The following is a 144,179-nucleotide window of genomic DNA, read 5'->3' on the forward strand; positions in this document are numbered from 1 at the left end:
CGGATCAGGAGTCCCGCAGAGTGTGTTACCTGCCCGGTGCCAGAGTGCGGGACATCTCCGACCGGGTTGAAAGGATATTGGAGCGGGAGGGGGAGGACCATGTGGTCCATGTCGGGACTAACAACATAGGCAAAGCTAGGGTAGAGGACCTGTTCAGGGGTTATCAAGCACTAGGAAAGAAATTGAAGTACAGGTCCTCAAGGGTCATAATCTCCGGATTACTGCCCGAGCCACGTGCCACTTGGCATAGGGAAAAGAAAGTTAGGGAAGTAAATGTGTGGCTAAGGGATTGGTGTGGGAAAGAGGGATCCCATTTCATGGGGCATTGGCATCAGTTTTGGAACCGGGGGGATCTGTACCGTTGGGACGGTCTCCACCTGAACCGATCTGGAACCAATGTTCTAGCGAAAAGGATAAATAGGGTGGTCAGTAGGACTTTAAACTAGTGAGTCGGCGGGGGAAGGGAAAGTGAAAGAGACAGGGAGTATGGAGTTAAATGGAAAGATAAGCAACAGGATAGCATGTGTACAGGTGGATTTAAGCTCGAGGCAGACTAGGAATACAGCAAAAAGGAAGGATAGCTTAAGACATTTTGGGATTTCCAACCTCTCTAATAATGATAAGAAAGCTAGATTTAAAACACTTTATCTAAATGCTCATAGTACTCACAACAAAGTAGATGAATTAACAGCACAAATCCTCTTGAATGATTATGATGTGGTGGGCATCACAGAGACATGGTTGCAGGGAGCTCAGGACTGGCAATTAAACATCCAAGGATTCACAACATATCGAAAAGACAGCAAGGTGGGTGAAGGGGGTGGGGTTGCCTTGTTAGTTAAGAATGGAATTAAATCTACGGCACTAAATGACACAGGGTCAGAAGTTGTGGAGTCTGTGTGGGTGGAATTGAGGAACCACAAAGGCAAAAAAACTGTAATGGGAATTATGTACAGACCTCCTAACAGTGATCAGGACCAGGGGCGCAAGATGCACCGAGAAATAAATAGGGCATGTCAGAAAGGCAAGGTCATGGTGATCATGGGGGACTTCAATATGCAGGTGGATTGGGTGAATAATGTTGCTGGTGGATCCAGAGAAAGAGAATTCATGGAATGTTTGCAGGATGGCTTTTTGGAACAGCTTGTGATGGAGCCCACAAGGGAGCAGGCTATTCTGGACTTAGTGCTATGTAATGAGCCTGACTTTATAAAAGACCTTAAAGTAAGGGAACACTTAGGAGGCAGCGATCATAATACGGCAGAGTTCAGTCTGCAGTTTGAAAGAGAGAAGGCAAAATCGGATGTAATGGCGTTACAGTTAAATAAAGGTAATTACAGGGGCATGAGAGAGGAATTGACGAAAATCCACTGGAAGCAGAGCCTAGCAGGGAAGACAGTAGACCAACAACGGCAGGAGTTTCTGGGTGTAGTTGAGAACACAGTACAGAGGTTCATCCCAAAGAAAGGAAAGAGTATCCGGGTTGGGATTAGACAGCCATGGCTGACAAAGGAAGTCAGGAAATATATCAAAGAAAAAGAGACAGCCTATAAAGTAGCCAAGAGCACTGGGAAATCAGAAGATTGGGAAGGCTACAAAAACAAACAGAGGATAGCAAAGAAAGAAATAAGGAAGGAGAGGATCAAATATGAAGGTAGGCTAGCTAGTAATATTAGAAATGATAGTAAAAGCTTCTTTCAATACATAAGAAACAAACGAGAGGCAAAAGTAGACATTGGGCCGCTCCAAATTGATGCTGGACGGCTAGTGATTGGAAATAAGGAAATAAATGAAGAACTTAATAAGTACTTTGCATCAGTCTTCACAGTGGAAGACATGAGTAGTATGCCAACAATTAGGGAGAGCCGGGGGAAGAGTTGAGTACGGTAGGCATTACAAAAGAGAAAGTGCTAGAAAAGCTAAAGGGTCTAAAAATTGATAAACTTCCTGGCCCCGATGGGCTACATCCTAGAGTTCTGAGGGAGGTGGCTGAGGAAATAGCAGAGGCTTTGGTCGCGATCTTTCAAAAGTCACTGGAGTCTGGGAAAGTCCCAGATGATTGGAAAATTGTTGTTGTAACTCCCTTGTTTAAGAAAGGATCAAGGCAAAAGATAGAAAATTATAGGCCGATTAGCCTAACCTCAGTTCTTGGTAAAATTCTAGAATCCATTGTTAAGGATGAGATTTCTAAATTCCTGGAAGTGCAGGGTCAGATTAAAACAAGTCAGCATGGATTTAGTAAGGGGAGGTCGTGCCTGACAAACCTGTTAGAATTCTTTGAAGAGGTAACAAGTATGTTAGACCAGGGAAACCCAGTGGATGTTATCTATCTAGACTTCCAAAAAGCCTTTGATACAGTGCCTCACGGGAGGCTGCTGAGCAAGGTGATGGCCCATGGTGTTCGAGGTGAGCTACTGGCTTGGATTGAGGATTGGCTGTCTAACAGAAGGCAGAGAGTTGGGATAAAAGGCTCTTTTTCGGAATGGCAACCGATGATGAGTGGTGTCCCGCAGGGTTCAGTGTTGGGGCCACAGTTGTTCACCTTATATATTAATGATCTGGATGAAGGGACTGGGGGCATTCTGGTGAAGTTTGCCCATGATACGAAGATAGGTGGACAGGCAGGTATTACTGAGGAGGTGGGGAAGCTGCAGGAAGATTTATACAGTTTAGGAGAGTGGTCCAGGAAATGGCTGATGAAATTCAATGTGAGTAAATGTGAGGTTTTGCACTTTGGAAAAAAGAATACAGGCATGGACTATTTTCTAAACGGTGAGAAAATTCGCAAATCAGAAGTGCAAAGGGATCTGGGAGTGTTGGTCCAGGATTCTCTAAAGGTTAACTTGCAGTTAGAGTTCGTAATTAAGAAAGCAAATGTAATGTTGTTGTTTATCTCAAGTGGGTTGGAATATAAAAGCAGCGATGTGCTTCTGAGGCTCTATAAGGCTCTAGTTAGGCCCCATTTAGAATACCGTGTCCAATTTTGGGCCCCACACCTCAGGAAGGACATACTAGCCCTGGAGCGTATCCAGCGGAGATTGACATGGATGATCCCTGGAATGGTAGGTTTAACGTATGATGAATGGCTAAGGATCCTGGGATTGCACTCATTAGAGTTTAGAAGGTTGAGGGGAGATCTAATAGAAACTTACAAGATAATGTATGGTTTAGAAGGGGTGGACACTAGGAAGTTGTTTCCGTTAGGCGGGAAGACTAGGACCCGTGGGCACATCCTTAAAATTAGAGAGGGTAAATTTAAAACTGAAATGGGACAACATTTCTTCAGCCAGAGAGTGGTGGGCTTGTGGAATTCATTGCTGCAGAGTGCAGTGGAGTCCGGGATGTTGGATGCTTTCAAGGCAGAGATTGACAAATTCTTGATCTCAAAAGGAATCAAGGGCTACAGGGAGAGTGCAGGGAAGTGGTGTTGAAATGCCCATCACCCATGATTTAAATGGCGGAGTGGACGTGATGGGCCGAATGGCCTTACTTCCACTCCTATGTCTTTTGATGTTATGGTCTATGGTCTTAATTCTTGATTAGGTTCTTTGAAATCTTTAAAATATATGCAGATAATAATCATTTGTAAAGTAAAAAGTCAATTTTTCACATAGAGGTGTTGCAAGAGTACTTGCTTTTGAGGTTTTCAAAGATTTTTCATTACAAGCAAGCCAAATAATATCTAACAGTTTATGGTGCCTTTATGATAGTAAAATATTCCAAACTACTTTAATGCAACATTTTCAAACAAGATTTGATGTCACACTACACCAGGATATAAGAAGACTGTTGTTTCATCAATGAAGTAAGTTTTAAATAGCATCTTAAAAGAGGAAGGAGGTGAAAGGTTGAGACAACGATTTCAAAGTGCAGGCAGTACTGGATGTCACACAAGCAGCATGATCAGACCATCAAAAAAAGATGATGGTGAGATCCAGTTGGATAATGAAGCCTGGATTGTATCTGCCCTTTATTGTGCCTGCTATCCAACTTCAAAAATACCTTTCTAATTCCACATTAAAAACATGAGTAGGCTAAAGCTACTCTTTTCAAGACTCATCCAGTGATGTGATCCATAAGGATAGAAAAGCTGGTAGCAGGAAGAGGCAGTTCAGCCCTTTGAGCCTTGTCCACCATTTAATATGACCATGAATGATTTCATCTTGACCTAAACTTCAAAACCTAAAAACTTTTCTACCCACTCACCATAAAAATTTAGCACAAAACTAAGTAAAAGTCTGTCCACCTCCTCCTTAAATTTATTCAGTGTTCCAGTGACCACTAAACTCTGTAGTAATGAATTTCATAAATTCTCCACCCTTTGAGAGAAGTTTCTGTTTTAAATCTGTCACCACTTAGCCTAAAATTATGACCTCACGTTGTAGATTTTTTTCCCACAAGCGAAGACATTTCCTATAGCATCTTATACACCTCAATTAGTTCTTTTACCATTCTCCTAACTGTAGCAAGCAGAGGACTAAACTGCTCAATCTCACCTCATAAGACAAGACTTTCATCTCTGGAATTAATCTAGTGAGCCTTCTCTGAACTGCTTCCAGGAGATATGGAGATATTTTAGGAACTTGAATGACTTACTCTTTCTCCTCTACCGTAGAGGAAAGTGCTCTTTTGCTGAAATTGCTCCTGTGACAGGGAATGGATGGCAAGAAATTGAAGGCTCAAAGCTGTGTCCTCCCAAAGTGTGCAAAATACACTAAAGTACAAACAGCAGTTATCATGCCATTGTCAATAACAGTATGTATAAGAGAAGGGAAATATTTGAGACCGCATGCTGGTTTCTACATCTGGATTGGAATTTGTTCAGTCTGAAGGTTTGTGCTGTTGGATCAGAAGGGTGAAGTCCACAAGTAAAACTACCCAAGCTTTATACATATATTCTTAATTTCACGAATTTTTCTTTTGATTGTCAAAGCATTTTATAACTTCTGGAATACACCAGTGTAAAATCAGTTCACATTTATAAAGGATTTAAATTTTGAGGGAGAGAAAACAGTTGTTACTGAAACTGTTGTCCCCCAATCATCCCATCATAATTCACTGGAGGAACCACTGGAACCTCTGATTAATAATGCTGCTTCCTTTATTCTGAGATTTCTGTGGATCTTCCACTAAAGTTATGAAGTATGAGCTTAAGAACCCTTATTATGTTCACAAGTGGAACTCAGCAAATAATTTATGTAATTAGCAGAAGAATGATGTTGTAATATGTGTTATCAAACTGTCTGCTTTATTATACGAACTGTAAACCTCTCCAGGTTGCTTTTTGTTAACATTGTTCTAGCTTGTCCACCCTTCCAACTTAAAATACAATTCTGTCTGCATTTCATGCTCTTATAAGCTATTACCAAAATAGCAGGTTTCTGGCTGGCCTGTTGTCAGGACACAGTTGTGAAGAAAGGTTTAAAAAGCTTGCAATTCACAGCCTTAAACGTCTGAAAGGAAACATCGTGGAATTATGTAATATATTAAAAAAGGGCTGGTCAGCCACAGTTATAGCTGCCAGTAAGTAGCATCAGATGCCTGCTTTGTCTAAATGTTAAACAATTGCCTCCAAGTTAAATCACAATTAACAGCTTCCAGGCAACACAATAATGCTCCCGTCGTCATCTGCTGCTCACTGAAGGGCTTGAACAATACCTTCAGAAACAAAGGTGTCTGTGCATGACATCTTTCAAGGTGAAGTTTCTACGTTTATTGCGACAGAACAAAGCCCAAGACATCTGAGAGGTTCTGTGCTGCTGTAGCCTTCTTCCACCAGAGTAGTTGAAATATTCCAGATGGCAGATTTTTTGCCATCTGTTTTGATGTTGAGGACTTGTTTGCCAGAACCCTGTCATGCAAGGGTTTTAGGACTCTTGGGGAAAAATTGTGATGATGACACAGCACTGTTCCTCATTGGGCATAAAAAGCATGGCACGGGCAGAGTTAAAAATAAGATGATAGAAACACATGGATAGCTAGGTGGAAATCTCAAGCCCAGCCACGTGAAGATTAGACATGTGCGAGAATCATGTGGAGTACACCAAATAGTATTAGGTGGTTTGAGTTCAGGAACAGCATTTGAAAAATGTCACAATTAAGATCAGAGCCTAGTATCTATCTGAATACCTTGTATAGAAGTGATTATCATTTTTAATGAATAGTGTTATAAAGAAGCCCAAGTCTGAAGATAGTTCTTGACTCTGACTTCCACTTAACCACTCTATATTGTCTGAACCCAAGCTCTTGAATGTCAGCAATAAAAAGCAATCAACAAGACTCTGCATTGAGAATCCCTAAGATTTTGTACAGCCCTCCTTAGTAACCAAAGCATCTGTAACTCAAGCCGTTTTGATCAACTTCTTACTCATTGCCCAGGTTCTACGGTGAGGGTGACAGGGTTGGACTTTGGAACTCCTAGTATATTAAATGGTCTAGAACAGATATATTTAGAATACTTGCAGCAACATAAAATTGATGACAGTTTAGTGTATTTCAGTTAAAAATTGACAATTACTATCCTGAATGACAATATGTAATTACCCACATCAGCAATACAATGAAACAACAGCTGGATCAATCTTTCTTCACAAAAAATAAACATCTTCACATCACAATGAAAGGCACTTTTTTTTTTAAGTCTTGACAATATTTCTGAAGAGTGTCTACACTATATTTACCCACTATCAATCATTGCTCCATCTACAGACATAATGAAAAGGGCAAGAGAAACAAGTCAGGTGCTGGGAAGAGACCCAAACCACAAGATCAAAAGAACTTGCAGTAAAAGTAAAATGCAGAATTGTATTCTCATTCTTTACGATAACATAAGCATTTGTAAGACAGTACATTACACATAAAACATCAATAAATTCTTACCATACGCAGCAACATCAATTTAACAATGGTGATCTATGTAATGCCATGATAAAATGCTGATTTGGAACAAAAGACCATTCAGGTTGTGATTCAACAAGTAGTGTAAGTTTATTTTAATTAATACATGAATTTGAACCTATACACACGATTGTTTCATCTTTGGATCATTGACTTGAAAGTTACCCCTTCACTTCAAGAGATCGGTGGTGCTGACAGTTGTATTTATTGTCCATCTCTTGTCGTCCTCAAAAAGTGTCTGTCATTTTATACTTGGGCAACAGTAATCCTTATGATGTTGGTGCTCCCACAAGGAATTCAGGATAATGACCCAATGATGGCACTGGGAATGTGTCCAAGTTGATGTAAACTGGAGGCCAACTTAAAGGTGACAGTGTTTCTACAAAATGACTTCTCTAGTCCTACTTAGTCATAGACGTTACAGTGACAGAAGGTGTTTCTAAAGTAACTTTGGTAATTTGTTACAGACCATCCTGTACACTTTAAATACTGAAGGATGGAACTCAGGAGTGCTAAACAAGTGAATGTTTCTGACCTTCACAAATTCAGGTTTAAGTCTTGGTGCCTGCACACCCATCAAGAAAAGTGATGCATATTCCATGACACTGCAGAAATGGAGGTTGTAGTTGGTGCACAGGCAAAGGAGGGCCAGACGATTCAACATTACACCACACCTCTGCCTTGTTCTAGAAACTACATTATTCATATGATGAGCTCAGCTAAAATTTTGGACTGTCGCTGTAGAGATGGGGTCCAAACAGTTCTCTCCTGCACTGTAACAATTCTATGATACGATACTCAGTAGGGGTTGTGCTAACGTACTGCAACAAATGGCTGAGTTTTCTCTTGTTGGAAATGGCTGTTACCTGGAACCTAAGTGGTTTGATGGCCACTTGTTAGCCCAGACTTTGCTTATATCCAAACCCTGCTGTAGCCTGGCATCACTCAATTACTAAAGCTGTCATGAGCAAGGATGAAGATCTCCACTCCTGACAAGAAGATGGGGTTAAAAGGTGCGTGGGGAGGAGATTGTGGGATATTGTCAAAGTCACTGATGAAACAACTGAAGATGGTCACAGATATTTCACTTCAGTGTCATCTTAATCTACAATGATTAATAACAAACAACTACAAATATCCTCATTTTTAAAGGGTATGACTCAAGCCACTGAAGAGTTTTTTCCCCTTCATCCAAAAGATTGGGTAGGTCAACCATCACCTGCCTTGGTGCTGGCAATGTACCAGCAGAGATGAGTAGGCAACAGGCACAGCATCTCTCACCTGCCAGCCCACACTGGGGAAAGTATATGGAATTCTGCACATTGCCTCATAGTTGTCCAGTTTTGTATTACCAAATCCGTCTCATCGAGCTCATGGTGGTTGTTATGTTATGTCTCACTGTCCCTATGGCAATATACATTAAGCAGACATGCTCAAATCATCACAGTATTACGGCATATGAACTGTGAGTATAAATTTCTCAAACTTCATCTTAATTTGCAGCACTTGAAGTATGGCATGAAACAATACTGTTGTCTGCAACCATATAGCGTAATACTACCCAGGGCATGTATGCATCCATGAATATAATAACTGCATATATTAGTAAGCTGTCTTTTGAAACTTTCAATGTCAAGTTACCCATGTCTAGTTCTGAACTGACATGGGATAATACAAGTATGGCCACATCAGGTAATGATATCCTGCTGGAGACAAAAGCCACATCAGCGGTGCCATGCTACACAATGGAAAAACACCATCACAAAGTTGCAATGAGGTTCTCAAAGCTATAAAGTGGTCTTGTATGTGTCTGGTGCAGATATGTTGTTGAAGACAAGGCTAAGTACACTTGCCTCCATTGTTGAATTTACCACATGAATCAGGCCTCGAGCAGCTTTCTTTATTGGTGGTACTAACAAGCTTCTTTTAGTGATGGAGACTGAGATTTCCTCCAAACAATGTTGAATCTACAAACAGAAGGGGTTATGGTACACAATAAACAGCAGAAAGTTTAACCAGAAGCCACAAGACGAAATCAGCAGTGTTAATAAGTCCAAAGGCCAGTATCATTTAACATAGAAAATAGGAGGAGTAGACCATTCAGCCCTTCAACACTGCTCCATCATTAAATATGACCACAGCTGATCATCTTACTCAGCACCCCGTTCCCCCTTCCTTCCAACATTTTTTGGCCTCCTTGGCTGTAAGAACTATATCAAACTCCTTCTTGAAAGCATTCAATGTTCAGCCTTAATGACTTTCTTAGGTAGATAATTGTACAGGTTCACCGTTCTATGGGTGAAGTCATTTCTCAGTCCTAAATGGCCTAACCAGTACACTCAGACTGTGACCCCTGGATCTGTAATTCCCAGTCATTGGGAACATCCTTCCTGCACTTATCTAGTTTTGTTGAATTCACACCTCAGAGGCTCACCCCTCTGCTAGGTCTCTCCTACAAGTACAAAGTCCAGGGGTCTATGAGAAGGTCTCTGGAAGCTAGTTGATAGACATGACTAAGCCAGGCCATCAATTGATTGGTTTGTGAAACAACTCTTTGATCCAGCTTCCCATCATGAAGAAGTATTCTTCACGTGATCAACTGTACGGGAATTGCCTCCACTCTACAATTACCTTGTCCTACTTTGTGCCCTTTCGCAATTCTAATGTTTACTTTTATTCCACCCACTCTGCCATGTGGGTATATTGAAATTAGTTCCAAATGACAGAAACATAGCATCTAATGTAGTACAGTTGATGTTTACTACTGCAATGTTGGACACAAACGATGTCTGCTGGCCCTGGCATCTTCATTGCAGTGGGTCCTTTCTAGATGGCCAAACTCCCCAGAAGCACATTCATAATTCCAGCACCACCCCAAACTGCGAAAAATCCTGTAATACAACAAACGTATCTCGATATCCTGGAAACAATTTCAAACCAACTCCACTTGAACATCTCCATGGAGATCAGCAAATTTATGCAAAAGACTTTCAGGACACACAACTGGACAGGATTGCACGGGTCAGAGATAATGGGAACTGCAGATGCTGGAGAATCCAAGATAACAAAGTGTGAAGCCGGATGAACACAACAGGCCAAGCAGCATCTCAGGAGCACAAAAGCTGACGTTTTGGGCCTAGACCCTTCATCAGAGAGCTTTGAAGGGTCTAGGTCCGAAATGTCAGCTTTTGTGGTCCTGAGATGCTGCTTGGCCTGCTGTGTTCATCCAGCTCCACACTTTGTTATCTAGGATTGCACGGGTACTTTTTGTAGTGAACAGAAATCTCAGCTTCTTGCAGATGCATCCTGGTGAACACCTCTTTTCTACTTAACTGATTCCACAATACCACACATTAGTAACGTACAAACACGGTGTAATATAAACTGCGCGCTCAAATGAATACAGCTAAAAGCGACACCCTCATTCAAAGGGGCAGACTGCCATCTTGTGGTTACTTTGAACATTATTTTCCACAAAAATTTGTTGCAGCTCCACACCTACCCAAGTGAGTTAATTTTTCCTGTCACCAAATTTGTTATTTGTGATTTGTTTAAAAATACCTTTATAAAATGCCAAAATCACTTGCAGGGTCAGTATTTATCACCCTTTCTCAATAACTGACCAGCATGTTTGACATTTTAGAGGGAAACAATTGGAGATTTGTAGTTTATCATTACATGTGTAAGCTTTTTAACTTCAGATTTATTTACTTGATTAACCAAGTTTAAATTTTCACCTATTGTGATGCGACTTGATTATACCAGATCTATCTGGATTTATTGTTCTAGTTACATAACCAGATGCTACCAAATCCCCCACAGTATGCGACAAGTGGTCCTACACCCTATATAGGAAAGAGAGGAAAATATTCCCTACCATTCAATAATTGGTTGTTGTAAATACTGTATGTGCAGATGTTGCTGAAGGTCAGCATCTGGCTTAATTGTGATATTCTACACAGTTGAATAGCCTGACTCAATATAGGCTTCACTCACAAACAGTGAACACACGAGGTTCCAAAAATGTTTGAGATTGATTATAACTCTCAACCCTTTGAGGTGCTAAAAAATAACAGCAACCACAATGATATTAATTGGGTAGCAGTCCAAAATCAGCTTCTCGTTTTTGAAGTACTCTTTCACAATTAAATCCTCTTATGGTTAAATCACCAGAAGCCTTATCGCATACACTTGGATCTCAAAAATCACCCAGCTCACCGGAATGAACACTCCCTTCCCAGTTAACTTCAGCCTGGTTCAAATACTCAACTGTTGAGAACTCAACTGCTAATCCAAGAGTGTACTTGGCAATTTTGTTTCTCCCTCCATTCCGGGTGAGTATACAGGTTTCACAGCCATGCTCTTTCTCCCCATTTTCACTGGAACTGCTACAACTGCAGTAATGCATCTACATAGAAAGGCATGATGTTCCCCTGGACCCAATTACACCCAACTAGTCAAAAGCAATTCACCTCCTTGGTTGCTCAGTTGACAGTGTGCAGTGCGAGGCAGCAATTATTGCTTCGCAGTTGGCATTGAGCATAGAAGGCAAAGCAGACAGCTCATGGCTGTAGGAAACAGCCAAGGGCCAACATGAAACAGGGTGCGTGTGTCACTGTATCAGCAGGGATGATGCATGTGCCTATAGTTTACATGGTAAATACAATGTATGTGCTTGAAAAACATGGAAGTATATCAAAGGCAACAGGGAAGCATACTTAGTGGGGCAAGGGTGGACTCCAGATAGTCACAGTGGTCCAAAACAATCCATACACAGGCTGGGCCATTCATTGTCTGCAGGCAGTCAAGCACTTGGTCCAAAGCAAGTCCAGGGATCTATACCAATGCACCACAAGAAATCCTGGTAGTGAAGCAAAATAAGTCTGGGCCTTACTGTTTGCAAACTGTGGTCGTCTTGCATCTGGGCACTGGGTCGCACATGATCAGGAGAGTTTGTTGTTGAGATTTTAGGCAGGTCAGGTCTACGGATTAGCCTGATTGTATTTGGCAGCTGAGGGAACGATCACATGGGTAGGCATCAATTTTAAATAGAACCTGAGGAGGTAAGTTATCAGAGAGGAATACAGAGAATCACAGCGTTGTGAACAATGGTGTCTATTGCAAGTGTCACAGGTCACAAGTTCCTTTAGCAGATGTCAAGGCCAAGTTCAGGGTTTCAATATCTACAAAGCATTGCTCAAAGTGAGAAGACCAAGTGTGTGCTTTCTTGAAACGGGGTGGAGTTCAGAGGTAGAATCTGAAGTCTCCTAAATGGCTATTCCAGAATCTCACAATGCTATACATCTGCATTCAATTGAGAATCAAGCAGAATCTTTGAACAAGTGAAAGAAAAAATTCCTTTGCTCACTTATCTTAAAAGAGAACAAAATTGTCTGCACAGAGTGCAATCTGAGAGAAAGGGTGCAGAGTTAGCAGTATCACCGCAAAACTAGTAATGAGTCAAGCAAAGCATTGGCAAGAAGGTAGAAAGGATAGAAACCCGGGAACCCAGAGTTCACAAAGGAGTGTGTGTTAATATAATGAGATAAAAGATAAGACGAATAGATAGAATGAGTATAAAAACTGAAAGAACTGAGGATGCTGTAAATCAGAAACAAAAGCAGAAATGGCTAGGAAACGAAAAGCAGGTCTGGCAGCATCTATGGAAAGAAATCAAAGTTAATGTTTTCGGTCAAGTGATCGTTCCTCTGACCTGAAACACTAACTCTGATTTTCCTTTACAGATGCTTCCAGATCTGTTGAGCTTTTCCAGAAATTTCTGTAAATGAATACAACTTTGCCAGAAACTATTTAGTGGTAATATATTTAGAAGTGGATAGAGCTAGACACTATTGACAAAGATTTTGACAAAGATGTTCAAAACAAAATGGTTAACTAATGTGTTTCTGAGCACAGATGAAGATGTACCGAATGCAGAACAAAACCAGAGGAATAACCAAGTTTTAAACCATTCTACTAAACTTGGAGCTTACAGGATTTTCAAAGTTACAGACTCATTAGATAGCTATCGAGGGAGGTGGACATCTTTAAATGAATGATGATGATGAAGAGAAGTCAGAACAATCTAAGTATGAAGTTTCATTGAGTGGATCCAATAGATATTTTCATTTTTCTCCAAATGGTATTTAAGCCCAATCATCACTTGCATAAGTTTAAAAAAACTGAGACTACAAAATCTCACAAACTCTGTACTTAACTGAATATATTCATTTTAGTAATGCAAAAGCACAAATTACAGATATCTTAATTTATCTCACCAAGCTAGAACAGAGCGAAACCAAGATAGCAAATCAAGAAGAAAAATTCTATTCAGAAATTCCAAAAGTATAGTCACAGATAACAGACCACTTCCAGTTAACAGTACAAGTTGTCCATTATGTCTTTCTAATTCTCAAATTACTTTCTCCATTTTCAGAGTACTTACTGCCAGGAACTTTTTCCATTTACTGCAGTGAAAGGAACTTATAGGGCATCATTGATTCTACACTTCACTGCTATCATTTATTGCCAGTTTCCAGCTCAGGTGATTGTAGTGCCACAACTTCACTTCAACATCTTCTCACCATTAGACTATAGTGGCAGCACCTTACTTTTAGAAAAATAAATTAAAGTATACATACTAATAAATGTTACTGAACAAATAAACTTAGTTGAGAAGTTTTGTTTAATTGACAGTCTTCTACTTTCAAAATATGCAGGTATAGTACCCCGTACAGACTCAATGTATAATTACTAATGTGCTCACGGTCATATTGGTCATCAGTTTCCATGATAACCAACATACCCATCAGAATCTTTAGTATGAAATTAGACAGATGTCTGCTTGTAGTTTTTAGTATCCAAGATTTTTTTGCCGCACATTGCACAAATGCCTGTAACAAAAGAAAAACTGTGTTATTGCTCAAACATTTGAGGTTTCAGTTGACCAACATTAAAAACAAGCAAATATTGCAGATATGGGAAGAGCTAAATACGCTTATTAGATCAGGCAGCATCTGTGGGAAGAACAGAAAAGAGGACTTTTTAGGATGGACCCTAGACCAGTATTAGAAGACTATACAAATAGTACATAAATAAATGGGATAGAAATAGAAAGACTTAGTCACTAAATAAAATAGAAACACAGGAATAAAAAGATTGGTCATTTTGCCTTTCAAGCCACCCAATTAATCATGGCTAACCTGTACCTTGCCTCATGCATTCACTTTTGCACCACTGGACTTTCTCCACGCATCCCTGTTGAATCTGAGTCACTACTTTCAAAGAGAAATCTAGTCAATCCTACCACAGAAGTCCCACTTGTTTCTTTTACTTTTCCACTGCTATCTCCCCAAAAAAAATTTGTTTAATTTCCGGTCAAACACTAATTTAAATCTATGCCCACTAACTGCAATAAGAAAGTGAACTTGAGGGATCAATAAAGAGAAATGATTTAGATCTAATCATTAGTACACAGTTACAAGGTGAAGGAGGGCTGGAAATAAATATTCCACCATAAATAGTATAATGGAGAGACAGCAAAATAGCAAAGAAGAGGAAGGAGCTCTGATCGTAAAGAGTGACATAAAAGCATTGGTGAGAAAGGATCTGGCCTCAGAAGATCATAAAGTAGAATCATAATGGGTGGAAATTAGGAATAGAAAAAGTGAGAAAATGCTGGAGGGCATAGTTATAAGCTCTAATAACCTCTTGTTTGATGTTTTGTCCGAAGCAATATGATAACGTGGGAAAAGGTTAACCTTCATATAGACTGGGACAAACTAATTGACAAAAGTGCTTCAAAAGTGGAATTTATAAAATGTTTTTTGGAACAATTTATTGGTACAACATGTTGCGGAGTAGTTTAGGGTAATGCTCGAGTTGTGTAATATTGTGTAAATCATCAGACACAATGTCATCTGGGAAATAATGTACTGAATTCTGCATCAGGTTTGAAAGTGACATACCCTAAACACAAACAACAATCTTAAGACTTAAAGCCAACTGAATAGAAATGACAGCAGAAATAAAGTTAATTGAGTAAATAGATCTCAAGGTATCACAGTAATGAATAATGGAAAGCATCTGTGGGATATAGTGGCTCAATGGTTAGCATTGCTGCCTCACAGTATCAGAGGAAGTTACTAAGAGTTCTGTCAACCACAGTGGTGGAGATTCTTCAGTTGAGGAAGATTGTGGACCTTTCGTTTCATGATTATTTCATTTGCTGTCTAACATTTTACTGAAAACTTTGTCAGCACTGCATAGCTAGTTTCATACCTATGTTGAGGTTGTCATTGTTGATGTTCACAGGCTACCTCCACTAAAACCTGTTTAAGTTTGTTTTTCCCATTTAAAATAATTGAAACAAAATGATTATTACATACCTTTTTTGTACGCACATCCTTGACAGTAATTAGAACCAGCCTGGTGAACTGCACTTTTACAGATACGACATACTGAAAATCTGCTCTTTCCGTAAGGATCAAACCTAAGAGAATCAAATCATTCTGTTAGATTGTTATTTACCAAGACTTTAGAAAGGCAGATTTTAAGGAACTAAATGTTCAGAAGTCTGGAAAATACTGTAGAATAGGAAAAGCTTTGAAGATAAGTGGTATAGAAGTTCAGAAATACTTCATAGGATACAGAACAGGCAAATTATACTGGGGAAGAAGAATAAACAAGGACTGATATCGGCAACAAAATTATAGTGGAGCAAAATAAATACAAGAACATATAATTAAAGCTAAAAAATTAGCCTGAGAGATTGGAAAACACTGTTTAAATGACAGAAGTGGTATCGAGCTTACACCGTTTGCAGCAGATGGATATGAAAAAGCAAATAGTGGTGATACTTGTGAAAGACTGAATACTAATTCTGATTTATGCCTTAAGCAGAAGTAAAGTATTCTTTGGTATTTTCTCCATTGCTTCTGGAGAGATAGATATCCTCCTTCTTCTCAGGCGGTCCCTCAAGATTGAGGATTACTTTCTGCCACTCTGGAATTGTGGGTATTGAAGTGACCACACAATCCAATACTGGATCTGCACACTCTGTCACAGTTGAGGAAAATCATATTTGAGGAGGTGGGACTGTAAGATATTGGGGTTTTCTCAGGTTCTTTCTGCTCTCTGTGCCTGGCCTCCAACGGGGTTGGTCACAAATACTCAAGATGCTTGCCACCTTTGCAGATGCTTCTTCTTCAGTTTGAACAGTCTTGTGCAAAAGAGATTCCCATATGTCAATGGGGATATTTGAAGGTGTCTTCGAAGCATTACCTGTGACTTCCTGCAAACAGATGGCCATTACAGAGCATAATTTCCCAATTAGTCAATCTCCAATAGGTTAGTAAGTTCCTTTTTAAAAAAACAGTAGTCAAGGCACCAGGTCAGGATACGTCAAGAAACAACAATGGAAATTAGGCCAATTTTCCCACTTTTGCATTCAAGGAACTAATGAAAACAAGGATTTGATGAAGATTTAAAACATAGATAAAGCAACACCAATCTCCAAAAAAGGGAAAACAGGAACAAACTAGGAAACTAACAGCCTAATATCTATTGTGCATTCACTGTTAGAGGTGTTGTGTAGGCATGCCAACTCACTGTACCTTACGAGGTGCTGCTTATGATGTAGGCTGCTGTCATTCACTAAGTGCAGGAAAGTACAGGTCTAGTGCAGAATAGGAAACTCACTTCCTGGTCTAACTAGAAGCCTCTCTTGTAATTAACAAGATTATAGTTTATTGCCTATTAGCAACTAAGCTACAGGTTACATTGATATGAAAAACATCACTACATTGAGGTGGTTCAGAGTTAGATCTCATTCCTTTGAGATTCCAAGCTATTCTGCTCACAGGTCCCCATGACATCACCACAGAAGGTGGTGCTCATCATACTCCTCAGCATTAACTCTTTCAGACTCATCTACAACAGAAAGGATCACAAACATTGAGCAAATAAAGAGACTGGCATCCACCATAAAATAAAACCAGCATTAATTTGTAGGAAGTCCTGCCCAATAACTTTTCTTAACTGAGGAAATTAAGAAATTACTGGTGAGAATATTCAACACATTTTGACTGATATAAAACTATTAACACTGGGTTATACAATTAATCCTCAACGCAGGTTTTGGCAACTACCATAAGTGCTGCAGATTTTTTCTTGATCATGTATTTTCTATGCTTCCAAATTTAAAAAATGGCAGATATTGCCTCCAAATATACATCAGAAAGACCAAAGCTATTGTCCCTAATCCCTATCACAAAGTCCATTCTTGAATCACCAAGTTTGTCCCTTTGCCTGGTCATTACCTCAGGCTGAACGTGCCCAACCTAACTGCGAGATGATATTCTGATCTACACCCTCCCATTCACTAAAACCGCTTGCTTTGACATCACTCCCATCCATTTCTGTCTCAGGTGATCTGCTCATGAAGCGCTCGTTTGGTGATTTGGTGAAAATTCTGCTGTCCCCTATCCGGCTTCAGAAAGTCTTGTTCACCTGACACATTGTGCTCACTTACCCAGAATGGCTAACAGTTCAACAATTTTTAATGAATGAAAGTTCAATGCTGTTTTCAAATCCCTCCATGGCCTCACCCCGTCTTCTGTGTAACATCTTCCAGTACTACAATGTTCCAATATCTACACTTCTTCAATGCTGACTTCTTGTACATCTCCAATTTTAATTATTTACTCTAATTGGTAACTGTGATCTTAGCTACCATAAACCCAAGTTCTGGAATTCTTCTGGAAATTTACTTTGTTCTCAAATCTGTTCTTTGTCCTAATGGTGTTATATTTTGTTTGATAATGCTCTTCTGAAACAACCTGGATTATTTTACCATAATCGACATACTATATAAATGCATGTTGATAATTTTGGGAGATTGCCTTTGTAAAGAAGTAGGTGTCATAGCAGACTTATATTTTGCAAAGTCTAAAATGACAACTTTGCTTTGTATACGCCATAAACTAAGTAAACTTACCAAGGCGGTTCACAGAATGCATTTGGATAAAAAACTACACTGACCCAAAGAAGATATCAAAAGAAAAGACAAAAAGCTTGGTCAACAGGGTGTTAAGATAGATTTTTAAGAATGAGAGACAAAGACATCTTGGAAAATATTTAAACAGGTTAAAGCCTCAGTGACAAGTGAAAATGCTATTAACAGTAGGAAATGGGAGATCTGCAAGGTCAAAGTTGTACGGGTGCAGCACTATTGGAGCTCAGTAGGTCTAGAGAAGCTGAACACAGATGGTTGAGGCAGAAGCAGAGGCCAATATTACATTGTCCTTATGATGAGCGCATATGATTTCAGAAGCTCATTCAGTCATGTAGAATGCCAAGATACAGTAGTCAGTGACAGGGATAGAATCAGAGGAAAGAAAACCAAATTTATCACACTGGGTCAAAGAAAATGGCTATAGTCTTTTCAAAATTCTAAAAGTGCAGTTTATTTGGGATATTAGATAGGCAGTAAGTAAAATGCTAATTTGGAGGGGGAATGCAGATACAATGGGTTGAATGACCTTTTTCTGCACTGCAATAATTTTATAAATCTGTGAAGCAGTAGTCAAGGTGGTCAAGAGTGATGTAGTGAGATAAAAATGGGTGTCACAATGTATGTGTGGAATTTTACGTTGCACCTTTTGTTATTGGATAAAACATATAATGTGGAAAAACAGATTTTTAACAAATCAAAAGAAAGTGAACAATTTAAGAACGTACATTTCTTAAGTCTCCATTCATTTATGAAATTATTCAACGCTGCATCTACAAATGACTTAAAATCAACAGGTTAGGAGAGTCCAAAACTAGAGGGCATGGGTTTCAGGTGAGAGGGGAAAGATTTAAAAGGGACTTAAGGGCAACATTTTCATGTAGACAGTGGCGCGTGCATGGAATGAGCTACCAGGGGAAGTGGTGGAGGTTGGTATGATTACAACATTTAAAAGGCATCTGGATGGGTATATGAATAGGAGGGGTTTAAATGTCTATGGGCCAAATGCTGGCAAATGGGAATGAATTAATTTAGGATATATGGTCAATATGGACAAGTTTACCCAAAGAGTCTGCTTCCATGCTATACAACTCTGTGACTAGGTTAAAATTTAAAATCCTTTTACCAGTTTTGCAAGTGCACCCCCCCCCCCCACAAAAGTTATATAATTACAAAACTGTTCAAGCCGCAATGCTTCTCAAAATCATAATTTAAGTAAAATATAAAAGTATATTCTAAATAAACTCAGTAGTAATCTAACAGGAGTCCCTTGTTCAATTCTTAGACCAGGCTGTTTGCTAACCTCAGTCAATCTAGTAGTCGGATCACTGCCATTAATCGATAAACAGACAAAATCCAAACTTTTACCCAGAAATCTCTGATGAAAGAACTATTTTTGCACAATGACGATTAAGTTACTATGACGCTAATGACAACAGCAATCAGAAGCTCTCAATGTCCAAGCTTATACATAAACACAGCCAGTCATTTCAGCTACTGGAGCGTTGCATGTACCTGCAGAAACTCACATGTATCTTCCACATTTACAGACACTATCTTTGAAAACTCAGTATTATACCAACCTTGCTTTTTTAGAAGTCAACACCTTGTTTTCATTGATCTTGCGGCCGCCACTTTCTGTTAAAATGCATTACAACTTAAATTAGAATGGCACGCTCCAAATCAGTATAAAAAATTTAAATCCATATGCAACTATGTAGCAACTGAATTTGGTTAGTACCCATCGTGTTCCTTGATCCATCTTTCCAAGTATCTGGTGTAATAACTCTTCCCAACTTCTTTTCACCTACAAGAACAAAACAATAAGCAATAACTTAAATAAACCTAGAGAAAACAATAAAAAAAATTACATTAATTTACCAGGAATTAGATAATACTAAGGATACGAACTTTTGATTACAAAGCTTAAGAGACCTGTACACTCAGATTAGTACCCTTAGAGCAGTCCAGCACCCCTTTAAATACAAGATTCCTAGTTATTCTTTCATCACTGCTTTAATAACAGAAAACACATGAATTAACATAATGGGTAATAAAGTGTGAAGCTGGATGAACACATCAGGCCAAGCAGCATCTCAGCAGCACAAAAGCTGACGTTTCGGGCCTAGACCCTTCATCAGAGATGAAGGGTCTAGGCCCGAAACATCAGCTTTTGTGCTGCTGAGATGCTGCTTGGCCTGCTGTGTTCATCCAGCTCCACACTTTGTTATCTGGGATTCTCCAGCATCTGCAGTTCCCATTACCTCTGATACAATACTAACGTAATGGGGTTGGGGAACCAAAGAGACAATGTCAGAGCTGTTATACGTGATATTTTATGTGTTCCTTTGTTCTGAGGAAGGGCCACTAAACCCAAAACACTAACTCTATTTTTCCCTTCACAGTTGCTGCCTGACCTGCTGAGCTTTTCCAACAGTTTCTGCTGTTGTTCCTGTTTTATGTGATGATGGCGATGGGAGGGACAGAATATTTGAAGGAGAGGGTCAGTGGAGGATGGGGGGGGGCGCTAGGAAAGGGTGGTCAGCAGTTCATTGGGAATAGGGAGAGACGAGGTGGTTCTCCGGATAAGATGAGCCCACAGGGAGGACGGGGGCGAAGGAAACGGAGAGGCAGGCGAGAGAGAGTCTGGGGCTAGGAGCGGGGCCCAGTCTGGAGCGGCCACAGCCTGAGTGAGTGAATGTGAGCGGCCTCACCCCCAACCCTCAGCCAGCCCGAGCCCACACCCAGGTCCCTGTCCCCACTCACATTTCTCACACACCATCCTCCACCGCCACCGGCCCCCACTTCCGGCAACAAACCAGCTCAAGCGGAAGTTGTCTCCCGGGTCTTAGTGCAATTCCAGAGCAGAGACTGAGGTCTGCTGTGGATATGCCTGGGAGCCCAGTAGTAATCATTACAGGAAAATGTTTCATACAAACTAAGTTTATTAACCTGCACCACACTGCTAAGAAACAGAACACGAGAAGTATCCCAGCAAGGTGTTGTACTAAGAAATTCTGGCTGGGTTTAGAAGTTGCTTCTCAGGGTGAAGATCCACCTGGAGGTGTCAGAACTATCTGCTTTGAATGTCTGATCCGGTTTTTGTCCCAATGTGGGTCGCTTATATTTTAAAACATTTTAGAACAAGCTAACGGTTTTTAGGAGCACAGTTACATACGTTTATTTTTAAATTCTGTGTTTGCATTTGAGATGTGACAATTATGCTTCTGGGATCCAGTTCTGAAAATGAAAATGCTTTTAAAGTTTATGAAATTCTGGCCATGGCTAAGGCTTAGAGTCTTAAATTGCCAATTTATTTTTCTTTCCAATGTGCTACATTTCACTCACACCTAAAACTGTGGACAGTATTTATAGAACATAAAACAATACAGCACAGAGCAGACCCTTCAGCCCTTGATGTTGCACTGACCCGTGAACTAATCTAAGCCCCTCCCCTACACTATTCCATCATTATCCATATTGACAAAGTTTTTTTAAAAATCTTTTACCAATTCCAATTTAAAACTAGTTTCCAGACTTTTTTTAAAAAAATTACATGACCCTAATCAATAGTTTACACTGAATTTTTACCTCCAGGGTTAAATGGCCTACTGCTGTGCTGTAAATGTGTATGTGTCTAATGCAATAATTTAACTTCTCTAAAAGCACATTACTGAAGTCATTGAGTTAATAATAACTGGAAACAACAAGCCAGGCAGCATTGGTGGAGAAACTAGAATTCACTCGAAACATGAGATAGCAAGAATTGCAGATGCTGGAGGAACACAGCAAGCCAGACAGCAGAGGAACAGGAAAGTTTTACACTTGAAACATGTCTAACTGTTCTACTTGCCAGCAATGTCACCTGAACAGTATGTCATTTTGTATTTTTATTTCCATTATCCTATGTGCTGACCCTCACCAACTGTGGCAGTGCTGATTCAGGGCTTTAATTGTCTGTGTGCCAGTATGCCCTCAGGTACACCGATCCACAACACAACACAACATCCTCATGATAAAACTAATGCTGGCCTCCAACACATCATAGAATCATACAGTATGGAGGAGGCCTTTCAGCCTATTGTGTCTGCACTAACAAAAATCTATTCTAAATCTACACTAGACTCACTTTTTAAACACTTAGCCCACAACCTTTTTTTAAATGACATTTTGAGTACTTTTTAAAAGATTGTGAATTTCCCCAGCTTAACTACACTCAAGACTTCCACCAATTTTGGTTAAACAAAGTTTCCTCAAATCACCTCCAAACCTCTTGCCATTTCTCTTAAAATTATGTTTTCTTGTTATTGACCTTTCAACTAAAGGGGATAGCTTTTATCATCTTCCTTATCTATAGCCTTCATAATCTTAGACTCCTTATTTCAGGTCCCCTCTGAGCTTTCTGTGCTCTAAACAAAACAACCTGAACATATTCAGCTTTTCTTAATAGCTAAACTACTCCAGCCCTGGCAGCATTGTGGTGAACCTACTTTGTACCACCTCGTCTGCAAGCACATTCTTCCTGGCCTACAACAGAACTTGTTCTGGATAGAACTATCGCAGATACCTGCCATTCTCCCATCAACATAACCTCCCCTGGATACTGACCCCCAATTAAATCTAATCTGGAGAAAACTATCACAGGTACACCCAGTCCTGAAACACAGCTTAATTTTGAATAACACTAGCTGCCCTTCAACACAACCTCCACCAGACAAATCTGGTCCCCAAATGAACACCACCTAAATAAACTACTTCAGCTACCTGCCACCTACCCCCAGAAAGACCTGACCCCAGTCGCTTCCTCCCCTGGATACACCTGGCTCCCAGCTACCTCCAGATAGTAAAATGTGAGGCTGGATGAACACAGCAGGCCAAGCAGCATCTCAGGAGCACAAAAGCTGACGTTTCGGGCCTAGACCCTTCATCAGAGAGGGGGATGGGGAGAGGGAACTGGAATAAATAGGGAGAGGCGCACCAAAGATGGAGAGTAAAGAAGATAGGTGGGGAGGTGGGGAGGTAGGGAGTCGTCCCCTCCCCCCACTGCACCACACAACCAGCCCAGCTCTTCCCCCCCCACCCACTGCATCCCAAAACCAGTCCAACCTGTCTCTGCCTCCCTAACCGGTTCTTCCTCTCACCCATCCCTTCCTCCCACCCCAAGCTGCACCCCCATCTACCTACTAACCTCATCCCACCTCCTTGACCTGTCCGTCTTCCCTGGACTGACCTATCCCCTCCCTACCTCCTCACCTATACTCTCCTCTCCACCTATCTTCTTTACTCTCCATCTTCGGTCCGCCTCCCCCTCTCTCCCTATTTATTCCAGTTCCCTCTCCGATGAAGGGTCTAGGCCCAAAACGTCAGCTTTTGTGCTCCTGAGATGCTGCTTTGCCTGCTGTGTTCATCCAGCCTCACATTTTATTATCTTGGATTCTCCAGCATCTGCAGTTCCCATTATCTCTGATACTATTTTACCTCCAGCCACTCCCTCGTCTGGATACACCTGGCTCCTAGCTACCTGCCACCTGACTCCAGCCACTCCCTCTCCTGGATACACCTAGCAACCAGCTACCTGCCACCTACCCCCAGATAGACCTGACCCCAGCCACTCCCTCCCCTGGATACACCTGGCTCCTAGCTACCTGCCATCTCCCCACAGATATGCTTGACCCTAGCCACTCCCTCTCCTGGATACACCTGGCTCCCAGCTACCTGCCACCTGACCCCAGCCACTCCCTCCCCTGGATATACCTGGCTCCTAGCTACCTGCCCAGTCGATGTAACCATTCCAACGTCGAAACGTTGTATCGCAAACGTCTTACGTAAGAGGTCCCGCCCTCTCGAAATGATTGGCCTAAAATTGCCGAATGGACAGTAGCTGTGGGTCTGATTGGTAGGATGATGTTGCCAGTTTCCAAGATGTTTCCGCCTGTACCGTGTGTGTGTGTGTGTGTGTGTGTGAGAGAGAGAGAGAGAGAGAGTGATGGTGGGTAAGGTTGGGTGTGCAGAGGCCCGACTGGAACCAGGGAAAGGGAGATTTCAGATGCAAAAATACTACAAATTATCACTTGACTGAGAAGGCTAGTGACAGTACAAGACTGATGTGTTACTTTTGGCAGTAGTCGCTAACATTTTGCACAGACGATTCGGTAACAAAGCAAGGAAAAAACATGAAGGATTTTGAGTTAAGAGGCATGTTTTCGGCGCATATTATTCTGGTCCTGTCTATCGTTTTTTCTACCTTGGCCCCTTCTTTATTTTTGGACGAGTTTTCTGTAATTGGAACCCACTTGCAATGGTTGTGTGTTTGCTCTGCCACTGTTGCTGCTGTGACCATTGTTTTGTATTTATTGCTCGCAACGAATCCTACCTCCAACAGGAAGAATTCCTCCAGTGGCACGGTAAGATCGTGAAGGATGTTTCATATTCTTTTGATATTCGGTTTTAATACAAAGTGTGAAATAATTTGTATTTTCATATATTGTTTTCCAGGTCACAAAGATCTTCAAATCCTGTCTGTTGTTCTTTATATCCTGTATAGTATTTCATGGAATTTTAGTTTTATATGGAGCACCACTTCTAGTGTAAGTATACAATTAACTGGAATTTTGTCAAGAGTTTCATTCTGAAAGGGTATTTATGGCTTTTAGTTGAGAAGAAATTGTAGGTGACTGATCTCTTTAACATGCTCAATTTTCCAGGTGATGTTGGAAACTGGTGGATGACTGTTAAGTGTAAATGCAAGGAATGTAGCAACTGTTATATACAGGCATCTTGGACAATTAAGTCAATACGTCTTCTTCCACTCTCCTTCGTCTAATCCTATCAGTACACCACTTGAATCAATACAGTTAAAAGTAGCAAATCACGTCAACAAAGACATTTAAATAAACCAAAATTAAACAATGAAAGCACTGGTGTTCATTTCTGTTGTAGGAATAGAACTTAAAAGCAGACAGAAGTAGTTAAACTTGTACAGAAACTTGGTTAGACATTTATGTTGCAAAAAAAATTGAAACACAGAAGTTGCACAAATGATTCTCACAGATAATACCGGAACTGAGGGATTAAACCTATTAGGAAAAGCTAAATAAGGCTGTGCCATTAACTCAGACAATGTTCACGTGGTAACTTTAGTGATGTCCTTAAAGTTACAAAGATGTTTAATTCAGTGGTTGTAACAAAAATGTTCTTATTTGAGAGACAGTGTAAAACTTGAAGTGATGAATATAAGGTAGCTTCTAATAAATCAAGTAAGGAATTCAGAGTAAATTTCTATAGCCAGAGAGTTGTTTAAATAGGCTATGATGTGGAACATTTGAGATAGACACCTTGAAAGCTTCTAAAAGAAAGCTAGTAAGGGTATATGGAAAAACAAAATAGAAGAGTGTACAGATAGGATTAGATGAAGTAGAGTGCTAAATTTCTGTGCTGTATATCTTATACAGAACGTAATGTACCTTGTGTATTTATTTTTGCATTTGAGAATTTGAGTTTGAAATTTTGATTTCAAGTTGAGAATTGTGCATTTGAGGATCTTAGATGCAAGAGAAGCTAGATGATATATGCAAAACCAGATGAGAAACTACGGTAATGAGAATATAATAGTCCTGGAATAAATTTGCGGCTTTTAAATTGCTTTAAAAGTGTCCTAAGCTGGATATGAAAGAGTTTTTGACATATAATGATGAGAGAAAGCAATGAAAAAGGTGGTGGCATCACTGTTAATTAAGTTGACATAAGTTCAGTACTCAAGGATAAGATTAATTTGTCAGATCAAAATGTAGAATCAGTTTGGCTAGAGATAGATAACAAATGTAAGAAGGTTCTGTGGGAAGTTTACAGGCCCATAATAGATGCTGGGCTGTCAGCCACTGCGTACGGGGGGAAGAAAAAGGAGTATGTGAGAAATGTGCTAAATAAGTATGGGTAGCTTTAATCTACTTGTAGATTGGGAGATCAGATTGGCAAAAGTAGCCTGGAATATGAATTTGTTAAGTGTCATTGGTACGGTTCCTTAAAGCAGCACATTTTAGAACCAACAAAGGAGCAAGCTGTCCTAGAGTTGGCAACATGCAATTGGACAGTGTTAATCAATGGTTTCACATTCATTTTGAAAGAGAGAAAATGTGGCTTCATATGTAGACACTCCTCCTTGAGAAGAAGCAAACTCAATCTCCTTTTGGGAAATAAGCTAGAGCAAGTGACTGAGGTGTCAGTGGGGGTTTACTTTGGGACCAGTGACCACAATTCTATTAGTTTGAGAATAGTTATGGAAAAAGTCTGCTCCACAAGTTTAAGTTTTAAATTGGGGAAGGCCAATTTTGATGGTATTAGACGGAAACGTTCAAAAGTTGATTGGGGAGGCCTTTTTCAGGTAAAGCATCATCTGGCAAGTGGGAGGTTATCAAAAGTGAGATAATGAGGGTTCAGAGTCAGCATGTTCCTGAAAAGGACAAGGCTGCCAGGAGTAGGGAGCAGAAGATTACTCAAGATATTGAGGCTGTAGAAAAGAAAAAAAAATGTCATTGTCCCAGAAGTGATTGATGAGGATGGTGTAAAGGGAAATTGATTTTCATTTGCAATGGATAGAGGAACCTTTCCCTGCTAACCTTTCGGACATTGTTGTGCCTATCCTGGGACTGAGCAGTGAGGACAGAGCTGAGGGGGTTTTGTATTTGAGTGAGTCAAGCAATGTTAATTCCACATTTCGACTCCTTACTGTCCCTGTTGGTGGGGAAAGTGTCAAGGAAATCCATTTTGTTTGTTTTTGTTTTCTTTTTTTTCCCCCCAGAGAATCAGCGGAACTTTATTTCAGTTCAAGAGTTGGGGAAACTTTTGCTTTTACAGAGCTCAACTCTGTACTTAACCTGGGACTGTCTTCATCTGATGGGAGCAGTGTCGGCAGGCAGAGGAGCAGTATTGGACGTGGGCTTTGATTTTTCTGTTTGCATCTTTTATTTAAAACAATAGAGTGTGGTTGTTCAGATTGGACGCCTGTGTCCAGTGATGCGCTGCTTGGTGCTGGGTCCACAGTTTTGTTTGCCATTGACATAAAACAATTTGGATGAGAGTGTGGGAGGCATTGTTAGTAAGTTTGTGGATATCACCAAAATTGGTGGTATAGTGATATAGTTATGTAAGATTACAGAGGAATCTCAGTCAATTGGGCCAGTTGGCTGAGGAGTGGCATACAGAGTTTAATTTCGGTGTTGCATTTACTAAGGCAAACCACTGCAAAACTTACACTGTTAATGGTGGGGCACTGGGAATGTCGTCGAACAGAGAGAGACCTTGGAGTGCAAGCACATTATTCCTTGAAAGCAGTGTCACCGATAGAAGGGTGATGAAGAAGGCTTAAACGTTTTAGCAAAGATTTGTAGCTCAGGTTGTGGGTGAGGTTGTTGACTTGTTCGCCGAACAGTATTGCTGCTAGCTGATGTTCATGTATTCTGATGGCTGGTTTCCTTCCTGTCCATCCAATGTCATGTTTTGGCAGTTGTTGCATGGTATTTTGTAAACTATGGTGATTCTGCATGTTGTGGGAATGGGGTCTTTAATCCTTGAGTGTTTGTCTTAGATTGGCTGTGGGCTTGTGTGCTGCTATGATTCCTCATGGCCTTGGGAGTCTCATTGTCGGTTCTGATATGTTCCTGATGTAGGGCAGTGTGTTAGGGTGTACTGCGTCCTCCTGTTGTCTATTTAGTAGACACTGCAACACTCCAGAACTACGCAGGAAAGAGGAACAGCACCTATACAAAATCTTTGCTATGAACGGATATCCCCACAACTTCATCTTCAAGTGCCAGCTAAATAGACAACAACAAGAACGACACAAACTCTCCTTTAATATCAATACACTCAGACGATGAAAGCCATCAGTTTAACTGGGACAACGTAACTAGTAGCCCAAGCCACAAGTAGACACGCACAGAAATTCCTAGAGGCATGGTTCTCAACCTGTAATGCAATCAACAAACATTTAGAATTGTATCCCGTATACAAATCCATACGGAACAAGACTGGAAATGCTCACCATAACGGACCAGACAGTATAAATTCCAAGCGGAGTAGAACAACATTGCTTCATCAGAGGCCTCACTGATGATGTTACCTAGCATGGTGATGAAACATCTGAACGAAAGCAAGCCAGCTTGGTGAAGAAGGCATTATTCCTTCATTGGTCAGAGCATGGAGGGCAAGAGTTGGGATGCAAAGTTACAATTGTACAAGACACTGGCAAAAGCCATATTTGGAGTACTATGTACAGTTCTGGTCATCCCGCAATAGGAAGGATGTGAGTAAAGTGGAAAGGATGCAGAAAAGATTTTCAAGGATGTTGTTGAGACTGGAAGGTTTGAGTTATAAGGAGAGGCTGAGTTATCTGAGACTGGAGCTTCAGAGGCTGAGGGGTCACCTTATATAGATTTATAAAACCATGAGGGTCATCGATAAGGCACATAGCCAAGGCCTTTATTCAAGGGTAGGGGAGTTCAAAAACTAGAGGACATTGGCTTAAGGTGTGAGGGCAAGGATTTAAAAGGAATCTGAGGGGCAACTTTCTCACACAGAGGGTGGTACATGTATTGTATGAGCTACCAGAGGAAGTGGTAGAGGCAAATACAGTTACAGCATTTAAAAGACATTTGGATGGGAACATGAAACAGGAAGCCTGAATAGGGGTATAGACAGATTAAGTGAGTGGGTAAAAAGAAGTAGGCAGATTGAGTATAACTTGAGCAAATTTCAACAGCCCCCTTTTGACAGAAAATGTAGAAAAGTAATGTACCATTCAAATGGAAACAGCTGGCAGTGGTTGGTGGTACATAAGGTTATGACTGTCCTGGTATATGAATCACAAGGTTAGTATGTAGAAAGAGCAAGTGATTTCGAAGGTAAATGGAATATTTTCATATATTAAAACAGTAATGGAAATTAAGAATAGGGGAATTTTTACTGCAGTTGCTCAGGGGATTAGTGATTGCACAACTGGAGTACAGTGTACGGTTTGGAAATCTCATTTGAAAACTACATATAATTACATTGAAAGCATTTCAGAAAAGGTTCACTCAACTTTATTTGTGGGATGAAGGACTCCCCTTATGAAGAACGGTTGAACAGGTTAGGCAGTATATATTGGAATGTAAAGAATGAGAATCGAGGACTGAATAAGGTGCTAGCAGGAGGATGTTTCATTTCTCTTGAGGGAGCTTAACAATGACATCCAAGACACGTGAGAATTATTTTTCTCTCAGAGGGCCATTAGAGCATTGATAGTGGAGATTTGGGTCATTACATTTATTCAAGGCTGAGTTACTCGGATCTTTGGTAGACAGGGGAGTTGAGGGTTGTGAGGTGTAAAGAGGAAGGTGGGTCTCAGACCACTTCCAGATCGGCAATGATCTTTGAAAGGCAGAGCAGGTTTGAGAGACCAAATAATCTATTCCTGCTTGTATTTTCCTAAATAGTTTGTACAGACAAAATCTACAATGCAACTTACTTTGTACCCTGTGTTTTACCTGTTTCATCTGATGTTTTAGGTTGTCTGCTGGCAATTTTTGTGGTCAATTCTTTTCAATCTACCCTACCCTATCTCCAGAATTTATTTCAATTATTTGCAGAAAAATAGAAGAAGTTTGACTTAAGAATGTCGATTAAGATATTGAATGACTGAAAAAAACAGTGATGTTCCCTTTTCTTTGTTAGTAATGCAACTCTGAAGCGGGGCAAAGAAAAATTCAGAAACAAAGAAAATGATTGACTGGGTGAATAACAAGTAAGCAGGGTATATTGTAAAGAGAGCATTACTGCAGAATTCAGAGGTGTGGAGTCATTTAGGTGTTTCTGTGCAGGAGTCATAACACGTTAGTATGTAGGTACAGAAAGTCATTAAGAAGGTTAATGGGAAGCTATCCTTTATAATGTGAGGAATTGAACTTCAAAGTAAGGATTGTATGCCTCAGTTACACAGAGCATTAAAGAGGCCACATATTAAATGTTGTATGCAGTTTGGTCTTTTTTTTTAAAGTAAGGATGTAACTAGACTGGAAGTGGATCAGTGGAGTTTTGGTAGAAAGCAGACTATTCTATTTTTTCTGAGGAAGGGTCACCAGACCCGAAATGTTAACTTTGATTTCTCTTCACAGGTGCTACCAGACCTGCTGAGCTTTTCCAGCAACTTCTGTTTTTATTCCATTTATATACCTGCTGTGTAAAGAAATTGCATCTTGAAAACATGAATGAACAACCAGTTAAATTTGCATCTGTACTTTCTTGTTCCTAAAATTGGACATCACTCTGGCATTCAGTCCAGATATTCCCTTTAGTGTCTTAAGTAAACCGGTAAGGCGACTATAAGTTGCCCTTTCAGTGCCAATAATCACTTCTCAAAGCATCCTATATAAAACAAACAAATGTCTTCATTAATAATTCTCTAAGGACAGAATGCAAATCTTCCCACGTCCCCACCCATCTTTCCTGTAGACTATTGCTGTAACTATTTTATTGACCCTTTGGTTCGCTTTTATGTTTTTACAACTTTGAATTTCTAGATGTTTAACAGCCTTTAGGCCCAAGCTCCCAATTCTTCTACATCTGCAAATGATACAATGATTTCTTCTTCAACTCATTTCAGTTTTATTTCTGTAAGCAAACTTGCAGGTTTTATTATCAACTTCTCTCTTAAGTGAATTAACAATGGCCCCAGATAATGCTCCCTTGATAGATGCAACATCTTATTTATTTACTTCTGGCCTTTCTGCAATGTAAAATAGTGTACTGCAATGCCAAAGTCTTTGCTTGAGTGTTATATTTAATCAACTGAGTTCTTGCAAACAATCTCCGTTATGGTCCTGATGAAATCTGATAGAGCTGCAGAGTCTCATCGTACTATGCTGGGATTTTTTTTTTCACTGGACCGTACAAGGTTGAAGGTGACCTTGAGATGTTTATAAAATCATGAAGGGCATAAATAAGGGAAAAGGCCTTTGCTATTTGCCTAAGATGGGGGTGGGAGTTCAAAACTAATGACCAGGTTTTTAAGGTAGAGGAGAAAGATTTAAAAAGCACAGGAGGAGCAACTTTTTTACAAGAGTGTTTAGAGTTTGGCATGAACTGCCAGAGGAGGCGGTGAAGGCAGTTGCATTGGAACATGTAAAAGACATTTGGATAAGCACATAAATAAGAAAAGTTTGAATAGATATGGGCCAAACGCAGGTAAGTGGGGCTAGTTTAGTTTAGGAACATGGTTTGCGTGGTCTAGTTGGACCAAAAGGCCTGTTTCCATGCTGTAAGACTCTATGATAAAAACAAAGTCCATTAAGTGAAAGAAAAGTTTTTGTTTTGCTTTTATTTATTATTGTTACATGTACCTATGTACAATGAAAAGTTTGTTTTGCGAGCAGTGCAGGCAGATCATTCTATACACAATGCAGAAGAGTAATAGAACAGAGTGAAGAATACAGTGTAATGACAGAAGATGTGAACAGTGAGATCTACATTAAATTTAAAACTTGAGAGGCCCAATCAGAAATCCAATACCAGCAGGGAAGAAGCTGTTCTTGAATTTTTCAGTATGAGGGCTTAAGCTTTCGAATCTTCTGCCTGAGAGGTCGTAAGGGGTAGGAGGGATCTTTGATTATGTTGGCTGCCTTCCTGAGACAGCGAGAAATCTAGCTGGAGTCAGTGGATGGAAGTTTGGCTCGCACGATGGATCAGGCTGTTCAAAACTCTCAATGGTTTCTTCCGGTCCTAGGCAGAATAGTTGCCATAACAAGCCTTGATTCATTAGGATAAAATGCTTTCTATGGTGTATCTATAAAATGTATAAGATTCTTTATAGACATGCTGAGCCTCCTTAAGCTCCTGATGAAGTAAGTGCCTTGTTGTGCTTTCTTGTCACATCAACTTGGCTGGACCAGGACAGATTCTTGGTGATCATTACTCCTAGGTACTTGAAGCTCTCAACCATCTCCACCTCAGCATCATTGAGGTGGACAGGGGCATGCCCTCTACTCTGCTTCCTGAAATCAATGACCAGCCTTTTTGATTTGTAGACATTGGAACGAGAGATTGTTATCTTTACACGACACCACAGAGCACTCTATCTCTTTCCTGTATTCTGCCTTGTCATTGTGTGAGATCCAGCTGATAACAGTGGTGTCGTCAGTGAACTTGCAGATGGAGTTAGGATGAAATTTGGCCACACATTCATGAGTGCATAAGGAGTATATAAGGTTCTGAGTATGCAGCATTGATGAAATGGAGAAATGATAAATTGGAATAAACAAAAACATAGTGGAAGTATAATGCCGGTCTTCCCAAAATACTCCTTTTACAAGTTAAAATAAAAATGCTGGTACCAGTAGCAACCCTTATATAGCACTTGCATAAAAATCCCATTATCTAACATCTCAATAGGTTTATGGTAACTGTGATATTAACCCCTGGACAGGGGCATCTCGTAGCTTATTCCTGCAGCTTTCATACACCTACATTTATCCAAATCCAACTTCAGGATTTATTTTCAGCACTTCTGGTCTGGGAATATTACTAACTTCTTTCCAAAAGGTAATCCCATTTCAATATATTCCTTCCTCCTCCAGAGCATTGCTGTACACATGCATGTCCATACAGGAGTTCACAGAACTACCTAAACCAAAGTGAAACAGAAAGCTTTTTATTACGAATGTTTCCATTACGCTTAAAAAAAAAACTGAGTCTGGAAATTTCTAACAAAAACCTTGAATCACAATGATTCTCCCCTGCTAAGCTGGAAGGTTCTAAATTAAACACAAACCCATTAGATGGTCAAAGTAGCCCCTCAAACTGTTGTTTAAAAAGAAATCAACATGGCTACAGAAATACCTACAAGGACTTAATACACACAAACCCAGGCTAATGACTCAAAATTCAAAATGATAAATGATATAAACTTCTATACGTATTTCTAATATTGTAATAATATGTAATAAATGTATAACTATCAATTATAAACTGGTCTTGTACTTTCCAGGTCCTTCAGGGAGACCTTTATGTTTGCTGTTCTTTTGTCAACCTTTACAACACTTCGTTGCCTATGTATGCTAGGACCCAACGTCCAGGCCTGGATACGTGTCTTCACTAAAAATGGGTAAGTAATGAAGAGAATGCAGACTTTGTTGGTTTGGACTGTGCTTTGTAGAAAAACAAACAAATTGTGCAAACTTGAAGACTGCTGGAAATTCAGTATATTGAATCAATTAAGTATTGTGCTTTTGTAATCGTATGCAATCTCATCAGATATACATAAAATCGATGTTGTTGTTGCTTTTGCACCTCATGTAAAATTTTGCATGCAGATGTACCAATTATTTAGTAATTTTGCTTCTTAGTGTAGTATTGCAGTAATAAATTCTCATTCTCATGGGATTGCCTCAAGACCAATAGACTATTGCAGTATTCATATAATTTTGTTGTAACAATTGAAGGCATGTATTATTATATATGGGCCTCAACAGTGAGATGTATTAGCTATTTGCTGACTACTACAGTTCATTTCAACCTTGCAGTCGACTGATGACCAAATCCAGTATGTATTCACAGCAGTGGTTGCAGATAGTGTGCTTAAAGATGAGCCCTCAAGAAACTTTCTCTATATCCTTCCTTTTAAATCCGGGAGCTCAGCTCTATGCAATGTCTCCTCCTGCCGTTCCTGGTTGAGGTCAGCTTTCCACAGTCTAAAGCTGTTATCTGACAGGTTGGTGGCTCAGCTGCTTGATGGACATGTTGTTCAAGGATCAAGGGAATAACTTTTTTACAGTGGAGTTGGTTTATCACTTTAAATTAATTTGGTGCATCAAATCAATATAACCACAGAAATGTGCGGCCGATAACAGTGGAATATATCGCATTTATGGACTGACTGTACATTTCTCTCTGCCATTTAAGTCCATTTCTAGAGGTATCCCAATGCTCACAAGGATATTGGACAGATAAACCTGAGTCATACTTAACCATCGTGTTCGCTCTTGACACGTTTTGAAACACTTTTTACTACTAAAATCTTACAGGGCTGCTCAATGTTAATTGCATCAGTCAAAATCCAGAAACAGCTACTGTCCCAAATGTAGAATTCTGGCTAGTCATGAGATACATGTCTATCGATAGCAAGATCAAAATTCAAATCGGTTTCATCATCCAGGGACTTTGTTTCTCCAATTATTATAACAATCAGCACTTTAAATATTTTTAATCTTCTTAAGCTAGTTTAATTTGGTTGTTTTAATCATACTATGGTTAGACCACACTTGGAGTACAGGATACAGTTCCTCTTTCCGTGTGGAGGCACTGGGAAAAAAAACACAAAAAGTGATTCATTATAACTACCACACCCTGGATAATTTACTTACCCAAGTAAAAGGTGAGTAGGCTGGGATGTTTTGTATATTAAGGGGAAAACTTAAGAGGTGACCTAACGGAGGCCCTAAAAATTATGAAAGGTTTCTCCATCTCCACACTGTGTGTTATCTCTGACTCCAGCATTGGCAGTTCCTACTATCTTTTGAGTGATAAATTTGCTGTTGTTTCCAGTGCCTTCGCTGTTGCGAGATAATCTGTCTCGTTTGATTCCTTTTGTTTTTGTCTTTCTAGTTATTTTGTACTGTTGAGTGGCTTGCAAAGTCATTTCAGAGGGCAGGTAAGAGTCACCAAAACTGCTGGAGGTCTGGACCCGCATGTAGGCCAGACCACCTAAGGACAGCAGTTTTTCCCTAAAGGACATTAGTGATCCAGAGGATTTTTTAAAAATAAACAATGGTTTCATAGTAGTCACTAGTCTTTTAATTCCAGGTTTTTTTTTTCTGTTGAACTCAAATTCTGGCATCCACTGTGGGGATTGAAACTCCAGGTCCCCAGAACATTACTTAGGATAACAAGTCCAGTGACAATACCACTACGCCATTGCCTCCTCTTAACTGGATTGGTTGCTGAAAGAAAAAGGCAGCAGCAAGATTCTGTAAATGCAGAATATCTTAATTGAAAGCTACCTATAAGGCTTTGACCACTTCTTGAAAACTGCCTCATGATGTATTGGTATCTTTATTTTGGTGAAACATTCTAGTATTTATTTCCTTGATCATTGTAACTTGATCAAGCATGACAAATGGGTGAAGAATTGGGCCTGGCTGTCTTCCTCGCAGGCCAAAGACCCCTGAAAATGTTCATGCTTTATGAGAGTAAATGACAGAAGAAATTGCAGTCGACTGCTCAGAAATCAAAGTGAGTTGAACAGTTGAGTAATATTGCCCTCCCAGAATGGGTGACTTGAGTGTGAGTGGATAGTTACAAGTATTCAATTTGCCATCTCGACTGCAATCCTGCTATGCCATACTTCTGAGTTGTCGTTCATGGGCTATTTAATCTTATGTTTATCTCAGCCACAGTGTCTCTGTTCCTCTAATGAATATTTGGCAGGGAGCTCTTCTTTGGATACTGCTTTATCTAAACTTTTTGGAGGCTTTCAAACATATCGGTTGCATTTGACAGCACATCAGAAAAGCCAGAAAAACACCGTACATGGCAATAATGCCATATCATGATGAGAGAGATGCACCAATGAGATTTCAGGACACTGTACCCGTATTAGACTACAGATACATGCTTCAGACATCTTGCCATTTGGAATAGCAATGTTTCCAGTGGCTGATGCTAGCAGTCAGCTTTCTTCTTGTAGAAGAAGACCTGTTGGACCTGGTCGATTAGACTTATGTAGTTGCTCTGAAAGTCAACACCAAACTTATTTTTTTCTTAAAATCTCTGGTTCCTTCCACACTGAAGATATGTTGAGGGCCTCACCATTGGCTGCACATAACCACATCCTCTGTCTTAATACTTAATATTCCAAGAAGAGAGTTGTGTAAACTTCTCTTGTGATGGCAAAAGGCAGAATGATTGAATACCTGGATTCCCATCCTCTTTGAGATATTTGTTTATCAGTAAGCAACCATAGATTTATGAAGGTACCTTCCATGTTCCCCGCTATCTTTCATGATTCATTGTAGGAGACAAACTTTATGACTGGATTGTGGAAGATAAGGGATACCTTCTTCAGACTTGGCTTGGAACATCTTTTAGTAACCCTACTGGTAAGGTTTAGGCAGACTGAAGCAAGAGCCATGTGACTTTCAGGGAACCAAGATGAAGGAACGTATATATTTTTCAGATGAAGATAGAATGGAGAATAATGTTAGGGAATGTATTATTGGAAGAGCCTTTGAGATTTCTATCTAGGGTGGAAAAGATATGCTAAAATTTTGATAGATGATCCAAGCTGTTACTAGCAAAGCAGAAACAAAATCTTTTGGCTCAATACCAAATCTAGAATCAGTCCTAGCCTGACAACCCTAAACAATCTTTGATCTACTATCTATCCATTGTCACTCTCCTCAGCAGATCCTGTCATGTATTGACATTCATCACGTGATTGGTGAAAGTACCACTTCCTGAGTGTCAACTTACTCTAAGTGATGAATTTAAAACTGTCAGCATTTTGCCATTTTTATCCTGTGAAGCTGACAGCAATGTGCAGTTAAATATGAATATCTGAAAGTTAACATCAGAATTTTTTCCTTTGGCTTCCACAGGGTGCATTGATGAAATTCCTCTATCAAAATGTTAGAAATCACTGAATTGACATGAGTTTTTTTGCTTTTTAAAAACCTTTGAAGAGATGGTGCCTTGTTATTGGAGGTATTATTGGATTTTCAGTGGTGCACAAGAGATTTGCATTTGTATGGCATTTTTCATAAGTGGATATCTCAAAGCACTTTACATCAAATGAAGTTTTTTTAAGCACTACAGATATGTACAGACAGTGCTAAATAATGTCCTGTATATATGAACTGTAGAAAATATATAATCATAATTACAGCTGAGCAATCTGCCTTGTCCTGAAAAAAAACAAATTTTATATTTATGGAATGTCCCATCTCTCCTTTCCTTAATAGTTCCAATGACTTTTTGAATGACTTATTGTCCCATTACTTGTAAAGACTTTTTTTTTGGAAAATCGACTAAAAATGGAAAAAGGATGCTGTCTTAAAGTAAAAGAAACTGTTGTAAATACTGTGAGTTTTTTATTTCTGTGCTTTCTAAAAGTGGGCTGAAATGGAAAAGAGCTGTTTTAAAACCAGTGTTTTAATGAATTGCTGCATGCTTTGCACAGCAAGTAACCTGACAATCAAGACATGTAACCTGTAAACAACTGTCTGAATAAGGAGTAATTGACTTTGCAGGTGGAGGGAGCTGAGGGTCTGTGTGTACTGCTATAACTGGGTGGCTGCAGGGTGTTGATTCATTTGTGGAGTAGTGACCGGTTAACAATGACAAAAGCATGTTGCATGCCAGTCACTGTTGGAGTGGTAACTGAACGTTTTGAGTCTAGGGAAACAGGAGAAAAACAGCTGAAAAGCACTCAAGAGATGGCAAGAACTGTAGATGTTCTGATCAGCCCAAGAATTATGAAGATCATTTCAGCAATCTGTGAATTGAACTGCCTTCCAGCTTTCCTCTAATCATAACCTTTTCGTGTGTGTGTGTGTGTGAGTGTGTGTGTGAGAGAGAGAGAGAGAGAGAGAGAGAGAAGGGGAATTTATACGATGCCCTCAACTGTAAGGAAGGGGTAGAGTTGAAATTGTAAATACTTTGGCCAAAAAATAGTCTAAATTGAACTGCTATTCATTTTTTAAAAATACAGTTTGTGAAATAACTACAGAGAGGCCGGTATCCCATCACCAAGTCACCCTTTACTTACATGTGCACAGTATATAGACCCTGACCAGCCAATCCCTAGACTGAGGAGAATTTCTGTGACCCCCTGTTTATTGCGTCTTTGTAAGTGAACAGTCTCTGAAATTACTGCACTGTTAAATTGGTGAATGGATTACTGTTTGATTTCTTTTAACCTACTTTTTCTAGTCAACTTGTTCAGAGATGTTATTACGCACCTCTAGAGCAGGTGGTTCTTGAACCTGGGCCTCCCAATCCAGGGGTAGGGACGCTACCACTGTGCAACAAGAGGGCCAAGAATTTCCTGATTCTGAAAATCAGTTAGAAATCTGTCATCGCTATGAATTAGCAGAATACATCAACTGTTATTCCCCGACTGGGAATCGAACCCAGGCTACAATAGTGAAAGAACTGAATCCTAACCACAAAACCACTGGGTAACATTGCAAGGTGAGATGGATGCACATTATCATGGAAAACACATCATTCAAATTAAAATACAGATCGTTAAATTTGTGATAGGAAGCCTGCAGACTTGGTCACCATGGGGTTGAAACCATGACTTTGGTGTTACCAGTTGTATCAATCTAAACTAATCTACCACAAAGACTTCTATATCTATCTGTCAGCCAGGGTTCCCTGATTGGCCCAGGTTAACAACCACAATAAAGGATCTCCTAGGCAATGAAATCCACCTGGCCCTGGTTCCAGTCACTACAGTTTCATTACAATAAATAGTTGTTTTCTTGTTAATGGAGAAACTTAGCTGTGCATGTTCTTATAACCTGAATTGCATAGTTAGATAAAATCGCGCAATTGCGCGAAGTTGTCTCACATTGGAGACAACTTTGGGAATAGCGGCGAAGGATTTTTAATGCCCAACCCCTGTGCTCATGGCACTCTACCTTTAATCCTTTTGTGTATTCCAGTCGTTATTTAATTTTCCAAATTGTGAATGTTACAACTTGTTTTGATGTCTGTGAGAATTCATCAATTCATGGCACACTGTTGCTGTTTGCTATAATTGCCTGCAGCTATTGCCCAGAATGAGTCAACTTCTGGGAAAGTGAAATCATGCCACAGTGTGCACTAGGTTTATTTTGTGAGTAATTTGCCTCCAGCTCAACAGTAAGCACTATCAAATCTGTGGCCATAAATTTTTATCAACTTTTATTTTAAAATAGAATGAAAGCTTAACATTTTGTCTAAACATCCCATCTATAACTGAAAGTTGCAGTATCTTTGTGTTTACGGCTATGACTCTATGATGCTTCCATTGCAGTTTCAGCGTAGGTTGAAGTACACTGTTTAACCATTAACAATGAGGCAGCATTTTTGAGAACAAACTTGGAAGCAGGGATTCAATGAATAGGAAATGTGACAGCTTTTGAATGAAACTCCAACTTTCATTTCTCTCTTCTGTCATCTCTTTAGTGGACCAGCCTGTCTCACTCCTACTTCTCTGCAGACTTGCTCGTTGAAGCTCTGTGTCCGGTAAGGCCAAGGATAAGGACAGGCTGATGTGGCTGTGAGTGAAGCAGGTATAGGGATTACAGAAGACAGCAGTAAGGAGGCTTAAACCTTGCAATTGTCCAACGAGATTAAGGTTCTTTTAACTACTGTGAATGAGAGCAGGGACTGAATGGAGAGTTAGCAAACTCACTGTGGCGTGTGGCATAAGAACCCATTCAAACAAGTGGAAAGAAATGTATTTGCACAGAAGAGCAGTACAGCTAGGGGGATAGACACTGTTCTCTGACAAGAATGAGAGGCCCAGACACTCTACTATTTGTCTGATACCAGGGTTAAGGGTGTCTGCCCAAAGGCAGAGCAGGACTGGGATTTGGTCTATGGCTATGGAGGCATTTGGTGATTAATTTGTAAGTATTTTTGTAGTCATGGTGATTTACTTTAAAGCATTGTATTGGAGAGAGATTTCCTGTAGAGTATTGGGGTTTTGATTTTATTGGGCGAGTTTTATGAGCATAAAGAGAAAACCACCTTGTATTCAGCTGCAGGTAGAAGGTTCAAGAATGGAACTTCGTTTTGCTATTTGGAGAGTGGTGCATTGGGGAATATACTTATAGCCTGAAGAATGCCGTTGGGCTTTGGTTTGCAGAGGTCTTGGCCGAAGCTGGAGTAAAACAATTGTTCTTGACAAAAGGAGATGGTTTAGAACTGTAAAGTTCAGTTATCTCAGTGAAAGGAGTTTGGTTTTAAAATTCAACACCACAAGTCATTCAGAGCTGACAAAGTTTAAGCTCAATTGGATGAAGAATCAAAATTGATGCCACTGTTAAGACTGGGAATTGAAGTCACCATTAAATAAGCCTTATATATGTGACAGAGGAGGGAAGTCCATCTGTTGTGAGTACTGTAAGAGCGTTGCATGTGTTACTGAGATTATAAAATACAACCTTCTTTCAGATTCATTAAACTCGGGTTATATGTGAATAGCTTGGATTATTACATTTTATTCCTAATTTCCTTTGTTTTGTCGTTAAAATCAAATCTGCAGTATTGCACGTAAAAGGCCACCTTTTTTAAAACAATAACAATATCTGATCTCTGAAGCCGGATTTGTCAGGATCTGACTTGACCAGTAATAATATCAGCTGGGATCATAACATAAAAGATTAGGAAAATAAAACCAATGAAGATTGACTTACAAAAAAGGATAAAGTTAGCAACGAATATCAAAATACCCAGTATATTCTTATATAAAAAAGGAAGAGGACTGCTAGAGTAAACATTGGCCTTCAATGAGTGAAACTGGCAAATAAATGAGAAGCAAGAAAGTGGCAGAAATTTTAAGCAATTATTTTGTAGTTTTCTTCACATAGAAAATATTCCCCAAATAATAGAAAAGCAGGGAACAAAGAGGAGGGAGGAACTGGGAACAGTCACAATCACAGATGGAAAGTACTGCGAAAATTAACGGAACAAAAGGCTGTCTCATGGCCTGAGTGCTACAGTCTTAAAGGATGTGTCTACAGGGAAAGTAGTTGCATTGGTTGTAATCCTCTATTCCAGATTCAGTAAAGTTCTGATCAGTTTGTGTAACGCCATTGTTCAAGAAAACCAGAGCCACAAAGCAGAAAACTGAGGGGCACTTAATCTAACTTCTGTCATTGGGAAAATACTGGAATCTACTACTTAGGCGGGCATAACAAGACATTTGGAAAATTGTAATGTAGTTAGGCAAAGACTTTGAGGTTGTACTGTGGGTGGCTGAAGGAGCATGTAATGTATTTGGATTTCCAAAATGCATTCAACGAAGTACCTCATGAAGGGTTATGTTCAAGGTGAGCGCTTATGGTAGTGGTAAAGATGCATTAGCATGGTTAGGGGAATGGATAACTCATGGAAAATGGTCAGGAGATATGGATCATTTTCGGGTTGGTGAGTTTTAACTCCGTGTCCTGCAGGGAACAGTTCTGGGCCTCAACAATTTGTAATGTTTATTAATGACTTGGATGAAGGGACTGACTATGTTGTGGCTCGGTTTGTTGACAGTACAAATAAAGTTGGAAAATGTGTTACAAGGAAGATACAGAATTATCGGTGGTATATAGTTTGTGAGTGGGCAAAATTGGGAGATGGAACACGCTGTGGGAACGTGAAATTGGCAGAAAGGATAGAAAACCAGAGTACTTGTTAAAGGGGGAGAACTGCAGGATCTGGGTGTCCTCGAACATGAATTCGTACAAGGGAGCATGCTAGTACAGCAAGATGTTGGGAAGGCATCACAATGTTGGTCTTTATTACGTAAGAGATGGACGATAAAAGTGGGCAAATATTAGTACAACTGTACAGGGTATTTGTGAAACAGTACCTGGATTACAGCACTTAAATTTTGTCCCCTCACTTAAATAGGTATATACTTGCATTGAATTTAGCCTAGTTAAGGTTCAGTAGACTGATTCTTGGAATGAAGGATTTGTCTTATGAGCAAAGATTGGAAAAAATTAGTCCTATGTTCATTTGAATTTAGAAGACTGAAAAATTGAAACACAAGATTTAGTGGTGGGGCTGGGGTTTGGGGAAGGTTGGTGGGAGGGGTGCTGTTTGGTTAGATACTGAGAGGATGTTGGGACAACTTAGAATTAGGGTCACAGTTTAAAAATAAGTTTCTCCCATGTAAAGCTGGAAGTTAGAAGGAACTTCTTTTAGGTTTGTTGATCTTCAGAATTCTTTTCCAAAGAGCAGTGAAGGTTCAGGTAGACTGAATATATGCAAGGCTGACATAATTTGGATCTACAAGTGAGTTGAGAGTTATGGGAACTGGCATAAAGTGGTGTTAAGTGCACAATCTGATCATTCATGAATCATCTTAATGAATCATAGTGCAAGCTTAATGCACTGATTAGATCTACTCCTGTTTCTAATGATTTTGAGTTAGGTGGAAACACAGTCTGTTTTCTTTGGAAAAGGGACTTCAAGTGACATTTTGGAAACTTAAATTATGAAAGCTTTGAATTACTTACACTGGCTCTGACAGGTAGTTCTTTTTAATTAAAAAAACAAAATAGGAAATTCAGTGCAATTAGGGAAAAGAGTAATGGATTGTGGAATCACAAACAAATTCACTGACTCAAATGGGGCATGTAGGTTCAGGAGCTAGCTGATTAACTTTAATAAAAAGAGGTTACCGAGCCTGTGTGTGTACCACTGGGAGTAGATGATCCATCTGTGACACTGTGGTGATATGCACAAGAAGTTATCTAATGGTAATGTTGACTGTTTGCTTCTCAGAAGTAGCTTTGTAATGCTGTGGAAATTTGCCACATCCTGAAGCAATTAAAACAATGTTTTAAAAAAAAACTTCTTTGTGGTTGAGTATGTTGCATTAAAGTTGTATTTTCTGCAAAACAAAGAATGAAAAATAGGTAGAAGTTTAAAGACAGGTATTTGTGTACAAGGCATGGGCCTTATAGGGGTTAAAATATAAAACCCATCCTGTCAGATTACATCGGAGCTGGACAATCTGGAAAGAGGTATGCAGTAAATAAAGTTTCAGGCTTGTGTTTCAGAGGGTTGTGTGATGGGAGAAGATTTGAGGTTGCTCAAAATACAAGCTTATTAGGCCATAAGATTTAAGATTTTACCATTTTAAAGGTGAGAATTCATATTAATGGTTGTTATTTAATTTCGTATTTGAAGTCATTCTACTGTCATTATCCACACAACACTTAACAGGATAAGCCTTTAACAACGAGAATTTATACAGATTTAATATTGTTCCATTGTTTCTTGCAGCATTTCGCACTAAGCGTTGTAGAATCACATGTACATCGGTTCAAGAAACTGCATTTAAATGTAATGCTTGGATTGAGACTTCTGTCAATTTATGTAAAATGGTCTCAGCTCAATAATCCAAGGGAAGGCCATTGAACATTTTCTTGTGTAAATTACTAGAAGATATGTTTTGAATTTCTCCTTCAATAATAACTGCTGATACTCATTAGAAGTACTGCATAAACTTACTGCTTAGAATTACTGTACACTTACATATTTGACAATTATGGGCAGTTATCATGGGCTGTTGAATAGGAGAGATTGGAAAGAGATCTAAGTTATTAGAACTCTTTTATTCAGAAAACTGCTCCAGTCTAGGATCTGTTGTCAGCCATTTTATTGAGTGTTAAAGCTGACCTTTAAGTCTCTCTTTTTTTTGTAGTTGTAACTCTTGCCCTTTGTTTTATTGAATAAATTCCAGCACAAATCAAATCAGTTAAAATGTTCCTTGCAATTCAGCATCTTCTGAGCAAACAAAGTACTTGGCTGGAGTATAAAGGAATTGAAACCGACTGCATGTGTGACCCTTCATCTCTCTTTTTATCACTTGCTTCCATTGCTCAAGGCAACAACTGTCTACTACTCCAAAGTAACTGAAACTTTACTTGGGAGCACGGCCAAGTTCTGCAATTGAGCTGCCCCATTTACACTGCAGCCACACTATAGGACAGCTGCTTATTAATAATGACATGCATATGTATAGAGAAAAACTCTAACTTCCTGACTGGTCTCCCCTTTGCACAGCTAGTTTCTGCCAGTGTACCATTTGCTAACAAAATATAACGTTTTGGTGCAAAATATTATCCACCTGGTTGCATTTTAAATGTGAATTTTGGTGAAAGTCATTGAAATGACAGTTGAATTTGCCAAGTTTCACTCTGAAACTTTTAAGATCCTTTTTAAATCATGTTTTACCTAAAGGAGTGAAATTATTCCATGCCAGTAGTTGGAATTGGCAGTCTCGTTTTCACCACACCCCATTGTCTCTCCACTGAAGTTCACAGAACAATATTCAATCACTCTTTTTGGAGGCACGTTTCCTAGGATTGCTATCACTTCTTGGTTTGAAGATTACCAACGTTTTCCAAGTTAATGGAAAATATAAGCTGAGAGTGCAAAATCCGCTGGTGTCGATCAAGTCCTCCACCTATATCTGAACTTTCACAGGTTTATGAAGGAAAGGGGAGAATTGTTAAATTTGAGCAAACATTTTTCAGTGCTGATTTTTCTTGATATTTTAATGAAATTGCCCTGTAACTCATTAAGAAAACTGGAAGTGATTATATTTATATACTGCTGTCCCAAATAGGTGTAAGCTAGATGAGGCATCATTTTAAAAAAAAAAAAAAAAATTGGATGATGGGTTGAGGCCCATTGGTTAAAGGGCAGAAAAGTTGATGAAATCCACAGGCAATAATGACTGATAGCAGTAAGCTTGTTTTTTTAAAATGTGGATGATTGGTGAATGAATTAAACCTGAATACCTTTCTTATCAACTTTATAAATGGTCCTGGAAATCTGCCTCTTCCAAACGTTGTTTGGTGGTTTAGCCCAATACCTCTATGTGACACTTGTAAAAGAAACTTTGGCTGTTTCATTTGATTACCAACACTACTTAGAGTCATCGTTGCACAACTGTGACTGTTGTGACTTGTCTAAAATATGTGTAACTATTTGGGAACTTGGATCGAAAGTGGAAGAAAGATGAATATCAATTTTCGTTTCTGTGAAGAAGACCTTTTTAAACAGAGGTCAGAAAGTCATTTTTGAACAGTAAATTTAAACATCAGTTCCTAGGTAGCTGATTGGTGACATTCAGGAATTAACTTAAATCACTGAATTGAGTTGTAATGAACTTCACAAACAAATGGTCAGCGACTGTAGTAAGTCGTGTTCAAAAGAAGAACAGTCATCCTAACAGGAGATGTCCATTTGTATGAGTCTCTAGCAAGTGAGAGTTGGCAGAATTCTGCAAGTTGTTAGAATTAGAAAGAGTATCTAGACAATCAAAGCTGAAAAGAAGTCTTTTGGTCATCTAGACCAAGAAGGAAGGCTGGAAAGTGTCATTTAACTTTTTTGTTTTAAAAATGGTAGACTTATGAGAGGAGTGACACTTTATTTGGATCAAGTGACTGTAAAGCACATTTCTGAGTAAAAAATCTTTAGGGTTATAGAGGTCTATAGCTCAGAAAAAGGCCTTTCAGCCCATCAAGTCTGCAGTCACCAAACTATTCTAATCCCATTTCCTAGCACTTGGCTCATAGCCTTGTCTGTCTTGGCATCACAAGTACACATCTAAATATTATAAATGTTATGAGGGCTTCTGCCTCTACCACTCTTAGAAGCCGTGTTTCAGGTTCCCACCACTGTCTGGTTGAAAAGTTTTTACTCCTACCCTCTCTAACCCTCCTGCTCCTTACTTTAAATCTATGCCTCCTAGTCATTGATCTCTTCATCGAGGGGAATATTTTCTTCCATCTATGCTTGTTATAATTTTATACATCTCAATCATATCCCCCTCAGTCTCCTCTGCTCCAAGAAAAAATACTCAGTCAGTCCAATCTCTCTTCATAACTAAATCTCTCCAGCTCAGGCAACATCCTGGTAAATATCCCCTGCACCCCCTCGAGTGCTATCACATGCCTCCTATAATGATTGATTTCAGAACTGCACACAGTACTTTCGCTATGGACTGAACCACATTTTATACAATTACAACCTCCCTGAACTTTACTCTTTCTGCCTCGGCTAATAGAGGCAAGTATTCTCTATACCGCCATAACTGCTTCATAATCTACCTGTCCTGCTACTTTAAAAGACCAATGGAGATGCACACTAAGGTCCTACTGATTCTTGGTGCTTTTCAAGGTCCTACCATTCATCATGTACTCCCTTACCTTGTTTGTCCTGCCCAAGTACATCACCTCATACTTATCTGAATTAGATTCTATTTACCACTGATCAGCCTGTCTATATCCTCCTGTAACTTAAGGCTATCTGCCTCCCTATTTACCAAGCCACCAATTTTTGATTCATCTGCAAACTTAATCCTCCTATATTCAAGACAAAATCATGTATTTGTACCACTAACAGCAAGGTCCCCAACATTGATTCCTGTGGAACCCCACTGGACACAGATTTCCTGACACAAACACACACACCACACGTACGTACACACACACACACGTACGTACACACACACACCACACACGTACGTACACACGTCACCCTCTACTTCCTGCTACTCAGCTAATTCTGTTGCCAATTTGCCAAATTTCCTTGAATCCCATGGATTCGTACTTTTGCTATTAATCTCCCATTCGGAACCTTATAAAAAGCCTTAATGAAGTCCAAGTAGACTGTGTCAAATGGATTTCCGTTATCTTCACACCTAATCACATCTTTAAAAAATTCAGTCAAGTTGGTCAGCCGTGACCTCCCCTTAAGAAAACCATGCTATTCGTGATTAAGCTCTATCTCGGCAAGTACAGATTAAGTCTATTCCTCAGAATTAATTCCAATAGTTTCCCATCACTGATCTTAGACTGACTGGCCTGAGGTTTCCTGGTTTATCCTTTTGTTCTCTTGTTGAGTAATGATACCACATTGGCTGGTCTCCAGCTGTTTGGCACAGTTCCTGTGGCCAGAGAACGAGTGAAAATTATAGCTATAGCCATTGCCCCTACTATTTCCTCCTTAGCTTCGATCAACAGTTTGATACATTTAATTTGCTCCTGGAGATTTAATTTGCTCCTGGAGATGCCAACCATTCAACCTCCTCTCTGTCTATGGTAATTTATTTAATTGTACCATAGTCTTCCCTGACTTCTATACCCACGTCATTCTTCTCACTCATGAACACTAACATGAACTATTCATTTAGAACCATATTTACATCCTTTAGATGCACACACATGTTTCTACTGTGGCCCTTAAGAATAGTACCCTTTCCCCAGATATTCTTTTATCCTTAATGTACTTCTAAAATAAGCTAGAATTTTCCGTTATTTTGTGTGCAATTATCCTTCCATTCCCTGTTTTTACAGCCCCAATTTTTTTTTTTAAGATCCCTCTTCTACATTTAAGTACGTCTCTACTGTTTTCATGGTTTGAACCCCAAGTGTCTGCCATAAGCTTCCATTATTCCTTTATCCAATCCTGCGTACTCCTCCATGTCCAAAGTTCGATTGGCTTGTTACCCGCACTGTTTATCTTTATTCGAATATGTTGGCCCTGTACTCATCCTGTTTCCTCTTGGAATGTATCCTGCTGCTGTGGCACAGATTTATCTAAAATCATCCACTTCAGCTAAATAACATCTGATCTTAGTAAAATTGGCCTTTCCCCTGTTTAAAACTTTGATTTTAGGCTTTAGGCTCGTCCTTGTCTTTTTCCATAACAATCTTAAATCTAGCAGAGTTATGATGACTGACTGCAAAATGCTCCCTCATTTGATACTTCACCCATTTGCCTCACTTCATTAACTAAAATTAAGACTTGGACTGCCCCTCAGTTGTAGAGTTTTCTACATACCAGATTCTATATATTTCACTGTATATTCGGTGTAGATTCTAGATTCTCTACATGTCACTGAATTCAATAAATTGCGTTGCGCAGTTTTACTTTCTTTTCGTGCAATAAACTTGTGTTGTTTTGTTAAGCATGTTGGCGGCTACATGTTAATTTGTTTGATGATCGACCACCATGCTAGCCAAACTACAAAAATAGCACTGATGATCTATCATGTCTCATCACTCTGGAATCTGACTTGCCGAGTATTACCACTGTTTGAACCATTTTATGAAAATGGTTTACTGTAGTACCAGCGTAGTGGTGAGCATTGTCACACTTTCTGTGCATGTTTGACTGTGATATACCATGGATAATTCTCCCTCTGACACATAGTCCAGCATCACTTGGCTTCAGATTATTGCTTGTTGAGACGTGGCCTGCTTTCAAATCTTTATTAAATAAGTGCAGTCAAAAGATACATTAAATGTGGCTCTCTGTATTGCTGGTTGTGTTTAATAACATGGAGAAAGAACCACTGCAACCACAGTTTTACAGTAGTTTTACATTGTTTCTAGAAATTACTTTGGAAGATTTTCATATTAAAATTCTAGACATCACAAACTTATGGAAAAATCCAGTGAGTCTACTTAATGTAATTTTAGTGCCCACCAGCTGTTAAATGGAATATTTCATTTTTGTCAAATGGCCAAAACTATGTCAAAGATCACAGATGCCTTTCTTTGTTGGCCTATGATGTTGTGTGGTCAACATTGTAGAACAACAGCCCGCTTTTACTTTGGACTGTTAACGTAGTAGAACATCGCCAGGCTTTACAGAACTGTTATCAAACAAAATTTGGCACTTTGACATTGAGCCACATAAAGAAAGATTAGAGGAAATGAATAAACGTTTGGTCAAAGGGGTAGATGTGGCAAGGCCACGGAGGGATAGAATGAGGGTGAGAATTTTACAAGTAAGGCATGATCAGGAGCCTTGGTAAAGACAGAGCAACAACTGCTGATGCTGGATAACATATGCGATAACACACATGGAGCTGGAAGAACACAGCAGGCCAGGCAGCATCAGAGAAGCAGGAAAGTTGACATTTTGGGTTGGGACCTGACCTGGCCTGCTGTGTTCTTCCATCTCCACACTCTGTTATCTTAGCCTTGGTAAAGAGGGCTCCTGTGAAATTCAGGTTGGGCTTTCTAGCTGTCTCATACTGCAGCTGTAGTAATTGAATAAGTGCAGCATTACATCAAAACTTGCTGGACTAACAAGCCAGAGGTCATGAGTTCACATTTCCTATGGCAAGCTGTTTAATTGAATTCAATAAAAGGAAACTAACAATCCCAACCCATTTTACATGTTATTCCAGTCCTACATATGTTAATGATTCTGAAATCACTCTATCAAAAGAAAATACATCACAGACAACCAATGTGGGACAATGAATTCAGTCTGAGCGCATCTTTCGAGTAAATATGAGCAATGTATGAGCTGAGATGCTGGGCCTCAGGGTTTACGATTGAATGTCTGATAAAGACCCATTTTGGCAATATTCTATATAATCTATACCTGTCCATATTGCACTGCAGTGGCTCAAGAACACTTCCCCAAGGGCAAGAACTAAAAATAGATAGGACAGCTGCTGACTGGAAAAAGCCCAACAGCTAGCTATCCTTTCAGAGTTTCCCAGAACGGGAACTGATAGAAAACTGTGACAGACAGGAGAAAACAACGAAAAAAAACCCCATTCTGCTCTCCCTTTCACTTTTCCCTCTTTCCTTCCTCCCTAAATTCATTGTCTTGCAAATTCAATTGTACCTTTCTACTGCTCAGTCTTTTGGTAAGAAATAACCTTGTATTTATGGTACGTTTTGTTGCCATACAGGGCAATGTCAGTCTGGGATACCAGTCTTCAGATCACCACGATTTGCAGTTTGTTTGGAGCTTGGCTTGGAGCAATTCCTATTCCACTGGACTGGGACAGACCTTGGCAGGTATGCAGTTGTTCATGTGAAGCCAGAAAAGTATACTAGTTTGAAAAATCTACTTTTTTATGTAGTATATTGCTCTTTTACCAATGTTCCATTATGGGAAGGGAACAAGTTTGAAAAAGACAAGAAATTAAAAAGCATCTGTAAGTGAAATGAAAATAAACTACTACCTGCAAGCATGTTTCCGATTCTAAAATAAAAAAGCAACAGTTGGTAATATTGAAATTCCACATTCTGGGAGCCAAACTGTAAAGTTATGATGTAAGGGCCTTTTGAGAATCACATTTGAAAGTGCAAGTCTTTATCTACAGGGATGATGAATGCTCAAGCATGTTTAACACATGGTTAAATTACACTGGGCCAAATAAAAAATATGATGCAAATCTCTAGACTCTGTCTAATACATGGATTTTCAAATTTCAGTTCCTCGCTCCAAGAATTCCACAATCATCACATTTCTGTATTTGTTGAACCACATCCATATCTAGCTGATGTCATGTTATTTTAACTATTAGGTAACTGGATCAAACTTTGTTCCGTTCTATAATTCATTTATAATTACAACAACATTGGCCTTTGACAATGTAAAATATTCTATGGTACTTCAGCACAGCAATATTTAACATTTTAACACTAGCTACGTAAAGAGAAATCACAGAAGATGATCAAGATTTAGTTGGAGATCCACTTTAAAAGAGTGCCTTAAGGGAAGAATTAAAGAGAAGTGAAGAGATGTAAAGAGGTACTTTCCTCCTTTTAAGGCAGCTGAAAGCATGGGTACAAGTGGTAGAGTAATTTTTGTTTTATTTGTTCATTAAATGAAAGCATCACCCATCCTTCCTTGTCCCTGAGAATATGGCAGTGAGTTAGCTTCTCTAAATACTGCAGTTCATACTGTGTAGAGACCATCTCAGTGCTGCTAGGGAGGGTGTTCCAGGATTGTGATCCAAGGAACAGCAATACCATTTCTTAGAGAAATGTGTGTGACTTGGAGGGAAACATAACTGGTAGTGATGTTAGGAAGCATCTGCTGCCCTTGTTTTTCTAGGTGGTAAGAGATTGTAGGTTTGGAAGTTGTTGCTGAAGAAGCTTTGACAAATTGTGGCAGTGTGTCTTATTGGTGGTACACATTGCTTTGTGGCATAAGTCATGTAAATTGAGTGTTCTGCTTTGTCCTGGATAGTGTCAAGCAACTTGAGTGTTGGTTGCGCTGCATTCAACGTGGCAGTAGAACATATCCCATTAAATTTGTGGCTTATGCCTTTTAGTAGGTAGACAGGCTTTGGTGAGTTAGGAGGTGATTTATTTGTTATAGATTCCGAGCTCCTGACCTGCCTGTGTAGCCACAGTATTTACATGACCGGTCAATTTCAGTTTCTGGTAACTGGCAACCTCTGAGATATTGGTATTTGACAAATCAGCAGTGATAATGCCATTGAATGTTGGAGGATTATTTAGTAAAGCCTTTGACAAAGTTCTGTATGGTAGACTAATCAGTAAAGTTAGGTCACATGGGATTCAGGGCAAGCTTGCCAATTGCACTCAAAGTTGGATTGATGGCAGGAGACAGAGAGTGATGGTGGAGGGCTGTTTTTCGGCTTAGAGGCTTGTGACCAGCAGTGTTCGACAGGGATTGGTACTAGGACCACTTTTATGTATACTACTTGGGTGAGAATATTGGACGCAAGGTTAATGAGTTTGCAGATGACACCAAAATTGGTGATTTGGTGGACAGTGAAGAAGGTTATCCAAGATTACAGAGAGATCTTGATCAAGTGGTTCAATGGGCTGACGGGTGGCAGATGAAGTTTAATTTGGATAAATGTGAGATATTGCATTTTGGTAAAAACAAACTAGGGCAAGACTTGTACAATTACTGGAAGGACCCTGGATACTGTTGTAGAACAGAGAGACCTGGGGTTTCGGGTATATAAATCTTTGAAATTTGTGTCACAGTTAGACAGCGTGGTTAAGAAGGCATTTAGCATGCTTGCAGCGCGGAGTTCTCGTCACCTTTTATTGGAAGGATATTGTTAAATTGGAGTGGGTTCGGAAAAGTTCTACCAGGATGTTGCCAGGAATGGAGAGTTTGAGTTCTAAAAATAGGCTGGGACATTTTACGCTGGCGTATAAGATGTTGAGGAGTGACCTTATACAGGTTTATAAAATCGTGAGGGGCATAGATAAGGTGAATAGCAATGGTCTTCTCCTTCAGATGGTTGAGTTCGAAACTAGAGAGCATATTTTTAAGGTGAGAGGAGAAAATTTTAAAAAGGACATGAGGGGCAACTTTTTCGCTCAGAGTAGTTCATGTGAAGAATGAACTACCAGAGGAAGTGGTGGATGTAGGCACACTTGCAACGTTTAAAAGACATTTGGATAAGTACATAATAGAAAAGGTTTAGAGAGATATGGGCCAAATGCAGGCAGGAGGGACTAGTTTGATTTGGTGAACTGAAGGGTTCGTTTCCATGCTATATGACTCTGTGACGCTGCCTCTACTATTGGTAGAATATTGTCAGGTCCATAGTCTTTGAAGTATCTGGTGCCTTCAACCGTTTCTTGATATCTTGTGGAATGCATCAAATTGGTGAAGACTGGCATTTGTGATGCTGAGGATCTGAAGAGGACCCATGAAAGATTCTATATAAATGCAAGCCAATTTTTATTTAACAGCTTTGATACAATGGATTGGAATAATTCAGTGGTTGATTCATGGCTGATCAAACATTTTACTACAGTTTACTCTTTCCTCCACCTCAGCATAAATCAGAAGTCTATCCATCTCTATCTTAAACGTACTCAAAGACTGAACTTGCCAGCTTTATGTGGTAGAGAACTTCGAAGTTTCAGACCCATCTGAGTTCTTAAAAAAAACCTCCTAATCTCAGACGTAAATTGCATCACTTTTTTTTTCTGTAAATTGTGCCCCAGATTCTAGATTCCCCTAATGCGAAACATCCTACCTGCATCTGCTCTGTCTATCTGTTGGAGCTTTTTGTTTTTCAACGAGATCGTCTCTCATTCTTCGAAACAAGAATGCAGGACACGCTTGCCTAATCTCTCTCCTCGGAGTACAGTCCCATCCACCCAGGAACAAGTCTTGAACCCTTGTTACATTACCTCTATTGTTACAATATCCTTCCTGAGACAAGGAGTTCAAAACTCTGCACTAAGAGTTCCAAGTGTGATCTTTCGTCCTTGTTAACCCAGTTTTAGGTATGCAGCAAGAAGCTGAGTGAGATGCCAGATGCCAAGGATTAACAAGGATGGTTAATGCTGGAAATGGAAAATTCAAATCGGTTCAATGAAGGAAACTATAGTGAAATGGGTATATTTTGGAAATATACTAGCTGTGCAAAAGAAAAGTGGAAAAGTGAAGCATTTGTAGCTTTGATCACTTTGAATACGAAAGGGAAAACTTCAGATGTTTTCAATTGTTTCAAAAATTAGCAAAACCAGAATTTTAAAATTTTGTGCAATTTTGCTTAGTTTGCATATCTGCCTTGATGGTTTTAGACAACTTGAATAAACTCCAGAAACAGTTCTACCAACATAGAATTCTTCGCTGATGAGAATTCTTGGCCAGTTTTCCTATGGAAATGAGTACTCCCAAGACTCCCTTTATTTTTAAAAAATCTATGCAACACTGGCACATTCCCACCAGTACCATTATTCAAAGGTATGTAAGAGCTGGAACAATTTGTGACTCAGTAGCTTTAGCCTTAAACAGTTTCTCTTTTCAGTTTCCATTGTTGTTTTACCATTGTGTCACTTCTTTTATTGACAAACACTTTGGTTTCCTGTTTATACTTCTAAGATGTGTTCATTTCTTTCATTGTTTACAAAGAGCTTCTTCCTCTAATTCTGTTTTCCTTGATTCGTCCCTCTTGGCTGCAGTGAAAGTTGGGTATCACCAAGTACCTCACAGGCAATTAATTATTTTGAAACTGCCATTGCTCTTTTAACGTGGGGAAATATCACATTAAGTTTTTACCAGACAAAGGTTGCAAAATCAGCATTGAGAAAAATGACCAAATCTTTATTGCTGTTGATTTAAGCATACATATTGGCAAGTACATCTGAAACAGCCTTTAGTTTTCTTCATCAAATTGTGCCAAGCTGTTGTTTACATCAACCTGACAAACCGGTTGAGACCATGGTTCAAAATCTCATCCTAAACTCAGCACCAACAGAATGTTGCAGACTCACAATACTCTACTCAAACATTAATGTAAACTATGTGCTCATGTCTATGGGAGTGAGAGTACACACAATGAGGCTTTAGAAAATTATCTTTCCCTCCACATGGACGTAGTATGTGGTACTTCATCACATAAATACAGCCGAGATTAGGAATTCACTGTGTGATATTTGCCTGAGGTGTTGTATGCAAGATTTCCGATTTGAGTCAGCTTTGGCTAACTCCTTTCAACTGATTAAATGTCAGTTTCTTTCTTAACTGTTCATCAAAGCTTTCAAGCTGAGTATCCTCCCTGTATCCCTCTTTTAACAAAAATATTATCAAAAGCTACGAAGGCATCATTCTGCCTAATTCCCACGCCACCAGCAGAGCTTTGCTTGCAGCAGACAAATTGTTGAACAAACATTGGTAGCCACCCCATGATACACAATCCATTAGAATACTTAAACTTCACCATGAGTGAGAAATCAATCAAATAGTGCTCACACTGTTTTTCACTGTTTTCTAATTACACTCCCCTACTATCCAAAACCTAGTTTCATATCCGACTCACTCTATTCCCCGAAGTTATTTTTTGAGTTACACTTAAAAATTGGAGTTAAAACATTCCCATTCCATTTCTGAATACTTTCAACAGCTCCAGTAAGCACAAGCTCCTTATCTTGGGCATCTCTTCCCTCTCTCCATCATTTCTGGAGCTTCTGTTTTCAATGGGCAGCTTCCTTTCTGCACCTCCAAATGTTTGACCATCCACCTAAACTCTTTCCCATTTGCTACATGTGAATGACTTAAGAGCCATCTCACTAACAACACTTTACCTCTGATCTTGGCTTGATGGCAATTGTTTGCAGGTTAGGCCCTGGCAGTTGTAATGTTCTGTGTATCGCACAACCTGACTACTTTCCACGCTTAATTGGAGATGTTTTTGGTGCCTTTCTCCTGCTACCTCACCACTTATGCTTTGTGTGTTTGTTTCTCTCTCCGTCATTTTCTTTGCACGTCCCCTGCAGCTTCATGCATATTTATAGCAACTTGGGTAGCTTTCAGCAGTTCTTTGTCGTGCTGCTAGATGGAGCTCTGCCTAGTTATGTAGTGATTGAGAAAGAGCAGCTACACCTCATTCAGTAAAAAAATGCGCTTTCCGTTTGCCAACGGTTGACAGATGCACGCAATGGGCAAGTATAAGTGCTTCACTGTCTTTGCTGAATGAGGAATGTAATGATGTTTCAATGTGAGAGATTTGTGGCCTTAATTCTACTTCATAGTAATCCTGCTGACATTTATTGAGTTCATTTAGGTCCGAAGGTGACTAATATTCGAGCTTCCTTTGTCGTTTAGTGACTTCATTACAGCAGTTCTGTTACATTAACTGTCAAAAAGCTAGTCTTCAGCAGTAAATCATTGAAGATTTAATTGGTCAGATAGGGTACGTGTGACTCATCCAAATGATAGACCGTTGGCCTTTTCTGAAATATTTTACAGAAAATGGCCAGGCAAATGCAAATATTCCTTTTGTGCTTATGACGTTGCTTAAGAGAAGGGCAAATTCAGAAGTGTTTGTGCCTCAATGGATGTAGCTTAACCACTTAAAGGCATACTTGATTTGAAGCAGTTATCTCACCAGGGCCAAAGAATCTTGAGCAAGCCTTACTCTTATGTCATTTTCACCTGTGGAGGTCCATAAGACTGTATCTTCGCCTCCTAAGATTCCTCTGAGAAACGTTATGCCGTTGAATGTCTAGGACAAGTGATTAAGCGATCTTCAGGTGATGGCCATTGTTTATGCTTCTACATTTTGGTTGGACTAGCTCATCAAAAAGGCTGTCGTGCAGAATTCATGCCGCACTTCTCTATCTGCTATTCCCTGATAATGTGATTATTATCCCAATGCGGCCTGTGGACTCTAGCTGTATGCAAACTGACTTGTGCATCTTATATCCTTGTGGTGTTAAAGCACTAGCATTTTTGTTAGTATTCATCAAATAGTAATGCAGTTGCTTTCCAGGCTTAACAAGATTTTTGTCTGCGAAATGCAATGAGTTATGAAGCAATTCATTGATGGTCAGTGAAATTTGCATAAAGAATTGCTGCCTTTGCAACAGAGCAGTAAAGATTGTATGCAATATTTATAGTGGAGCATTAAATCTAGTGTGTCACTTCTTCCTGTTTACCCAACTGTTCCCAATATGATTCTGTATCTGAAAGCAGTAACTGACATTTGAGCATGCATGCACTGGCAGCCATCTGCCTTACACGAATAGCTAACTAGTTTCCAGGTTGGCATCAGAAAGGCTGTTCAATCAATGGCTAATTGCAACAGAGTGCGATCCCACTTTTTAAAGGACATATGTACAACTTGCAGCAAGGATTACCAGATTGGAATCCGAACAAGGAATTCAGTAAATCTTGACTGAAAATTAAACTGTTTAAGTGCGAAGCAGAAGTGATAATGTATGAATGCACAAAATTCAGCGAGCAACAAACAAAGTTGGCCTTGGAATTCAGTTTGAAACCACAAGAAATGCCACACGATACTGAAGTAACAAGTGTGCTTGAATGATCAATCCAGAAAGAAACTGCTGTACCACACTCCTGCTCAGTAATGAATAATTAAACAATGAAAGCAGCTAAGTTTCCCCTGTATTCCATTCCTCCTGACCTTCTGAATGATCCTACCATGGGGAACCTTATCAAATGCCTTACTGAAGTCCATATACACCACATCCACAGCTCGACCCTCATCAACTTTTCTAGTCACATCCTCAAAAAAACTCTAAGGTTTGTGAGGCATGACCTACCCCTCACAAAGCCGTGTTGACTGTATTTGATCAAGCCATGCTCTTCCAGATGGTCATAAATCCTATCCCTCAGAATCCTTTCTAACACCTTACAGACGACAGACGTGAGACTTACTGGTCTGTAATTGCCGGGGATTTCCCTATTTCCTTTCTTGAAGAGAGGAATTACATTTGCCTCTCTCCAGTCCTCAGGTACGACTCCAGTGGAGAGCGAGGATGCAAAGATCTTCGCAAGTGGCGAAGCAATTTCATTTCTCGCTTCCCAAAGCAGCCGAGGACAAATCTGGTCCGGGCCTGGCGACTTGTCAATCTTAATGTTTGACAAAATTTTCAGCACATCAGCTTCCTCTATCTCTATCCATTCCAGCATGCACACCTGCTCAGGTGAGTGGGGTTCCACAGGGCTCTGTCCTTGGGCCTCTACTGTTTGTAATTTTTATTAATGACTTGGTTGAGGGGATTGAAGGATGGGTCAGCAAGTTTGCAGACGACACAAAGGTCGGAGGTGTCGTTGACAGTATAGAGGGCTGTTGTAGGCTGCAGTGGGACATTGACAGGATGCAGAGATGGGCTGAGAGGTGGCAGATGGAGTTCAACCTGGATAAATGCGAGGTGATGCATTTTGGAAGGTCGAATTTGAAAGCTGAGTACAGGATTAAGGATAGGATTCTTGGCAGTGTGGAGGAACAGAGGGATCTTGGTGTGCAGATACAATGATCCCTTAAAATGGCCACCCAAGTGGACAGGGTTGTTCAGAAAGCATATGGTGTATTGGCTTTCATTAACAGGGGGATTGAGTTTAAGAGTCGTGAGATCTTGTTGCAGCTCTATAAAACTTTGGTTAGACCGCACTTGGAATACTGCGTCCAGTTCTGGTTGCCCTATTATAGGAAAGATGTGGATGCTTTGGAGAGGGTTCAGAGGAGGTTTACCAGGATGCTGCCTGGACTGGAGGGCTTATTTTATGAAGAGAGGTTGACTGAGCTCGGTCTCTTTTCATTGGAGAAAAGGAGGAGGAGGGGACCTAATTGAGGTATACAAGATAATGAGAGGCATAGATAGAGTTGATAGCCAGAGACTATATTTCCCAGGGCAGAAATGGCTAGCACGAGGGGTCATAGTTTTAAGCTGGTTGGTGGAAAGTATAGAGGGGATGTCAGAGGCGGGTTCTTCTCACAGAGAGTTGTGAGAGCATGGAATGCGTTGCCAGCAGCAGTTGTGGAAGCAAGGTCATGGGGGTCATTTAAGAGACTGCTGGACATGCATATGGTCACAGAAATTTGAGGGTGCATACATGAGGATCAATGGTTGGCACAACATTGTGGGCTGAAGGGCCTGTTCTGTGCTGTACTGTTCTATGTTCTAAAACCCACCACCAGTCCTTTCATTGAACAGAATTCTGGGGAAGGGCAATAATCTTCAATCTGATTATTTAAAGCACAGGTCATTTGCATAGAAGATATAGCTCTGCCTGCAAAAAAATATAAAATACCGGCTACACTTAACGGGTCTGCCAATATCTGTTGTGAGAGAAATCAGTTTCATGTTTCAGACTTGTCTTCTTCCTAACTCGGTTTGCTCTTGGATTCATCTCTCCCCACACTAATCAAATATTACAGTAAACAACTAAGGACCTAAATGCGACCGATCTTCCTCCTGAACAGAGCTCCATCAAAAAATAAAACATTCAGTACAATCACCTTCCCTTCACCCAACCTGACTGATTCTCAAGAAGATCCAAGTGCCATTGAATTTTCCAGCTATTGGGAGTAATCACAATGCATCTTTCTGAACGAGGTTGTGGACTTGCTCGTCGAGCCAGTGTGTTTGGTTACAGATGTTTCCTCATGCTGCTAGGTAACATCATCAGTGCACCTCTGGCGAAGCATTGGTGTTCTGTCCTGCTTGTTATTTATATGCCTCGGTTTTCTGGGATCATTGGCATTTCTTCCAGTTCTGTTTCTCCAGTGGTTTATGTATCAGGTCCAGTTCAATGCGTTTGTTGATGAAGTTCCATTTGAAATGCCAGGCCTGCAGGAATTCCCTGGCATTTCTCTGTTTGGCTTTGCATTGAGACCACCGTGGTTGTTGCTATGGTATCCTTTACGTTTGTCAGCAGCTGTCACAGGATGGTTGTTGGTTTGTGAGCTAGGGATACCTAGGGATCTGAGTAGTCTTGTAGTCCTCTCTTGTTATGTCTCTTATGATATATACGAACATGAAGGATCCCATACCCACAATAAAACTAACGTAATATACAAAATATCATGCCAGGGCTATAACATGAGAGAGGCCAAACTGGAAGAAAACTGACAATAAGGGTACACAAACACCAAATAGCCACCAAGAGGCACAACCAATTCTCACTTGACTCAAAACACACAGACAAAGAATGATAAGAATTTGACTAGGACAACGCATCCATAATAGCTAGGCCTATTGAAAATTTCAAAACTGAAGTAAATTGGGTTTTTTGTTAACTAAGGACTATGGAACCAAGGTAGGTAAATGGAGTTAAGTTGGAAATTGGCTACAATTTGTTTCAGGGATGTAGATACTGGAGGTAAATAAAATGGTGGCCTCTATTTCAAAGTGAATGGGGTAGAAAAATCTGAACAGGGATGAGACAACAAATGGAATTACTCTTGCTTCTATCTAAGAAGTGGGTTTCAATCTGAGGTGTCTAGTGCTGAACCCAATTCTAGTAGATTCATGAGAGAGCTGTACATAAGGGGAATTGATCTGCATTTCAACACTTTTTGCATTGCCAAATCAAAGTTGGTCAATTGTTGAATAATTTGCAGATTGATTACTAGAGTATTTCGGGCTTTCTATTACTGTTTTACTCTTGAGGATATAAATGTCAAACTCATTTGTGTACTGATCTGCACAGATCTTGCAGTTATTGAGCTGTGGTTGCATGATTTTCATGAAGCTTTTGAAATTTCATGTTTAAGCTTCATAGTTATTCAAGACTATTCCCAACTTCCAGACTAACCTGCACTGGCTTCTCATACTTATTGCTTTACTGATGCTTACTTTGTGGGAGCAGAGAGCCTGAGTCTTTAATGATGGGCTGCTCTTGCATCCAGCTTACACAGAAGGTAATACAGCAAGTAAAACAGCAAGACACTGTATCGTCATAAGACATGGGAGCAGAACTTAGTCATTTGGGCCATTGAATCTGCTCTATCTTTGTCTATCTGTGTTGAAGACACTTAACAACCTATTCTCTGCAGAAAAGAACTCCATAGAGGTGTTCCCCTCCATGAGAGGAATTACCCCCACATATCTGTCTTAAATGGGCCACCACATCCTCTGATGTTTTGCTGTCAGGACCTGTACTCTTCCACAATGGGGAATAACCTCTAGCACCTACCCTGTCAAACCCCCTATGCATCTTGTGTGTTTCACTAAAGTCACCTCTTGTTCTCCTTAACTCCAATGTGTATAGGCCCAGCCTACTCAACTTCTCCTCAAAAGATACTCTTTCTGTAACTGGGATCAACAAATCTAACTTTCTCTGGATTGTCTCCAATGTCAATTTATCTTAGTTTAGGTAAGAGGCCCAAAACTATTCAGTGTTCTAGTTGTGGTCTAGGTAGTGTCTTGTATAGTTTCAGCAAAACGTTCAGATTTTTCTACCCCATTCACTTTGAAATAGAGGCCACCATTTTATTTACCTCCAGTATCTACTTAAATGCAAGGTATTTGTGATTTATATACAAGGACCCCATATCTCTGTGTTGCAGCTTTCTAAAGTCTTTCTCCATTTTCATAATATTCAGCACTTTTTGTCCTTCCATATCCTCACATTTTCCCACATTATATTCCATCTGCCAGTTTTTGCCCCTGTATTTAACCTGCCTATACTATTCTGTAGACTCTTAGTCATTCTCACCACATGCCTTCCCACCTATTTTTGTGTCATCCACAAAATTGTTGATAATATGTTCACTTCCTCATCCAAATCATTAGTATATACAGGAAGTAATTGTTGCTGTAGCACTGAGTCCTGTGGCATTCCACAAGTGACAAGTTGCATCTTGAAAATGGCCACCTTATTCCATTTCTTTGCTTTTTATTAATTAGCCAATCTATGCATGGCAATACTATCTTCAATACCATGAGCTTTTGTCTTAAGTAGCTTTATGTACTGCACTATTATTGAATACCTTTTGGAAATCTGAATATTTTAGATCTACTAGTTCCCCTTTATCTATCCTTTTTTTTAACCCTCTTTAAATAGTTCTAAGGAATTTGTCGGCTATCATTTTCCCTTTCTAGAATCCACACTGATGACATTAAATCCTGGGATTCCTTTCCTGACAATGTTGTTAGACCTCCAGCACATGGACTGCGACAATTCAAAAGGGCAGCTCACCACCAGCTTCTCAAAGGACAAGTAGGGTTGGGTAAAAAATGTTGGTGCAGCCAGTGACTCCACATCCCACAAGTGAATAAAAAAAATTCTAATTGCCCTGTTATTGTATCCTCTATAATAGGCTATAGCACTTTCCCAGTAACAGATATTAAATCAACTGGCCTACAGTTACCTGATTTTGTTTTTGTTTTCATTTTTGAAGAGAATGTTACATTGGCAATTTTTCAATCCTCTGGGACTTTACCAGAATCCAGAGATTCTTGGAAGATTATTACCAGTGTACCCACTATCTCTGTACCCACTTCCTTTAATAACCTAATACGCAACCTATCAAGTCCAGGTAATTTACTGACCTATAACCCCATCAGTTTCCTTGGTCCTTTTTTCTCTCATGTCAAGTATTGTATTTATTTTATCCCGTGTGATTATTTAGTATTTTTGGAATTTGATTTGTGTATTTTACAGTGCAGACTGATACAAAGTATTTCTTCTCCATTTCCCAATTCCTCATTATTGTATTCTTATCTTCACTGTCTTGGGGCTTGTGACCACTTTGCCCACCATCTTCCATTTTTATTTCCTTAAACTCTTACAGTCTGTTTTGATACTATATACTAGTTTATTCCCAGAGTATTTCCTTTCTCTTTTCAGTTGGCCATCTTTAGTTGACTTTTAAAAATTTTTGTATCATCTGGCTTACCACCACCAGTACCTTGAATGCTTTTTATTTTACAATGAACAGCTTTATATCAATTGATTGAATGGTATTAAATCATATTGAAAACTCTGCGCTTTGTTAGACAAAATACAGAAGAAGAAGGGATGAGGCCAGGTTGCTTAATATTTTGGAGCTTGACCTCTGACCGTTCTCAGACTTACTTCTGTTCAATATAAATAGACTAATCTTTTCACTGGAAGAAGTGGGGATGGCTGCAGGCTCCATGCTTGCCGTGTGTAACCCTACTGTAGTCACTGGTAATCTCCACAACTCCTCTGCTTCTCCACATTGGCAGATTGGTCATTTGATTCAAATCTGAATTTGGTAGCTGTTTTTTGTTGTTCAGGGCTGCTATTTGTTTTCAGGTCCTGTAATGGAATCTAGGCCCTATATCGGGAAGCATGTGTATATTGGAACATAGCACCTGTTCTTTGGTATTCAGATCTGATCTTTGGATTTGACTTGAATTTTTGAACACCATTCCATTTCTTCAGTTTCTGGCAGGTTGAGGGAGGGCATTACATGGGATCAGTGGGGCATGATTCTGATTGACAGCTGGGTTACATCACCAGTGCGTCAGATTCTCCCTTGTCTTCTGGAATTACTCATTGTGTTGGCCCAACCAATCCATGTGATTGTTAAACACAGAGACTGAGTGTCCATCCAGCAGTGGGGGAGCAGAACTTATATTTTTAATTTTAGAGTTGAGGAGGTCCAATCCTTTCTGTACCTGCCTGGTCAGCAGGATGAGTTTACATGTGCCTTGCATCACGTTCACTCCCCTGGCACCTGCGGGGTGAGTTAGTTCAAAATAATCTTGTCTTGGAATTGCTGCCTCAGGCTGCTCACTGTGCCAGCATGTCACATAATCTTTTAATTTTGTTTCAGGGAAACCTCAACCGTCTTGATTGCTCTGAATTCAGTTCTATGTTCTAAGTGGAATAAATTCTGGCCTTGTTTTTATTACCAGCCCCCTACTAACTCTTATAATCAGATTCCAGTATTTTATTAAAATTTTAAGACATGTGTTTGGAAACTTTAATGCAAATGAGTATTTGACAGAAGTGCCACTTCGCTCTTTTCAGGTCACTATTTCTGTATGTGTGTGCTTTTACTGTTTGGTCACTTAGTGTTATAGCTGTTTCTTGCTTCTGGCCATGACAAAAGCTGATTGTTAAGACTAGAGACTAAAATAGGTTTTCATTTGTGAGACGAGATTCTTTAACTGATCTTATGTGTTTTGGCCCTTAACCAAGTACGGTTAACTGGTTCTGTTCATGGCATCTTCTTGGGTTGCAACCTTGTCACAAGATCTTTTGGGTTAGATCCTAAATGAAACATTTTTTGATTACATTAGGAAAGAACTTGCATTTATATGGCACCATTCATGCGTTTGAGGCATCCCAAAGTTAAACATAGCAAATTAAGTTGTTCTGAAATACAGTCACTGCTGTTTGGAGGCCACTGCAGCAGTATGCTTGCTATAAAACAATGAGATAAATGACCAGAAAATAGTTTATTCAGAAATAAGTGTTTGCCATAATAATCTTTCAAATGATATTCTCCCTCAAATTGGATCAATAGAAGATGTTTGAACCCTAATGATAAGGCAGAGGAGGGCCTATGCTTTAATGCCTGAACTAAAGGACAGAGGTGCTGATAGTGTGGTGCTTATCAGTGTTGATGTGTAATGTGTGCTTAAGTTTCTGGGCCAAGTTTAAATCTTTCCCTAACTAACTTTGTGTGCAGTGAAGAGGAGTACCACAAAGCCAGGGCTGACAGTACAAAGCTGTTGAATAACTTAAGTTTCTTAATAATGCTAATATTTTATGGTTAGTGTGTGTTTTCTTTTGGACTACTGGAGCTTTCTGATAATTTTGTTTATTGTTCTATTTCAACCACTGATGTTGGGGTTTCCACCTTCCCCCTCATTCGGTGAACCCCAACCTCTGTAGTGTGCTGTGAACCTGAATAGCTCTCTGTACTACAGAGTTCTAAGTTAACAACTCCACCTTAAACTTGTTCGACATGTGAACTTGAAGGATCAGTCAACCAAGCTACATCTTTTGGATCAGCAAGTTCTCTGCCAATGCATGATAAGCTATTTCCGTCTTCCTAGGCTTGGTGAACATTGCTATTGCCTCATTTAATGATGACATTTTATAAGGAATTGACAAGCAGTTTATAAACCATAATTGAACCATATGACAGAAAGCACTCTTTTAGTTTCCTTGCAAGACCAGATGGGGGAAAAAGAACGTATGAGACTACAATAGCATTTCCATTTTCTATACAGCAGTTCCTGACTTCAGATATTTTGTACCAAGCTAACAGGAAATTTTAGGATTAAATAATTTGACCGTCAACATCTGCAGTTTTAGTTTAACACTTTTAAGTCTATAATCTTTTTCTTTCCCCCCCCCCCCCTCCCTAAAACATTAATGTGGCAAAGTTTCAAAGCTGCTACGAAAAATGAGGGGAACTGAGAAACACTAACTGTCTGGAATTGAGTGATGGATGTTTGTAAGCAGGGGTGTGGAAATCTACATTGTGATACTAATGTAGGATGAGGGGGTTGTCAGGGAGGGGGAAGACTTCAGGGCTTGGGAAGAAAACTGTTCTAATTAATTCATTAGCATTTTTTTTACCTTACAATATTTTTACAAAAATGCAGAAGTCTTGTTCCTGGGACCGAAAGCCACTAACAAAGCAGCAGGAAATATAAATCTGACCAATTTGTGCATTAACTATTTCTTAAACATGTGAATCACATGAGACAGGAACTGAGCAGCTATCCACTTTTGTAGATTTTTGACAACTGGATTGCAGTCTTTAAATATGCTACAGTAGAAAATATACAAGAGACAATGGATATAGGTGAAAAGTTCCCATAAACTGATCGATGTTAAAAGCACTTTGTTCATTTGCTCCTTTACGTTATCTTGTCTTGCACTAGCAATGCATTAGATTGATTGATTTCTTTTTTTAAAAAAAACAAACAGATCATGCAACCTAAGAGATATGAGCAGGATTATACCATACAGCTCCTTGTGTGCCGTATCATTCACGAGATCATTGACCATTGGTTTTAATTCCTCTTTGCCACCAGCTCCCTTGACTCCCTGAGAGGGTAAAAATCTGTCTTACTGAAATCTTAATTGTGTGTAACAATGGAAACTTATTCACCATCCTTTCAATAAAAAAGAATTCTCATCTCAGTCCTCCTAGATCCTGAGACTATGCCCCTATGCTCTCGATATTACAGAAGCTTCAATTTCTCTGTATCTATCCTGTCAGGTCCCTTTTTTAAAAACCTTTTGTTTCAGTGAGATCACCTCTCACCCTTTAAACTCCAGAGAATAAAGATCCATTTTGGACGACCTCTCATTGTAGTACAACATTCTGACCCCAGTTCATAAGAATCTATTTTCTTGCTAACACAAGGAGTAAACCTCCTAACAAGAACTCTGTCTCATAATGTGTTTTAGTTGCACTTCTTGTGTTTAAAATTTTAACCAAATATCAATGTCTTTCCACTTGTTTTATTTGCACTATGTATTATTTATAAGTATGGTAGATCCAGGAAGGATATGCTAAGTTTACCTCAACACTAGTTTTCAGTTAAACTGATTACATGGCACTTTTGCATTTCCTCATAGCATGTAAGTAAAGCAAATGTGAATTCTTAATACATAAGCTACATCTATGTTTGGATTAACTGTGCTTTTAAAACCTCTTAAGTAAATATGCGCAACTTGCATTTTTGTTCAGGTGAACGTGGATGTTTCTGAATGCCGTAGTTGTCTTTCTTCTAAATGTATTTAGGCATCTGAAACTTAAACCCATAACAGGCCCTGAGACTAGTGTAGCATTGTTTTGTGTGTTTCTGCATCTGTGTCTGTGTGTTCAATTGTTAAGGTGAGAAAAATATCAAACCTTCTTTGATCCAGTTCATATGCCAAAGAAAAATCTGAATAAAATTGACTCTACTACTGTACCTTCCAACAGGCTATAAAATCCAGGAAATTGAAACTACACCCTAGGTATAGATCTTATTGTATACAATAATTATACAGTAATTTCACTCATGTTCTGTAGACTGCAATGAGAAGCAAATTTGCTACCCTATTTCCTTTTCGTTGCTCATGTTGTGCCTCCGTTGAAAAAGTCTTCATGATTGGGTGTCTAGTGTCTCTATTCTCAAATATTTTGGGGGCATTTCCTGGCATAGACTTTGCTGCTGAGCTATCTGACTAGCTAACAAAGATATCAGTGATCAATGTGCAAAAAATAAGCATGACTTAAGTGGCCAGCTTGTTAACTATTTGGAACATCATGCAAATTTTATGTAAGAATGTTTGTACAGTATGGATAACATAGCAGGAGCAGTCCATTCAGCCCCTTCAGCCTGCTGCACCATGGCTGATCAGCTACTTCAACTATCTATTATCTGTTAATATCATTAGTAATGGGAAAATATCAGTCACTGTCCTTAGCTTACTTAAGAACCTGAGCTTTCCACAGCCTCCGAGTTGGACAGTGTCAAAGGTTCACCACCCTCCTGCGTGAAGACAATTCCTCATTTCAGTCCTCAATGACTTTACCTTTATTCTGAGATTGTGTCCCCTACTTTTGAAATGTCTTAGCCAGAGCTACAGTACGTTGGTGGACAATGGAAGGAGGAAGATGAGGGTGTGACTTAATTGTTTTTCAAAACAAAATAATTGACAAAATAATATGATCAATGAGGTTGATCAAGTAGTTGGATGTGCCTCATGACCGTTTGAGGGTGCATAAATTACTCTAACCATGTTTTTCATATTGTCTAGAACTTGCTGCACCCCTAGCCAAACTGCTCCAGTGCAGCTACAACACTGGCATCTATCCAGGCCTGTGGAAAATTCCCCATAAAGTGGGACAAATCAATCAGCCAATTACTGTCCCATTAGTTTGCTCTTGATTATCAGTAAATTGATGGACAGTATCATTAACATTGCTCTCACGCAGCACCTGCTTTGCAATAAATTGATCACTGATGCTCAGTTTGGATTACATCATTGACACCATCCAGGACAAACCAACTCACTTGATTAGGACAACATCCACAAACACTCACTCAGTCCAAAACTGACATGTAGTTCTAGCAGTGTGTACCACCTACAGCTGCAGAAATTCACCATTTGATGGCACCTTGCAAACCGATAAGCACTAACATCTAGCAGGACATGGACAGTAGACATCTAGGAATACCATGATGTGCAAGTTGACCTCCAAGCCACTCACTGTCTTGACTTGAAACTATATCACCTTTGCTTCAGTGTTGCTAGGTCAAAATCCTGGAACTCCCTCCCTAATGGTGCTGGGGCTGTACTTACACAGAATGAACTGCAATGGTTCAAGAAGGCAGTTTACCAAAACCTTCAGAAGGGCAATTAACACTATCGCTGGCAGCAACACCTATTTCCTGAGTGACTTCAGAAAAAACTAACCTTAACTTAAATGTTATATGTAATGATGGATACAATATTATCAAAAATAGAGAATTTTAGTGGCTTCTTCGATGACCTTCCATTCATCATAAGGTCAGAAGTGGGGATGTTTGCTGATGACTGCACAGTATTCAGCATCTGGTCTTTAGAATTAAATTTATATAACTTTATTTGGCTTTTGACAGTTTAGAAAGCAACATGATCTAGATTTTTTTTTAAATTGTGTGAATAATTTAGATTTGAGGAAATGATTAAATATTGTCAACAGGCTGGGTAATGTATAATGACCTGGCAAGCTGACACTCCAAATACTTTGATAAAGAGATAACAAGGTGTGCATAGGATGAACATAGCAGGTCAAGCAGTGTCAGAGGAGCAGGAAATGCTCCTGTTTCAGGCCTGGTTTTTCTGAAGAAGGGTCTAGGCCTGAAATGTCAGCTTTCCTGCTCCTCTGATGCTGCTTGGCCTGCTGTGTTCATCCAGCTCTACACCTTGTTATCTCAGATTGTCCAGCATCTGCAGTTCCTACTATCTCCACTAAAAATACTTTGCCTTTTTCTTTATCTCTCTTCTCTAACCACCTCAAAAAATAGATAGGTAAATATTTATCATAAAAATTATATCAAAAGTCAGTTGTGGGATTGAATCAGGGCTCAAAATGCTTGTTATTTTTGTAAAGGCTATGCAGAGTTTGAGTGCACAAAGGGTACGTTGATTCTTGAAGGGAAGGGAAGGGAAGGGAAGGGAAGAAACTTATTTTCAAGTCCTATTTTGAATCATGAGGGCAGTTTTTGCAAATAGTGTTTGATTTGTTTACAGTAGTTTTGTTTTTAAGGAACCTTTGGACAACATGGGAATGAGGTCACAAATGAAGTGATTTATTTTTATTTTAAAGTAAATAAACATATTTTTTACTCAAAACAATAAATATAGATGCAGTGTTCACTTTCCTACAATGTGCCTCAAAGAATTCCCTAACACGTCTCTTAAACCAGTATGGTTTGTTTTCCCCATTTCTTAAACTAGCTGCTTTATGACCGTTTAAAGCTTTTCTGCCGTGACTGTACACCTATCCGGAAACTGGCTTGAGACTACATAAATTGATTTCATGTTGGACCTTCATGGATCAGTGGCAGCTAGATTCAGTCTGTCTGGTGCTTTGTTCCAACATGCTGATTTTTCTTCCCTGTGCAGGTATAGTTATTGGTCTGTTAAAAGCAGACTTTATCAGTACTTTACGTAAATTACTGTTCTTACGATCTGCCCCGAAGTTTCTCAACCATGAATTGCATTGCAGGCCGGACTTGGCTGATCTTGACATCCACATTTTCCCGTGGAGTCACAAGATAGGATCAGGAATAGAAACATCTCTTACTCATACTGAGCTTGGGACTGAGACCAATTATAGCGGCTCGGGCTTAGGACTGCATAAGTGCCTTTAACCACTAAGCAAGCAAGCTGGCTGAATATAGAAATTAGGCATAACTGTCATAAAATTGGTCACGTTAGCAGCACAAGGACCAACGTTTTCTTCAGCACTGCCTTCGTGTTGGCATAAATTCAGTTGTGGCTCTCAAATGCATTGGGAAAGCAGCTGGAGAGAAAAATGTGGAGCTCTGGAGAAAAGTTTGGGGGGCGGGGGGGAAGAGTGGGACTTGCACAGTTGTTCTTGCAAAAACACAGGTGTAACGGGCTGAATAACCTCCACATCCTGAAACTATTCAATGCTTTTGAAATCTCAAATCACCCTATTCACTATCAGCTGCCAAAGTATGCAAATTTAACCCTTTTGAGGACAGCTGCTAGCTTCTCTTGGTTGTTTGATGTCACATGGGGTGAGGAAGGAGTTTGTTGGGCCTTTGATGTTATGAATTAAAGCATTTTAATCAGTCACTCTTCAAAAAGTGAGAAATGAGATTTCTTTTTCTAAAGCCTTTTAGCTTTGACTATAGTATTGATTTTACAGTACCATTTGCAGTAAAACTTCTGCTATGTAAGTAGCATTACTGCAAAAGGGGATTTCTCAGGGTTACTGTGAATTCATTCTTTTTAAGTCACCAAGAACCACAGGATTCTCTGCAGCTGTGGGTAGTCTGAGGCTTAGTGTACTTTTTACAAAAAAAAGTAAGATTTGATTCTGCCTCCTGATAAACAAATCATGAGTTGGTTAGAGCAGATACAACACAACAATCTGAGCATCTTGTTGAGAGCTCTTAAAAAGGCCCACTTCAATCTGACCAATACCAGTCATTGCTCAATGAGCAATATTGTTTTGGAAATAATGTTATGCTTCAAACTGCACAATATCTTTTAGGCGCTGGATCATAGTCTTGAAGTTTCCAATCCAATACTACTGTGGACACACTCTTACCACAATAAGTGCACTGCTTCAGTAAAGCCCATCAGTACAGCTTGGGCCACTAGGGTGGGGTAATAAATATGCCCTTGTCACCTACACATATCCTAAGAATAGATTGTTAGAAGCTTTCTATTCTGAGCATTTAAATTTAGAGGCAGATGACCTGTCAATTTTAAAAAAGTCTGTGAAATGTACCATAATTTTTTGGGGTTTGGTATTTTTGGAGAAAGACAAATCTAGTAACTACTAAGTTTAAGAATGGATGGAAACTGAGTAAACTGAATCAAATACATGGCAGGACACACACTTTAAAATTAAGAAGTTGTGAGAGTTTTTAAAGTTAAATATGTAACTTTGAATTAAAGACCATTAGAGTCTATAAATGGGATCATGAGATTTCTTGAGAACAGATTGAGCATTAGTGAAATCAGACAAATGGTACTTTGTGTAGATTAACAGTCAGCTTGTTTGGTCCTGATGACTTTTTTAGTGACTTCCTACAATTCAAGTTCATGAGCACAGTTACATGAACATTCCTGTGAAATCCTCAGTGATTCCTCCTCTTACCCCTTTCTAATATGCAATAAGTTGTTCCATTGTTTCAAAATCTTCACTTTCACCAAGTATTTTTGCATTCGTTTATTCAATTTTGCCACATAAAATTGAGAAAAGCTGAGCAACAGTCTTATTTCCTGTACTGGTTGCTTATAGACCACATACTTCATAGCTATTAAGAAAAGAGGACTGTTTCCTTTAATTTAGAAACAAAAATCAGAACTTTCATAACAAACAAAATCAGAGGATGAATCTGGTACCACTAGGTTATCTACTGAAGTAGTCAAAAATTATCAGCAAATTAAGATTAAACATCAGTCCTACAAAGTAAGAATTGTGTCTTATCACCCAAATCCAAATATTCTTGCCTTTAGTAGTATTTTATCCTAAATATAATTTAAAATAAAAGAGCAGTCTCAATGGAACATTGTAAACCATAGCTTGTTTATTGCCAAAGAGGTTTTCTAATCTTTGATAGCTGTTTTACTCCTCCTGAAAAATTGTGTTGCTTTCTTTATTTTGCAGTCAGGAACACCAGCAAAATAGAATGAGCATTCCATTCATTGGCATGAACAGGGGTAAATAATTTTACACCACTATGCACAGAAATAATAAATTTTATTTTGTATCAAACATTACAAAGTTGAATCCTCAGCATCCAATTTCTGGGCACTGAAAAGGGAGGTGGTGGGGGAGGAATCAAATTTTATTTTTGATGTAGCTTGTAACTCTTAATGTCACTATTTCACATTTTCTACAGTGGAGGATGTTTCCTACCATTTTAAATTCAAGAAAGACCTGGATTATTACAGGTGTGGTACACAAGTTTTAGTGTTTGGCAAGTTTATTTAAAGAATGTTAAAGTAGGTGAAACTCACAGAAATTTGTCATGATTTTTAAGAAATGTTCTGTGTGTATAAATGGCTGTAATGGTGAAAATGAAACTACAAAAATTAGTTTTACTTGTTCCCCATTTTCAAAAAAAAGAACAGCACTAGGTAACAAATTTGATACTGTGTTATACAGATTTCACTTTTAGCTTGATTAAAGCCAGGTTAGGCAAAAAAAAAAACTCGTCATTTTAAAATCTGTGCTTAATGGTTTCTTCACGTGTAACCCGTCATTATGGTTGTTACTTTTCACAGGTGTGGCCAATTTCCTGTACACTTGGAGCAACACTTGGATTCAGTATCAGTCTTGTCGTCGCGCCATTATGGATATACTGGCACAAGAAACACCTCACGTACAAATGCAGATGATTTCAGCAGCTGTTGAGAAGGCTAATACATTTGGTTAAACCAACTCCATTCCGAACTATGCAGAACTGTGTGGGTAATTGGCATCCCTCCAAGGCTACATTTTGTAGAATAAAACTGTACTTTTCTTGAACGCCAATGTGCCAGAACAAAATAAGTTTTTCTGTGGCATGCCTCAGATGATTTGCTTCCTAACTTGGGGGTGGGGTGTGGAAGCGAGATTGTAGCTTTTACAAATGAAACAACCCCTGAGAATCTTTAACATTGTACTTTCCAAGGAAATAAATTCCTCCATAGACATCAATTTGCTATTATTTTCCAGACAGTACAGAACTTGTGCGGTTGACGATGCATCTAGATTACTTTCATCTTTAGCTGCAATGCACACTCATTATATGTAATACAAGCACTATTTTATAGTTGCTGGAGGGTTCTTCAGTGGGCTGGATCAGCTATTATTCCTGTATCCTCACTCATGTGATCATACAGCAGTTTATACATCTTGATCCAAGTCTTTTTTTCAAAACATTTTTCTTTGGAGTTAGAATGGCTATTATGGCTTCATCAAAGACAGTCTTCAGTCCTTTCTGTGTTAATGCTGAACACTCCACGTAGCAATATGCTCCAATCTGTCAGATGGGGAATAAGAATGGAGTTACATTTTACAAACTTTTCTTGCAATGACAGCAGAAAATTGGACAGAAATAGACATATTAATTTGTAAAATTTTAATTGAAGAAAACAACCTGAATGTAAAATTCAGCTCCTCATAATTTAACCGAGATCACCACAGCGTCGCAATTATTTAGGTTTGCTTCACTGCCCATCTTAAAAAGGTAGTTACTTATTCTGCAGTGACTTTTCCAAATGACTACACTCCGAACATACAGCAGTAATTTTCAAACTGTGGGATGTAAGGTTTGACCAAATGGGACACAGTCAGCAGTCAAAAACTGCCTTGAAACTAGTAAAGAAGATGCAAGCTCGTTCTTTTGCTTTTGAGGGCAAAGCTTATCCTGGCTATAATCACATTCTTTTTTGGCAAATCGCATCAGGTGATGAGATATCAGCAAAAGAGGAACGCAACTGTGCTCAAGCCCAGCTGAGTCACTGGCAAATAAAACCCAAGAGGATAGGTAGCAAACTGAGGCAAGGGAAATGGGAGAGGATGAGCAAAAACAAACAAACATGCTAACAGTTCCCCAGTTAAAGCTAATTGCTCACAGCCATGGAGTTGAAAAAGCACAGAATTAGAAGTAATATCTGATTCTTGCATCGTTCTGTGTCTAAGGCCAAACCTTGACTGAGCCTAGAAACTTAGTACATTTTGTTCTGCAATTTGATTTACTCCTTCATTTCTGCAGACATCTACTGCTAAGTAGCCTGCAGTCTGATTGCTGATTTCATTTTATCTAATGACCCGTTTATATTAACAGTCACCACTTTTAGGTTCATGGTGCAGACTTGGTTGTATAAATAGCCACAATGACTAACTGAGAATAGAGAGCTCTTTTCTCAGCCCACACATCCTCTATTAATGAAGTTTTGAACCTTCGTGTGGTTTTGATGGAAATGGGAGGCTTAAAAAATATCAAATTCAAATGCTTTAACATTCCTTCGAAGTATTGAGGAAAAGGCTTGTCTAACATTTCAGAGAAATAAAGCTGCTCTAGGCAGAGGGAAAAGACAGAACAGTAGATCCTGGTCCGCTTTTAAAAAAAAAAATCAATATTTTACAAGTTTCAATATGCTTCAATCATTAGCTTTTCCAGTTCAGAAACTAACACTTAGTTTAACACCAAAATCTGATCTCAAGTGAAACACTGTACCCCCTTTGCCAACTTCTCCCCTTGCTCTGTAGTCACAGGCTTTTCCTTCAAGGTATTTAGTCTAGTTAAAGTTCTTGGGTCATCACGAAGATCAATCTGAAAAACAATCCATACAGAATATGAATTTGACAAATTCAGAAGTTTGTTTTTGCACATTGTCCAGATATTTCAAACAACTGAGCTTTGCTGAAAAAGAGTGTTCTGAAACTTTCTTTCAAATAGGTTTCACAGAATGGGTCCTAATGCTGTCCTTCATTCGTGGCACTTAGGTGTGAATCTGACACTGGTCGAATTGCATTTTTTTTTGAGCAACCAGGACTTAGAAATAATAATCACACCAGTTGGCACTTGTTTTCGGTTCAGAAGTGTAAATTTCTACAGCTTAGAGTATCCATCTTTCTGAATCCTTCCTTATCACCAACCTACTAGTGCGACAAAGTTGAAAAAAGAAAATGACAATTTTCAGTTTGCAATATTGCAAATTATAGATATGCCATAGAATGGAAGTTATTTTATTTGGTAAAAGCAAAGTATTCAGTTGCTAAGCAAAACGTATTACCCTTAGAGAATTATGAAACCGATGGAATAAGGGACTGTTAGTTCAAATCTAGGATTTTAACATTCCAAATTGCTCTGCTCATTAGCATATTCAGACATGTTTGGAATCTTTGGATGGTTCGAGCACTGGGAGGAAACCTTTCAGCCCATTATGTCTGAGTGAGCAATCCACCTAATACCACTCCCTTGCCTTTTGCCTCACTGCCCTGCAAGTTTTCCTTTTCAGATGGGAAAGCTTAAATTGATCTTGTTTCCTCTACATGTACGCAATGTATTCTAGATCTTAACGATTCATTGCATGAAGATGTTTTTCCTCCATTGGTTCCTTTGCCAATTATCCAAATCTGTGCCCTTTGGTTCTCAGTCCTACCACCAATAGCAGTAGACTTTTGCTGCATGGTTTTGCATAATTCCTTATCAAATCTCCCCTTGACCATCCTCTCTGAGTCTTAGCTCCTCTCATTTTCTACACCATTTACATTCCTCTAATTCTCAGGAATAATTTCTGCACCATTTCTAAAGTGATACCCAGAAATGTTCACCATACTCCAAAAGGTGAGACCAAAAAGTATTTTAAATATGTTAATTGAACTGTTCAGACATGTTATGACACCCCTCATTGAAGATGGGTCTTTAACCCAGACTTTCTGGCTCACAGACAGGGACAATAGATCATGCCACAACAGCCCTAAAAACTTGTACTTTGTTCCCTTGTGCTCCTATTGATAAAGCTAAATACTTTATTTTCTGTACTCAAAACTTGCCTACCATGACTTCTCCACGTATAAACTCATGCACCCCCTTACACAATTGCACCTTCGTCTCTTATTCTTTCTACCTAAACTGAATCACTTCACACCTTTCTACATTAAATTTCTTATGTCACTTATCCCTCAATTCTACCAATCTGTTGAAGTCTTCCCAGACATTCTACAATATTCTCAATCTACAATCTCCTCCACACAATTCACAATATTTCCTAGTTTTATATCATTGGAACATTGAAATATTGCCATTACCCAAAGGTCCAGATCATTAATAAATATACAAGCAACGAAAGCAAGGATCCTAACACCGACCCGAGAGCTCCGCAACAAAGCTTTCTGCAGCACAAAAGTGAAATGTATACCGAAGTGTTTCCTGTTACTTGAACAACATGAATATGTATCGACAACGTCCTTTTTGTCCCACAAGATCTAAATTTGCTCAATATTGTGTGGCATTTTATCAAATTACCTTTTAAGTCTTGTACACAACAACAATATTCTCATCAGCAATCTGTCATCTCAAAAACTCAAATAAGTTAGCTGAACGCAATTTTCCCCTCAATTATTGTAGGCTTTCCTAATTAACCATTTTTCCACAGTGATTTTAATTTTGTCCCAAAATATCATTTCTTAAATCTTCCCACCGACTGAAATGAATGGCCTGATATGGAGTTACAATGCAGAATGCCATTTGACCCATCATGTCTGCACCAGCTCTGAGCATTTTCACTTGGTGCCAGATTCCTGCCTTTCAATAAAAAGGATGATTATTTAAATAGAAACAACGGCCTCTTAAATGCCTCAAATGAACATACCCCAGAGTGAAAAAGATTTTTCTCACCTTGCATTTACTTATTTTACAAAACACTTTAAATCCGTGCTGTTGGACTCTCAATACTTTTACAACCAGAAACAATTTCTTCCTGTCCATTGTCCAGACCTCTCATGATTTTAAACTTTTTATGAAATCTCCCATTATCCCTTTCAAAGGGAAACAGTCATAACTTCTCTGGTCAATCTTTGTAACAGAAGTTTCTACCACCAGAGCATTCAAATAAACCTCTTCTGCACTCTTCCCAATGCTTTCACATCCTGCCTAAAATGTGCTGCCCAGAACTACGTACAATCCTGTGGCTGACCTTGAACCAGTGTCTCATGTATGTTCAGCTTAACCTCCTTGCTGTTACAGTTAGCTCCTATTTATGAAGAATACTGTAATCTTTGTCATCAGCTCTCTACTTGGTGGGTGACATGGTGGCTTGGTGGTTTGATCCCATCTTCGGACAACTATGTGTGGAGTTCGCATGTCTGCGTGGATTTCCTCCAGGTGCTCTGGTTTCCTCCCAGAGTTCAAAGATGTGCAGATTATGGGCAAGTTAGCATGACCAACCTTCCTATTGACCAGGGGTGTGCAGGCTAAATAGATTAGCCATTGAGAAATGCAGGATTACAGGGTTTGTGGGGAGTCGTGGGTCTGGTAGTTTGGACAGTTTGTATAGACTCAAGGGCCAAATGCTGTAGGGGATTCTATAACTCTGTAGGTTACACCAAGCAATGTAATTATATTATTCTTATTCCTTGGTTCTAACCAAATTGATTCTGTCCTCGAAGCTTCCAAAACATCTTTCTCTAGTACTGCAAAGTTTTCCTTAACCAAAAGTGCCTTGTTTAAATGTTCCCGTTGTTTCTAAGTCATAGAATTTTACATTTCATGTGGGTACTGGCTTCTGAAAGAGCTACCCAGCTCGTCCCGTTCTCCAACCTCATCTCCGTGGTCCTGCAATTACTTATCCAGTTCTCTTCTGAAATCTCAGAATCCATCTCACTAGCCCCCCAGTTATAGGTCCCAAAGACGCTTTGACAGTGACTGAAATATATCTACTGTACAAGGGGGTAGGGTGACAGGAAAGTGAGTACTTCAGGTAGGTGGATGTATACCTTGTAACAGGAAATATTTAACATAGACCTGCCCTTAAGTCAGGTAACCATTATCGCTCCAATATCATAACCTCATGTGGAACCTGGCCTTATAACTCCCCAACATTATGAACCCTATCCATGCATTCATATACATATAGTGTAATCCTAATTTAGATTTCATACTATCACCTTTATCCACTTTAACTTACTTCTATATATTGTAGTGCTGTCTCTTCTCAGCATTGTGTGTACCCTGCTGTTACTATATAATATCCTCTCCTAGTTCCCACATCCCGGCAAAGTTAGCTTAATCCCTCCCCAACAGCAATAGCAAAACACCCTGCAAGGCATTCAGTCTTGGCTCTGTTTTAATGCAATCCATCCAGTTTACAGAGGTACCATCATCCCAGAGTCAATTGTACTCTCATTTATTCCCTACTCAAGAGAACTGGTATTGTAAACATCATAAAAGATTACCTGGGCACATTTTAGAAAATATGTACTCAGTATTCAAGTGCAGGTTGCACTGAATTACCCAATTACTAGAATTCCCCCACCCCCGCAACCACCCCGAAAAACACTAAAAATTTGGTCAATAAATTGGCAGCTGTCAATTCTTATTTCAAAGAAAAGGACAATGAAACTTAAGATAAGGCTGTTACATTATGGTACTTCCATTTGCACAAATTGACAATGGTCATATTACAGCAATTCTGTAAATAGGCCTGCATAGAGTAGGAGAAAGCATGACTCAATACAGCCAAAAAAAGACAAATGGATTTAAATCAAAAATGGTTTTGAAAGATTGAAACAATAAATCTAATTTTGAGTGTGAACACAGTTGGAAAGCTTTCCAAAATAACAAACATTTTCCATGTTTAGGATACAGACAGTCTGACAAAAAATAACCTGACCCATAGGGCAATTGTAACATGGCTTCAGAGACCAGTGTTTGAAATCTGGTTCCCTATTTCTCAATGTACATGCTGTGCCCGGAATCATTTAATTCACAACCAAACATGCCTCCACTTAAAATACATAAAACTCCTCTGAGTTATGCCAAAGGGAAAGCAAGTGAAATGCCACATGTAATCTATTAATGCAGTAAGTCAACATTAAAATGTAAAATTAAAATTTGCAATATGAACTGGACAAAGATTGCTCAGCATGCCCCTTTAAACTGCAGTAAGAATGTCACAGTCAATTATCATCATGTGATAATGGTCAAGGACTGAGGACACATCAGCACTAGGATCTATAATACAAAGGCAGACTTCAAAAGAAGTCGTCTACATTAGGCTGAATATAAAACAAAAATGCTATGCATTCTAAAGATACAGCTCATGATTTTAAGGTTATAATCTAATTTCAAGTTTCAAAGGCATTCTAAACCAAGTATGCAAATATGATCCCTTCTGTCAGATATCTGCCTTGTGATCACTTCCAAATATCCATTATTAAAATGTAGACTAGAGATTGAGATCATTTTAAAAGGCTCAAGTGTATCGTTCAACACAATCAGAAATTTCAAGAGAATATTTCTAAACTGCTAAGTCCTCATTCTATTTTTGGTAGTCAGACACATGAACAGTATCCAAAAATGTCTAGTGATAATGGGAACTGCAGATGCTGGAGAATCCAAGATAATGAAACGTGAGGCTGGATGAACACAGCAGGCCCAGCAGCATCTCAGGAGCACAAAAGCTGACGTTTCGGGCCTAGACCCTTCATCAGAGAGGGGGATGGAGTGAGGGTTCTGGAATAAATAGGGAGAGAGGGGGAGGCAGACCGAAGATGGAGAGAAAAGAAGATAGGTGGAGAGGAGAGTACAGGTGGGGAGGTAGGGAGGGGATAGGTCAGTCCAGGGAAGATGGACAGGTCAAGGAGGTGGGATGAGGTTAGTAGTAGGAGATGGAGGTGCGGCTTGGGGTGGGAAGAAGGGATGGGTGAGAGGAAGAACCGGTTAGGGAGGCAGAGACAGGTTGGACTGGTTTTGGGATGCAGTGGGTGGAGGGGAAGAGCTGGGCTGGTTGTGTGGTGCAGTGGGGGGAGGGGACAAACTGCACCACACAACCAGCCCAGCTCTTCCCCTCCACCCACTGCATCCCAAAAACCAGTCCAACTTGTCTCTGCCTCCCTAACCTGTTCTTCCTCTCACCCATCCCTTCCTCCCACCCCAAGCCACACCTCCATCTCCTACCTACTAATCTCATCCCACCTCCTTGACCTGTCAGTCTTCCCTGGACTGACCTATCCCCTCCCTACACCCCCACCTATACTCTCCTCTCCATCTTCGGTCCGCCTCCCCCTCTCTCCCTATTTATTCCAGAACCCTCACCCCATCGCCCTCTCTGATGAAGGGTCTAGGCCCGAAACGTCAGCTTTTGTGCGCCTGAGATGCTGCTGGGCCTGCTGTGTTCATCCAGCCTCACATTTCATTATCCAAAAATGTCTACTTCACCTATTCAGAACACATCCGAAGAAAGGAAGGCAATTATGAACCCTAGTTAAAACGTTAAGAACTTTTTTCAAATTTATGGAGAGATCAGTACAGATACAAGCAAAGCACACATCATTCCAGAATACCCATTTGTGGGAAATAAATCTTTTTTAAAAAAAAATAAATTTACGATACAAAAAGTTCACCCAATTTGATACGAACGTAAATCTCCATGATTTTGTCAAAGCTTAATGGGTGCATGAAAAAAAGACAATAGGTAATTCAGCAATGCCCCAGTATTCCATGCAATGGAATCAGTGGTGACTGCCCATTCACCATACAGTAATTTCTCTTTTGAATTTTCACAAGAGATATTCAGTGGCTAAGTCAGAGTACATTAATCAGCAATGCAAATCATAAAAAGTGCTGAAACGTGCAATAAATCTGCACCATTGAAGAACAATTAGTTTTAAAATTCAAATGAGCCCCATGTATTACTAACAGAAATTGATGCTTTAGTATATGGGCATGCACAATAATTATAATTCAATCCCGAACTGGCTTTTTCAATTATGTTCTTAAATATGTAGCAGTCTTTTTAAATACAAAGACGTTTTCGACTTTGTTGACATTTTGACTGTATGGATCGACAGCTTTCAGAATCAAACCACACCAACTAGGCAATGTTCTTCCATAACCACGATCAAAGTTCACCAGCTTGCTCTCCTGCCATCATACTTTGTTTTGTTACATTATTGTTTTAGTCATGTTACAGGGTGCCCTGACATTTGTGTTTGTTCCACACGGCAAGACTTAGGAGTTAATGTTACTTTGAATATACTCTTACAAATTTCACAACAGCAGGGTAACAGAATTTCATATGAGCTTTTGTTCATCAGAATTTTCAGATTTAAACACTTAACTCACCAGCTAATCATGCAAATGCCCCAGTAAATCTTTACATGTAAAACTTGAGTTAATAAATATTTTCTCCAGCAAGACCATCATGGATAGATTATAAAAGATTAATCAAAAGTGTTAGACTTTGTGACGCCACAAAACTGATGTGGCTGCCAACTGATCAGCACAAGTTTGGAAACCCATGGTGACAATTTTCTTTAGAACTGAGTAACAACTCACTATATATATGGGAGGACTTAACACATTTTTTTTTCTCTCCTAAGCTTGCCTTCTGCGTTAACTCAGGCATTGTTGGAGTTGAATGGCTTGTGCCCATTTCATATCAAGAGTATGTTCTTTGTTTTGGATAACGATGAAAGCAAGCATGAACAAGAAACAATTATTGTGTTTGAAAGCAAAGCCAGGTTGAATACTCTTTCAAGTGTAGATTTCTGTGTGTATAATTGAAACACCTTGCTTTGATCATCAAGTGTCAAAATCTCCAGAACTGTCTGCGCACAAACTTGACTGGAAAATAAAAGTACAGGTAAATGCTGCAAGTGTGAAATGAAATGTTGGAGAAACACAGCAGGTCTGGCAGCATCTTTGAAGAGAGATACAGAGTGAGCGTTTCATATCCAAATATGACACTTCTTCAAAGAACAGTAATTTTGGTCTTGAAACATTAACCCTGTTTCTCTCTGTCAGATTTGCCGAACTTCCCCAACACTTTTTATTTCTTTTGCAGGGTTGTTTACTACGGTGCAGAAATCCACATGGGTAGGTATGGGCTCCCAGAATACTGTTCACTTGGAATCAGTTTATGCATCAAACACAAATGAATTAATTCAAATATTGTTTCACTGCCAATGACCCCAACTGAAAGTTTTAAGTTTTCTCCCCGCCAACACTCTTCGTTCCTTAAAAAAAGGGACAAATCTTAAAAGTATCCAAGAATTATGATGTGAAGGTAGGAGAGTTGAAATGATAAAACTCAAGTAAAAATAGAACTGCTTTTGATACGAAGGTAATGCTATGATATCTAAAGCCCTTCTACTAATAAGTGCATTTGAATAATTTCTTCCAAACAAAACTCCCATAGGCCTTCATTACTAAAACGTGTCAGTGTTTATCTTTGATTTGCATAAACTAGAGTCAATATTTTGACATGAATATATTCACAAGCACCATTTATAACTGAGAAAAAATTCCTGTCACCCCATGATAAATAGACATCTGTGTTTCTAAACTTGTGACTGCATAGGATATTCTGTGAAACTAATGCTTCACATTCAAGCATATAATTATCACAATTTCATCACTTAAAAACTACTACAGGTAGCAAAACAGACCTTGATTTTGTGCTGAGATTAGACTTCCTACACCCCAATGTAATTTCATCAGCAAACCCCACTTCTAATTGAATGCCCCCCACCATTTTAAGTTTTCAAATGATAGCCTTTATTTCACACGAGGGTGAAAAATGAGAGATCATATGAAACAGGACCAGATAACCATGGCTAGTTCTGTAGAGGATGTCATTATTGCCAGGGATTTCTTTATAGCGGAAACACAACTAACCAGTCTTTAGGATCTCATGGCAAATCCCTCAGCCCTAGTCCCAGTGAGTTACAACCACAGAACTGACCTATTATTTTGGAGCCACACATCTTCCAGGAAATACACATCCCAACAGGACAGAATATCAACATCAACATTGCTGTTCACTATATTCAGCTTTTCTGAATCTAGCACATCGCCTTTAGGTTCAACAATGTCCATAGGTGAATTCTGCGATGTCCCTTTATAGCTGTGCCAGCACATTTCTACTACAGTGTGTTAAATAATCAGAGAAGGCTTTACCTCATGTTTAAACAAAGCATTTCAACTTTATCAAGAGTGCACATAGCACTGCAGGTAGGAGTGCCAGGAATTGCAATAATTGGATACTGTGCAGGTAATTACCACTTGCAGCCTTGCCATACATTCCACATTGCCCACCCACTGTGCGGTGTCTATAACATGCAATGCTCCAGTAAACTGAAGCACCTCAACTCTCAGTCTACCACCCTAGAAGGACAAAGGTTTCAAATGGATAGGAGATCCCACACAAGCAAACTTCTTTAAAAACACACACAATGACCTACAGAGCACCCACTGTTCAGTCTAATATTCTGCACAGGACTCAGGGTTAGCTACGTTAGATAATCTGCGTCTTATTGCAAAGTTGGATCATTGCTCCTCCCTCAAATGCAAACGGGTAACCAACGTGAGAATAGTCCACAACCTTTGGACTGCTATCCTCTCTGAATGTCTGGATGTGGACTTGGCCCTCCATTGTAAGACTTGCATGGACATACCTTTCATACTCATACCATCACAGAAACACAGTCTACTGGCTATGGTCTTTATTACTACTGGTGAGAACCCATTTCATTTGTTGGAAGTGGGAGTTTTCCTATTTAATGTGTTATATGCTGTTTTCATAATGGAACAGACCCCCAAGAAAGGAAATGTAGTATGATAACAAATACAAACAACTTCACAACTTCATTTCTCAAAGCATTTCAAAGGAAGCAAGCAAAATTGTGCATAACAAACTCCCTCAAACTCCAACGTAATACAGATAAGTACTTTTTGTTCTTTTTAAAAAAAAAAGACACATTGAATGAGAGCAAAATAGTAGTTGGATCTAGAAACAAAGTTCCTCTGTAGGTCTGTCACTAGAAAAAGCATGTTTCTCTGTCAAGTTAAAATGTCTCCTGATCTGGTTTCTAGTTCCTTCTCGTTAATGTTATGCTATTTGAAAGGAAAATAGGTCCAGCAGGTCAATGATATTTCACAGAACTATCAAGATTGCACAATCAGGCCATTCGTCCCATCACTTCTTCACCGGCTGCCTGAATGAGCATTTATGACTTGGTACATCCTTTTACTTTTTCCCAAGGCCACAAATATTGTTTCATTCAAATAATACTCGAGCTCTTTTGAATACCTCAAATGAGCCTGCCTTTGTCACATGTCAGGCCATGTTTTTCAGACTTCAGCTACTCACCGGTTGAAAAAGATTCTTTTCACATTTCTTTATATCTGTTCCTTCTCATTCTAGATCCTTTTATTACTAACTTATCCATAGGATTGAAATTTAAATATTGAACCATCTTCATTCTTACTCCATCTAGACACTAAGAGTCTATTCAGGTAACCTGTTACAAGCCCTCTCCAATTGCTACACTAGCTAACCAAAACAAAAATGCATCATGTACATTCTAAATTTCCCTCACTGTCAACAGATACGTAGATAATATTAAGAATTTAATGTACTGTTTAAGAATGGATCCCTCAAATCCATTAAGTCATGGCTTATTAAACACCAACACACCCATTGAAGGGTGACTTCTAATTATAATCCAATCAGTCAGAATTTTAGTGCACATATCATGTATAGTCCCAAGCAGAATACCAAATACAATTTAGTGGTTTCTTCAAACTTAATAGAATATACTAATCCAATTTCACAGCATGTTGCCTGCACTATATTTGCTTGTTGAATTCTTTTTTAGGCTAGATCCTATTTCAAGTCTCACATCCAGTATTCAGAACTGCCTTCATTTACCAAGTCATCCGGACTCTGTGCTAACCTCAACCATTTTGATTCAAAAGGCGGGAATACTATTACCGAACTATTGATCACTCTGTGTAAGTGCACATATCCACTGGATGCCACTGCATTATTGAACAAACACATCCTGGACTTCTCTTGTCGGGGTTGCTGAAACAAGACCCAAATCTTTAAGCTTTTGACACAGACAGCAATTTTATCGCTACATCAAAAGCTGTTGCCCTATGCTACATCAACTATCTTAAATCTTGCAAGATCTCTTCCATAATCTAGTGCTTTGCATCTGATATCATGATGTCAAAAAAATCTAATGTATATCATTAATCTACAATAACGCAAAAATAAAATCAAGTAAATTCGTATCTTACTTATGCTCCAATTTATAAAACATAAATCTTGCCAGTGAGTTTTGAGAAGATTTGTAGCTCAGGTTGAGGTTCTGGATGTGAGTTTGCTCGCTGATCTGGAAGGTTAGTTTTCAGACGTTTCGTCACCATTCTAGATAACATCAGTGAGCCTCCGATGAAGCGCTGGTGGTATGTCCCGCTTTCTATTTATCTGTTTAGGTTTCCTTGGGTCATTGACATCAATGCACGAAGTGACATCACCAACCCAAGGAAACCTAAACAGATAAATAGAAAGCGGGACATAACACGAGCGCTTCATCGGAGGCTCACTGATGATGTTACCTAGAATGGTGACGAAACGTCTGAAAACTAACCTTCCAGATCAGCGAGCAAACTCACATCCAATACATCTTGCCGTATGTTTTTGTTCAACTAAGCTCAGAGGATTTCCAAAATAAATTACTTTTTTGTCAAATGACCAATTCAATACAAACTATAATTTCAAATGTTATTGTCATCAGCAGGCCATTAATTGAAAACTAAAAATTGAAGTAGTTTTGCTAAAGAAGTTACCTCCATTGTCATTTAGCAATTTCTTTCATCTTGCCCATATAAACAGATGTATAAAAGTTGCCCACAAAACAAAACTTAATTAGCTAACTCCAGTAAAAGCTAAGGTTGTGGCATTGTTGAAGGTTTATTGTCCATCTTTTGATTTAAAGATGTGCTATATTAATCAATATTAGGTGTCATATGCACATGATTTGAAGATGCTCTGGAGCATTTATTAAGTAAATTTAAGTAAATCTATGGTATTTTTCCGCACTCACATCTGAAAAATTGTTATTAAAAGAATAATGATATGATAAAGACAAAGAAAAGTTTAGGCTTATTTACTTTTCCCATTGAGTTATAATTCCTACAAGTTCCACTGTAAAAACACAAGCTGAGCTTTACTCATTTTTATTATTCCATCCTCCTTCCCAAAAATCTCTTTGATCTGACAAAGTTGAACAGTCCAGGCAATAGACCAACTGTAACAAATGCTGTTTCATGTTTAACTAATGCAAAGTTACAACAGGGCAACTCAGCAAGGTAAGTAACGTGGGAAATGCAGACTTAAGTAATTGCCCTTCCCACTAGATCTAACAAACCTTATCCTTCTCATGCCAAGTGATTTCAAGTTACGCCAGTCAACAAACCAGGAACATCTGTTTGGGAAATCAGAGCTGTTAAGAAAATGCAATACACTATTTGACTAAAACTGCGGGAGTAGTACCCAGAATCTAAATTGTAAGGATAGGAAATAATCACTAATCTAAGCTTAACAAAGTTTGCTAATAGTTCCTATTTTTAAGCTGTATACATTAGATAAATGTTGGGCAGATGAGTTATTTAGGTTTCAAAATTGAGGTACCTGTGTTCCAACTAACAGGAATGGAACATTTGGTGCATATTCTTTAAGTTCAGGCACCCACTCTTCCCGTACGTTCTGAAATGAGGCTGGATTCACCACCGAGAAGCAGATCAGGAAGACATCAGTCATTGGATAAGACAAAGGCCTCAGACGATCATAATCTTCCTAACAGAGCCAAGTAATTGTAAATGTTAGAAAAAACTGCAAACGTTAGAAATATGCCATAGAAACAGGATGTGCTGGAAGAATGGAGCATCTTTAAAGAAAGAAGTTAATGTTTCAGTTACTTCTCCTTTCACTGAATGGTCAATACTCAATACCATTTCTTTCATTTTACAAGACTGACTGATTTGTATGCCATCTCCTTCTACCACTTTCTGCTTTCATTAAACAATTGTCTCAAAATAAGGATTCAGGATATTTTGTATGATAAGTATACAGTTACAAATTGTGCATTCACTCTTCTAATGGCACTGTTTCAGACAAGTCAATTTTTCATAATGGGAAATACAGAAGCATACACATGTATACAGGTCTGAAACATGAGACTTGCGTATCAATCAAATACATAAAATAATAGAAATTACTGGAGAGCAGGTACCAACTGAATATTTTGACTAACCAGAGAGTTTTAACAGTATTGCCCAATGAGATATTTCACGCCAGCAGAGTGGTGGCTGTCTGATTAGATAAGCTGGCACAATGTCCCAATTCTTGCATTTGGGTTTTCAGCTTCAGGGCTAGGTACCAAGAGGAAATAAAAACATCCAAAGGCTCTTACAAGAAAGATTTCATGAGAAGACAATATTCTTAGAATCTAAACTGCTCAACTGAAATTAGATACGTAACTCCAAATAGGGAAAATGAAGAACAGAAGTAAAATTGATATTGGACGCATGGCTCATAACATTTGAGTAGTCAAAAGTATTTTCCTCTAGTTGAATAGTCTGCAGCCAAGGATAAAACTATTTGGATTTCTACAACACACCTCATTCTGCTTCCTGGCCAAAGAGTAAGGTTTGGGGGTTTATAGCCTGACAGCATTACAATAAGTGGTCTTCTTTAAGCATTATTCAGACTTGTCTGTAGGATTGGAGCTGCTGCTTACCTAACCACATTTCACAAGTTGATAACTCAATTATAACAAGAAATAAACTGCTCTTACATTACAAAATAAGTTACTGAAGACATTAAAACATTTTGCAAGTTTTAAAATTCATTGGTCTACATAAAACCAAAGGCAACTGTAATACCATTGCATAGCCCCAAAGTAAGTCCTTAAAGGATTATTCTTAAGCTATCCAAACAAAAACTTTGAGTTAGAAAAGAAGTGATATTAAAAACATATATCAAATACTTTAAATTCTGTTTATCCATGAATACAACGTATTCATGTTATTTTGAAAAAAGTTTGTGCACAGTCCATTCACTCTTGCGTATTTATTAAATTTTAAAATTTATGAATACTCAAATTCTTCCACTAAAAAATACAATTTAATGTTATTAAAACTCAGTTAGTTAAGCTTTGTCCTAGCCCATTAAGACTTAAATTAATATCAATTATTTGGACTTGGAGAGATTGGCCGAAGAAATAGTTTCTATCAAGGGAACAATCATTGATGTGGTCTGACAGTTTCTGTTTTTGCATCTAACTAGTACTGAAGGGAAGAAGGACAAATTAACTATGGATTTCCTCTAAACAGTATCTGTTTAATTCATTTACATTATAGACTATGGAATCCACGAGCAGAAGCTACTGGAGGAAACTGAGTCTCAACTCACAACTTCAACGTTTTGACTAGTGATTGAAACTATTGTAACTGGAATGGTATTAAAGCTGCATTTAGATATTAAATTAAATGTAACATAATTTAAAACATCTAGAACTGAATTTGTGGTGTTTACATGGACTTGCTTTAAAAGTTTCCTACAGAGTTGGCAAAAATAAAAATAAGGCACATTTAGTTAGCTTAAAGGCTACGCAAGATTTAAAGCTTTGCAAGCACAAGCTATCCACTTCAAAGAAAGATATTTAAAACCCCTCTCAGAGGCTTAACTTGGAAGAGTGGTGAAAAATAAAACCATTAGTTTTTAGGGATAAGGCTGCTCTGAAACACAATGCACAAATATTAAAGCTTACATAAACATTCTCTAATATAGAAATTATAAAGTTTAATTTTTTAGCTTAAAAGGAAATGAAATTTGCAGTAGAATATATGAATTTAAAATTGTTAGGCTACCAATTGTAAAGTAATTGACCATCTGTTGCTTTCATGCTCGTACTCTTAATCACGGCAGGGTGAGTCAATCAAAACCATCTGCCTGACAAAAATAGATGGCGAGCATGTGGTTGCATTCCAACAAATATCAAAATGTCAATACATTGATAGCTAGGGGAGGGAAGACTTGGTGAAGCAGTGTTTAACAAGTATTTTACACACAAAAAGAGTGAATGTAAGGTTTTATTAATTGCAAAAAACCCCAAAGTAGTACAATTATCAAGCTTATTCAGTAATTATAGTTAGTCAGTATATACACATTCTACTCTCAACAGAAATACATCTTCTTTGGGAAAAAAGAAACACGAGTTCCCAAACATTTCATTTTTTTCAAATTGCAACACAAGGATATGGATATTGGTATATAAAAATATCACTAATCAACTTTCACTGCCCCTTCTAATCACCCCACAAACCAGCCAAGACCATGCTTTCTGCAGATGTTAATAGATTAGAATCCAGTTTCAGCAGGAAACCTTCTAATGTGTTGAATGCCTGCTGCAACACTCCCGATTTTCCTCATTTTAACTGAGAAAACTTTTTGAAGAAAAAGAATTTGTGGATACAATTTCCACTAGATTACTGGACTATTTTCAGTACAGTTCAGATAGAATCAGCTGGACCAGAATAAACGAGTAGAGAATTTGAGAGTGGAGTTACCCCAAATTCATCTATACAAGTGTTCCTCCCCTCCCCCAAGTTTTCTGCTTGTTCAAGATTCAAATTCACCCAGAGTCTAGCATTGCTAATCTAATTGTATTGTATTGTTCAGGCAGTCTGCTTAAAATGTAGTATTTTAAAGTGCAGGTTGTCAAACTTTGAATCACAAGTGGATCCAGTCTTCCTTCATGAATGATTGCAAGGGGTAAAGTCATACACGGACTCCCACAGTTTCTGAGCATATAAACTGACCAAAGTCACTAGAATAGCCAACACAAGTCCATGTGTCACAAATGAAGACCAAAACATGATGGGTCTAGAGCTGCAGACTTCACTATTACCACCTTCAAATTTATTTGTTTTGAAAAAATGTTCTTTACAATACTAATCAAGTACTGCTGATAACTCAAGGAAGTATTAAACTTTCCACCCAAATAAAATGCAATGTTTTAAATTTGAAAAGGCCATGTTTAGGAGAATTAATGAAGAATTATGCCAATTAAAATGAGCATAATCAGAAGTTTAATAGAACCAATTTCTTGAGCAACTGAACAACTAACTTGGCATTACCTGCTAAAAATATAACTATGCCTGTTTGTACTGTAACAATTACATGTTACAGGTAGCAGGCAGCTGCATTTACTTTAAGGTTACATTTTTGCAGACTGTATTCTTCATTTTAAAAAGTCTCAATTTGAATGTACATAGATTAGAAGCACTAACATTTCCAATAAATATTGGATAATTTAAGAAATTGTACATAAAAAGGGGAAAATTGTCCACATTCACAGCAAATATGGAAACAGTAAAAACACAGCTGGAGCATACTGGTCATTGATCTCAGGTTGAACAATACCAGGGAAAATATTAGATATCTGATTTTTTTAAAGTTCTTTGACTATATAAAAGCTCACATGGTCATTTATTTGATTGAATGATTTAATCTCCAGCAAGTGTCCATGCAGCACAAATTCCTTGTGCAATTTTCAAAATTTACAATTCTTCCTCCCACCCCCATATAAAAACTTACCTTTTTACCCAAAGCATTTATCTATTAATTTGAACTCAGTAGCTGACAAATACTAATACCTATCCATAGCATAACCTGGCTCATACAAAGTAAAACAAAAAGGTTTATTTGCACAAATTAACAAGAAACTCAAATCCAAAAATGTACATTTATAAAATCCTAATATCTTTCTGACTTAATGTGCTGCCATCATGATCATCCAACTTTCTTGGCATTTCTTTGGCAAACGACAATTTGAAAATAAAAGCTACCCTGATTATCAAAAGGGTATTTTTCCTCAACTTCAGCTCAAAACATTCTTGAGCACCAAAGAGCTGAAAGTGCAAATGGGACATCTGGAGAGTCGGTGAATGATGGGGTCAATAGTCTATCTCCTTATCCACTGAAATTTATCAATAGAAAAATAAATAAAGCCAAGGATAGAGAAGGAAATAAGGTAAATTATGAGTTAAATTACACAGAGAGAAAACTAGTAAGATTTTATTAAGAAAACGCAAGAAGGAACATTTCAAAGCAACAAACTCTTAGAACAATTTACTAATTATGGGGGTGAGACTCCCCAAGTTTTCGATTGTCTCTTTTCTGACCCTAAATACTTGAATTTGAATTGCAGAAACACACATCTTGTTCACAAAATATCCTTATGGTGTGAAATAGCAGCAATAACTGGCTGTGGGGAGTTCAATTTGTGTCTATGGAACAAATCCAGCAATTTCACAACACTGACACAAGGCGGTTTGATGGGGAGTTTCAGTTTTGCAAAGTGAACAGTCATTCACAACTCATGGTCTATTTCTTCCTCACCACAAATTGCTAGGGGGGGTTGGGGGGGGGAGAATGGTGCAGTGGTTTGGGCAGTAGAGTCGGCCAATGCTGTGAGCTTGCCATTCCTTTCCAACTGTGTTTGGGACATTGACATAAAAGAGCCATCCCAACTTTAAAAACCTTCCCCAGGGAAATCAGCTCAAATAAAACAGAAACAGACATTTTCACTCAGACTAAGAAAATAAGTCATGTGTCACATTCTGTCATAAGATAGTTATTAGAGATTGCTAAACTTCCCTACACTAAAAGACACATCATCCAACATAGATAAGAACAGAACGTTTGTTTTTATTTTTAAAATCTCACCTGTCCTGCAGTATCATAAAGTCCAAGAAGATACTGTTTACCTCCCACGGTGACAGTGACTGGTCAAACAGGAAAAGGATACATATATTACTAGTTATATGGAAATACTACAGTAATTGGCACAGTAATGTAGCGAATGTTTCTAATTAATAGCGGATGGAACATGCATCCAAAAGACAGACGTCTGATTGAAAGACTATGGCCAGACAGTGAAACTTTATTGAAACTTTCCCAAAAAGTTCGCGTTCAAGCTTTAAGAGCTGGGATGAACTCGGAAACAAAAAAAAGACGAATTAAAAGTTACACCTTTTTTTACAAGAAATGTAGCTAGACATTTCTAAAGAAAATAGTTACCCGCGTAATGGTCGAACACAGTGGGCACATATTCCTCTGGAAAAGCATCGTTCGCGTAGCTCATCAGCAAACAAGTTTTGCCCACCGCTCCATCTCCGATCACCACGCACTTCAGCATACTCCTCGGACCTGTTCCATTGGCCATGGTGCGGCAGCTTCATTGCCTCAGCAACACCTTCCCACCAGGGCATGGCAAAGGTGCCATTTTCCACATGTTCAGCCTGTTCTGTGCTTCTCAAACAAATGCATTCCACACCTCACACCTCCCCCCCGCCCAACCCGTGAACAAAAAGCAAAACAGCTAAAAACAAAAGCTTTTAATTTTAACAGGAAAACTGGCGGCGACTTTCCTCTCCGACGGATCTGGATGTGTCAGGAGGACGAGCTCTCTGACAACATGCACAAATTCCTCGCTGCCCACACTCTCAGTTAGGTTCAAACACGAGAGTTTTTCCACATCTGGATTCCCTTCCCCATGCAGCAGGCGGAGGTGAATGGCAATTCTTTTTTTTAAAAAAAACTCTGTGCCTTTCCCCTTCAGTCACTTTTCCCACTGCGTGCCTGGCTCCTCTTTCTATGTATGTGTTAAGTGTGTCTCCTTTCCAGCCCCTCTCCTGGCCAGTAGCCACACTCCAGCTGCATTGTACAAGCAGCCCCGAACTTCGCCTGGCCGAGGGGGCGGGTGGGTGGGGATAGCGGCTGATTGACAGCTCGCTCGGCCAGCCGGCGGCCCTCATCGACCGGCCCCAGCCAATGTCGAGAGTACTAGGGCGAGTGCTTCCCATAGCACAAACCGAGAGGGAGAGTCATTGTATCACTGCTGCAGATATCATGTGACAAGAAAGTGACCTCATCCATTCCGAGCAGCGCTGAGATTTAAAACAAGAGTCACAGCGACACTGCCTATAAAGCTAGAACACCCACTTGTAAGATACCTTCCTGCAGACAAAAGGCTCGCCAGAGATATAACTATCTTTCATATCATTCACCGCCCCCTCCCCTTTTCTGTTGTTGTGAAGTGATCATGTTACTTTTAACACAACGTCACAGCAATTGCAGGATGCATTTCAAACAAGGAAATTCCGCCTTAGGATGTTTTCCACTGGGGTATACGCGTGTTATGTGTCGTATAGTCAGCACCATTCTTCATTCACTCGGTAAATCGCCTGCTAAACCCTAATGTCAACCCTAAAATTGGAAGGCATGGAAGCGGTCAGGAGGACTGCTCTCCTTCCAATTTTCCCTTCACTTCGCAGGCCTGCACTTCATGAGCATCCCGTCAAACTGAGAGCCACGTAGTCTGATTGTGGCACCCACTGCCTCCCAGTTTAATTCAGGGAGCAGGAAGCTACAATCAGTCTCTCCTAGGTCATCGAGAGGCCATTGATCCGAACAACACAGCTACCGACATTCCACAGCCGAAATCAGAGATTAATCTTGTATCAGAGATAATGGGAACTGCAGATGCTGGAGAATCCAAGATAATAAAGTGTGAAGCTGGAATGAACACAGCAGGCCAAGCAGCATCTCAGGAGCACAAAAGCTGACGTTTCGGGCCTAGACTCTTCATCGGAGAGCTCTGATGAATGGTCTAGGCCCGAAACGTCAGCTTTTGTGCTCCTGAGATGCTGTTTGGCCTGCTGTGTTCATCCAGCTTCACACTTTATTATCAGAGATTAATCTTATTGTTGATCACCATTTGTATAAAACACTTCTGAGCATGATTGAAATTTCCATTCATTAGTTGCACGGTGTGCTACCTTATTTAACTGTGCTACACTCAAGAACAAAATGTCCCCCATAATGCCAATACAAGCCAAAATGTTTATCTTCCACTCATGCAAGTAGCTGATGCTTCACCTCAAATTAACTTCCTAATTGCCATTTTGCCTTGCGCCATGCTTGCCCACTAAACTCAGTTACCTTTCGTAAATCTGACCTGCCTTAAATTGCTTTTTTTTCCTGTCTGTCCCTACCTTTCCCACTGTATTTACATTGAAGGTGGATTTTTCATTGAATTCTCCAGTTTTCCCTGTAGGTTACCCAATTTACAGTGCTGCAGCAGGCTTTTCATTCTAGTTGGCATGTTTGTGTTTGATATGTGCCTCCTCAGTCTATTTCATCTGACCTTATCTGCCTATCTTTCCACTTCTCCCTCACTCGAGAACTTATCTAATTTCCTTTAAAGGCATCTAAGCTATTCAATTCAACCATCCCATATGGTAGCAGGTTCCACATTCTAACTATTCTTTTCCACTATTTATAAACTACAGGCTGAGTCACAACTGCGCTAAGGCTCATATCTGAATCACACATATTTTTGACACCAACTTCCCAATGTTGCAGAGAATTAACTATAGTATATCATATTTGAGAGAGAAAATTAAACTTCTTGAAAAGCTCAAGTCTCCTCTGACTTTGCTTTGTTCAAAACATGCTGGAAAATGACTGCTTTTTAACAAGCCACCTAATGACAACATTCTGTACAGGCACCATGAACCAGAAAACACACAGTTGACACAGACATCTGAAGTCTTTGATTCTACAGCACTGCAGCAAAACCTTAAAGGCCCAGGAACTGCTGCTGAGGATTGGGGGTGGTACTGAAGTTTTCTGTCAACAGAAATCTTCAGATCAGGGACCGTTGTCAATTATTTTTATAAGTGAGTCTTGCTATTTATGTCAGTGGTTACACTCTGTGGAAGTCAGGGAGAATGGAGGTCACAAGCAGAAAGCTACAAATTGAATAGAAGAAACTAATAACACAACGTATGGAGTTGTAAGCTCATTGCAAAGGTCAGAAATAAGATTGTTTTTTAATCATGAAATACAAATATCTTTATCGGATATAGAGAGAATTGCTTGTGTGTTATATATCAATTGCTACAGTTAAGGGAAGAATAACGAGGGCAGAATCATAAATAACAAGACAATAGACTAGAGAGAATTAAATTGCACAATAAAAATAAAATATCTGAGATTTATAAGAAGTTAATGTCCTTTTCAGTTGTTTGTTGTTGGGATGTGAACAGCACTAGAAAAACTACATTTGTTGTCCATTCCATTATGGTATTTGTGGGTCCAGTCCTTGATCTACTACAGTTCTTCTGATGATGGTACTCACACAATAATGTTGGATAGAGAATTCTAGGTACAAAAACAAAGTTGCTGGAAAAGCTCAGCAGGTCTGGCAGCATCTGTGAAGAGAAAATCAGAGTTAACATTTTGCAACCGGTGACCCTTTGCCAGAGCCTTCTGAGGGAGGACCACTGGACCCAAAATATTAACTCTGTTTTTTACTTCACAGATGCTGCCAGACCTGCAGACCTTTGTTTTTGTTCCTGATTTACATCATCCGCAATTCTTTCGGTTTTTATTTAGAGAATTCTAGGTATCTGATTCACACATAAGTAGGGAACAGTAGTAAGTGATCAAGTCAGGGAAAATGCCAGGGAAGCTGGAGGTGATGGTATTCACATAGTAACAGAACTTCCAGCAGCAAATGGTGATGGTGAGAGAGGGCACTGAGGACAGGAGCTCAAGCAAGTGTGCCAGGACTCTGGCAGCAGGTGATGATGGTGAGGGAGGGCAGCTGGAGCAGTCAAACGGACCATTTCTTGAAAAAGGATGTTTTGGGGGAAATAGGACGCACAGGGAGAAGTGCGAAAGATCAAATAATTCCACGACCTAATATAAACCAAAGGCTTCAAAAATGTCATTTGGGCTCTGAATTTCAGCTACCACCTTCATCCATGTGACAGTTAAAGCTTTCAGCAGCCTTAATTTCCAATTCCTCCCCATGTGTCTACAGGATTCATCTTTAATTCAATATTTGAGTTTAGTTTTGTAAGACCAGGCTTTATCACAGCCCACTTCGCACAGTTTTAACTTAAAAATCAAACTAGACAAGTGTCAACTTTTCCAGACAAAAGAATGATCCCTTGGGCGCTTCATTACCAAGGAAGGCATCATTGATGATTGTAGAGGTGCTCTAGCCTACGACTGGGAGTGCACTCTATGGGGTTCCTTTGTCTAATGGGATATTATAGGAGGCTTGTGCAAGGCTAATCACAGTTGGCTGCCTCACACTATGATATGCTGAGAAAATGAAAGAATACTGAAGGACTGTTTGGAAAAGGATGTGCGAGGTGGGATACTTTGTGGAGCATCGCAGGGAGTTGGACCAGAACAGGTGAAGTCCTTAGCTTCCCAGATTTCAATCTCCCTTTCATATGGAAACTGATTTAAGATTATTTGGCTCAGGAATGGTGTTGTCACAGATTCAAGGGCAAGAAAGAGTGACTGTAACTTATATTTGTTGGAATCTCAATATGGAGTGTTACTCCAGCATGAACTCAAACTGCAAGCTTTAAGGTAGACTTTTTCCCAGCCATTCAGAAACATTTTGGTGGATCCTGAGCTTGAAGCATTTGCCAACAGCAATCCACTCAGCTACTTTCAATCATCCACCAAGCTTGGAGTTTCATTGGGTCACTGAATACATTGGGTTTTGCTTCAAGATTCTGTACAGGTCATGTAAGTGGTAATGCCCTTAGTCTGAAGGCAGACTACAGGTCAGGCAAAGTAATGCAAATGCAGATGCCCTTAGCCTGTAGGCTGACTACAGGAGGGAACTCGCCCTCTGCCCAGTTGAAGTTGCAGTGGCTGACACCAAGCCACAAGCAAAGGACAATGTTCAGACCCAGATTCCCAATGACATTCAAGCTAAGATTCAGTGGAATGTTAGCTTTGCACATGAGAGTGAGATCACCCACAATAGTGTTCAGGTCAGTCAGGTCTCTAAGATTCATTTGGTCAATGAACCTTGTTGCTTCAGTTGCTACCTCCCAGCACCAGCACTGTGGGTGATCTAACTTGGAGTCTGGATCCCCTATAAGATTCCAATACAGCTCAGGGAGTGATAAGGTCTTCTCAAGCAAATGCTGGATATCACCCTACTCTTTGCCGTTTGACCAGATTGGTGATACAAGCAAAGAATAGAGCCGCTGATATGGACTCAAATATTCTAGCTACCATGGTGCAATTAAACATGTTAATCATGCAACTGAATATCAAATGGGCACTCTGTGCTTTGGAGATAATGGGAACTACAGATGCTGGAGAATCCGAGATAACAAAGTGTGGAGCTGGATGAACACAGCAGGCCAAGCAGCATCTTGTGCTCCTAAGATACTGCTTGGTCTGCTGTGTTCATCCAGCTCCACACTCTGTGCTTTGTGTAGTTACCCAGATGGCAACTTACAAGCAGGGAAGTGTGGAACTGGACCTCCATCAGCCGGTGGCAATGGTGAAGGAGGCTGCTGAGCATAAAAGCTCAAGCAGTTGATCCAGGGCCTCTAACAGCAGGTGAACACGGTGAGAGGTGGCAGATGGAACAGTCAAATGAGCCCTCTTTGGATAATGGATGTATGTGGGGCAAAGAAACCTCATAGTAACAAACAACAGAAAGGCAAAAATTTCTTCAACCCAATGTAAATCACACCTTGCTTCCATTTAAATATTTCGTTATTTAACATTAATTTATCTTCATGTTTGTAAAGATGCAAATGGAGTACAGAATCCTGATTCATGATATTTGGACAGCGCATGCATAAATGTCATGTTCCACGACGAGGTGATTTGCTTTTTGATGTCACATGTTACACTGCCAGAAGCTATAATCAAGATGAGCTTGTTAAATTACTGTACTGCATTTTATAGGTAGGGCTCTTAGTAGCCAGGGTGTGTTGATGGTAATAGAGCCGGAAATTATGTTCAGTGTCACTGATGAAGTGAATGTCTTTTTCATGTATTGTGTGGAGTTTCTTACGTGGCACCAATCCAGAACAGTGCTGACTATCCAAAGACATTTCTGACTTGATCCTGTAACTGGTGGATAGACCCTAAGGAGTTAGAGAAGATCGATCATCACAGATTATCCAACTTCCCACCTCAGTCTTGTAGCTGCAGGGTGATACAGTCTATAAGGCTATACATTGGATCATTGGTCACATATAAAATTGTTTCAGGAAGGACTTAGCAATAATGTTTGTTGCTCCAAGGAAGTGGATTGTCAGGTGTTGTTCAGTGGTTGCATTTTCATTTTTAACTTTAACAGGGAAATGGGTTTACATCTCACTCACATCATCTTAATTGACATCTCAGTGCTTTGTTAAGGCAGTGCTGCACTTTCAGTGGTATTCTTTTTCAAATAGCCTTGAATTTAGGCCCCTTCAAGTGAACATAAATGATCCCAAGCACTATCAAAAAGGAGTTCACCCAGTGTCATACCATCAAAAACAGCTTATTAAGTTCATTGCTGCATCTGGAGATTTACTATGTGTTTATTGAATGCCACATTTCCTGTAACAAAACAGTGAGTTTGCTTGAAAAATACTTCATTGACCATTAAAGTATTTTGTGACATTTTGAATTCATGAAAAGTATTTCTTTTGTTGGAGAAGGCACTTACATGTAGGAACAGCCTAAGGCTAAATGTTGCCCCAATAGAGCTTTAAGCAAGCATTGTTTCATAGCAAAGAGAAAAGCAAAGGTAGAGAACTGGAGAAAACAGATGGTCAAACAAAAAGTATGTTTAGGTCTAAACTCTGACACCACAAAAAGACACTTCCTATATATTGTGTTAGACAAACAATGGCATGCCTTCTTGTGGTACAATCAAGAACAATAAGCAAGTGTGTAGGAAATCATGGACACACACCTCTGCCTTACTGTAGTATTCCATTACACTTCGTGCTAGAATTTTGAATACACAGGCCTGAATCTTATGTTTTCTTGGCAAAGTGCAAGTTGTGTTGGTTTTCTGGAATAACTCGCCATTCAACAGGTATCCACCAAAACATTGGTATCTCATTGATTAGGTAAAAACAATTTGCTTAAAAGTTTTCTAATTGGGACTTAGGCCATACTATTTGGTGTAATAGGGATTAATTTATTTTCAGTATTCTGCCTATAAATTGAAAAAGTTGTAAAACCATCTTTCAATTTATTTTTAAAAATCGATTTATTAAAAAAAAATCAATAAAATCTCTAGACAACAAAGTGCGGAGCTGGATGAACACAGCAGGCCAATCAGCATCTCAGAAGCACTTAAGCTGACGTTTCAGGCCTCGACCCTTCATCAGAGAGGGGGATGGGGTGAGGGTTCTGGAATAAATAGGGAGAGAGGGGGAGGCAGACCGAAGATGGAGAGAAAAGAAGATAGGTGGAGACGAGAGCGTAGGTGGGGAGGTAGGGAGGGAATAGGTCAGTCAAGGGAAGACGGACAGGTCAAGGAGGTGGGATGAGGTTAGTAGGTAGGAGATGGAGGTGCGGCTTGGGGTGGGAGGAAGGGATGGGTGAGAGGAAGAACAAGTTAGGGAGGCAGAGACAGGCTGGGCTGGTTTTGTAATGCTGTGGGGGGAGGGGATGAGCTGGGCTGGTTTTGGGATGCGGTGGGGGAAGGGGAGATTTTGAAGCTGGTGAAGTCCACATTGATACCATTGGGCTGCAGGGTTCCCAAGCGGAATATGAGTTGCTGTTCCTGCAACCTTCAAGTGGCATCATAGTGGCACTGCAGGAGGCCCATGATAGACATCTCATCTAAAGAATGGGAGGGGGAGTTAAAATGGTTCGCGACTGGGAGGTGCAGTTGTTTATTGCGAACCGAGCGGAGGTGTTCTGCAAAGCGGTCCCCAAGCCTCCGCTTGGTTTCCCCAATGTAGAGGAAGCCACACTGGGTACAATGGATACAGTATACCACATTGGCAGATGTGCAGGTGAAACTCTGCTTAATATGGAAAGTCATCTTGGCGCCTGGGATGGGGGTGAGGGAGGAGGTGTGGGGGCAAGTGTAGCACTTCCAGCGGTTGCAGGGGAAGGTGCCTGGTGTGGTGGGGTTGGAGGGCAGTGTGGAGCGAACAAGGGAGTCATGGAGAGAGTGGTCTCTCCGGAAGGCAGACAAGGGTGGGTATGGAAAAATGTCTTGGGTGGTGGGGTCGGATTGTAGATGGCGGAAGTGTCGGAGGATGATGCGTTGTATCCGGAGGTTGGTGGGGTGGTGTGTGAGAACGAGGAGGATCCTCTTTGGGCGGTTGTGGTGGGGGCGGGGTGTGAGAGATGTGTTGCGGAAAATGCGGGAGACGCGGTCAAGGGCGTTCTCGACCAATGCAGGGGGAAAGTTGCGGTCCTTGAAGAACTTGGACACCTGGGATGTGTGGGAGTGGAATGCCTCATCCTGGGAGCAGATGCAGCGGAGGTGGAGGAATTGGGAATAGGGGATGGAATTTTTGCAGGAGGGTGGGTGGGAGGAGGTGTATTCTAGGTAGCTGTCGGAGTTGGTGGGCTTGAAATGGACATCAGTTTTGAGCTGGTTGCCTGAGATGGAGACTGAGAGGTCCAGGAAGGTGAGGGATGTGTTGGAGATGGCCCAGGTGAACTTGAGGTTGGGGTGGAAGGTGTTGGTGAAGTGGATGAACTGTTTGAGCTCCTCTGGGGAGCAAGAGGCGGCGCCGATACAGTCATCAATGTAACGGAGGAAGAGGTGGGGTTTGGGGCCTGTGTAGGTGCGGAAGAGGGACTGTTCCATGTAACCTACAAAGAGGCAGGCATAGCTGGGGCCCATGCGGGTGCCCATGGCCACCCCCTTTGTCTAGGAAGTGGTTAGAATCAAAAGAGAAGTTGTTGAGGGTGACGACGAGTTCAGCATCCCCCTCCCATTCTTTAGATGACATGTCCATCATGAGCCTCCTGCAGTGCCACAATGATGCCACCCAAAGGTTGCAGGAACAGCAACTCATATTCCGCTTGGGAACCCTGCAGCCCAATGGTATCAATGTGGACTGCGCCAGCTTCAAAATCTCCGCTTCCCCCACCGCATTCCTAAACCAGCCCAGCTCATCCCCTCCACCCACTGCATTACAAAACCAGCCCAGCCTGTCTCTGCCTCCCTAACTTGCTCTTCCTCCCACCCATCCCTTCCTCCCACCTCAAACGAACATCCATTTCCTACCTACTAACCTCATCCCACCTCCTTGAGCTGTCCGTCTTCCCTGGACTGACCTATCCCCTCCCTACCTCCCCACCTATACTCCCCTCCCCACCTATCTTCTTTTCTCTCCATCTTCGGTCTGCCTCCCCCTCTCTCCCTATTTATTCCAGAACCCTCTCCCCATCCCCCTCTCTGATGAAGGGTCTAGGCCCGAAACGTCAGCTTTTGTGCTTCTGAGATGCTGTTTGGTCTGCTGTGTTCATCCAGCTCCACACTTTATTGTCTTGGATTCTCCAGCATCTGCAGTTCCCATTATCTCTGATACAATAAAATCTCTAATCAGGAGATAGTTACACTGCTGTTTGAAAAATGAAGCCAAATATAGGGAGCACACTGTGATTCTAGCCTTCTCTCTCTTAAACCTGACGTTAAATTTAGCTTGGGTCAATTTGAAGGAAATTCTCCTCTTTGAGATATTGCAGCACTAACAGGCAACATTCATTGTAGAGGCTATGAAGTCATTATAATAGGAGATAGAAAATGTTAGTTTGGTGTAGTAAAGATAAATCTAAGACATGATATAAATAATTAATTGCAATTAATCGCAGCACTACTATCCTTTACTTTAACCTTCTTGAAATCCATGAAAAAGTGATGAAATCAATTTAGTATGTTACATGTGCTCATTGTTTTGATTTTCTCCCTTTGAGGCTCTACTTCAGTCATTCTTTCAAAGTCTCACTTTCCTATTCTCCTCCTTTGAAATATATCTCTGTTTTCCCCAAATTTCTCTTATCAGTCTCTCAGTTTCACTGATAATGGGCTAAGCAATATACGTTGGTTCATACTCACATTTATTTTGTGAGTCTATTGATTGACTCAGTTAATGGTTCCAGTGCTCCATGAGTCAGAAATCAGAAGCTATTTCTCCCACTCCAGTCTTTGAGTGGCACATTTACCTGTCTAATCTTATTTATTCTACATTAATTTGCATGTGGTTCAGGTAGTGATCGGGGCATCACTTTGTAGTTCAGTTTGTAATTTAGCCCTGAAATCCTCATAATCTCTTTCCTTAACTAACTTGTGTTGTTGGTATCTATGTGAATGATAATAACTGGATCCTTTCCCTACTCCAAGTTTCTCTCCAGTCCAGAAGAGATATCTTGCTGAGTCGTTAGAATATAAAATGTGTTATCACAAGAAGTAGTTATAGTTCCAGTGATTGGACATTTTGTCGTGTATTTACCTCTGAATCATAAGACCCTCTGTTGGAGCGTGAAAAATCCAGGTTGATAGTCCAGTGGAATGGTTAATGTTTTTTGTAGTGGTGTAGAGACTTCTTTTCAGATATGTTATTAAACCGAGCTTCCGCCTGTCTCGTTATAAAGATACTCTGACATCATTTTACGTCAGAGAAGATTTTCTGTGGTGCCCTGGCCAATCTTTATCCCTCAATCAATATCACAAAACACAGATTAGTTAGCTGTTTTGGAAATTGATGGTTGTGATTCCAATATTACAAGACCACATTTCAAAATGTAGTTCAATGAGTGTAGAGTTCTTTGAGTGGTGTCAGGTGGTCATGAAAAGTACTATATAATTGCAAATATTTCCCTTTTTTTGGTTTTAACAGCACAATTTAACAAAAAATGTACACATGGGATCTGAACATCTCTGGTTGGGCTAGAATTTATTGCCTGTCCCGAGGTGCCCTTGAGAAGGTAGTGGTGAGCTACTATCTTGAACTAATGCTGTCAATTTAGTGCAGGTACACTTAAAATGCAATTAGAGAGGGAATTCTGAGATTTTCATCCACCGGCAATAAGGGAACAGCAATATATTTCCAAGTCGGGATGGCATGTGGCTGGGATGGAAACTTGCAGGTGGTGGTGTTCTTGTATATTTGCCGACCTTGACCCTGTAGATGGCAATAGTCATGGTTTTTGGAAGGTGATGCCCAAGGAGCCTCACTGAATTTCTGCAGAACATCTTGCAGATGGTACACACTGCTTCTACAGAGCATTAGTGCTGGAATGCCTGAAGTGTTGTCAGTCAAGTGGCCTGTTTAGTGCTGGATGATCTCAAGCTTCCTGAGTGTTATTGGGGTTGTACTCACCCAGGCAAGTGCAGAGTATTCCATCAGACTCTTGACTTGTAGCTTGTAGATGGTGGACAGGTTTACAGGAATCAAGAGCAGAATTAGTCGTTGTGAGATCCATAGCCTCTGACCTGCTCTTGTAGCCATTGTATTTATACAGCTAGTCCAGTTGAGTTTTCGGTCAATGGTGTTGTTCATTGGGGGACTCCGCAATGGGATGGCCATTGAATTTCAGGGGACGATGGTTAGACTATTTCTTCTTGGAGATGTTCATTGCCTGGCTCTAACGTGTTGGCAATATTATTTGCCACTTGTCACTCCAAGCCTAGATATTGTCCAGATTTAGTTACATTTGGGCCTGGACTTCTTCAGTATCTGAGGAAACATAAACAGTCCTGAACATTGTGCAATCATCAGCGAAATTCCCCACTTCTGACCTCCTGATGGAGAGCAAGACATTGGTGAAGCAGTTGAAAATAGTTTAGCCAATAGTTTGAGGAACTCCTGCTGAGATACCTTGGAGCTGAGATCATCAATCTCCAACAATCACAATCTCTTCCTTCTTGCCAGGTGTGGCTGTATTTAGTGGAGAGCTTTCTCCCTGATTCCCATTGATTCCAGTTTTACAAGGGCTCCTTGATGGCACGCTTGGTACTTGAGGCCTTACTGCGGAGCCATCATTCTTACCTCACGTCTGGAATTCATCTTTTATTGGTATTTGAACTAAGGCTGTAATGAAGCCAGGAGCTGAGTGGTAATAGTGACCCAAACCAAGTGAGCAGGTTATTGCTAAGGAAGTGCAGCATTACAACACTCCTGATGACTCTTCCTAAAACTTTACCGGTGATTGAGAGTAGACTGATGAAGCAATAATTTTTGTTTACAGGACATACTTGTGCAATTTTTCACATTGTTGGGTAGCAACCAGCTTAATGGTTATACTGAAACAGCTTGAATAGCGTTCTGGAACACAAGACTTAGAAAGGAGTAGCATGATATGTTGATAGAGGCAGGTGAAGGATAGCAGGCTGCTCAAGTAGACCATATATATTGGCACAAATTTATTGGACTAAATGATCTGTTACAGAGCCATGCCAAACAGATTAAAGCTGGTAAATTAAAGCATAGTTATTTAATGAACACTAAGAAATATCAGCAGTTATTCAATAAAAAAGATTAGTTTTATATTTGAAGTGCATTAATTAATTTGATACTATTTTAGGAAGGAACACAAGCAACTCCCAGAAAAAAATCCTTCAGTGTTACGGACCAGACCAGAACCCTTCAAAATATGTCAAGAAGACAGCCTAGACCCTAACTTCTTCTTATTTTAAATATAAGTGTAAGGCATTACATTCAAGATTCAATTCAAACGGTCAAATACTCAATTTTAAGTTAGCACACTTTATTTTTATACCACAGTTAAAATAGAGACAAAATAAAAACAAAAGAAAACAATTGGCTTTATTGTAACTCTATTGAAATGCTTAACAAAATAATGCATAGATCAACTAATTACTAATTAACTGTTTCAATGTAGTAACATTCCATAAATACACCCTTGACAAAGGCAAATTCAGTAAAATAGATTGCCTCATATTCAATTCTAGTAGCTGGAAGAGAACCCTACCTTTTAGCTATAACAGAGAGAGGAGTAAGAGCTTCTACATCCAGCTTCAAGACCCCAGCAACTGCAGAAAGCTGAAACTAAAGATCCTGTTTCAGAGATAGCAGGAACTGCAGATGCTGGAGAATCTGAGATAACAAGGTATAGAGCTGGATGAACACAGCAGGCCAAGCCTGGTTCTCTTGGAGCTTGGCCCCCACCCCCTCTCATTCAGGCCACCTGTATTGCTCCAACATAAAAAAGGAACCCAAGGCGTCACAAACTGTTTACTTTATTGGCTTTAAGTAGACTGCTCCTTGCCTCTCTTTCAACTTCCCTTCATTAAAAATAAGGACAAAATGCCCCTCTTAAAGCCATAGTATCATCATACCGGCTCCACTCTGTTTTTCCCACTTGTTCAGTGAAAAGTGTCATAACCTTTAGTCTTTAACTTCCTCCTTGACCAGGTATCTCCTGATGTTTGTCAGATACTGTGCTCACACATTTGTCATTTCTCATTTTGATCAATTCTGTAATCTCAAGCAGCGCAAATTTCAGGTGTTTTATCAGGACCGTAATGGGCAAATCAAAAGGAACTGCCATCCTTATGGTCTTCAGATCAACTCTCAAACTGCTATTTTCTTATATTGCATGGGAACTAAAGGAACAGGATCAGGAGTAATCCATATGACTTGTTGAGACTGTTCCACAAATTAATACAATCATGGCTGATCTTGGGCTGCACCTCCACCTTCCCATTCCTCATACTCTGATTTTTTGAGAGACCAAAATTCTGTCATTCCCAGTTCTTAATCTATTCATCAATTCAACATCCACAACTCTCTCAGAGAGAAATTTTCACAGATTCACAGCCCTTTGAGTGAAATAATTTCTCCTCATCTCAATCCTGAATGACTGGCTCCTTACCCTAAGATGGCATCTCTGTGTTTTAAATGCCCAAACCAGCAGAAACAATCTCTCAGAGTCTGCCATATCAAACCTTTTCAGCATAGCAGTACAGAGTTGCTATATTCCTTTGCTTGTTTTTTAGACTTCAGCTTCAGCACTCAATTCTTCCACTTCATGAGTGAAACTATTCAGGTCAGACTTACTGTTCTTTTTATCAAAGATTATCTAGACCTTCCTCTAGGATGGGGAAGCAGAAGATATTGTCATAACGAATGTAATAAAGTCTGCAATATCTCACCAGGGACCTTCCAAGTCATAGATATTTGATTTTTCAGCAACTCCAGTTAACTGCTTCCTGTCTAGACAAAATTAAAGTGGTGAAAGTTAAAGTATACAGGGAAGTCTGAAGAGACTTTTGATATTGCTACTTATATTCAAGATATTAATTTATTTCTTGGACCAGCAATTATACCATGATATATAGACAGTGTCATATTGCTAAAAATGCATCATCAGGTTCTTTTTTACCAATGCAAAAGGTTTATAATTTGGTGTATTGAAACATGGTGAATCCATGGTGTATCATGAGTGCTTCTACACCAATTGAAACTAACACAACAGAACTAAATGCATAGAAACAAATTCTACAACATTATCGTGAAAGTGAGATTCCTCAGACTTTATCCTTCTCCAGCATAATAACTTCGGCAGGGCAAAGCAGAGTGGGGTTTGTGCTGAACTTCCATTGAAGACAGGCAAAAATTGACTGGGAAGGAGATTATTAAGTTCTTTGAGGATGTAACTAGAAAAGTTGATGAGGGTCGAGCTGTGGATGTGGTGTATATGGACTTCAGTAAGGCATTTGATAAGGTTCCCCATGGTAGGCTCATTCAGAAGGTCAGGAGGAATGGGATACAGGGGAACTTAGCTGTCTGGATACAGAATTGGCTGGCCAACAGAAGGCAGCGAGTGGTAGTAGAAGGAAAATATTCTGCCTGGAAGTCAGTGGTGAGTGGTGTTCCACAGGGCTCTGTCCTTAGGCCTCTACTGTTTGTAATTTTTATTAATGACCTGGATGAGGGGATTGAAGGATGGGTCAGCAAGTTTGCAGATGACACAAAGGTTGGAGGTGTCGTTGACGGTATAGAGGGCTGTTGTAGGCTGCAGTGGGACATTGACAGGATGCAGAGATGGGCTGAGAGGTGGCAGATGGAGGTCAACCTGGATAAATGCGAGGTGATGCATTTTGGAAGGTCGAATTTGAAAGCTGAGTACAGGATTAAGGATAGAATTCTTGGCAGTGTGGAGGAACAGAGGGATCTTGTTGTGCAGATACATAGATCCCTTAAAATGGCCACTCAAGTGGACAGGGTTGTTAAGAAAGCATATGGTGTTTTGGCTTTCATTAACAGGGAGATTGAGTTTAAGAGTCGTGAGATCTTGTTGCAGCTCTATAAAACTTTGGTTAGACCGCACTTGGAATACTGCGTCCAGTTCTGGTTGCCCTATTATAGGAAAGATGTGGATGCTTTGGACAGGGTTCAGAGGAGGTTTACCAGGATGCTGCCTGGACTGGAGGGCTTATTTTATGAAGAGAGGTTGACTGAGCTCAGACTTTTTTCATTGGAGAAAAGGAGGAGGAGAGGGGACCTAATTGAGGTATACAAGATAATGAGAGGCATAGATAGAGTTGATAGCCAGAGACTATTTCCCAGGGCAGAAATGGCTAACACGAGGGGTCATAGTTTTAAGCTGGTTGGTGGAAAGTATAGAGGGCATGTCAGAGGCGGGTTCTTTACACAGAGAGTTGTGAGAGCATGGAATGCGTTGCCAGCAGCAGTTGTAGAAGCAAGGTCATTGGGGTCATTTAAGAGACTGCTGGACATGCATATGGTCACAGAAATTTGAGGGTGCATACATGAGGATCAATGGTCAGCACAACATCGTGGGCTGAAGGGCCTGTTTTGTGCTGTACTGTTCTATGTTCTATGTTCTATGTTCTATTAAGATCTTTTACTATAAAATCCCAGTTCTGTGGACAGAACTAATTAGAATTGTAGAACTGTTCCATATTAATAATGTTAGGCTCTGCTGAACATTAAGAGTGCTGAATGCTGAATTTACGTCAGTGTTGGACGAAATCTGGATTTAAATTTATTGGCATCACATACGTATGCTGTTGCTTGCTCACAGTCTCTAAATCATTGACATTCATATTAGGCTTACGCCAATTTAACAGTGGAAATCAACATAAATATAATTAAAACAATGTTTGACCCCAGGATCTATAGATTTGTATTGGCAATGATCTTAAACATTTACCAGAGGAGCAAATCACATGCATTGAGAAATTCTAGTTCCTCTAAAACGCAGAATATCATACCAGCACTTTCAGTTTCCTTGCTTCTTCCATTTAATAAAGTAGAATTTGTGTGTTTCCTGAAATCAGGATGCAATTCTTTTCATATAGACATATTGGAAGCTACCTTCCATTATATGTACAGCTGTGAACATTTTGTACAATATGTATTGTTTGGCAATTGGGGTTATTTCATGAGAACATCAAAGGTGCTGTCTATCCATTTTGGGATTATACTTTCCTAGCGAACTGAAGGAACTGTTTGTTTGTGCTCCCACTCAGATCTTGGAATGTGGCATGTGTCATGAAGAGATAAGGCTATAGACTGTCTGGCACCTCAACCTAAAGACAATTGCCTTCCCCAAAGTACTCATTTCCCATAGGGTTTATGTCTGAAACATTCAAAGTGTACAAAGAACTGGGCTAAAAAGTGTATGCAGCCAAAGAAAACAAGGTTGCACAAGCAATTCTCAAATAGTCACCTATCCTTCCTAGGTGAATAGAACAATACAGCGCAGGACAGGCCCTTCGGCCCTCGATGTTGCACCGACCTGTGAACTAATCTAAGCCCATCCCCCTACACTATCCCATTATCATCCATATGCTTATCCAAGGACTGTTTAAATGCCCCTAATGTGGCTGAGTTAACTACATTGGCAGGCAGGGCGTTCCATGCCCTTACCATTCTCTGAGTAAAGAAACTGCCTCTGACATCTGTCTTATAACTAACACCCTTCATATTGTAGCTATGCCCCCTTGTACAAGCTGACGTCATCATCCTCGGAAAAAGACTCTCACTGTCCACCCTATCTAATCCTCTGATCATCTTGTATGTCTCTATTAAATCCCCTCTTAGCCTTCTTCTCTCCAATGAGAACAGACCCAAGTCCCTCAGCCTTTCTTCATAAGGTCTTTGCTCCAGACAAGGCAACATCCTGGTACATCTCCGCTGCACCTTTTCCAATGCTTCCACATCCTTCCTGTAATGGGGCAACCAGAACTGCACACAATATTCCAAATGAGGCTGCATTAGTGTTTTGTACAGTTGCATGACATCACGGCTCTGGAACTCAATCCCTCCACCAATAAAACCTAACACACTGTAAGCCTTCAAAACAGTACTATCAACCTGGCAACCTTCAGGGATCTATGTACATGGACACCAAGATCCCTCTGCAGATCCACACTACCAAGAATCTTTCCACTGACCCAGTATTCTACCTTCCTATTATTCTTCCCAAAGCGAATCATCTCACATTTATCCGCATTGAACTCCTACCTGTTCATATTGACGTATACAGATCAATAAGGCAGCTCGCCATCACCTTCTCATGACCAACTTAGTACATGCTAGTCCAGCTGGAGAGGCCCACATCCCCTGAATGAAAAAAATTAATAAAAAGTCCCATAAGTGTTTCACCAAAATGAGTGTTGGGGGAAGATTGCCTTTTGCCACATTGGAGAAATGCAACATTTTGCATTTGATGATGATAATTATGTTAATTAGTAACAGGACTCAATCTCCAATAAGAATGTCCAATAGCATGGTGCTAGAAATGTAGGAAGGCTGAGCCGGTTATGCTTTCGGTCTTTTATAGACAGCTTTTCAGAATTGGTTGTTTATGAGAATATTATCAGGATATGCGCACTAATGTATCCTTCTGGTCACAGTCCTATTATTAACTAATATTAGTGATCTGTCCTGTCACCTCTGCAGAAAATCACCTCATGTCTGGGGACGTGAATTTCCTGATGAAAATTCCTTCTTTTTGTATTACAAAGAGAAAAGGGTGGAAGAGATTATATTGAAGATATTTAGAATGAAGCAGCACAGAATGCATTAAGGTCAAAACAAAATATTGCAGATGCTGGAAATATGAAATAGAAGTAGAAAATGCTGAATAACTTCAGGTCATGATGATTTTCATGACCTGAAGCATTAACTGTTTCTCTGGAAACAAAGAACTGGAGGTGTTTCACTCCACAGATGCTGAGTATTTCCAACATTTTCTGAGACATCCCTTCTCAACATGCAGTTACTCACACAACCAATCTTGGAATTTTCTGACTGTCATTGCCTCAGAAGACTGCCGTTCACCCTATAGGCTAAAGAAAAATACATCAACTAATGGCTAAAGGCCTGCAAGCCAATTTTTAAAGGAGAACAAACTTGTACCATGCATCTTGCTGCAATCAAATCCCTGAGGCAGTATCTGGGGAGTTTTGCTGCATCAGTCAGACAGTAAATCGCCATAGTCTTTAAAAACAATAACTGATGGTGTAATCAGGAGGGGTGTGTAATTCACACCATTCACACTGGAGCAAGAGAAACACAGAGAGAACTATTTAACTCCACAGCATTTAATTCCCACAAACATTTGGAAAGGCAAGGATCGATTAGGATAGTCTTCATGGCTTTGTGTGTGGGAAATTATAACTTACTAACTTGATACAGCTTTTTGACGTAGAAGGTTAATGAAGACGGAGAGATAGAGGTTGTCTACGTAGACTTCACCAAGGCATTTGACAGGTTCCACATGGTAAACTAATTAATAAAGTTAGACCATGTGGAATCATGTGGAATAATTTGGATATGAATGTAATGGGTATACTTAGTAAGTTTGCACATGACACCTCAACCTGTGCTGTAGTAGATAGTAAAGAAGGTTATCTCAGAGTCCCACAAGACCTTGATCAGATGGACCATTGGGCAGAGGAGTGGCAGATAAAGTTTAGTTTAGGTAAATGTGAGTTGTTGTGTTTTGTAAGGCAAACCAGAGCAGGACTTATGTAGTTAATGGCAGGACCCGAGGAAGTGTTGCTGAACAAAGAGACCTACAGGTGCAGGTGCATATTTCCTTGAAAGTGGGGTCACAGGTAGACAGGATTGTGAAGAAGATGTTTTGCCTGCATGCCTTTACTGGTCAGTGCATTGAATATAGCAGTTGGGACAACATGTGGCAGCTGTGCAGGACATTGGTTAGGCCACTTTTAGAATACTGCGTTCAGTTCAGATCTCCCTGCGACAGGAATGATGTTAAACCTTTTTTGAATTGAATCATTTGTCACATGTATTCAATGTAAAAATACAGTGATAAGTGTGTACCTCTGCTGTACATACATGGCACTATTCACATTAACTTAGAAGAATAAAAGATAACTTTCCTTTCCACTGCCACAAACCCACTCAGGTCTTTACAACCGTTGCCATGCTGCTACCAGAGTCCTGCTCTGGGCTTTCCAGTCCTCACCATGCCTCTGCCAGAGTCCAGTTCTGGGCTTTCCAGTCCTCACTATGCCTCTGCCAGAGTCCAGCTCCGGGATTTCCAGCCCTCACCATGCCTCTGCGGCTGTTGCTCCGGCCCACACTCGATCTGCCATTGCTGCAGGACACAACATGCATGTTCAACTCCCACCACATGGTTCTCGGTCGCAACCCGGCACCTTTCTGATTCCTTAGGTAGGTAGTTAAAAGGTGTTGGGGTGTGGGGAAATGGAATTAATACAGTGGGAGAGAAAAGAAGGGAGTTAAAAAATGAAGGACAAAGAAAGAAAGACAAGGAGAACTGGCAAGCTGAGTGGAACTCCAAATGAAGTGACTTACCCTGCCACCATCTCACAGGATAAAAAATTTGAAAGGGTTCAGAGTAGATTTACAAGGATGTTGCCAGGGTTGGAGGGTTTGAGCTATAGGTAGAGGCTGAATAGACTGAGGATTTTTTCCCTGGAAGCTGAGGGTGACCTTATAAAGGTTTATAAAATCATGAGAAGCATGGGTAGAGTGAATAGTCAAAGTGTTTTTTTTTCCCCAGATTAAGGGAGTCCAAAACTAGAGGGCATAAATTTAAGGTGGGGTGGGAATGATTTAAAAGGGACCTGAGGAGAAACTTTTTCACACAGACAGTGGTGCAAGTATGGAACGAGCTGCCAGAGGAAATGGTAGAGATCGATTGCATAGGCACCTCGATGAGTAATGAACAGGAAGGGTTCAGAACATGGAACAATACAGTGCAGAACAGGCCCTTCAGCCCTCGATGTTGCGCCGACCTATGAACTACTCTAAGCCCATCCCCCTAGACTATCCCATCATCATCTATATGCTTATCCAAGGACTGTTTAAATGCCCCTAATGTGGCTGAGTTAACTACGTTGGCAGGCAGGGCGTTCCACGCCCTTACCACTCTCTGAGTAAAGAACCTGCCTCTGACATCTGTCTTAAATCTATCACCCCTCAATTTGTAGCTGTGCCCCCTTGTACAAGCTGAAGTCATCATACTTGGAAAAAGACTCTCACTGTCCACCCTATCTAACCCTCTGATCATCTTACCATCACCATAGCTAGCGTACTTGCTGTGTCTCTTACGTTTATTTTGTTGTGCAAAATTATTTTACTCCCTCCCTCCATCTTACCTGCTTAAGTTCTCAGCATAGAAAAACAGCAGGAACCCAAAAGTGAAGATAAGGATCAGCTGTGAATCAAAATGTTTTGTCAATAGAATGTAGAGCGAGATTGGCCAAATGCTGGCAAATGATACTAGATCAGTTTAGGATATCTGGTCGACGTGGACCAAAAGGTCTGTTTCTATGTATAACTCTTTGACTGTAAGTACAAAGAACAACGGTGACACTCCAAGGACCATTTGAAACATTATTAAAGAGAAAGATTTTCATTCAATTAATGATTAGCTAGTGTGCGATGCCACCAACTTATCAAAAACACAAAATTACAAGAAAACTGCCCAAACCATTTTTATCATGAAACAATTATTTTTTTCTCATTCATTGAACAAAATGTGAACACGGGCTAATCATGACCAGCATTTATTGCCCATTTCTGATTGCCATTTGACAGGGTATAAATGAGCTGTTTTTGGAACTGTTGCAGTCCATGTGGGTTATGTACACCAGACCAGAATTGAATGCAGTTTTCTAAAAGTAGCTTAACCAATGTCCTGTACAGCCACAATCATGATGTGGATTCATGTCAGCACGGCTATGCGGCCATCGAAGGAATACTTCAGAGAGTTATCAGTTTACGAATGGTGACTATACAATCAGCAGGTATTCTAAACCTTTCATTTAGAAGGTAAGAAATTCAACAGGCCCTGGTATACATCCCGGCAAAAGTTTCCAGTACCATTGTAGCTAGTCATATTCCGCATAATGTCAGCATAGCAAAAGAAAGGCTTGCTGTTTCTGCAAATAAAGATGCTAATGGTGAAGATGGTAGAATCATTTCCCTTTGCAAAGAATGAAATGGATGAACAGGGAAGAGATGATATAGTCAGGGCTCCCAAGGAATGAAGTGCAAAGGCCTATAGCCAGTGTTCAACATGAATGCAAGATGACTTTCCAAATAAAATTGATTTAAATCTGCCTGTTTACACCCATACCTTAAAACGTCCTTATCTTTCAAAACATGAAGACCACCACCTTCACAACAGTCTGCATTTCCCCACCTATCAATCCTAAAAATTCTAAGCGTACACTGAATTGAACGCAAAGCTTCATCCAGTCAATCAATGTAATCCACATCGCTGTCCTGACAGGGAAACCTCTAATTTTAAAACTGTGCCATCTATAACTCTGGACTTCACTGCAAGAGTAAACATACTTTCCACATCCAGGGTAGATTTCAATCAATTCACCCCTCACTCTTCTAAAAATCAGGGTAAACCAATTCAGTCAGGCCAACCTATCCTCAGAAGACAACACACTGAATCCAGGTATTAATCTAGTCAATATAATAAAATGTGAGGCTGGATGAACACAGCAGGCCAAGCAGCATCTCAGGAGCACAAAAGCTGACGTTTCGGGCCTAGACCCTTCATCAGAGGATGAAGGGTCTAGGATGCTCTGATGAAGGGTCTAGGCCCGAAACGTCAGCTTTTGTGCTCCTGAGATGCTGCTTGGCCTGCTGTGTTCATGCAGCCTCACACTTTATTACCTTGGATTCTCCAGCATCTGCAGTTCCCATTATCTCTGATACTATTAATCTAGTCAACCTCTTCTGAACCATTACAATGCATTTACTTCCTTCTTTATTTGTGGAGAACAAAACTGCACAAAATATTTGAGACATGGTCTCATCAATGCCTTGTACTACTGAATATTATCCTTACTTTTAAGTTCAATTTCTCTCATAATAAAGGAGCCTTCTTGATTACATGCTGCACCTGCATGCTAACTTATTTGAGACTAGCTCGCCACAATAACTAAATCCTTGTGCATCTTGAGATTCAGCAGTCTTTCTCATTTTAAGTTATAATCTTGCCGAAGTGAAGAACTTCATATTTTCACATACAATACTCCATCTGCCAGATTTTCGCCTGTTCATTTAATCTATCCATATCCACCAGCAAATTCCTTACGTCCTCTCCAAAACGTAAGGTTGAAGTTCAAAACTGGCAGCATGAGGAAGATTATTTTAACACTGTGGGTGCTTAGGGTCTGAAATAAACTCCTGTGTGGGTTGAGGAGGCAGATTCAAGGACATCCTTCAAAAAAGAATTGGATAACCATCTGAAGAAAAAACTTTTGCATGACCACAGGGAACACATGGGGGAACTGAATTAGCGAAATTGATTTTGCAGATTATGAACACTGAGTTGACAGATCAACGGTCTTCTTTGTGCTGTAACCATTCCATAATCCTATGTTTCTAATACAATTAAACCTCATTAACAAGGGGTGACAAGTGGTGTAATCATCTTAACTTTCAGGTTCTGAAGAACAGTTATATTGGACTCAAAATATTAACATTGTTTCTCTTTCCAGTGATGCTGCCAGATGTGCTGAATTTCTCCTGTACTTTCTAATTCTATTTCAGGTTTATATCTGCAGTATTTCACTTTTATAAAAAGAGAGACATGTTGCTGCAGCTTCTCATCTTTTACTCATTAGGACAGCTACAAGAATCGCAAATTTCATACAATCACAACAATTTAAGTGACAAGTGCTGATTACTTGACAAATTAATTCTTGGCGTTCGAGGAACTGTCAGTTTATGTGGCACTCTTATGTTAACTGACCTCAGTGTGATACTGTAACTAAGCAGAGTTTCAAGGAGTCATGAGTCATTAAGCAAAAAGAGGAATTAAAATGTGCAATAATCTTTCATGTCGAATTGTGGAAGTAAAAATTCTGGAATCAGTTGCAGCTGACCAATATGACAAACTGCATTTTCAGCAATATCCTTCCCTCTTTGAGGACTGCAGTAGCATTTATAAACTTTGCCAAAAATAATACAAGATCAAATTTCTGTCTCTTTGATAAACATTATAAATCAAAGACATGTTGAAGTCCAACCATAACCTGTAATATGCATAGTTATGCAATGTATAATAATACACAATGTTATCAGTCCAAAACATTTAAAGTGATGGATTTTTAAAAATTATTAAACAAAGCTTCTGCAAATTGAAATTTCAAGAACACTGGTAGACAAGACGCCCTGTCTTATTGATAGTTCTTTAAAATATCTGGCTGTTTTACAAAAACAGCTTAATGCCTTCATGAGTATGTATATATTTTACAACTGGCTTCACAAAAATTTCATCTTGTTGAAAATTAATGCATATCTGTTTTGTCTTTTTTTTTGTTTCAGGTTATGCCAAGACAGTTCCTCCATATCACTTCTCCTTTTGGGACAGCAAAGGATAAAACATCAGTAATTTTCACAGTGGTTCTCCTGAGTCACTGCCATAAATTCAATGGCAAATCAGTGGAGATCCCAGGGAAATTACATAACCATGATTTGTGGTCTTTTCATTGGATTTCCATTGACCTTTTGCTGAAGTTATAGTGGAAGATGGAGGAACAGAAATTCCACTTCAAAGTAAATTTTAATTCCTTTTAACTGTTTCCATTTTTCTGCTAGGTCCTACTCTCCCTTTGTCCTTTCATAAAATACTGGCCCAGACATTCTAGTCAGGATTAGAAATCCCATTTCCATCTCTAATCAAATTAATGCTTACCCACTTATCTTAAGCTGGCATTGGCACTGGCGATTCGTGGATTGCGCGTTCTAAAGACCATGAGATAGTAAGATATAGGGGCAGAAGTAGGCCATTTGGCCCATTGAGCCTGCTGAACCATCCAATGAGATCTTCGTGGTTATTTTCATAGAATGCCTACACGGTGTGGAAGCAGGCTATTCAGCCCATGAGGTCCATTCCGAGCCTCTGAAGAGCATCCGATCCAGACTCCACCCTCCCCCCTCATACTTGTAATGCTGTATTTCCCATGGCCAATCCACCTAACCTGAATATCTTACGATTGTGGGAGGAAACCCACACAGACTCGGGGGGAATGTGCAAACTGCGCACAGTTGCCCAAGGCTCGAATTGAACTCAGGTCCCTGGCACTGTGAGGCAGCAGAGCTAATGATGTGATAGCCATCAATCCCACTTTCCTGCTTTGTCCCTATATCCCTCAATTCCCTTACTGATGAAAAATCGCAGCCTTAAATATACTTCACAACCCAACCTCTTTAGTCTTCTGTGGTAAAAAATTCCATAGATTTGCTACCCTTTCTGAAATAAGACATTTCTTCTCACCTCTATCCTTGATGGGTGAGCAATTATTCTGAGATTGTGCCCTCTGGTTGCAGATTTGCCCATGAGGAGAAACAAACTCTCAGCATCTACCTTGTCAAAGACTCCTACGAATCTTTTATGTTTTGATAAGATAATCTGTCATTCTTCTACACTGCAATGTCTACAGGCCCAACATCTCCTCATAAGAAAGTTTCTACATACATGAAATCTACCAACTAACCTACCTCCAATGTCATTATTTGTTTCCTTCGATAAGGGAACCAAAGCCTCTCAAGTTACATTGCATAGTTTTAGCAAGGCCTACTTAATTTTATACTCCAGTCCCTTTGAAATAAAGGCCATCCATTTGCCTTCCCCATTATCTATTGATCTTCTGTACTAGCTTTTTGTGATGCATGCATGAGGACTCCCAAATCTCTCTGAGCTGCATCATCCTTACCCTATTTGCCCTTTTACCAAACTGTTCCATACATCCAATAGCAAAGAGAAATGGCATAGAAACCCTGAGATAACAAAGTGTAGAGCTGGATGAACACAGCAGGCCAAGCAACATCAGAGGAAGAGGAAAGCTGACGTTTCAGGCCTCGACCCTTCTTCAGAAATGGGAGAGGGGAAGGAGGTTCTGAAATAAATAGGGAGAGAAGGGGAGGTGGATAGAAGATGGATAGAGGAGAAGATAGGCAGAGAGGAGACAGACAGGTCAAAAAGGCAGGGATGGAGCCGGTAAAGGTGAGTGCAGGTGCGGAATCAGGGAGGGGATAGGTCAGTCCAGGGAGGACGGATAGGTCAAGGGGACGGGATGAGGTTAGCAGGTAGGAGATAGGGTGGGACTTGAAATGGGAGGAGGGGACAGGTGGGAGGAAGGACAGGTTAGGGAGGCGGGGAAGAGCTGGGCTGTCTTTGGGATTTGGTAGGGGGAGGGGAGATTTTGAAGCTTGTAAAGTCCACATTGATACCATTGGGCTGCAGGGCTCCCAAGTGGAATATGGCTAGCAGTTCCTGCAACCTTCGGGTGGCATCATTGTGGTACTGCAGGAGGCCCAGGATGGACATGCGGTCTGAGGAATGGGAAGGTGGGGGTTGAAATGGTTTGCGACTGGGAGGTGCAGTTTTTTAGCTTGAACCGAGCGTAGGTGTTCCGCAAAGTGGTCCCCAAGCCTCCATTCCTCAGATGACATGTCCATCCTGGGCCTCCTGCAGAGCCACAACCTTGTCACCCAAAGGTTCATGAACAGCACCTCTTATTCCGCTTGGGAACACTGCAGCCCAATGGTATCAATGTGGACTTCACAAGCTTCAAAATCTCCCCTCCCCCTACCAAATCCCAAAACCAGCCCAAACCGTCTCTGCCTCCCTAACTTGTCCTTCCTCCCACCTATCCCCTCCTCCCACCTCAAGCCCCACCCCCATCTCCTACCTGCTAACCTCATCCCGCCCCCTTGACCTGACTGCCCTCCCTGGACTGACCTTTCCCCCACTAACTCCCCACCTACACTTACCTTTACTGCGTCCATCCCCGGCTCTTTGACCGGTCTGTCTCCTCTCCACCTCTCTTCTCCTCTATCTATCTCCTATCCACCTACCCCTCTCTCTTATTTATTTCAGAACCCCCATGCCCTCCCTCATTTCTGAAGAAGGGTCTAGGCCTGAAACATCAGCTTTCCTGCTCCTCTGATGCTGCTTGGCCTGCTGTGTTTGTCCAGCTCTACACCTTGTTATCTCAGATTCTCCAGCATCTGAAGTTCCTACTATCTCTGGCATTGAAATTCTGACCCCTTCCACAGCAGTCCCTGCATGATGTTCTGTCATATGACCAGCAACACAGCTAGATACTTTGACAGTTCCTGACAAAACAAAGTATGTAGCTACATGGAGGGTTAGGGTGGCAGTTAAGTAGGGCATGAGGTGCCAATGGGCAGAGTGCCAGTTAAGTAGGGTAGCAGGCTGGTGGGTAAGTAGAGTGCCAGTTAAATAAGGTGTCTGGTTGCCAGATGAGTGATCATTGGCCAAGATGGGTATGGGTTAGCAGTGTTGGTATTTATTCTGGCCACAAGGGCAGGGGCGGGAAAGTGAGTGTGTTAAACTGGTGGGATTGGGGGATGTCAGGTCCAGCAGCAGGAGTCGTGTTGTCATGGCATTTGGAGTGGCCAGTGGCCAGGGGGTTTTCAAGGGTTCAGGTGAGTGGCTGGAATTTGGATCTGGGGTTTTAGAGAAATGATCAGACCAGTAGTGGAGTTTTGAACCCAAATGCAGTGGAATCGTGAAAGGTGGGGGAGTCTGGCCATAGGTGTTATGGTAGCCAGAGGTCTGCAGGTTTATAGGCTGAGGCTGGAATACAATTGGGGCATTGAATAATGAGTGTCACGTAAGTTTAATAGTTCCCCATTGTTAGAAAAGGTTTTCAATCTTCCAAATTTTCCGAGCTGATCAGGGTCCTTCCAATTTTCTGATTTAAATGGACTCTCTCTGAGATTTCCAGAGGCAGGAAATTGGATATTAGAATCTTCAATTTCTCAGTCAATTCCCAAAGGGTCAGCTGCATCCAGGATTCTGCATGGCCTGAAGCACAACTCAAGTGTCACTGAAGAAACAACTCTGTAGATATCAGGCTATCTGGGTCAGTCAGGTCTGTCTGGCATATCCAAGTTTGGGGCTCATATGCAGTGAGTTCTGTTAGGAAACAGTTATTACAGAATAGTTAACTGGGAGCCATTACATTGTCATCCAAACTGTAGACTTCTTTAAGTAGCCAAACTCAGAAATCATCTTGAAGGAAAGTGATTCTCTACAAAGCCTCTTCTCTACATTGGGCCTTTTCACACCCTCTTCCCTTTTCCAAGTAAATCAGTGGTAAGTGCGGCAGCATCAGAGATCTCCTTCAGGAACTCGGGCACATTGAACGCAGTCACTTCCCCTCATTGACTTGCCACATTCACATCTAACTCTGGCCAGAAGCGTTGAGCAGAATTTTCCCCATGCTTTTTCCTCATTATCATGGAAGCTTGCCACGTCTGACTACTAATGTAGGAGAAAAATGATGACGATAACTTGGAAAGTCTCCCTGCTGACAGTGCTACTTCCATGGGAGAGAGCCCAGGGGTTTGGCATTTTGACATTATTGACTGCATATCAGATGCATTTCTGAGTATGTGTAAATGGCAGCCAAGAGAAGACAACACTTACAACCACAGCCAGCTAATTTTAATATGCAAACTTGTGCCAAATTTTGCTTAGTATCAATGTCACTGATACAAAGTAAAATAGTGAACATTACACCTGCTGTCACTTTCAAAAACAAGCTCCTCAAACTGGTCTACCATAGCAAAATAAAAGACAGAAGCTATGGGGTTTATTTTCCAACAAGCATTGCCGTTTATCTTGCAATTTTCTCTTAGTGTATTTTCTTGTTGCTATGGAGGCAAACATTTTTCACAAAAATATTGTTTCTCCTGAAGACAATGATCAATATTTCTGGTTGCTGCTGCAGTTTCATTGCAGCAAATAAAATACTGAAGATGGGAATCCTTGAGATTGTCCCCAGTGATGCATAATTTTATATGGAGAGTAATATTTTACAAGAGGACAGCAAACACAGACACATTGACAACTGAATTATCAGGTGAGATTTTCAAGTGATTGTTCTGGGCCATATAGCTGGACCTTATATTGGGCCTGGACCCTACTGACATCTGCAATGGGCTATACCATGGCTGTTTATCTGAAACCACATCTGATATATTTTTAATAACTGTACTGTGACTGCCATCTTATAGCAACCTACCATTCAAATTTTGCCTTTCCACACCAAGGTGTCTCACAAAAAGAAGATATAGAATGCAGGAAATATGTCATTGTTGTAAACTAACAATTATTAATGTTCTTGCAATAGTTGGAAAATCTTTCAAATAGCCTGTTCTGAAAAGTAATGCACATCTTTGGAGCATGTATGGATTTGATCCTGATTCACCTGGCTCAGAGGTATGGACATTACCACAGATCATCTCTGTTCTTCCTACAAGTAATTTTCACTAAAGGATTGGGTATTTTATTACACTCAATAATATATGAACACTTTTAGATGCATATGCAACAATAATATTCTTTCTGAAGGGCAGTCTAGACAGTTCTCTGAAACATGAACTATCCCTTGGCGAAATATGATTGTGTCATTTGATCTCAGCTGTCTGTTTTTTGGTTACCTCTTTCCTCTTCTCCTTGTTTGTGAGGTGCACCTTTTTTAAACTTAATGGGGTAAGAATTTCCAATCATTCATCAATTATGTCTATTGGATAACTTTCTTTTCCAGTGATTTCAGCACCCTAGGATATGTGTGGATTTAAAGCTTTTGAGAATATTTGTAGCTCGGGTTGTGGATGAGGCTGCAGACTTACTTACCTAACCAGTGTGTTTGATTGCAGATGTTTTGTCACCTTGCAAGGTAACACCATCAGTGCGCTTACGGTGAAGCGTTGATGTCCTGTCCCACTTGTTATTGATATGCCTCAGTTTGCTGGGGTGGTTGGCATCACTTCCAATTCTGTTCTTCAGTGGTTTGTATGCCGGGTCCAGTTCAATGTGCTTGGTGATGGAGCTCCGGTTGAAATGTCAGGCCTCCAGGAATTCCCTGACGTGTCTCTGTTTGGCTTGTGCTATTATGCATGTATTGTCCCAGCCAAATGGATGTGGGTGCTTACACTATGTTTGTGCTACAATACATGCTGTGTCGGGTTTAGATACTCTGCCACCAGCGGCTAATGTGATATGTGAAGTGTAAAAAGAAAGCACTTTTCACAAGCACTACGTATCCCAAAGTACCTTACAACCAATGAAATAGTTTTGGAATTTAAGTTTCCATTGTAATGTGGGAAATACGGCAGCTCACTCAAGAACAAACTCCGACAAACGGCAAATGATATCAATCAGATAACCTGTTTCATCTGATGTTGACTGAAGAATAAATATCAGCCAGGTTACTGGTGAAAATTCCACTACATTTCTTCAGAGGTGAGCTGTGGGTTCTTTCACATTCACCCACGAAGGCAGATAGAGTCCTCAGTTTATTGTTTCAACGAAAAGACAAAGGTGCAATGTTCCCTCAGTACTGCATCCAAGTGTTAGCCTTAACTCTTACCCTTAAGGCCTCCTGAGTAATCTGAATCTAAGGCCTTATGATTTAAAGATAAGTGTTTTAACAACTGAACCACAATTGATATACAAAGTCAAGCTAAGATAATAACATATCATGTACTATACTGCTTTGCAATATATGTCTCTGTACCACTCAGTGAAAATGATTGCGGAATACCAATTTGTGATGATTAGTACAAAAAGAAAGAACACTTTTTAGATAGTGACAGCAAGTCTCCAAATTCTCCAGCCCCAGTGGTTCCAAAAAATCTTTTCTCTTTGTGGACAACACAGGTAAGGCCATATTTATTGCCCATACATAACTGACAAGGTTGGTTGTGGTCAATTGTTAAGTAATTGCTTTTACCACTTGATCGCCACTCACTTCAAAGGACATTAAACCATCAAACATGTCTCTAAGCAGGCGTCTCCTGTGCCAAAATCTCAAAAATAGCAGCAATATTTGCTCCTTTCTTTTCAGTTACAGCATAGTCCCCACTGATCTACTTATGGTCATATTGATCTGGCACATAGGTCTGGTCACTACAGTTGAAGCTTCTTATAGTTTTTCTCCAGTGACAGTAATTTTTGATACCACAGAATGAAGGCTTTTGAAAAGTGACTTTGTTGTATGACACAAGCTGCAATGAATATGCTGTTGGCCAATCTTTCAACATTCTTTTTATCTACACTGGAAGTCGCAATGAAAAGGAGGGGACAACTTCTCAACACTGACTCATTAACAAGACAGGTTTTCTTCCATGAACCCAAATTTGCTGAGATTACAAAATCAGGGTTTAAAATTCATGCCAACAGAAACTTTGCTTGAAGCAGAACATGATGAAAATACTGTACTCGGTGAAGAAAGACAAAAGAGGTTGAGATAACATATTAAGTGAGCGACCTCTGATGTAACAACTCACCTCAATTAGACACGAACACAAACAAGATGAATATCTTGAGTTAGGTAGCCAGCTCATATTCAGCTGGAACAGGCAATGTTAGCCAATAGTCAATTAAAAGCCAGAAAAAAGTCATTCTTCATGCACGTACCAAGGAATAGTCATAATCTGGTTGGGTGATGGTAGCACTGAGATATGAAATGCTTTCCAATTATGAGTATCCATTCCTAATTAAATACAGTATGATCTGGCAAAATATAAAACATTTCCAAACAACAAATCTAAGAAACTAATCTCAAAAGAGCATTCTTTTTCTTATATTGTACTCATGGTCAAAGGCACTTTATTTATTAATAATGTAGTAAATTCCATCATTGTAAAATTTTTCCCCCTGAAAACTTATTCAAGGTCTCAGATTAAATAAAGATTTTCATATTGCGCACTTACAGGAAGAACAACTTGTATTTATATCATGATTTTACAACAAAATGCCCCAAGGCACTTCAAGCAGTATTTTGTACAAAGATTTTAATGAACACATTTAAGTATTTAATATTTAATTTACATATTTCATTTAGGGCAGCATGGTGGCTCAGTGGTTAGTACTGCTGCCTCATAGCATCAGGGACTTGGGTTGAATTCCACCCTCAGGCAATTGTCTGTTTGGAGCTTAAACATACGCCCCATATCTGCAAGGATTTCCTCCAGGTGCTCCAGTTTCCTCCCACAGTCCAAAGACATGCAGGTTAAGTAAATTGGCCATGCTAAATTGCCCATAGTGACCAGGGATGTGCTGATTAGGTGGATTTCCCATGTGCAGTTCAGTGTTACAGGGATACAGTAGGGGGTGGGTCCAGATAGGATGCTCTTTGGAGAGTTGGTGTAGACTCAATAGGCTAAATGGCCTGGTTCCACACTGTAGGGATTGTCTGAAGTAGAATTCTATGAGAGAGAGAGATACAGAGGCAAGTGCTTTAGGGAGGGAATTCCACAGCTTAAGGCCTCAAAAGCTAAAGATATAAAAAGTAGTTTATTTGATTTTTTCACAACTTTTATTGTATAAATTGTTCCATTGGGAACACCTAGCATGGGTTCCTGAAGGGTAGGTCAAGTTTAACTAATTTGGTGGAATTCTTTGAGGACATTACTTGCATGGTGGACGATGGGGAACCTGTGGATGTGGTTATCTGGATTTCCAGAAGGCATTTGACAAGGTGCCACACCAAAGGCTGCTACATAGGATAAAGTTGCATGATATTACAGGTAATGTATTGGCATGGACAGAGGATTGGTTGACCAGTAGAAAGCAAAGAGTAGGGGTAAATGGGTTTTTATCTGGTTGGCGGTCAGTGGCTAGTGGTGTGCCTCAGGGAACAGTGTTGGGCCTGCAATTGTTTACAATTTACACAGATGATTTGGAGTTGTGTGTCAAAATTTGCAAATGACACTAAGATGAGTGGTAGAGCAAAGTGTGCAGAAGACACAGTAAGTCTGCAGAGAGATATAGATAGTCTAATTGAGTGGGCAAAGATCTGGCAGATGGAATACAATGTTGATAAGTGTGAGGTCATCCATTTTGGTAGGAATAACAGGAAAATAGACTAATTTTTAAATGGTAAAAAATTGCAGCATGCTGCTGTGTAGAGGGACTTGGTGCCCTTGTGCATGAATCACGAAAAGTAGGATTGCAGGTACAGCAGGTAATGAACAAGGCAAATGGAATTTTGTCTGCCATTGCTAGAGGGATGGAGTTTAAAAACAGGGAGGCTATGCTGCAGCTGTATAGGGTCCTGGTGAGGTCATATCTGGAGTACAGTGTTCCATTTTGGTCTTCTTACTTGAGAAGATACATACTAGCACTGGAGGGGGTGCAGAGGAGATTCACTCGGTTGATTCCAGAGTTGAGAGGGTTGGATTATGAGGAAAGACTGAGAAGACTGGGATAATACTCATTGGAATTCAGAAGAATGAGGGGAGTTCTCATAGAAACATATCAGATTATGAAGGGAATAGATAAGGTGGAGGCAGGGAGGTTGTTTCTGCTAGCAAGTGAAACTAGGCCTAGAGGGCATCACCTCAAAATAAAGGGAAATAGATGTAGGACTGAGGTCAGGAGGAACTTCTTCACCCAAAAGGTTGCGAATCTGTGGAATTCCATACCCAGTGAAGCAGTAGGAGCTACCTCGCCGAATGTGTTTAAGGCAAGGCTAGATAAATGTTTGAACAGTAAAAGAATTGAGGGTTATGGTGAGTGGGCGGGTAAGTGGAGCTGAATCTCGAAAAGTTCAGCCATTATCTTATTAAATGGTGTGACAGGCTCAAGGGGCCGGATGGACTACTCCTGCTCCTAGTTCTTATGTTATGATCACATTTATCACATTAAAGATCGTCATAAAACACAAGATTTGCATGCAGCTGAATCATTGAAATACTCAGGTATAGCAAGTAGCAGAAAATTGAGCTGGAGGACACAATGAAGAACTCCACCTTACCTTCTGGTCAATATTTTAAAGTAGATAGAAAATTGTGCATACTCGTTTTTGATGTGCAATCCATCGGTCAAAATATCTGCTTCATCTGATGATGAAAACACCCAAAAACCAGAAAAATAAAATTTATCACAGTGTATTGTCCAAATATTGATGCTGTTTTTACTTAAATTAAGATCTAAAATAAAGGGAGTAAGAGGGCAAAGAGAGAATATAGGAATAGATTAGAGGCAAAACATAAAGGGGAAACCAAAGTTTAAACCTGTAATTAGTAAAAAGATAATCAAAGGAAGACGGTTGGTGATTAAGGCGCCAAATGAACTTTCTTGTAGCAGAAAAGGGCATGGATGAGTCAGTAAATCAGTACCTAGTGTTTGTCTTTATTAGAGACAGCTATGTTGTCAACATAGCAAAAAATAGAGAGGTAATAATAATTTCGTACTGAATGAAAATAAGAGGAAGTGCTTTGGTAGATACTAAAGTTGGAAATTAGCTGAACTAGATGACAGAATACATGGGTTATTGAGGAAAGTAAACAAGGAGATTGTAATGTCTGACCACAATTTTCTAATTATTCTTTGCTTTACACTTGTGCCAAAGGACTGGAAAATCTCAAACGCTGCACCCATGTTCAAAGTAGGCCAGGGATAAACTCAACAATTATTTTTCAGACACTTTACATTGGTAATGAGGAAAACTTCCGAAATAACAAACTGGCAAAAGAAAAATTGGTAATTGGAAAAATATCAAGAGATAAATGAAAATCAGCATGGATTTATTAAAGCCAAATGTTTTCAACCAACTTGATGAAGTTCTTTAATGAAGTAACTGAGGGGTTTGATGGGGGCAGAGTAGGCTGTATAACATTGCATAATGGATTTTTAATGTGTACCACAAAGTATAGACTTGTTTGCAAGACTAGGGCCCATTTGATAATGGGACAGTGGCCGTGCGGAGATAAAAATTAGCTAACAGAGAGTAGAAGTGAAGAAGTAGCTGTTCCCTTTAGTTGAATGGTCAATAACAAAGGGGCAGACTTTTAATTGAAAGGCAAGAGATTTAGAGGGGAGTTAAGGAAAAATATGTTCGTCCAAAGGGAGGATATCTAGCTGGGTACCTACCTGGGAGGGTAGTGGAGGTGCGTAGCTTCACAACCTTTAAAAAGTATTTAGATAAGCACTTGAAATGTCATAACATTCCAGACGTGGGCTTGATGCTGGAAAGTGGGACTAGTGTGGATTTAGTACAGTTTAGGTAGTACAGACTCAATGAGCTGAAGGGTGTCTTCCTGTTCTGATTCTAAGAATTGTTATTCAGGCTGAAGGGATGTCTGCAGTTGTGTTCCATGGGAATTAGCATTAGGACACTGCTTTCTCCTTTAAATGTTACCGACCTGGACTTGAGTATGTGGAGCATCATGTCAAAGTTTGAAGTTACAAAACTGAGAAATGTAGGACACAGTGAGTAATGAATTTCAACATTACACACAGGCCAAGGAAGTTAGCTGACAGATAAAGGATGAAATTTAGCACAAATAAGTCTAAAGTATGTTATGATCCCTATAGAGACGTATGACATTTTAAAAAAAAAACAAAATTCAAACTTCAAGCTGATGGCTGAGAGAATGACACAAGATTTCATATTTTAAAGTTTTTATTGTAACAAATGACCAAGAGCACTGTTGACTAAACAGTATTTTCTTCTTGTAAGCAATGTATACTATAGAGAGAAAAACAGCCCTTTTTGGTAATTATTGCACATCACCTTCTCCTCAGAATTACAATCATTATAGCATTTTGTCCACTTTGTTACACTGATCATTGGTGTTGAGCATCCATGGCAAGTTGACAAGGTACAAAATACCTTGGCTTCACTCCAGGTGCTCCAGGATTAAGACAGCAAGCACCCACAGGGTAGAGGAGCGTGGAAGACAGACAGACACCCCAGCATCTCCATCTCAGAACAGTCCAGAGGTGCATTATGTTTCCACCTCCCCCTCTCAGTGACTCCGAGGAAGGTGGGCCTGTCCTGTGCAGAGAAACACTTTAACAGGCTGGGGAATTTATGTTCACAGGGGAGATCTGCCAAAGTCTCCAAAGTCATGACAATGTTCCAGTCTATAGGCTCCCTTTACCCTAGCTGAGGAAGTTGACATTGCCCTTAGACATAGTCGGAGGCTGATATCTTCTGAGGGCACAATGGTGGCATGGGTGTTCAACCATTGCTTTAATCTGCATTTCTGTAAATATACCTGCACTTGCACTGTTCTAACATTGTTCTAGTATTCCCCTATAGAACTGAATAAGTGAAATTTCTGGAGCATCTTCAACCAGCAAAACAATGCGCTGCATTTCAATTACCACTGTTTAGTTCATCTCTCATAACTAGCCAATTAGGTTACTGGAGATAGATTCATTCATCAGAAAATCACACAAGTTTTAGCTGAGAATTGCAGTCAAGGAGCTACAGATAAATCTTGAGGATACCAAGAGCAATAATAAATGTTGAGCAAGAATCAGGGCCTAGGAAGTCCAATTAGAAAACCCTACACATGAGCCCTATGGGAGAAATGGTGGAGTCTGTCGAATGTCTACAGGCTTCACGTGGTAATGATTCCCACATGTGTGAGGTTCTAAATGCTACATTATACATTGAAGACTGTGTGCTCATCTATGGGCAACTGATATATCAATTACCTTCATGGCAGAGTACAAAATAGGGAACATATCCACACATCATGGTCCATAGTAGTTGTAATGTTGTTAGAGAGGATGCTCAGGCATTGCAAGAATACAGTGAAGATTCAGTCATTCTGTGGCACTGCAGGGATAGTGAGGGTATAAGACACATAAGGAGCAGTCTCATAATGTGGGGCTACTCGGGAATATTCACTACAGAGTGGACTCCTGATGTGATTCATGTGTCTTTTGCGCAAGCACCATTTTAACACAAGCACCTAAGAGCTTGAAATGATGGAAATACTGTCTCATACTTACTTTATTATTGATGTTAGTTCAGAGCAAGTTTAGTGCAGGCACTTTACTTTTCACTGTGTCAATGACATCAGAGCCAGAGCTGAAAGTAAAAGTTGACATTTAATTATATGGATCATCTAAACTGAAAAACAAGTCAATCTTTGAGGATAGTGGCATACAGCAAGCAAAAGGCAGACAGGCTGACAACCACGCAAATGAAATAATAACAGGAATAGAGAAAACCTCAACCCAGCTCAGACATCATGCAAGTGGGTGGCTATAATGTCATCTCAGCCTTTCAAGCACTGTCTTACTCGCTTTAGCAATAATCCTAGCCCATTTCAGGATCCTCAACTTCAACTTGTTCTTCTGAGGTTTCCTTTTGCTCTTGTACCTCTGCCTTATCCAATGCATCCCATTCACTGCCGCGTTACCTTTGGTGACTGATATTGTGGACGGCATTACAGATCACTAGGGTGTAAGATACTGTGTACAGGCTGTACTTTGTGGCACAATGACCCTGGTTGTAGCAATGGTCAACGTTGTACCCTCTCCTCAGCATCAATCTGAGGATTTGTCAAAGATGCCATCAGCCATGTGTGGAGGTGTATCACTTGTCACTAGCAACCATCCTTGTCTGGGCTTTGAAGGAGTTTGACACTAGCCCATGACATGTGAGTCACGGCAGGTCCCTGGATATCTGGCAGAGTCCTACAGTATCTGACTGTGATATTCACAAATGATTTGCACATTAAGTAAAAGGAATATTTTTCTGTTCACAAGGGCTACAGGTTGATGATAGGGCACTTCTAGTTCCTATCTGGGTACAATCAATTCATGCAGGGAGCTAGTGAGGCCTGAGAATCGTAATGCCTTTTCTACCTGTCTCCCTACACTAAGGGGTAAAGGATGAATTGGTGGCCTCTTGTTAAGTCAGCATCTTTCCCATAAAGACGTATGAATGAGGTGAAGGCTGTAGGATGCCACAGAGATCCCTGGCATCTTCCTGAAGTGATTCCACGGGAAAGAAATTAACTAAGGGCAGCAGTAATCTTAAAGGGTTGTATGATGGGATTGCCACACAGTCCTTGTAATGATATGTCTACATAACTACGTGACTACACATCTGGTACAACTGTGACATGGCAGCCCAGGATATCCTAAATTGACTTCTCCACTGGCTCTCAGTTATTTGCATATAGCTACATCTAAACCTGTAGGTAATGTTCCATGCAAGAGCCCTCCTTCTCCATAGTAGACTTAATCCCCTAGTTCGAGAGCTCCACCACTAGTGGAAATATCTTCTCAACATCTAATCTGTCAAACACTGCCTCCCCCCCTTAGAATCTTACATGTTTCAGTAAGATCACGCCTCATTCTTCTAAACTCTGATTAATAACCTGTTTAGTCATTTTTGAAAAGACAGCCCCTTCATCCAAATAATCAACCTGGTGAATCCCATCTGAAATGCCTGCATTTCCAGGATATCCAATGGGGATCAAAACTGTACACAGTACTCCAGATGGAGGCTCACCAAGTACAGTTGTAGCAACACTTCCCTGTTTTTAATTTCCAGTCGCCTAGGAACAAAGACCAAAATTCAACTTGCCTTCTTAATTATTTGCTGTACCTGTGGGCTAATCTTTTATGTTTCATGTACAGCCACACGCAGATCTGTCCGTGCTGCACTTTTTTTGGGGTGTCTCTTCATTTAAATTAATAGTCTAATTTTGATCCTATCCACCAAAATGCATAACTTCACAATTTCTCACATTAAACTGCATCTGCCAGCTCTTTTTTGCTTACTCACTGGACCTAACTGTATCCCCATGTAGATTCCCTTATGTCTTTGTCACAAACAGAATAGATATAATGGATGCAACTTATTTGGATTTCGAGTTTGATAAGGTACCACACATTATTCTACTTATTAAGATGTGTCAATGGTGTTTGGGAGAGCATATTAGCACAGATAGATGATTAGCTAATTAATAGAAGACCAAACATTGCTATAATGGGGGCATTTTCAGGATTGCACCCTGTAACTATTGGAATGCTACAGGGATCAGTGCTGAAGCCACTATTATTTACAATGCATGTCAGTAACCTGGGAAGCGTATGTGTTACAGCCAAGTTTGTGGAGACACAAAAAATAATAGGAAAGCAAATGGTTAGTCTGCAGAGGCATATAGCAAAGTTATGTAAGTGGGCAAGAACTTCGGATAAACTATAATGTGTGGTAGTGTATTTTGGCAGAAAGAATGGAGGAAATTAATATTATATAATTGGAGAAAGACTGCAGCACCATAAAAACTTAGCATAAAAGCACAACATGTAATATGACAGACAAATTGAATATTAGCTTTATTTCAAGGGTTTTAGATTATGGAAATTGAGGAGTCTTCCTAAATGGGTACAAGGCAATAGTCTTCCTACAGCTGGAATACTGCGAATAATTTTGGTCCCTTTATGTATGGAAAGATATACCAGTATTGGAGGCCTTTGGTTCGCCCTCTAGGAGGCCTCACATTCCAATTCTGAACTCCAACATCTTTTGAAAAAACAGTTACCTACTCCTCCCATATTGTGTGCTGCTTTGATGATATTGAAACCATGTTGCACAGTTAATTTTCAGGTCAATACAGTGAGGTTTAAAATTTACAATCACTGGAGTATGCCTGTGACCCACAAATTACCCTCCCCATTCAGTCCTGATTACTGTTCAGCCATTCCCAGTTTTGACTGAGTCCCTTTATGTGACTTTTTTTCAGTGTATGATTCCAGTTTCCTTTCCTCTAGTTATAGAAGGATCAACAGCGGTTGAAAAATTAAGATGCATGGAAAAGAGCCTGATTTGTCACGTGGAAACTTTTTTTTTAACACCAGTTATTATGATCGGGAATGTATTGCCGAAAAGGGTGTTGGAAGCAGATTCAACAATACATTTCAAAAAGGAATTAAATAGATATTTATGGGGAAAACAATTGCAAGACTCTAGAGAATTTGCAGGGGAATTACTGATTGACTAACTCTGCGAAATAGTTGACTCAGCCACAATAAGCTGATTGATGTCCTTCTCTGCAACACCATTCAATGACTGGCAAAGAAACATTGTGATTATGATGAGAAACAGAAGATATCTACAATCCTCAGTGTAAAGGATGTGTTTGATCCACTTTTGAAAAAGTAGTATCCTATTTCAGTCACAGTGTTAAGAGGTGGGAGTGAGGATTTGACTTAACTCACAGTGTTTCTGTTAGGTTAGGTGCCTTCACTGGAAATTGAGCCAACGTTCTCTTGTAGGTTGCATGAACACAGCAGGCCAAGCAGCATCAGAGGAGCAGGAAGGCTGAAGAAGGGTCTAGGCCCGAAATGCCAGCCTTCCTGCTCCTCTGATGCTGTTTGGCCTGCTGTGTTCATCCAGCTCTACAGCTTGTTATCTCAGATTCTCCAGCATCTGCAGTTCCTGCTATCTCACCTTCTCTTGGAGATTGTTTAATTATATACTGTCTGTTGGTAAACAATTAACAGACGAACGCAGAAACTGGCGTTAAACAAGGCTGCGTCATCACACCAACTGCTCTTCTCTATCTTTCTGTCTTGCTTGCCGAAACACTCCACCCCATGTTCGCCAAGCTCTTTGTCAGAGTGGGGCTAACCTACAGTTACTGAAACTGCTCAACCTGCAATGCTTCTAGGCCAGCACCAAGACCACTCCTGTCACTGAGCTGCAGTATGCAGACAATGTCTGCACTTGTGCACACTCAGAGACTGAACGATGAACCATCAATGACACACACATCCAAGGCCAAAGAAAGAATGAGCCTCTAAGCAAATATCCAGAAAATAAAGGTCTCTGCCTGTCCACTCCTGGGACAACACACTAAGGTCATCCATCGAAATCCAAGGCAAGCTCCTGGACAATTTTGCATTTCTTGGGAGACTCTTTTGGTGTGAGCAGACATTGACGGTAAAATCCAATATTATCTTCAATCCATCAGTGCAGCCTATGGATGCTAAAGGAACAGAGTATTTGTAGTCTGAGACCTCAAACCCATCACAAAGGTCATGGTCTACACAGCAGTTGGTGATCTCCACCCTCCTGTGTCCGAAACATGGGCCATGTACAGCAGACACCTCAAATTCCTGGAGATTAATCACCAGCACTGCTTTCGCAAAATCCTGCAAATCCACCGGGCACGATTGGCGTACCAATGCTAGCAGCCTCTCTCAGACCAACATCCCAGCATTGAAGCATTGGTTGTGCATGACCAGCTTCAGAGGGCACACCACATTGGCCCCATGGCAGATGCAAGATGCCCCAAACTGGTGCTCTACTCCAAGCTCTGTAAAGATAAACACTCACTAGGAGGGCAAAAGAAACACCACAAAGGACATCCTGAATGTTTTCCTAAACAAATACAGCATTCCCACTGTCATGTCAGAATCTCTTGTCCTGGAACACAAACTGGAGAAGACGAATGCACAAAGGCACCAACAACTTTGAGCATCACCAAGTGGGGCTTGCAAAGGCCAAGTGCAAGCAGCAGAAAGAGGATCCAGAATCCAGTGCGTCCTGCCCACAATCTTCCTCAAATACTACCTGTTTCTTCTATGGTAGTGTCCACAGCTTCAGGAATGAGCCATTCAGATACTGCCCAGAGTAGAAGCAAGTTGTCCTTGACCCAGAGAAACTGTCAAAGAAGTAGGAGAAGAATAAGAAATGAATTATTTCATATTGTCCTAATAATGTTAGCCCTCCACTCCTTTGTTCCTACTGACCTTTCAAAAACTTACATCATCTGAATATTTAGTTCTTAACTTTGGGAAATGACATAACTACCGATGAAGTCATTTTGAAGTGTGGTCATTACTGCAGCCAGTTTGTACACAGCAAAGTGCACAAACAAAAACAATAACAATAACAAACAGTAATGACCAGATAGTCTTTTTTTTTGTAATATTAATTGGGGGATCAATATTGGCCAGAACACTGGGCATAGCTTCCCTGCTGCGCTTTGGAATAGTGCCATGGGATCTTTTAGTTCTGTTGAGAGGGTAGACTGGATCTCAGGTTAGCATCTCATCCAAAAGGCAGTATTCCCTCAATGCTGTCTGCATTAGCTTTTGATTTTGTTCCTACATGCTGGAATAGGACTGAAATCCAAGTCTTGTGACTCACATATAACCACTACTGAACCGCAAGTAACACAAATTCCCACTCACTGACAAAGTATGTGTACGGGTTACAACACGTACGAAATACAAGACTTAGCATTTTGCCTCCATAAACTGAGGAACCTCGTCACTGTAGCTTCTACATGTTCAATAGTAATAAAAACAGCCTGACTAGAGAGACTTGGCTTTGATGCCATTAATCATTTTCTCATTACTGAAAGTATACTAAAAAGATTTATCCAGGGTTATGCTACCTTGGGTATCCACATATGATATATTATATCCATACAGCTTGTGGAGGCTTAATGCAGACATCAGCAGCCTTTACTGTCTCCGACAAGGCTGATGACTCATTTGTGCGTCTAACCACATATTTTTCCAGCCTGGATTTTCTGAGTGAACAATGTTATTAAATGACAACTTCCACTTCTGATATGTGTTACCTGCAAATCAGCAAGTCCCCAGCATAAATTGTGTCATCCGATGTGTGCGGCAAATCACAGTCAGCTGGAAAGATTTTGCAACATCAGTCAGTTTATTCATCTAAATTGTTAGACCTCATAACTTCAGAATTTCAGCTCTCACTCAATATCCTCTATAATTTTCCTTTGCTGTGTACAACCTATTTGCTGCATTAGCACAATCCATCAAAGATTTAAGGCCCACCTTAAAGGGGCTACTTCTAATGCGCAGTCATTTGCTCCCACATAGTAAATCCTGTTATATTAGCTTTGGGCCACATTCGTCTGTGGGTTCCTAAATGCTCATAATTACAAGTTGGAACACCGTCCAGGAGGCCAAGTAGCAAATATGGATGCAAATGTAATGCCTCCCATTTGCAATAATAAATTCAAGGACTGTTCATGTGTTAAATATAGGGTCAGCCTTGGAAATGGCAGCATCGACAAGGCCGAACTTTCAATAAACTATCATCCTCTCAAATGTTTCCACAATATGACCTTCCTGTACAGCATCGGTTTGGTATTAGCTCATAGTTGCTCAGTGAAGAGGAATGCCCAATAGCTTATGCATCCAGGATATTCACTAATACACAGTGTAAATATGCCCAGATAGTAAAAGGATTGGTGGTCATATTTGGAGTCAGGAAGTTCCACCTATACATTTATGTTAATCACAGATCATAAACCCCTGGGTCTGCTTACAGATGACAAGGCAGTGTTGTGCCATATTCAGTGGTAGGTTTTGATACTAAGTGCTTATAATTACAAGTTAGAACAGCATCCAGGAAGCCCAGTAGCAAATACAGATACATTGAGCTGCCTCCCATTAGTAGGTACACCACACCGCCAAATGAAGAAATAGTGACGATAAAAAATTTTCTGGACAAGCTCCCAGTCACAGGTGACAATATCAGACTTTGGATACAGTCACATCTAATTCTTTCAAAACTGAAATAACTGGTATTCATGGGGCTATCAAAACTAAAATGAAAACCTTTTTGGACCTGGAAAGACCAGCTCATAGTAGAGGATGACATATTGCAATGGGGAGCAAGGGTAATTATTCCAAGCAAAGGTCGCCATCAAAGAACTGGCTGAACTCCACCAGGGCCATCCATGGGACTCCAAAATGAAGATGTTGGTGAGAAGTTATGTCCGGTAGCCAGACCCGGATGCTGACACAGCCACTAGGAAGGGGAGTACCCAGAGTGCCAACAGGACAAAAAATATCGCCAGCAACTCCTCCACATTCATGGCAATGGTTGGGTAAAACTTAGACTCGGTCGCAAGTTAACTGCACAGGCCCTTTTATGAGTTGAATGTTCTTAGGCATTGTTGATGCCTATTAATGTGATTGGATACGCATATGGTCCATTTGTCAAACAGTGGGACAATGATAGAAAAACTGCATGCATTTTTTCAATACATGGAATCCTGGAATTTTTGATCGCAGATAATGAGCCATTATTTACTAAGGGAATTTGGTTATTCCTTAAAGTTGAACGGGATTCAACATATAAGGACAACTCCACACAGAGCAGTCTAAACTTTGAAGGCGGCCTTGAAGAAGTCATCCACTACAAAGACACTGACTCCCATAGCTACCTTCAGTACAGTTCTTCCCATCCCATGTCCTATAGGATTCCATCTCATTCTCCCAATTTCTTCGTCTACATCATATGAATGATGCCACCTTCTGAAATAGTACTGTTGACACGGCTTCCTACTTCCATACCATGGTTTCCTGCCCACTGTGGTTGACAGGCCCCTCAACTGCATCTAGCCTATCACCTGTGCTTCCACCCTTGCCCATTCTCATCAACCACGACAGCATGATCGGGTCTCCTTTGTGCTCACTTTTCATCCCACTAGTTTCTGCATTCAGAGGATCATTCTCCACTATTTCAGACAACTCCAGTGGAATATCACCACCAAATACGTCTTTCCCTCACTCCCCTGTCTGCATTTCACAGGGATCATTCCTTCCGGACATCCAAGTCCATTCATCGACTAACACCACATGTCCCTTCCCATGTAAACAGAGAAGGTGCAATACCTGCCCCTTCACCTCCTCCCTGTTCCCCATCCAAGTGCCTAAACAGTCTTTCCAGGTGAAGCAACATTTCACCTGTACCTCCTCCAATCTTGAATACTGTATTCCCTGCACCTAATGTCGCCTGCTCTACACTGGAGAAATCAAACACAGACAATATGACCACTTTGCAGAACACCTCCAGTCTGCACACAAGCATGATCCCGACCTTCCAGCGGCTGGTCATTTTAACAGAGTGTTCGACTCGTATGCCCACTTGTCTGTCCTTGGCATGCTGCAGTGCTCCAGTGAACCACAGTGCAAACTGGAGGAACAACATCTCATCTTCAGACTAGGCAGTTTACAACCTTCTGGGCTCAATATTGATTTCAACACCTTCAATTTGTGAACTCATTCCTTCCCTTTCTTTCAGCAATGCTTGTCACATACTCTATGTTCCCCCCTCCCCCAACTCCAGTGGGATTGTCTGTTCTTTCCAGTTTGGCAGTTAGACACATTATTGTTCTGCCATTCTCACATTCTGATCACTTAATCTGAACTATCTACATCTTTTCTCCTCCCCACTCTACACCTGCCCACCCCGTATTGTATAAATGCTGCCCTCTCCACACTTCACGTCAGCTCTGGTAAAGAGTCATACAGACACAAAATGTTAGCTTGCTTCCTCTCCGTGGATGCTGCCTGACCTGTGTGATCTTCAGCATGTTTTGTTTTTAGCCAAAAGTCTCACTAGATACCAGGCTGCCCCAGTTCTTACTGGATTATAGGATGACCCCACATGCAGCTTCAGGGATAGCACCAGCAGAGTTACTAACGAGGAGACGACTCTTTACCACGTTAAGTCTAATCTTCCCAGACTCGGGTGGAAGAGTGAAACAGCATCAGGGATACCGATGCCAGACATAAGACTCTGCCAAGCAAGAGCGACAGTTTGACATAGGGGAAGAGGTTTAGTGTGTGGATTGCAGAAACGGCCCCACTTTGGTATGAGGCATGGTCAACATCAGGGCCAATGATGTATAAGTTTGGGTAGATGCCACAGCCCTGAACAAGCACAGGGACCATATGGTGGCCGTAAATGTGCAAACAGCGCAGGAGAAAAATGTGCCTGGCCTCTCAGAACAGTCAGAAATGCCACTGAAACCCATGGATTTGCTCTCTCTGTTGAGCGTTTTCAAATCCCCAGAAATAGAAATGGACGTGATGGATGTAGCTGGACACCTTTGCTGCTAGAAGAAGAAAGTAAAATTCCACCGAGGTGCTCCTGGTGCAAGAGGTCAGCTCCCATGTGTTACATACCACCCGCATCTGACACTGAGGCGGTGCTAAAACACTCCAGGAGATTCTCCAATAAGACGTACTGGCCCATGTCCTCGGACTCAGAGGGAGAGTGGTATCGTGATTTAATGAAGTCAGCCAGCTGATCCTGATAGAATATGAGTTTCCTGATTGGGGTTATTAATCCACTCCATTTAGGGAGCCTTGGCTGACAGAAATAAACAAGAGTGTCAGAATCGCTGATCTCTGGTGCCTGACTCTGAATGAGGCAGTTCTAAAGTCAAGGATTGTTCATGTGTAAATAAAGAATTACTTGGTGACAGAATACCGGCCTCTCTGGAGTTATTTCACCTCCTTGAAAACATATATCAAGATAAAATGCCTCTGTGAGATTTACACCTGCTAAATTTGTGGGGTTTTTTCCTCATAGAATTTATTTCTCATGGAATTCCAAAAGTGTGGCCCAATAATTCCACACCGACCTTTGGAGCATCCCATCCAGACCAATCCCCTTATAACCCACCTAAGTTACACATCCCTGAACATTATGGGCAATTGAGCATGGCCGATCCACCTAACCTGCACATCTTTGGAGTGTGGAAGGAAACTGAAGCACCTGGAAGAAACTCACACAGACACAGGGAAAATGTGCAAACTCCACACTGACAGTCACATGAGGGTGGAATCGAACCCGGGTCCCTGGTGCTGTGAAGCAGCAGTGCGAACCACTGAGCCACCGTGCTGCCCCTGAAACTCAGATCTGTAGAGTTCTCTTCAAGCTCATTATTTAACAAAGGAGAAATGCAAGAACAGTTAACCACAAGGAGCTGTTAATGACCATCACCAATCTTCCACTGTGCAGCACTGGCTTCAGACTTCAAAAACATAATGGCTGATTCACAATAATTGACATGTGGCTGAACCTGACTTGAGACCAGCATTTCTTTCACCCTAAGAACTAGTGAGAAACTGATCAGCTTGGAGAGAATACAGCAAGCAACAGCATTGTTCCTTTTCTCCCACCATCCTGTGCCAACCTACTGTCGCCAATGCCCCACACACTGCCTTGTGTTGTATTCTGATGACAGGGGCGTCCCTGTGGAAGTACATCAGGGGTCTCATGGATTCAGAAACCTAAACAAGATTAGCTAAGAGCCATTCAACGGTCAGAGCAGGGCCTGAAGAGTCTTGCACCACCTCTGACAGAACACATTGGGTGTAGGAAAACTAGGAAGAGGAAGAGAAAAGACTTTGACTTGCATGTGGACGTGTTACACAATATGATGTTGTTCAACTTCTTTTTAAACCTATGAGCCAATGCACGTGGCTTGGTTCCTATCACTTTTCCATGTTGCCCACTTTTTGCTGCTGGTGAATGGTAAGGCAGGGATTGTTGTTGGGCAATGGGAAATTGTGAAAGGGATGTTTTGTGGTTTACAGGATTGCCATGTGATGGTGGAAGATTTGGGGGAGTGTGGAGATTTGGATGAGGAACTTTACGCCGTCTGTTAAATGGATGGATTAGTGGCACTTGTATTCCAAAATGCCAAGGAAGCTTATCCACTGTCAGTACACACTATGTTGCAGATATGGTCCCATGTGAGTTGCACAACCTTACTCATGCCTCATTCCAGTGGTTCAGGTTTGTGAGGAGCCTGCCCCTGCTAGCCCGGCTCCTGCTGGTCTCTTCCCATAGCTTGTGGTCTTCCAGCTGGTGTTATTGTCAATATAGCTGGTTTCCAAGTCTTCACATGAGCTTCAAAGCAAAAATCATAAATGTAATCACGCTGAGCTGATGGATTGGAACTTCAAATGGAGATCAGACGAAAAAATCTCAAAATAATTGTCAGGTAGGCAGCTTTGAGAATTTGCTGACATGTAGCCTAACAGTCAGCTAAAAATGGAAGTCAACAGTCTGTTCCTCATTGTATGATGAACCTTTATGCTTTCAACTCCCTTCTCTTCAGCAGTGCCTTGGGAGTGAGGATGACTGCAATTCAGGGGAAGTGATGGTGTAGTGGTATTATCACTGACCAAGTAATCCAGAGACCCAGATGATGTCCTGGGGTCCTGGGTCTTGGATATATTTGAATTCAATAAAATTCTAGAATTAAAATGTCAGTGACGATGATCATGAAATAATTGTAGGTAAAACCCATCTGGTTCACTCATGTCCTTTAGGAAAGGACATCTGCTGTTCTTACTCAGTCTAGTTTCCATGTGGCTGCAGACCCGCAGCAATGTGGTTAACTCTGAAATGACTCAGTTGCGTAATCCACTAAAAAAGCTTAGAGAAGGAATGAAACCAGACAAACCAACTCGTAACTAAAAGCAGCAAATATAGCCCTGTCACTCTGGAAAGTCCTTCTTACTAACATCTGGGGTCGAGTGCCAAATCTGGGAGAGTTGCCTCACAAAGTCGAGCAACAGTCCAACATAGCCATGCTGACAGAATCATACCATACTGATAATGTCCCATCATCGTACTGGGACATATCCTGTTCCAGTGGCAGGACATACCTTGCAGTGGTGATGGTGCAGGGGATATAGTTGGTGAGGAATTGCCCCAGGAGGCGTCAATATTGACTCTGGGCCCCATGAAATCTCATGGCTTTAGGTTAAACATGGGCAGGGAAACCTCTTGCTGATTACCATGTACCACTGGTGTCATTTGAAGCATCCCTGAAAAGGTCAAACATCTGCCCTGCTGCACCTTCCTCACTTGTGATGAAACAGCTGATGAAACAGTACTCTTCCAAGTGAACGCCACTTGGAGGAAGCACCGAGGGTGGCGAGGATACAGAACTCAGTCTGCATGGGGGCTTCAATGGCTAGCACCAATACTGGCTTAGCAGCAGCACTGCTGTCTGAGCTGGTTGAATTCTAAAGAACATAGCAACTAAACTGGGATTGCAACACATTTTGTCTGTGACACTGTAGGTCAGGTGTGGTTGAGAGTACTTTACAGCATGTTGTGTGGCACTATCATCATGCTGTACAGCACAGACTTCAAACAGATCTGGCAATTCAAGACTGAACATTCACAGAACACCGTGGGCCATCAGCAGCCGAAAAATTGTACTCCAACACAATCTGCAACTTTAAGGCCTGGCAGATGTCCCACTCTATCACTACCATCAAGACAGGGATCAACCCTAGTTCCATGGAGAGTGTGGGAGGACATGCCTGGAGTAGCACCAAGTTAACTAAAAAGGAGGTGTCAACCTGGTGAAGCTATAAAAAGTCATGAATGCCAAGTGACAATTAAAGAACTCACTAAAAGGGAAAGCTTTACAAAAAGCCCCCTGGTGAACCCAGCACATCAGTGCAAAAGATAAGGCTGAAGCAAATCCAACAAGCTTTAGCCAGGAGTTCTGTGTGGATGACCCATCTCAGCCACCTCACGAAGTCTCTCTGATGCCAATCCTTGCCAATTTGATTCATCCTGTGTGATGTCAAGAATTGGTTGGAGGAACTGGATACTGCAAAGCCTATGAGTCCTGGCAACATTCTAGCAATAGTACTAAACTCAGGTGCTCCAAAGCATGCTGCTTCCCAGCCAAACTGTTTCAGTATAGCTACAACACTGCTAACTACCCAGCGATGTGGGAAATTGCCTGCATATGTCCTGTACATGAAAAGCAAAACAAAACCAGCCCAACCAACTACCACCCCATCAAACTAATCATGATCATCAGTAAGGGGCTGGAAAGTGCCATCAATAATGCCATCAAGCATCACCTGCTCAGCAAGAACCTGCTCAGCGATGCCCAAACTGGGTTCTGCCAAGGCCACTCAGCTCCCCACCTCATTACAGCTTTGGTTCAAACATGAACTAAAGAACTGAATTCCAGAGGTGAGATGGGAATATTGATCCTAGATACCAAGGCTGCATTTGACCTGCATTTCTCTTGATGCATGTGTCACTTTCCCAAATGAACCTTCTTTTAGCTGGTCACAAGTGAGGAAGGTGCAGCAGGGCAGATGTTTGACCTTTTCAGGGATGCTTCAAATGACATCCCCAAATCATTCCTGCTGTCCTTCTGGGTGTCTCCAGTCATAAGTGAATTTGGTGTATTGCAGTTGCATCTGGAGCTGGTGTCAGGCTAAAAACAATATTGCTTGTCCTGGTGAGTAGATGCTGGGCATTAAGGAGCCCTAGCGATACTGGTGTCAATGAGAATCGGGGGAAAAGTCCCCTTCTGGCTGGAATCTTACCTGGCACAAATGAGTATGGCTGTGGTTGTCGGACAAGGGCAGCCGATGCAAGTTCCCCTCCAAGTCCTGACTTGGAAAGACATCACTGTTCCTTTAGTGTCGTGAGGTCAAAATCCTGGAATTCCCTCCCTGACAATGTTTTGTGCCTACTTACCGCACACAGACTGTAGCTAATAAAGGAGGCAGCTAACCAGGGATAGGTAATAAATAATGGCCAAGCCAAGCCACATCCACATTCCATGAATGAATGAAAGAGAATTACTTCTATGCTGTTTGGATGAACTCTGAGATTTCTGCGAAGTTGAATGTACAATCTGCAGCTCTGCCATGGGATGGTGGTGCTGGAAGTTTGGGTAGATAAGCTTGTTGACGGTTTGTGGTACTCTCTCTGATGCTTCTGCACCTCTCCCCACAAAACCTCTTGATACATGTGTCACTTTCCCAAATGAACCTTCTCCATTTTAGTTGGTCACTAGTGAGGAAGGTGCAGCAGGGCAGATGTTTGATCTTTTCAGGGATGCTTCAAATGACATCCCCAAATCACTCCTGCTGTCCTTCTGGGTGTCTCCAGTCATAAGTGAATTCGGTGTATTGCAGTTGTATCTGGAGCTGGTGTTAGGCTAAAAACAGTATAGCTTGTCCTAGTGAGTAGATGCTGAGCAAGTACCACCTTGATGTTGGACCTCTGTGTTTGGGAGTGGACCTCGTCTGAAAGACCATCTTTGGAGAAATTTGCAAAGACACAGCTAGTGGTACTTCTCCTGTATTTTGCAGTGCCGGCTGTAAGTCTTTAGAGTATCCAGTAGCATGGGGCTCACTGCCGCCTAACAAACCTGATTTTACCCTTGTGTTTGAGACACTGGTCATCAAATACTTTTTGGCTCAGTTGGCCAAAGGTGAAGCAACAGAAAGGAGTCAATGATGAATTTCATCTTCCATATTTGTCTTCATTGAGCAGATGCACCCAAGATACAGAAAATGATGCACATTTTCCAAATAACAACATGGATCTTAAACTAATGTGGGAAGATGTGGTGCTATGGCTGCTGTTTAGGTAAAGACCTTAGGTCATGTTCAGCAGTTGGTCCAATTCGTTGCATTTTTCTTGAACCTCCTGTTCAGTGAAGATCATGCTTGTGGTGCCCCTCGATGGGCAGAAACTGAATTGCAGTTCTGGAAGGAGTTATTCAGTGACTGGTAGGAGGTAATTGACAAGAATCGTTGCAGTGGTCTTCCCTCCAGTTCAGTTTCTGAGTGACTGCAATCACCAGCATCATCTACGCAATGGAATTCAATGTCTCTAACTGGAGTTAGTTTGGTTTTGGATTAAGGAAAACATAGGTTGAACAGTTTCCCACGTGTTGTGTAAATTATTTCTGTGCCTATGGAAGGTGAGCTGGAGGGGAGGTGCAGTATTGCATTGAAAAAAGATAGAAAGGAGGATTGATTTGACAACACAGTTTGACATCAGAGAAAAAAATCATAGTGGCTCTGTGGATGAGACTCATAATTTGCATGAGAAGGCAAAAAATGATGACAAATTTCTGAGGGAAAACAAATTTGATAAAGATATTCCATTAGCCTTCATGGTTGAGGGAATCAAAGACTTTATCAAATTTGAAAAAGGGCATGCTCAGCAGTTGGTCCTGTTTTTTGCATTTTTCTTGAACATCCTGTTCAGTCAAGATCACGCTTGTGGTGCCCCTCGATGGGCAGGAACTGAATTGCAGTTCTGGAAGGAACTACTCAGTGACTGAGGGGAAGTAATTGACAAGGATCCTTGTTGTAGTCTTCACTCTAGTACACAGCAAGATTCGTCTGCTGTTCCACAGTCAAACATGTCTTCCTTCGTGAATATAGCATCAGAGGCAGCATCTCTCAGGCTCCCACCATGCACTCCTCTTTTAAGATGAGGGATATGAGATTGTGCGAGCATACATTGTATCTCCACTACATTTCAGAATTTTAGGTTTTCTTGTTTATTAGCTAGCAAATGACTGTTTCGAGTTTGATCCAGACTGTTATTACACTGTTCTCAGACTAACCACCTTCAGCTACTTCATCAATAATCTTCCCTCCATCATAAGGTACGACATGGGGATGAGGACTGCACCATGTTCAGCACCTTTTGTGACTCCACAGACACTGAAGCAATCCATGTGTAAATTCAGCAAGAGCTGGACAATATTCAGATTTTGGCTGACAAGTAGCATGTAACAGTCGTGTCATACAAGGACCAGGAAATGACCATCATGAGAGAATTTAACCATCGCCCCTTGATATTAAATGACCACATGTTGCTAAATTCCCCTACTAACAATATCCTGGGAGTACCATTGACTAGAAACTCAACTGGACTAGTCATACAAGAGCTGCAGCTACAAGAGCAGATCAGACACTCGGAATACTGCAGTAAGTAACTCATCTCTTGACTCCCGAAAGCCTGTCCAGTATCTAAAAGGCACAAGTCGGTGAGTGATGGAATACTCCCACTTACGTGGATGGGTCCTACTGGAATGTAGTATTTACATAATGCACTATAGAAATTCACTAAGCTTCCTCAGACAGAACCTTCCAAATCCACTACCAATTTCATCTGGAAGGGCAAGGGCTCAGATACGTGGGAATACCATCATCTTCAAGTTCCCCTCCAAGCCATACTGTATCCTGACTTGGAAATATATCATCATTCCTTCAATGTTGCTGAGTCAAAATCCTGGAATTCCTTCTCTTACAGCATTGTGGGTCTACCTACTGCACATGGACTGCAGTGGCTCAAGAAGGCAGCTCACCACCACCATCTCAAGGGCATTAGGATGGGAAATAAAAGCTGGCCCAGTGTGCGACCCCCATACCCCATACAGGAATTAAAAACAAACTAATTCCTGATGACTGGAGGCAGAAAGGTGTTGGCGAAGCACTGGCTGAGAAGAGCTGGGTTGATGGGATGTATGAAACCTTTCTTAGGTTGATCCTGCTGTGTGGCAATCAGGTTGATGGAGGTAGTGGAGTGGCCAAATAGGTATTTGGCTCAAAAGTTGTTTGTACTTGTCATGGTACAGGTGATGTTGATCTCCCTACCATTCCTTGTTCGAATGCTCCTGTATTTGAGCTGGTGCCATTCTTTGGACCATATGTATTACTATGTGGTCTTGTGCTTGTTTTCATGGTTAAACAGCGTGCTCTCTATGTCAAGGTCATGGTCAAGAGGGCAACAACTCCTTCCTGGTCAATTACAACTTCCTGGAGATTTACATTCTTCCCAAATCTAGTATTAAAATTTCCAAAGAGCAGCAATTTTTTTTGTCATGGCCCCCATGGGAAAGTGCACCACTCACCGGATCATCACAAAAATGAAAGATTTGGTCAAATTAACCCTCATGTCCAATCTGATGAATTCGAGTTAACAGAAGAACTGACCGGGTTTCTGTACACAACAAGAAACTCCTATTTCTTACAGATAAATCAGTTCTGACTACACTTCTGAGTTCTTCTGATTTCCAATTTGCTTCTTTCCAAATCTTTTCAGTTCTTTATTGCAGTCAGAGAAGAGTTGGTATAATAATTGCTCAACCTGTCAGTCACTGGTTGGAGACAGCAGCTTATAGGCAAATGATGAGTGAGATTAATTAGGTATCTTCTGACTCTTCATTTTATATCTCCACAAGGATAGACCGATTATGCGTTTTTAGAGTCTGGATCCTTTCTGCCACTATGTTGGTCACACTCTGGCTATCTACTTGCCCAGGTCCAGGTATCCAACAGAGGAAGAATTGTTGTCATGTTCATGATTCCTGACCCACGCAACTCTGCTGATTGCAAAAAAAACAATCAACACGCTGTATCAGAGATAGAGGGAACTGCAGATACTGGAGAATCCGAGATAACAAATTGTGGAGCCGGACGAACACGGCAGGCCGAGCAGCATCTCAGGAGCACAAATGCTGACGTTTCGGGCCTGGACCCTTCATCAGAAAAGGGGGAGGGGGAGAGGGTTCTGAAATAAATAGGGAGAGAGAGAGGGAGGTGGATAGAAGTTGGATAGAGGAGAAGATAGGTGGAGAGGAGACAAACAAGTTAAAGGGGCGGGGATGGAGCCAGTAGAGGTGAGTGTAGGTGGGGAGGTAGGGAGGGGATAGGTCAGGTCGGGGAGGATGGACAGGCCAAGGGGGTGGGATTGGGTTAGTAGGTAGGAAATAGGGGTGCAGCTTGAGGTGGGAGGAGGGGATAGGTGAGAGGAAGAACAGGTTAGGGAGGCGGAGACGAGCTGGGCTGGTTTTGGAATGCAGTTGGGGGAGGGGAGATTTTGAAGCTCGTGAAATCCACATTGATACCATTGGGATGCAGGGTTCCCAAGCGGAATATGAGTTGCTGTTCCTGCAACCTTCGGGTGGCATCGTTGTGGCACTGCAGGAGGCCCAGGATGGACATGTCATCTGAGGACTGGGACGGGGAGTTGAAATGGTTCGCGACTGGG

The 144,179-nt window shown here is 40.3% G+C and overlaps 3 protein-coding genes across 5 annotated transcripts; 1 reads left to right on the forward strand and 2 right to left on the reverse strand.

Moving 5' to 3' along the window:
- Positions 1-13,564: 13,564 nt before the first annotated feature.
- cript (cysteine-rich PDZ-binding protein) lies at positions 13,565-20,766 on the reverse strand. Its single transcript, XM_048535498.2, has 5 exons — positions 20,675-20,766; positions 19,650-19,715; positions 19,492-19,546; positions 15,285-15,388; positions 13,565-13,790 (listed from the first exon to the last, which is right to left on the reverse strand). The coding sequence occupies exons 1-5, from the start codon at positions 20,688-20,690 to the stop codon at positions 13,726-13,728; spliced, it is 306 nt and encodes a 101-aa protein (XP_048391455.1). The 5' UTR covers positions 20,691-20,766; the 3' UTR covers positions 13,565-13,725.
- A 3,072-nt stretch (positions 20,767-23,838) lies between these two features.
- Positions 23,839-71,548, forward strand: pigf (phosphatidylinositol glycan anchor biosynthesis, class F). 2 transcript variants are annotated; one of them, XM_048535824.2, is made up of 5 exons: positions 23,839-24,312; positions 24,404-24,495; positions 32,925-33,041; positions 49,380-49,488; positions 71,138-71,548. In XM_048535824.2, exons 1-5 carry the CDS (start codon positions 24,082-24,084, stop codon positions 71,249-71,251), a joined length of 663 nt encoding a protein of 220 aa, XP_048391781.1. In that variant the 5' UTR covers positions 23,839-24,081; the 3' UTR covers positions 71,252-71,548. The 2 variants fall into 2 exon arrangements, with proteins under 2 accessions (XP_048391781.1, XP_059504592.1); XM_059648609.1 differs by lacking the exon at positions 71,138-71,548 and adding an exon at positions 70,518-70,553.
- On the reverse strand, positions 70,594-91,181 carry rhoq (ras homolog family member Q). 2 transcript variants are annotated; one of them, XM_048535825.2, is made up of 5 exons: positions 90,503-91,181; positions 90,149-90,207; positions 85,049-85,213; positions 73,078-73,173; positions 70,594-71,877 (listed from the first exon to the last, which is right to left on the reverse strand). In XM_048535825.2, the coding sequence occupies exons 1-5, from the start codon at positions 90,645-90,647 to the stop codon at positions 71,722-71,724; spliced, it is 621 nt and encodes a 206-aa protein (XP_048391782.1). In that variant the 5' UTR covers positions 90,648-91,181; the 3' UTR covers positions 70,594-71,721. The 2 variants fall into 2 exon arrangements, with proteins under 2 accessions (XP_048391782.1, XP_048391783.1); XM_048535826.2 differs by lacking the exon at positions 73,078-73,173.
- Positions 91,182-144,179: the final 52,998 nt, after the last annotated feature.

The sequence above is a fragment of the Stegostoma tigrinum genome, chromosome 9 (genome assembly GCF_030684315.1).
Source record: "Stegostoma tigrinum isolate sSteTig4 chromosome 9, sSteTig4.hap1, whole genome shotgun sequence".
NCBI classification, from domain to species: Eukaryota; Metazoa; Chordata; class Chondrichthyes; order Orectolobiformes; family Stegostomatidae; genus Stegostoma; species Stegostoma tigrinum.

Coding starts and splice junctions, on each gene's coding strand:
- rhoq (XM_048535825.2), bottom strand. CDS start 90,647: ATGGCCAATGGAACAGGTCCGAGGAGTATGCTGAAGTGCGTGGTGATC. Junction 90,208..90,502: donor TGTGTTCGACCATTACGCGG/GTAACTATTTTC, acceptor CTGTTTGACCAG/TCACTGTCACCGTGGGAGGT. Junction 71,878..73,077: donor GGGAGAAGTTGGCAAAGGGG/GTACAGTGTTTC, acceptor CCCATCTGACAG/ATTGGAGCATATTGCTACGT.
- pigf (XM_048535824.2), top strand. CDS start 24,082: ATGAAGGATTTTGAGTTAAGAGGCATGTTTTCGGCGCATATTATTCTG. Junction 24,313..24,403: donor AGAATTCCTCCAGTGGCACG/GTAAGATCGTGA, acceptor ATTGTTTTCCAG/GTCACAAAGATCTTCAAATC. Junction 49,489..71,137: donor ACTGGGACAGACCTTGGCAG/GTATGCAGTTGT, acceptor TACTTTTCACAG/GTGTGGCCAATTTCCTGTAC.
- cript (XM_048535498.2), bottom strand. Junction 15,389..19,491: donor TTGACTTCTAAAAAAGCAAG/GTTGGTATAATA, acceptor TGATTCTCTTAG/GTTTGATCCTTACGGAAAGA. Junction 13,791..15,284: donor AGGATGTGCGTACAAAAAAG/GTATGTAATAAT, acceptor CTTTTGTTACAG/GCATTTGTGCAATGTGCGGC.